At 38.4% G+C, this 144,179-nt stretch overlaps 1 protein-coding gene across 2 annotated transcripts; it reads right to left on the bottom strand.

The window, feature by feature from the left end:
- Positions 1–62,566: 62,566 nt before the first annotated feature.
- Positions 62,567–122,027, bottom strand: ZBTB25 (zinc finger and BTB domain containing 25). Of its 2 annotated transcripts, none has more exons than XM_053697276.1 (3): positions 121,950–122,027; positions 89,200–89,377; positions 62,567–69,396 (listed from the first exon to the last, which is right to left on the bottom strand). In XM_053697276.1, the coding sequence occupies exons 2-3, from the start codon at positions 89,370–89,372 to the stop codon at positions 68,301–68,303; spliced, it is 1,269 nt and encodes a 422-aa protein (XP_053553251.1). In that variant the 5' UTR covers positions 89,373–89,377; positions 121,950–122,027; the 3' UTR covers positions 62,567–68,300. The 2 variants fall into 2 exon arrangements, with proteins under 2 accessions (XP_053553251.1, XP_053553253.1); XM_053697278.1 differs by having other exon boundaries at positions 121,926–121,973.
- Positions 122,028–144,179: the final 22,152 nt, after the last annotated feature.

Here is a 144,179-nt window from a genome sequence, read left to right as displayed (position 1 = left end):
AGTATACATGATAAGGTCCAAAGCCTTTCAGACAGAAGTTGCACATATACATGTAATCAGGGACGCGATCTGGTATACGGCCTAGTTTTCGGCGCAAGCAAGTGAACCCGCACCGCCCGTAGCTTCACCTCGCACATCGGGGTATTACATATACCCCGCCGGCAGTTGCTAAAGTGCCGTAAGTCGGACAAACTAGCGATGTCCAGAAATGAGCATAACTACAAATTTCTGGAGTCGCTAGTGACTTACGGCACTTTAGAAACTGCCTGCGCCTAAAAAAAATAACTAAAATATTAAATCTCCCGTAACTGTCTAACACACCTCCCAAAAATCAGCCCGACACGTATACCCCTCTATCCGCAATCCCCCCTCTGACTCCTAATAATAAATGTATTAACCCCTAGACCGACAACCCCCCACAACGCAATAAGCCTAATTATTAACCCCTAAACCGCCATAGCCCACACCGCAATAAACCTATCCTAGTATTAACCCCTAAACCACCGCTTCCGGAGCCCACCGCCACCTACATCATATCTATTAACCCCTAAACCACCGCTCCCGGACCCCGCCGCACCTAAATAAAGTGTTTAACCCCTAAATAGCCGCTCCCGGACCCCGCCGCCACCTACATTAAATTTATTAACCCCTAATCTGACCCCCCTACAACGCCGCCACCTACATTAAATTTATTAACCCCTAATCTGACCCCCCTACACCGCCGCCACCTACATTAAATTTATTAACCCCTAATCTGACCCCCCTACACCGCCACCACCTACATTAAATATATTAACCCCTAATCTGACCCCCTATACCGCTGCCACCTACATTAAATTTATTAACCTCTAATCTGACCCCCCCTACACCGCCGCCACCTACATTAAATGTATTACCCCCTACACCAAAGTCTAACCCTAACAACCCCCTAACTTAATTATTATTTAAATAAATATAAATAATATTATTAACTAAATTATTCCTATTTAAAACTAAATACTTACCTATAAAATAAACCCTAAGATAGCTACAATATAATTAAAAATTACATTGTAGCTATTTTAGGATTTATATTTATTTTACAGGCAACTTTGTATTTATTTTAACTAGATACAATAGCTATTAAATAGTTAATAACTATTTAATAGCTACCTAGTTAAAATAATTACAAAATTACCTGTAAAATAAATCCTAACCTAAGTTACAAATGCACTTAACACTACACTATCAATAAATTAATTCAATAAATTAACTACAATTATCTAAAATAAAATACAATTAAATAAACTATATTACAAAAAATACACCAAATTACAAAAAATAAAAAAATATTACAAGTTTAAGCTAATTACACCTAATCTAAGCCCCCTAATAAAATAAAAAAGCCCCCCAAAATAATAAAATTCCCTATCCTAAACTAAATTACAAATAGCCCTTTAAAAGGGCCTTTTGCGGGGCATTGCCCCAAAGTAATCAGCTCTTTTACATGTAAAAAAAAAGAAATACAATACCCCCCCAACATTACAACCCACCACCCACACCCCCCTACTCTAAAACCCACCCGATCCCGCCTTAAAAAAAAACTAACACTACCCCATTGAAGATCACCCTACCTTGAGCCGTCTTCACCCAGCCGGACACCAGTGGTCATCTAATGGGGCAGAAGAGGACATCCGGACCGGCAGAAGTCTTCATCCTATCTGGGCAGAAGAGGACATCCGGACCGGTAAACATCTTCATCCAAGCGGCATCTTCTATCTTCATCCATCCGACGAGGAACGGCTCCATCTTGAAGACCTCCGGCGCGGAACATCCTTCTAGGCTGACGACTACCCGATGAATGGCTGGTCCTTTAAATTGTGTCATCCAAGATGGCGTCCCTCGAATTCCGATTGGCTGATAGGATTCTATCAGCTAATCAGAATTAAGGTAGGAAAAATCAGATTGGTGGATTTAATCAGCCACCTACTGTGTAGGTGGTGTGGCGTCAACGTATATGACATCACTAGCTGGGCGTCTAGATCCTGGTGTTATGGTGGGGTAGTCATGGTAACTTATTCAAAACCAATTTTGGTTTGAGAGTACCTAGAAGTATGGTACTATAGGCAATCGTATTATACTGTAATTTTTATTACGCTTCACTTGAATAAAAAGTAATAGATCACATATGTATATTACCATAGTGAGTAATGTCTAATTTCTTGGAGATACGAGTCTATTGGACTAGTGGACCAGAGCAATGTTTTCTCACTAAAGTATATAAACAAAAGTGATAGTGCTTATATAACTATAGCAGGGTAATGTATCAGTAGGAAAGAATGTTGCTCAGTGTCTAAGTGTTAACGCTTGCAGGAGCACAATATACGCTCTATGCTAATGAATACAACACGGAACAAGAACAAAAGATAAACATGCATGAACAAGGGGAGGAAGGAGTCTGTTAGATGTGCACTATAAGTGCTGTGTGAGTGTGTGTAGAGTCATCACTAAAGCAAGTAGGCATTATGTTGATGGTGTGTGACTGCTGAATGCAACAAACAGTGTGAAGAATACACTTTGATTGGGCTACATGATTGCATTTAGTTCAGTATAGGGAATAAATGGGTATAGGGGTGCTATACGTGACTATAAGTGACCCAGGAATAGAGCATAGTTTACAATATGGGAATATTAGTTTGTATTGCTTGAAAAACCTAATTTCAATCCCAGATAGTATTGCAAGAGCCTCAGAAATAGACATATAATGTTACCTCAATGGTATGTTAATACAGTAGCTAGTAAAACAGAGCATAGTCAATGCTGGTATTGAGCCCCTTGGGTAACAGTGTTTTCAGTCGGTTAATCCACCTTGCCTCCCTCTTAAGCAGTTCAAGGTTTCTGTCACCCCCTCTTCTCAATGGTGGTATCCAGTCAATAAGGATTGTTCTTAACATGGCTACTGTGTGGCCATGTTGCATAAAATGGCGTGCCACAGGTTGGTCACTTTTTTGTCTTTTATGGCCTTCCTAATTGCACTGCGATGATTCGCTAGTCGTTCAGGGAAGGACGTGCTCGTCTTGCCCACATATAGTATAGGCCACATGGACAAATAATCAAATAGACTGACTGAATTAATGAACTATTAATAAAATTTGTGTTAATTAAGTCCTGTGAGTGCCTCTTCTTTTCATGAAAGTTTATATATATATATATATATATATATATATATATATATATATATATATATAACACAGAGAAAGTCCAGCACTCACTTACAAGCTCTCAACTAAGATTAAAAGCAAAAATGGAACGGTTAGTTACCGCATTTGGCCAAATGGGACAAGCCCAGGTACCACGTCAAGGTTCCTCCCAAAAACCTGGCTCTCAATCCAACAAACTGGGAACAAGTGAAGGGTGCACAGGCTTATGTAATCACCCCAGACATATACAAAACACGGAAGGGGACTGCACTCTCAGACCGGACCGAGTACACATCCCATAACCCTGCAACATGCTCAGCCCTGGGGGCTCACTGGCATTCACAGGAAGCTGTGCAGTCCCCAGAGTCACAGGCAGTTAACCCCAGACAAGTGTGCTAAAACCATAGGGAAAATGACAAAACAAATTAATACAACACACAGAGAAAGTCCAGCACTCAGTTAAGATTAAAAACAAAAATGGAAGGGTTAGTTACCGCATTTGGCCAAATGGGATAAGCCCAGGTACCACGTCAAGGTCCCTTCCAAAAACCTGGGACCCTAAAATATGTGTACCCAGTCCGGTCTGAGAGTGCAGTCCACTTCCGTGTTTTCTAAGCTGAGAGCTTCTAAGTGAGTGCTGGACTTTGTCTGTGTGTTGTATTAATTTGTTTTGTAATTTTCCCTATGGTTCTTTCACCCAGACCTGTCTGGGGTTAACTGCCTGTGACTCTGGGGACAGCACAGCTTCCTGTGAGCAACCAGGGGTGAGCATGTTGCAGGGTCATGGGATGTGTACCCGGTCCGGTCTGAGAGTGCAGTAACCTTCTGTGTTTTGTGTGTATATATATATATATATATATAAGCAAAAAGAGTCAGTTGCACTCTCACAAACAGTTCTCCAAGGGCCAGGGTGCTAGAGTAGTTGAAATGTAGCAAAACAGGAAACAGCACTCTCTGGACTTAAGTAAAAAACAAGTAGTTTATTCAGTAACGTTTCGGGGAATGCTCCCCTTCATCAGACCCCATGAAGGGGAGCATTCCCCGAAACGTTACTGAATAAACTACTTGTTTTTTACTTAAGTCCAGAGAGTGCTGTTTCCTGTTTTGCTATATATATATATATATATATATATATATATATAATATACACACACATGATTTTATATAGGTATAGATATATAGAAATATCTATTAATAAATACATAGAACATATTAGGCTATGTGCAGAACATTGAAATGTTAGTCACCTTCACACTGGGAGCTGCCATGTGACAGAAGCGGTAAGTATTCTCACACCATGTGACAGAAGCGGTAAGTATTCTCACACCATGTGATAGAAGCGGTAAGTATTCTCACACCATGTGACAGAAGCGGTAAGTATTCTCACACCATGTGACAGAAGCGGTAAGTATTCCTACACCATGTGACAGAAGCGGTAAGTATTCCTACTCTATGTGACAGAAGCGGTAAGTATTCCTACACCATGTGACAGAAGCAGTAAGTATTCTCACACCATGTGACAGAAGCGGTAAGTATTCTCACACCATGTGACAGAAGCGGTAAGTATTCTCACACAATGTGACAGAAGCGGTAAGTATTCCTACACCATGTGACAGAAGCGGTAAGTATTCCTACTCCATGTGACAGAAGCGGTAAATATTCCTACACCATGTGACAGAAGCGGTAAGTATTCTCACACCATGTGACAGAAGCGGTAAGTATTCTCACACCATGTGACAGAAGCGGTAAGTATTCCTACACCACGTGACAGAAGCGGTAAGTATTCCTACTCCATGTGACAGAAGCGGTAAGTATTCCTACACCACGTGACAGAAGCGGTAAACATTCCTACACCATGTGACAGAAGCGGTAAGTATTCGCACACAATGTGACAGAAGCGGTAAGTATTCTCACACCATGTGACAGAAGCGGTAAGTATTCTCACACCATGTGACAGAAGCGGTAAGTATTCTCACACAATGTGACAGAAGCGGTAAGTATTCTCACACCATGTGACAGAAGCGGTAAGTATTCTCACACCATGTGACAGAAGCGGTAAGTATTCTCACACCATGTGTTTCTCATACCATGTGACACAAGCGAAATGTATTCTCACACCATGTGACACAAGCGGAATGTATTCTCACACCATGTGACAAAAGCGGAATGTATTCTCACACCATGTGACACAAGCGGAATGTATTCTCACACCATGTGACAGAAGCGGAATGTATTCTCACACCATGTGTTTCTCATACCATGTGACACAAGCGAAATGTATTCTCACACCATGTGACACAAGCGGAATGTATTCTCACACCATGTGACACAAGCGGAATGTATTCTCACACCATGTGACACAAGCGGAATGTATTCTCACACCATGTGTTTCTCACACCATGTGACAGAAGCGGTAAGTATTTACAGACCTCTGACATTGTTGTCTTACTATGCACAAGAGAACAGGAGCTGTACATTTTTGCAGTAGCCGCACTGCTCTATATTATTCCCTATTATCACTATTATGTGGGCTAAACTAAAGTGCAAGGTACAGCTGGCGATATCACTGATCTGTGAATATGCACCGCTTCTGTCACAGTTCTCAAAAATACGTACATTCTAAGATGGCTGCCTCCAGTATAAAGATCCAGAGCTTCACCAGCCAGCACTTGTTATAAGTTGCAATAGGCGAACGGCTTTGAAAAGAGCTGCAGGTACAGCAGGAAATACAGTAGCATAAAAAATAGTATTCTTGCTACTTGCGCCAAGAACATTAATATCCCTTTAATTATGGCTTTCATGAGGGATAAACAAAAATGCTCTTTTCCTGCTGAAAACTTTGTAAATAACAATGCACAAAGCTAGATCTGCTTAACGCCCTCTAATTTTAAAAATGAGTTCTAACAAACATATCTATGCTTTTAGCTACAGCAACATGCTGGGGTGTTGGTTCTGCATTTAGTAACTGTATACTTAGGGCCACATACTTGCAAGTTGCTGTTCACAATACATAGGCTAAACTCTTTCTTTGTTTCTGGAAAGACACTTCAGAAGAGCACTATGAACATTTTTTTATCAACTATTAATTAATGTCAATTCCTAAAAACATAACAATAAAATGTTAAACAGATTCTAAAATATGGTTTATGTTTTTAAGACTCTATAAAATACATCTAGAAATGATAAACAATTGTGTGCAATATCGGCTGCATTTTAATCTTATAATGATCCGGTTCAACAGGTTTAGAATAACTCAAAATAATCCAGAGCAAAGTTCTGGGGATGGTATTAATAAAGGAACAGAACAGTACATCATTAATACATTTCACTTTTGATTAGCAAGATTTTTGCAATACGCTCACAAACTGCCCCTATTGAACTTATTCCCATCATAGCTTTTACTGGGCACAGAGCATATGTACATATACCTGAGACTCATTGGCCTCTAGTTATCAAGCTCCGTAAGGAGCTTGATGGCCCCTGTTTCTGGCGAGTCTTCAGGCTCGCCAGAAACAGCAGTTATGAAGCAGTGGTCACAAAGATGCTGCTCCATAACCCTGTCCGCCTGCTCTGAGCAGGCGGATAGACATTACCAGAAATCAACCCGATCGAGTACGATTGGGTTGACACCCCCTGCTGGCGGCCCATCGGCCGCGAGTCTGCAGGGGGCGGCGTTGCACCAGCAGCTATTGTGAGCTGCTGGTGCAATGCTGAATATGGCGAGTGTATTGCTCGCCGTATTCAGCGAGGTCTAGCAGACCTGATCCGCAGTGTCGGATCAGGTCTGCCAGACCTTAATAACTAGAGGCCATTGTCATTGTCCATCCAGGTATAGACCAAGACAGTGGCTGAGAAGTGGTATAAATAGGCACTGTCCCAACAAACTAGATTGGACTCACTTTAGTAGAGTAGAAAAGAGAAAGCAATACACATATTCAGCAACAATGGGTCAGGATAAGGACAGAATCATAATCCAGCAAATAGTATAAGTCAAGCAAAACACTTTCAGCAATATATAGAATCAGCAACCAAGGAGAATGGCCGTTGTAAGTCAGAGGTCTGGCAATGCACTGGCAGCAATTTAAAGAATTTGCAAATGAAGAGAATGGTCAAGGTAAGGCAGAGGTCCAGTAACACACAGGAAGCAAGTTACACAGTCAGCAAACAAGGAGCAAGGTCATAGTAAGGCAGAGGTCTACTAACACACAGACAAGCAAGGTACACAATCAGCAAACAAGGAGCAAGGTCATGGTAAGGCATAGGTCCAGTAACACACAGGCACCAAGGTACACAATCAGCAAACAAGGAGTATGGTCATGGTAAAGCAGAGGTCCAGTAACACAAAGGCAGCAAGGTACACAATCAGCAAACAAGGAGCATGGTCATGGTAAGGCAGAGGTCCAGTAACACACAGGCAGCAAGGAGCACGGTCATGGTAAGGCAGAGGTCCAGTAACACACAGGCACCAAGGTACACAATCAACAAACAAGGAGCACGGTCATGGTAAGGCAGAGGTCCAGTAACACACAGGCACCAAGGTACACAATCAACAAACAAGGAGCACGGTCATGGTAAGGCAGAGGTCCAGTAACACACAGGCAGCAAGATACACAATCAGCAAACAAGGAGCATGGTGATAGTAAGGGTCCAGTAACACACTGGTAGCAAGGTATAGAATCAGCAAACAAGGAGCATGGTCAGAGGTCCAGTAACACACAGGCACCAAGGTACACAATCAGCAAACAAGGAGTATGGCTATGGTAAGGCAGAGGTTCAGTAACACACAGACAGAAAAGTACACAATGAGCAAACAAGGGGCATGGTCAGAGGTCCAGTAACACACAGGCACCAAGGTACACAATCAGCAAACAAGGAGCATGGTCATGGTAAGGCAGAGGTCCAGTAACACACAGGCACTAAAGGTACATAATCAACAAACAAGGAGCATGGTCATGGTAAGGCAGAGGTCCAGTAACACACTGGCACCAAGGTACACTATCAACAAACAAGGAGCATGGTCATGGTAACACAGAGGTCCAGTAACACACAGGCAGCAAAGTACACAATCAGCAAACAAGGAGCATGGTCATGGTAACACAGAGGTCCAGTAACACACAGGCAGCAAGGTACACAATCAGCAAACAAGGAGCATGGTCATGGTAAGGCAGAGGTCCAGTAACACACAGGCAGAAAGGTACACAATCAACAAACAAGGATTTTGGGGTATGTCTATGTGAATTTGTACCCATTCAGCCAAAAAAAAAGGTCAGGCAATGATGTTGGGCAAGAAGGTCTGGCTCACAATCGGTATTCCAATTAATCCCAAAGGTGTTTAATGGGGTTTGGTTCAGGACTCTGTGCAGGCCACTCAAATTCCACAACACCAAACTTGTCAAACTTATGTATTCATGTACCTTGCTTTGTACCCAGGGGCACAGTCATGCTAGAACAGGGTTGGGACATTCTTAAACTGTTGCCACACAGTTGAAAATACTGTCTAAAATGTCTGTGTTTGTGTGTGCATGTATGTGTTTGTGTGTGTGTGTATGTATGTGTGTGTGTGTGTGTGTGTGTGTGTGTGTTTGTGTGTGCATGTGTTTGTGTGTGTATGTGTTTGTGTGTGTATGTGTTTGTGTGTGTATGTGTGTGTATGTGTATGTGTGTGTATGTGTTTGTGTGTGCATGTGTTTGTGTGTGCATGTGTTTGTGTGTGCATGTGTTTGTGTGTGTATGTGTTTGTGTGTGTATGTGTTTGTGTGTGCATGTGTTTGTGTGTGCATGTGTTTGTGTGTGCATGTGTTTGTGTTTGTGTGTGCGCATGTATGTGTGTATGTGTGTGTATGTATGTGCGCATGTATGTGTGTATGTGTGTGCGCATGTATGTGGGTACAGGGAGTGCAGAATTATTAGGCAAATTAGTATTTTGACCACATCATCCTCTTTATGCATGTTGTCTTACTCCAAGCTGTATAGGCTCGAAAGCCTACTACCAATTAAGCATATTAGGTGATGTGCATCTCTGTAATGAGAAGGGGTGTGGTCTAATGACATCAACACCCTATATCAGGTGTGCATAATTATTAGGCAACTTCCTTTCCTTTGGCAAAATGGGTCAAAAGAAGGACTTGACAGGCTCAGAAAAGTCAAAAATAGTGAGATATCTTGCAGAGGGATGCAGCACTCTTAAAATTGCAAAGCTTCTGAAGCGTGATCATCGAACAATCAAGCGTTTAATTTCAAAATAGTCAACAGGGTCGCAAGAAGCGTGTGGAAAAACCAAGGCGCAAAATAACTGCCCATAAACTGAGAAAAGTCAAGCGTGCAGCTGCCAAGATGCCACTTGCCACCAGTTTGGCCATATTTCAGAGCTGCAACATCACTGGAGAGCCCAAAAGCACAAGGTGTGCAATACTCAGAGACATGGCCAAGGTAAGAAAGGCTGAAAGACGACCACCACTGAACAAGACACACAAGCTGAAACGTCAAGACTGGGCCAAGAAATATCTCAAGACTGATTTTTCTAAGGTTTTATGGACTGATGAAATGAGAGTGAGTCTTGATGGGCCAGATGGATGGGCCCGTGGCTGGATTGGTAAAGGGCAGAGAGCTCCAGTCCGACTCAGACGCCAGCAAGGTGGAGGTGGAGTACTGGTTTGGGCTGGTATCATCAAAGATGAGCTTGTGGGGCCTTTTCGGGTTGAGGATGGAGTCAAGCTCAACTCCCAGTCCTACTGCCAGTTTCTGGAAGACACCTTCTTCAAGCAGTGGTACAGGAAGAAGTCTGCATCCTTCAAGAAAAACATGATTTTCATGCAGGACAATGCTCCATCACACGCGTCCAAGTACTCCACAGCGTGGCTGGCAAGAAAGGGTATAAAAGAAGAAAATCTAATGACATGGCCTCCTTGTTCACCTGATCTGAACCCCATTGAGAACCTGTGGTCCATCATCAAATGTGAGATTTACAAGGAGGGAAAACAGTACACCTCTCTGAACAGTGTCTGGGAGGCTGTGGTTGCTGCTGCACGCAATGTTGATGGTGAACAGATCAAAACACTGACAGAATCCATGGATGGCAGGCTTTTGAGTGTCCTTGCAAAGAAAGGTGGCTATATTGTCACTGATTTGTTTTTGTTTTGTTTTTGAATGTCACAAATGTATATTTGTGAATGTTGAGATGTTATATTGGTTTCACTGGTAAAAATAAATAATTGAAATGGGTATAGATTTGTTTTTTGTAAAGTTGCCTAATAATTATGCACAGTAATAGTCACCTGCACATACAGATATCCCCCTAAAATAGCTATAACTAAAAACAAACTAAAAACTACTTCCAAAACTATTCAGATTTGATATTAATGAGTTTTTTGGGTTCATTGAGAACATGGTTGTTGTTCAATAATAAAATTAATCCTCAAAAATACAACTTGCCTAATAATTCTGCACTCCCTGTACACACACACTCATACCACACATACATATGCAAACACATACATACATACACAAACACATACCACATATACATACACAAACACATACATACATACACAAACACATACCACATATACATACATACACAAACACATACATACATACACACATACCACACATACATACACACACACAAACACATACATACACACACACATACCACACATACATACACACACACATATCACATATACATATACATACACACAAACACATACATACACACACACACACCACACATACATACACACACAAACACATACATACACACACACATACCACACATACATACACACACACATACCACACATACACACACACATACCACACAAACATACACACACAAACATACATACTACATACACACATACATACACACACACATACCACACATACATACATACACAAACATACATAGTACATACACACACAAACATACATAGTACATACACACAGACACAAACATACAAAACTGCTGTAAAGTAACAATGCTTTCAAAAATAGATATCTTAATAGTTTACTTTTTAGCAACTAACATACGCCTAGATTACGAGTTTTACACTAAACAGGGTGCAAAACTAACACCAAAAAAAGTTGCGTTATTTCCCTCTCCATAGCACTGCCATTATGAGTTACTGAAAAGCCTCCTTGTGCGTGCGATATAGTGGCGTTAAGCTCCATACCACACAAAAGCCAAGGGCTGATTTGAGGTGCTTGCGCACGCTTATCCCCAAGGACATCATGGGGGAGATAGTGTTAGAAAAAAAACTGAAGTGCGGAATGAAAAATCTCCGTAACGCAACCCCATTGATGTCTATGGGGAAAAAAAAGCATAAATTTAATCTTAACACCCTAACAAAAACCCCTAGTCTAAACACCCCTAATCTGCTGCCCCCAACATCGCCGACACCTAAATAAAGGTTATTAACACCTAATCCACACTCCCGACATCGCCTACACCTAAATAAAGTTATTAACCCCTAATCCACACTCCCGACATCGCTGCCACTAATAAAAGCTATTAACCCCTAATCCACACTCCCGACATCGCCGACACCTAAATAAAGTTATTAACCCCTAATCCACACTCCCGACATCGCCGACACCTAAATAAAGTTATTAACACCTAATCCACACTCCCGACATCGCCTACACCTAAATAAAGTTATTAACCCCTAATCCACACTCCCAACATCGCTGCCACTAATAAAAGCTATTAACCCCTAATCCACACTCCCGACACCTAAATAAAGTTATTAACCCCTAATCCACACTCCCGACATCGCTGCCACTAATAAAAGCTATTAACCCCTAATCCACACTCCCGACATCGCCGACACCTAAATAAAGTTATTAACCCCTAATCCACACTCCCGACATCGCTGCCACTAAAAAAAGCTATTAACCCCTAATCCACACTCCCGACATTGCCGACACCTAAATAAAGTTATTAACCCCTAATCCACACTCCCGACATCGCCGACACCTAAATAAAGTTATTAACCCCTAATCCACACTCCCGACATCGCTGCCACTAATAAAAGCTATTAACCCCTAATCCACCGCTCCCCGACATCGCTGCCACTAAATAAAATGATTAACCTCAAACCTCCGACCTCCAATATTGCCGCTACTAAATAAACCCATTAACCCCTAAGCCTCCAGCCCCCCACATTGCGGCCACTAAATAAACCTATTAACCCCTAAACCTAACACCCCCCTAACTTAAATTAAAATTGCAATGTAACTATATTTAAATAAATAAAAACTTACCTGTGAAATAAAAATAAACCTAACATTAAACTATAAATTAACCTAACATAACTATTCTAATAAAATAAATAAATACTACCAATTAAAAAAACATAAATTTATGCTTACCAGATAAATCCCTTTCCTTCCTGGCAGGGAGAGTCCACAACTTCATTCCTTACTGTTGGTCACCAGGAGGAGGCAAAGAAACCCCAGCCAAAGGCTTAAATATCCCTCCCATTTCCCCTATCCCCCAGTCATTCTGCCGAGGGAAAAAGGAAAAGTAGGTGAAACATCAGGGTATAAAAGGTGCCAGAAGAAATAATATAAAAAGGGAGCTGCCTATCAAAAAAATAAATGACGGGCGGGGTCGTGGACTCTCCCTGCCAGGAAGGAAAGGAATTTATCTGGTAAGCATAAATTATGTTTTCCTTCCATAAGGCAGGGAGAGAAAAACGGGAGGGAAGAGAAAAAAGAGGCGGACTGTAATCTGAGGGTACCACAGCCTGCAAAAACGTTTCTCCCGAAAGCTGCTTCAGCCGAAGCAAACACATCACACTTGTAAAATTTAGAAAAAGTGTGTGAGGAGGACCAGGTAGTCGCCTTACAAATCTGATCCATTGAGGCTTACGGCCAGATTACAAGTTTTGCGTTATGAGGGGTGCGGTACTAACTTGCACGTTATTCTCACCGCTCACTTCCCTACAGCGCTGCTATTACAGGTTTTTCTAAACCCGGCATTAAAAAGCAAGAAGTGAGCATAGAGCAAAATTGTGCTCCATACCACACTCTAATACCAGCGCTGCTTAAGTGAGGGGTGAGCTGGTTGTACGTGCTCGTGCACGATTTCCCCATAGACATCAATGGGGAGAGCTGGCTGAGAAAAAGTCTAACACCTGCAAAAAAGCAGTGTAAAGCTCCATAACGCAGCCCCATTGATTCCTATGGGGAAACTAAATGTATGTTTACACCCAACACCTTAACATGAACCCCGAGTCTAAACACCCCTAACCTTACACTTATTAACCCCTAATCTGCCGCTCCGGACATCGCCGCCACCTATATTATACTTATGAACCCCTAATCTGCTGCCCCCAACATCGCCGACACCTACATTATATTTATTAACCCCTAATTTGCTGCCCACATCGTCGACACCTACATAATGTTATTAACCCCTAATCTGCCGCCCCCAACGTCGGCACCACTATAATAAACATATTAACCCCGAAACCACTATACTCCCGCATCGCCAACACTAGTTAAATATTATTAACCCCTAATATGCCGCCCTTAACATCGCCACCATCTACCTACATTTATTAACCCCTAATCTGCCGCCCCCAATGTCGCCGCCACTATATTATATTTATTAACCCCTAAACCTAAGTCTAACCCTAACACCCCCTAACTTAAATATAATTAAAATAAATCTAAATAAAATCTACTATTAATAAATAAATAATTCCTATTTAAAAATAAATACTTACCTATAAAAAAAACCTAAGCTAGCTACAATATAACAAATAGTTACATTGTAGCTAGCTTAGGTTTTATTTTTATTTTATAGGCAAGTTTGTGTTTATTTTAACTAGGTAGAATAGTTACTAAATAGTTATTAAAGGGACAGTATACACTCATTTTCATATAACTGCATGTAATAGACGCTACTATAAAGAATAAGATGCACAGATACTGATATAAAAATCCAGTATAAAACTATTTAAAAACTTACTTAGAAGCTTTCAGTTTAGCTCTGTTGAAAAGGCAGTTGGAAAGCCCACTGCAAATGTGAAATAAGACACTCCCCCCCCTCCCCCTTCTTTTGCATATGAAAAGACCTTTTACACAAACAGGAGCAAGCTGGAGAAGGTAGCTGACGGTATTCAAATAAAACTTTGGGGCTTGGTTAGGAGTCTGAAAATCAGAGCAACGTTCTTTAAAAATAAGCAAAATTATACATTTAAAAAAAAAAAAAAAAAAAAAAAACTTTATGGGCTTTATAAATAGATCATCTACAAAACATTTATGAAAAGAAAAAGTGAGTGTATAATGGCCCTTTAACTAAGTTACACTAACACCTAACCTAACCCTACAATTAAATAAATTCCCTAAATTAAATACAACTAGCTAAATTACAACAAAAAAACACACTAAATTACAGAAAATAAAAAACTAATTACAAGATCTTTAAAATAATTACACCTAATCTAATAGCCCTATCAAAATAAAAAAAATAAACCCTAGCCTAAACTAAACTACCAATAGCCCTTAAAAGGGCCTTTTGCGGGGCATTGCCCCAAAGAAATCAGCTCTTTTACCTGAAAAAAAAAATACAAACAACCCCCCATCAGTAAAACCCACCACCCACACAACCAACCTCCCAAATAAAACCCTAACTAAAAAAACCTAAGCTCCCCATTGCCCTGAAAAGGCCCTTTTTTAAGGGCATTTAGCTCTATTGCTGCCCAAAGCCCTAGCCTAAAAATAAAACCCACCGAATAAACCCTTAAAAAAAACCTAACACTAACCCTCTGAAGATCCACTTACAGTTTTGAAGATCCGACATCCATCCTCAACGAAGCCGGGAGAAGTCCTCATCGAAGAGGCAAGAAGTCCTTAACGAAGCCGGGAGAAGTCTTCATCCAAGCCGGGAGAAGTGGTCCTCCAGACGGGCAGAAGTCTTCATCCAGACGGTGTGACGGATACCCCGGCTACCCTGTCTGGGTAGCTTTGCCAAATGGGTCCTGCTTCCTCCCTGCCGACTGCAGCTATGTAGCTGGCAAGTGACCACAGCCTGTAGCCACCCCTGATGCCCGACAGCACCAGTACTCAGGGTCCCACCCTGTGGCAGACTCCGGCTACCCAGACTAGGTAGCTTTGCCAGAGGGTCCCTGGTTTCCTGGAGCTGTTACAGGTGCTGGGCAGAGGCCGGCGGCTCTCTGCCCTGTTGCCAGAGCTTCTGCTGGGGTGGCCCCCTGGTCCAAGACCATAAGCTCGAAGCCAGACTGCTGATCAGGATCCAGCAGCCCTGGTTCCCTTTTTCTTGGTTGCCCCTCCTCCATGGTCAAGCTCCATGAATCCCAGAGTGCTGCACCCCAGATCTGTATACCCTTGGCACGCTGCTCAACAAGGTCTAGCAGCCTCTTGTATTCTTTGACCAGTGCCTCTTCCTGGTCAATTATAAAATCCAGATCATCTAGCAGCCAGGTTTCCTCCAAGAGATCCAGCAGTTCCTCTTGGAGCCCAGAGATATCCTGCAGACCCTCGTCCATCTCGCTCCCAAACTGTGGGTCCTCTGTCCTTTTTGCAAACAGTAATCCAGGGCCGCCGAAGCCAAAGCCCTCTGTGGGGGAGCCATCCTCCAGCCATGGCTGCACTTGCATAACGAGCCATTGGAGGGCCCGGTAGCCGTCCTCCACCCACATCTCTTGCTGGATCAGTCTATATAGAACAGATAGCCATTCTTTCTTTGGCTGTTCTCCCAGGAAGGGCACTCGCAAGTCCCACCGGACCCAGTACCTCTCCTTATTCGTGGGGAGGACCTTTCAATCATTCCGCTCCTGTTGAAGAGCCTCCCCCCAGAGCTCTCGGAGGGCAAGGTTCCTCCATCCCAGAATGTCCTGTTCCAGACAAGAATCTTTCGTTCCTGTCAGCTTCTTTTGTACTCTCCCTAGGAACTCTTCCTCCATATTTACCGGCTACTGTGGCGCTTCTCCTCTGTCAGCAGGAACCTTGTAAAAGAAGCAGATACCACCGCTGCCAACCAATGTGACGGATACCCCGGCTACCCCGACTGGGTAGCTCCACCAAATGGGTCCTGCTTCCTCCCTGCCGACTGCAGCTATGTAGCTGGCAAGTGACCACAGCCTGTAGCCACCCATGATGCCTGACAGCACCAGTACTCAGGGTCGCACCCTGTGGCAGACTCCGGCTACCCAGACTAAATAGCTCTGCACAACAAAAATGAAAAAATAAAAAATATATAAAAATTGTGAAAAAGTGTGAAAAAAGGTTGTGAAAAATGTGAGACAAGGGTCCTCCAGTAGGGTCCTGTGCTGATCCGTCTCCTTGGTAGAACACAGGCAAAAACAAAATAAAAAATTTTGAACACAAAGGTATAAAAAACCTTCATGACACTAGCCAGATGGAGAATTGCACTATTAGACTGACTGCTATTTGGAGGAATATAGGTCGCACAAACCGGAAGTTAAATTTGATATTCACTTCCGGTTTTGCGACATCTGAATGAAATGAATCAAATAGAACAGTAACCCCACTATGGACATTGTTTACTGAACTATACAGGGCCATATGGGCCAATGTAAATATAAATATATCTTGCCCACAATCCCACAAGAACCAGAGCTGATCCCCTGGTCTAAACCGGATGTGACATCAGATGTCCACTTCTGGTTTTACGATGTAGGTGGATATATATTCCGGATCATTTAGCCCATTAGGCATAAACAGGAAAATATGAAATCCTAAAAGAAACTTGCCTCTTCACCCTCATATCACTAAACTTAGTGGTACTATGATAGCCATATATCGTCGAAACCGGAAGTGAGATCTGTTGTACACTTCCGGTTTTGCAATGTCTGAATAAAGTTGATAAAGTTACACAAAGGATATAACAAGTAGGGACTCATTATAACAATAAATTTGAACAATAAATTTGAACAATACAGGGGTATATAACTCTATTAAACGGAAATACATTCTGCCCACCATTTCATAAAACCGGAATTAGCCCCTTAGCTGAAACCGGAAGTGAAGCCTTTGACCTATAGCTTTTCTATAAGATATTATATCATGGTTAAATAAACTGTTGAATAAAAATATTATTGCCACTATTCTGGTTCTACACATTAATATATTAGTATTGGGATATCTGTATAACTAATAACCTTTTAGAAACATGCGTAAAAGATTTTAAATACAATGTACCCATAATGCATTAGAAACAGGAAGTGGGCGGCACAAAGAACATTTTGGCGCCCAAACACATTAGAGCTTACCCTATATAAGGCCACTTGGTGCTAGTATCTTTATTGTCTTGAAAAAGGCCTCTGTGTAGGCCGAAACGCGTCGACATTGATATTGGTATATTGGCATATTTTTAATAGGATTAGACCCTTTTGTACATCTACACTATGGTTTGTTCATTTGTTTTCATCTAGGATTTTTTAACAGTTGGATTCTTTAAACAGTTGGATTTTTTACACTGTGGTTTTGTATATTATCTGGACATTTTTTTGGACATTTTTTATTTTGCTTTTGTTTTTGTTTTTGCCTGTGTTCTACCAAGGAGACGGACCAGCACAGGACCCTACTGGAGGACCCTTGTCTCATATTTTTCACAACTTTATTTCACACTTTTTCACAATTTTTATATATTTTTTATTTTTAAATTTTTGTTGTGCACAGCAGTTTAACTAACAGTTATTTTGCACCATTTTTTCATTTGGATTATAGTACACCATCTATTACATCATTTCACTGACTTTGGAATTTTGAGACTTTTGTTTTTTCTCTCACTAAATTGGATTCACACACATTTTTTGGATTGACTTCTCAGTTTGAATCCTAACTGATGCCCCGTTTTAGTTATATTGATGGTTTTATTGATGTTTTTATTTAAGTATTGTATAATGTATTGTTGATGTTTTTAACCGGAAATTTGATCGATCAACTAATTTATTGCTGATACTTTGACCTTTAGCCAATCATTCAAGAGATTTGCATTTCCATTATCATTAATTGTTGTAATAAACTGTTCTATCTTATCTACAATTATACCTATTTGCATATTTATCTGCATTTATTCTACACCTGGATTCTCCAATTAATATTTAGCCCCTTGCCTAAATTAGGCGCTGTATACATCACTATCGTTATACATCTGGAAGCTCAGCCAACCTTTTGTGCAGTAACACCGACAGGGCCGATATCTGTCCCTTCAGGGAACTAGCAGATAGGCCCTTCCCCAGTCCATCGAGGAGGAAGGCTAAAATTCTGGCAACCTTAATCTTATGCCAAAATCCATGCTCTTCACACCAGTACAAGTAAGACCTCCACATCTTATGGTAGATACGACGAGTAACTGGCTTACAAGCTTGAACCAGAGTGTCGATAACACTCTCAGAGAACCCTCTTTTGGCTAAGACTAAGCATTCAATCTCCATGCAGTCAGCCTCAGAGAATCTAGATTTTGATGAACGATGGGACCCTGTATCAGCAGATCTCTAAGACAAGGTAACCTCCACTGAGGAGATGAGAACATCCCCACCAGATCCGCAAACCACGTCTTTCGCGGCCACGAAGGAGCAATCAGTATCTTAGATGCTCGCTCCTGCTTGATGCGAGCCACCACACGAACGAGAAGCGGTAATGGAAGAAAAAGATATAGGAGACTAAACCTCCATGGTACTGATAGGGCATATATCAATTCCACCTGAGGATCCCTCGACCTCGACCCGTACCTGGGTAGCTTGGTATTGAGGCGGGATGCCATGAGATCTATCTCCGGCTTCCCCCACTCGCTGCATATCTCTGCAAACACCTCAGGGTGGAGAGACCATTCCCCTGGGTGAAAGGATTGCCTGCTGAGAAAGTCCGCTTCCCAGTTGTCAACACCCAGTATATGGATAGTTGACAGCATACATTTGTGAGTCTCCGCCCACTCTAGTATCGGAGATACTTCTCTCATCGTCAAGGAACTTCTCGGTCCCCCTTGATGGTTGATATAGGCAACCAAGGTTATATTGTCTGATTAAAATCTGATCAACTGGGATGAACCCAGAAGGGGCAAAGCCTTCAAGGCATTGAAGATTGCCGGAGTTCCAAAATATTGATCAGAAAGGCGGACTCCTCAAACCTTGTGCCTTCTTGGCACCTCAAACGGCTCCCCAGCCGAAAAGGCTTGCGTCCGTAGTCACAATCTCCCAGGACGGTCTCAAAAAGCACGTGCCTTGGGACAAAGCCACCAGGAGAGCAGGTCACGTGGTACATAAGACAGGACTTCCCCTGCTATGAAAAAGGGCACCAAGCTATTACGAGTTGCGCAACACTTCAAAAACAAAAGTGAAACCTGTTTGTTCCAAGCCAAAAACACACAGCCTATGAGCCTAAAAAAACTCTCACATGAAGCAGATATAAATCCCCAAACTGTACAAATAATCTCCCTGAAGGAGATATTAACCCTTGATCCTATTGAGGTATTAAGGAGCCACACTGTGACCCTGTATAGAGTTTTAAAATGTATATATAAAAAAACTATCTTACCCTCCAGGATCCATGCTGTGGAACAGGCATAGCCTCTCAAGTATTACAGTCTTGCAGCAGCGCTTCTGACATGGAGTTGAGTGTGTAGGTGCAAGCAGTGAAACTCGTCAACACTGATTGCTCTGGAACTGTAAGCAACAGTCTGGATGGGTTCACAGAAAAACTTTCCCTGCATCTCCAGACTCTAACTTTCATCAATACACCCACTGAGAGGTTGAGAAGATTACTTAAAACTCCAGTCCTTTCTTAAAGGGAACATACCCATACAGCACTATCCAAATCTTCTGACACTTCTCTGCCACCTCCTATAGTGACGAAAGGCAAAGAATGACTGAGGGATAAGGGAAGTGGGAGGGATATTTATGCCTTTGGCTGGGGTGTCTTTGCCTCCTCCTGGTGGCCAGGTGTTGTATTTCCCAACAGTAAGGAATTAAGTTGTGGGGTCTCACTGCCTTATGGAAGTAAATCTAAATTACAAATTTAAAAAAAAATAAACCACTAAGCTTAAAAAAAATAATAAACTAAATGATTAAAAATAAAAACAATTACACCTAATCTAATAGCCCTATACAAAAAAGACCCCCCAAAATAAAACACCCCCTAACCTACAATAAACTACCAATAGCCCTTAAAGGGGCCTTTTGTAGGGCATTGCCCTAAGTTAAACAGCTTTTACCTGTAAAAAAATACAAAGTCCCCCCAAAAGTAAAACTCACCACCCAACTAACCCCTAAAATAAAAAACCTAACTCTAACCTAACTGAAATCCTTTTAGCTGTTCAAATCAGCCAATAAGATTTCAGAAGCTCTCATCCTTTTGGCCGATTTGAATTTGAAGACTCAAATCAGCCAATAGGAATGCAAGGTACGCCATTTTGAAACTTCTACCTTGCATTCAATTTTAGTGTATGGCAGTGACCATATGAAGAGGACGCTCTGCGCAGGATGGGATCGGCTTCCAGACAGTTCCACTCCATGCTGCCGAGATGAAGATAGAAGACGTCCCCGAGATGGATGGTTTCTCCGCCTGGATGAAGACTTCTCGTCGCCTGGAAGATGGATGTCCGGACTTCAGGAGCCGTGAGTAGATTTAATGGGGTTAGTGTAAGTTTTTTTTTCCCCATTTTTTGGGGTGTTTTTTTTTTTTTAGATTAGGGCTTTGGGCAATTTGTAAAATAGCTAAATGCCCTTTTTAGGGCAGTGGAAAAAGAGCGGAATGTCCTTTTAAGGGCAATGCCCATACAAATGCCCCTTTAGGGGCAATGGGTAGCTTAGGTTTTTTTTAGAGTTAGGTTTTTTTATTTTGGGGGGTTGGTTGGCTGGTGGGTTTTACGGTTTGGGGGACTTTGAATTTTTTTACAGGTAAAAGAGCTGTTTAACTTAGGGCAATGCTCTACAAAAAGTAGATGCAAAGTCCCCCAACAGTAAAACTCACCACCCAACTAACCCCCAAAATAAAAAACCTAACTCTAACCTAACTGAAATCCTTTTAGCTGTTCAAATCAGCCAATAAGATTTCAGTAGCTCTCATCCTATTGGCTGATTTGAATTTGAAGACTCAAATCAGCCAATAGGAATGCAAGGTACGCCATTTTGAAACGTCTACCTTGCATTCAATTTCAGTGTATGGCGGTGACCGTATGAAGAGGACGCTCTGCAAGTAAGGTCATACACCATGGTAAAAAAAAAAAAAAAGGAAAAACAGGGTGCACAAAAATGTACTCTATAAGCTCCTATCCAGATTAACACTTCCCTAGGTTTAGCCAACAGGAAATGCAAATAGAAAAAAATATAGAAAAAGGAGCGCACAAAAAAAAGAGCAATAGAGTACTGGAGTATGATAACATAATATATTTATTTATAACACAATAAATTTATTAATAATACAATTAATATATACAAAAAAATGCTTTAAATTGATACCAGATAATGACTAAAGAGGGTATGGAAATTCATGTAATAGTTCATGTATATGAAAGACAAAGACAATATATGTAAAGAAGGGACGTCTCCCTTAATAGAGGTGATAAAATCACAGTATAATCAAATCGTTAAAAAAACAAAAACAAATTTTAAATAGAATGAATATAAAATAAAATCACAAATAAAATCAATGAGCAGAAATCCAATGTGCATAAGATCTAGTAAAACCCTTAAAAATGAAAGGAAATAGATACGCATATATCTCTTATGGCTATTATAGCTGTAACTCTTAGAGCCGTATGGCAGTAGCTTCAAAATGGCATACAAATATACCAGTGATTCAGACAAAGGCATCTATTTATCAAGCTGTCAACTTACCTGCATTCAACGGCACCAATATGCTCGCCTAAGGTCGCCTAACAACGCTGCCACGGACCTGAATACGTTCTTCAAAATTACCAAAAAATTGGTCAAAAAGTCGCGCACCAAGTACGGGGCGATGAGCAGCGGACTGTTGTTAACTAACAGTCATCGATCTCGCTGCTCTTCGGCTTTTTCACAGCTTTATTGGTACCCTGTCACTAAGCACCCACACTATACTATACTGTTTTACCCCCTAAACCGCCGCTCCCGGAGCATACCGCAACTCTAATAAATGTATTAACCCATAAACCTCCACTCCCGGACCCCACCGCAACTCTAATAAATGTATTAACCCCTAAACCGCCGCTCCCGGAGCCCACTGCAACTAAAGTTATTAACCCCTAAACCGCCGCTCCCGGAGCCCACCGCAACTCTAATAAATGTATTAACCCCTAAACCGCCGCTCACGGACCACGCCGCCACCTACATTATATTTATTAACCCCTAATCTGCCCCCCTACACCACCTACATTATATTTATTAACCCCTAATCTGCCCCCCTATACCTACAGTATATTTATTAACCCCTAATCTGCCCCCCACAGCGCCGCCACCTACATTATATTTATTAACCCCTAATCTGCCCCCCTACACCACCGCCACCTACATTATATTTATTAACCCCTAATCTGCCCCCCCCTACACCGCCGCAACTATATTAAATTTATTAACCCCTAAACCTAAGTCTAACCCTAACACTCCCTAACTTAAATATAATTTAAATAAATCTAAATAAATATTCCTAGCATTAACTAAATTATTCCTATTTAAAACTAAATACTTACCTATAAAATAAACCCTAACATAGCTACAATATAACTAATAGTTACATTGTAGCTAGCTTAGGGTTTATTTTTATTTTGCAGGCAACTTTGTATTTATTTTAACTAGGTACAATAGTTATTAAATAGTTATTAACTATTTAATAACTACCTAGTTAAAATAAATACAAAAGTACCTGTAAAATAAAACCTAACCTAAGCTACACTATACAATTACACAATAATTAAATGAATTACCTACATTAACTACAATTAAATAAAATTATCTAAAGTTCAAAAAAAACAAACACTAAATTACAGAAAATAATAAAATAATTACAATATTTTTAAACTAATTACACCTAATCTAATACCCCTAACAAAATAAAAAAGCCCCCCCCCCCCCAAAAAAAAAAGCCCTACCCTACACTAAATTACAAATGGCCCTTAAAAGGGCTTTTTGCAGGGCATTGCCCCAAAGTAATCAACTCTTTTACCTGAAAAAAAAAGTACAATACCCCCCCAACATTAAAACCCACCACCCACACACCCAACCCTACTCTAAAACCCACCCAATCCCCCTTAAAAAAACCTAACACTAACCCCTTGAAGATCACCTTACCTTGAGAAGTCTTCACCCAACCGGGCTGAAGTCCTCAAGGAAGCCGGGGCGAAGTGGTCCTCCAGACGGGCAGAAGTCTTCATCCAAGCCAGGCAGAAGAGGTCCTCCAGACGGGCAGAAGTCTTCATCCAGACGGCATCTTCTATCTTCATCCATCCGGCGCGGAGTGGCTCCATCTTCAAGACATCTGACACGGAGTATCCTTCCTGGCCGACGACTACCCGATGAATGAAGGTTCCTTTAAGTGACGTCATCCAAGATGGCGTCCCTTCAATTCCTATTGGCTGATAGAATTCTATCAGCCAATCCGAATTAAGGTAGGAAAAATCCTATTGGTTGATGCAATCAGCCACCAGGATTGAGCTTGCATTCTATTGGCTGATTGGAACAGCCAATGGAATGCTGTTAGGGGGATTAGATTAGGTGTAATTAGTTTAAAAATATTGTAATTATTTTATTATTTTCTGTAATTTAGGTGGGTTTTTTTGTACTTAAGATAATTTTATTTAATTTTATTTAATTGTAGTTAATGTAGGTAATTAATTTAATTATAGTGTAGTGTTAGGTGTAATTGTAACTTAGGTTAGGTTTTATTTTACAGGCACTTGTATTTATTTTATCTAGGTAGTTATTAAATAGTTAATTACTATTTAATAACTATTGTACCTAGTTAAAATAAATACAAGGTTGCCTATAAAATAAAAATAAACCCTAAGCTAGCTACAATGTAACTATTAGTTATATTGTAGCTATGTTAGGGTTTATTTTATAGGTAAGTATTTAGTTTTAAATAGGAATAATTTATTTAGATTTATTTAAATTATATTTAAGTTAGGGGGTGTTAGGTTTAGGGGTTAATAAATTTAATATAGTGGTGGCGGTGTAGGGGGCAGATTAGGGGTTAATAAATATAATAAAAAAAAAGGGTAGGGAAAGGGAGGCTAGTAGAGCCAGATTAATAATTCTTTACCTAGGACTGTATGGCAACGCCCAGGTGCAAACAAAACCTTATATGAAGGAAAAAATAATAGCCAATGTGCAGACCCTTTAAATATTTAGATAATTATTATCAAAAAGGGAGATACTACAGCAACCGCAATTAGATTGTTATAATGCATAGACAGGGATTGCAGCACATATTTTTTATATAATTTTTAATTAGCTTTGTAAAATTCTAAAGCTCCGCTAAAATAGCGGTGTGTGTAGATATATACTCATTCCCCACATTCACATATGCTACCCAGCGTTAAAGTTGAATAGAAGGTAACCACTAAATTAAAGAACACATGAATCGATGGGTCAAGAAGCGTGTTTGGACAAATGCACAAGCACAGATTGGCTGTGCAAATTTATTGTAGTTCACACAGAATGAAACCAGAAGAGCAAACAGGTATCGACTGTTTAAATTGACAACACCTCCACTAGAGGGTGGTTACGTGTAGGCGTAAAATCCGCCACCATAGTGATCATTGAGGATCTTTGTCAAAACAACACATGTATATAGATAAACAAACAGTGAATTTATACAACCAATATTACTTTAAAGATGAAAAAATGTAATGCTTAAGTCATGTGCACTATACCTAAATTTGGCCAAATTGTGCAGGAAATATCCTCAAAATTATTACTGATAGAGGACAATATAGTCTGTAGGGGGCTAGAGAAAGCAACACCTGTAACAGCGGGCACCACCAACTGAATGAGAGGTATCAGGTGTCATGTTATCACATATCAGGATCTATGTTTCTTAACCCCAGTGTATACAGACTAATTGTTGAAAACTTAATAGCATTAAGCAGTATATAATATACATGTACTAGTTGAACAGTATTTCCAAAGACCAATAGAGGTTATGGGGATAGTATATAGCAACTCCAGTATTCAGCGGGCACCACCAAATATAAAGGTATCCGGTGTCATGAATAATATTGATTCTGGATCTATGTTAAAACTACCCCAAAATAACTCTTTTTCGGTCTGTTACAGTTGTATAGAGAATGGAAATGAATTACAGCGCATTACAACTCATTTAATACATGACAGTGTCTGAATAGCATAAACAAACGTGTACACAGGTAGTGGTCACCCTTTTCAGGGCTTAGGCATGTCCCATTACTAGGATCTGTGTGTACAGATGGTGCATTTAAAACACCTTCGGATGTCCAGGTAAATGAGCTGAAAATTCAGATGGTAAACGTTCAGTTAATTATACAACCGTGTCTTTGCTTTCTGTAAAAGAACTTCCAAATGGTTTCCGTGTGTAGATAGATTTCAAATCAAACATGCTACATGCCACTAACAATATTTTAGAGGCATCTAGCCACCATCCAAAATCCCTTATAAGGGGTATCCCCGTGGGACAGTTTCTACGCCTGAGGCGCAACTGTTCGAGCCTTAATAAATTCGATGCACATGCTGTTGAAATGTCCAATAGATTTGAAAATAGAGGGTACTCCAAACGAAACCTAAGATATGCTCGCAATAGAGCTAGGAGAACAGACAGAGATACACTCCTCTATAATCCAACTCAGAAAACTGAAGAGCAAAAATTGCGCTTTGTAACCCAATTCAACTGCCATTGGGACAAAATCCGTACTATCCTGGATGAAAAATGGCAGTTCCTTAGAGCTGACGAGTCAATTAGAAAAATTGTTGGGGAAAAACCCTCTCTGGTACCCAGGAGGGCTCCAAATCTCAAGGATAAATTAGTTAGGAGTCATTTTATTAAAAGTCCTAGTGAGAAAAATTGGCTAGAAGAACAAAGAAAAATAAAAGGATGTTTCAAATGTGGACATTGTGTGTTCTGTAAATTTATTGTGCGCACAAAAACATTCGCCACTGATTCCACTATCTATCCTATAAAACAATTTATAAATTGCAAGACAGAAAATGTAATTTATTTACTTTCCTGTTGCTGCCCGACTTTCTATGTGGGAAAAACAAGACGAATGCTGAAAGATAGGGTCTCTGAGCACAGAGACGACATTAAAGCAGCAGAAGATGGTGAAATCAGAAGTGGAGTGGCTCTCCACTTCATGAAACACCATAAATGCAATCCCGAGGACCTAAGAGTAACAGGCATTGAACACTGTTCCCTTCTTGGTAGAGGAGGAGACATTGATACTATACTACTTAGAAGGGAAACAGAATGGATCTATAAGCTACAGACCCTTGTGCCCAAAGGGTTAAATGAAAAATTTGAATTTGCTGCATTCCTCAAATAAAATGACCACATTGACTCTAAAATCCCTATAAATTTAGTATGCAATATATAATAAATTAGGGTTTCTCTTCAATCTGACTCTTCACCTTAGAATGACTTACAATGTCTGCTATTTAAAGGAATGCAGGCATGTTCAATATGATTACTCTTAGTTATATTGAACATAATTCATTATATTTTCACCTTGTATTTAGGAATCAACAAACATATTTATTTTCACTTTTATATTATGTAGAAATTTCTTAAACACATGAATCGAGGGATCAAAAGTATGCATGTAAAGCCTTTAATTTGATGTAGCTTGAAAACATGGACGAAAAAGGTTTTATTTTAGCATACACTGCAATAATCCTCTTAAGAACCAAAGAAAAGTAGGTCTTTTTCTTCTATTCTTATATTTATTCTTATTTTTCCTTTCCGCATACATCTATATATAATCCTTTTTTCTTAAATGTTGGTTCTTTGGAGTTGCTTTACATAACTTATTATTTTTCACTGTGTATATATATTCACCGTATCCGCCTTTATCTATATAAATGGGCTGCGGCTCAGAATACGCTTATTATTGGTTACTACTGCTACAGGTATCCTCCTATAAGCTTAAAGAAGGAGGTATATATTGCGGCTGCAATGGAAACCAGCATCCGCTTTTGCCCTGAGGAAACCCCTGTGCTCTCTGGTTGTCACGTGGGGGGTGAAACGTACGTCGGCAGTGACGTAAGAAGTGGAGACGGACATGCACGAAGGACAGATCGCTGTGGCGTCTACGCTGTGCTAGAATGTAGCATGTTTGATTTGAAATCTATCTACACACGGAAACCATTTGGAAGTTCTTTTACAGAAAGCAAAGACACGGTTGTATAATTAACTGAACGTTTACCATCTGAATTTTCAGCTCATTTACCTGGACATCCGAAGGTGTTTTAAATGCACCATCTGTACACACAGATCCTAGTAATGGGACATGCCTAAGCCCTGAAAAGGGTGACCACTACCTGTGTACACGTTTGTTTATGCTATTCAGACACTGTCATGTATTAAATGAGTTGTAATGCGCTGTAATTCATTTCCATTCTCTATACAACTGTAACAGACCGAAAAAGAGTTATTTTGGGGTAGTTTTAACATAGATCCAGAATCAATATTATTCATGACACCGGATACCTTTATATTTGGTGGTGCCCGCTGAATACTGGAGTTGCTATATACTATCCCCATAACCTCTATTGGTCTTTGGAAATACTGTTCAACTAGTACATGTATATTATATACTGCTTAATGCTATTAAGTTTTCAACAATTAGTCTGTATACACTGGGGTTAAGAAACATAGATCCTGATATGTGATAACATGACACCTGATACCTCTCATTCAGTTGGTGGTGCCCGCTGTTACAGGTGTTGCTTTCTCTAGCCCCCTACAGACTATATTGTCCTCTATCAGTAATAATTTTGAGGATATTTCCTGCACAATTTGGCCAAATTTAGGTATAGTGCACATGACTTAAGCATTACATTTTTTCATCTTTAAAGTAATATTGGTTGTATAAATTCACTGTTTGTTTATCTATATACATGTGTTGTTTTGACAAAGATCCTCAATGATCACTATGGTGGCGGATTTTACGCCTACACGTAACCACCCTCTAGTGGAGGTGTTGTCAATTTAAACAGTCGATACCTGTTTGCTCTTCTGGTTTCATTCTGTGTGAACTACAATAAATTTGCACAGCCAATCTGTGCTTGTGCATTTGTCCAAACACGCTTCTTGACCCATCGATTCATGTGTTCTTTAATTTAGTGGTTACCTTCTATTCAACTTTAACGCTGGGTAGCATATGTGAATGTGGGGAATGAGTATATATCTACACACACCGCTATTTTAGCGGAGCTTTAGAATTTTACAAAGCTAATTAAAAATTATATAAAAAATATGTGCTGCAATCCCTGTCTATGCATTATAACAATCTAATTGCGGTTGTTGTAGTATCTCCCTATTTGATAATAATTATCTTAATAAATATAATGTAGGTGGCAACGGTGTAGGGGGGGCAGATTAGGGGTTAATAAATATAATGTAGGTGGCGGTGGGCTCCGTGAGCGGCGGTTTAGGGGTTAATAAGTATAATGTAGGTAGCGGCGGTGTAGGGCAGCAGATTAGGGGTGTTTAGACTTGGGGTACATGTTAGGGTGTTAGGTGTAGACATTACTATAGGAATCAATGGGATATCGGGCAGCAGCGAACATAAGCTTTCGCTGCTTTCAGACTCCCATTGATTCCCAGGGCGGCGGATTGAAAACCAGGTACGCTGGGCCGGAAAAGTGCCGAGCGTACCTGCTAGTTATTTGATAACTAGCAAAAGTAGTCAGATTGTGCCGAACTTGCATTCGGAACATCTGGAGTGACGTAAGCATCGATCTGTGTCGGACTGAGTCCGGCGGAATGTATGTTACGTCACTAAATTCTACTTTTGCCGGTCTGTAGGGTTTGATAACTAAGGCGAATCAGGCTCGCCACAAATACGCTGCAGAATTCCAGCGTATTTGCGGTTGACAGCTTGATAAATAGATGCCAAAGTCCTGTATAGCGTTATGTATTGCGCTTCCAAAAGGTTCAGTGGCACAATATATTTCAACGTGTGTCAAGTAATACGGCAACAGTCAAGTGGGGTAAGACAGACTGACCTCAGAGCAGATAATGAGGTGAAGATATCTGTCCCACTAGTAAGTGCAGACCCTCTCTTACTTTAGATGAATACGATATTTCCAAATGACCCTCTGCCAAAATCACGGCTTACCTCGGTGTCCTCCTTTAACAAGTACCTGCTCTTATGTTAAGTAGTGAGGTCTGTAGTAGTACGGCCTTCCAGTAGTCAGGTATTAGGTCACGGACTCTTGGCCAAAAACGCAGCTTACCTCAGAATCCTTTTTCCGACCGTTACTTCCACTCTTCCGCTTGATGGGGTGGTACTGTGACGTATAGCTTCACTATGGGTCCAGTGAAGATTCTGTTACACGCTAGGAGCGTAATTGGAGCACTATACAGTGTTACTAGTTCAGTGTCTTTTGATCCCTCAGACCTCCATCTGTATATTCCGACTCCATAGGTCAGGGAGAAGATGCAAGTGCTTAGTGTAATCCTGTGTCCAGTTGATGCGTTTCGCCCTTGGTACAGGGCTTTATCAAAACATAATCACTGTCATCTTTTTTCTGTCTTTTAAATACCCCTCCCACATCTTTCATTGGTTCTTAGAAGCTGAAAGTTAAAGGTGGAATGTCCATTTAAGGTGGATTTCCTATTTTCATATAACCTCCAATGTCTGTATCATGATTTATATGCACAAAGATAATTTTATACTTTAATTATATTGGTTATATATAGAGAACCTATTAGAAACATATATTTGATCTTATGCAAGGCTAGAATATATTAAATTATATACAAATTTGAGGCCAACTTAGGTAATCAAGAAAAACTTTTAAAATATTACAAACGATATAGATCTAAATATCTAAATAGATATACATTTCTTTCTTTCCGGATATGGTGAGTCCATGGGATCATCAATTACTGTTGGGAATATCACTCCTGGCCAGCAGGAGGAGACAAAGAGTATCACTTCCCTTCCCATAATCTCCAGTTATTCGACTGAAGGAAAAGGAGAGAAAGGAAATAACACAAGGTGTAGAGGTGCCTGAGGTTTAGATAAAAAAAACTGCCTTAATAACGGACGGAGCCGTAGACTCACCATATCCGGAAATAAATAAATTTATCAGGTAAGCATAAATTTAGTTTTCTTTCCTAAGATATGGTGAGTCCACGGGATCATCAATTACTGTTGGGAATCAATACCCAAGCCAGAGGATACATATGATTAGGGAGGTACAAGACAGGGAACCTAAACAGAGGGCACCACTGCTTGAAGCACCTTTCTCCTAAAAGAAGCCTCAGCCTAGGCAAAAGTATCAAATTTAGAAAAAGTGTGCAAAGAAGACCAAGTCGCACCCTTGCACATCTGTTCTACAGAGGCCTCATTCTTGAAGGCCCAAGAAGAAGAAACAGCCCTAGTGGAATGAGCTGTAATTCTCTCAGGGGGCTGCTGTCCAGCAGTCTCATATGCCAAACGAATAATACTTCTTAACCAAAGAGAAAGAGAAGTGGCAGTAGCTTTCTGACCCTTGCATTTCCAGAAAAACAGACAAATAATGCAGAAGACTGATGAAAGTCTTTAGTCGCCTGCAAATTGAATTTAAGAGCCCGCATGACATCTAAGTTATGCAACAAATGTTCCTTATGAGAAGAAGGATTAGGACAGAAAGAAGGAACAACAATTTCCAGATTAATATTTCTATCCGAAACAACCTTAGGAAGAAAACCAAACTTGGTAGGAAGAACTGCCTTATCTGCAGGAAATATACAATAAGGCGAATCGCACTGCAAAGCTGAGAGTTCCGAAACTCTCAGAGCAGAAGAGACAGCAGTAAGAAACAAAACCTTCCAAGATAACAACTTAATATCTATGGAATGCATTGGCTCAAACGGAGCCTGTTGCAAATCTTTAAGAACAAGGTTTAGACTCCAAGGTGGAGCAACTGATTTAAACACAGGCCTGATTCTGACAAAGGCCTGACAAAAGGAATGCATATCTGGCACATCCGCCAGTCGCTTGTACATAATGCAGAGATCTGACCCTTCAGGGCACTGACAGACAAACCCTTCTCCAGGCCTTCCTGGAGAAAAATAATCTAAAACTATACAAATATGTCAGATGTTAAACAACACAATGTACAGGGTGACTAGAATAGAGTACAATACTCCCCTCTCAAATGACCGCTGCTCTCTAACAGTCTCTCCCAACCGGACTGTGAGTAGAAAGTGAATCGAATATATAGAGGCGCTGATCTTGAATCTCGTGTATATGAACGTACACACTGAAGAAAGAAAAACTTGGCTTGTGATTTGCAGAAGTTAACAACAAATTAATGTGCAGTATACTCACTCCGAAAAATTCAGAGTTCAGCTTCTTCGAAAGGTTTTTCTGTCTCAACTTTCCCAATTTCCACACTGTGTTTGTGTCTGTGGATAATGAAAATTGCACTGCAGGTAATTGAATCTTTTGCTTGATAAAAAGTGCAATATACTCACTCCGATAAATTTCGGAATCCGGCTCCTCAGAACGTATTGTGTAGTTTGAAATTACTTCCAAAAAGGCAGCAAAAATACTTGTTGTGGTAAAAAACAAATATTTATTAAAACATAATAAAATGCTCTTATTTATCTTGGCTCTACGCGTTTCAACGACAGTGTCGTCTTTTTCAAGAGCAGTAAAAACAATTGGAAGTGCTGCCTTTGGAGTGTTAACAGGTGTATTTATACAGGTAATCATTGTTCCTGTTCCGGTGGTAAACACCGGAATAGGACTCACAAATAAAACATTTTAATTTTGTATTTATTCCAATCCAATTGTGTTTTGAGAATGATATTTATTTATTTTGTATTTAAGCTTTTGGCGCTTAAACTCTCAATAATTTTTCAAATTGGATTGGTATAAATGAAAAAAAGCCTTTTGGCCAATCAGAGGGGAGAAAAATAAAGTTCCCTTTCAAGTCCTGGTTTTAAGCAGTTTCTTTTCAGGTCCGCCAGATGATGCGTGGTCATATGTTCTCATCAATCAGGTAGAGAGCGTTGTTTTCAATGCTTCGTATGTAAAGGCCTAAGCTCCGGTTTGTCCAATGAGTTCCGTGTCACATGTCTCGGATTGACCAATCTCTCTGTGAGCGACATTTTACTATGTTCCATTGATAGCCAGTATTTTGGATTCTCTAGGGAGTATGTAATGAAAAGTGCAAGTCACTTTGAATCATATATATTACAGACATAGACAACTTCGTGACAATATTTCACAAAAATCTTGGGTTACAACCTTTTCAATTTCTTTTGAATATTAATTAGTGCAACATGCACTCGAATATCGATGTTGCCATCAAATGTATAAACTTTGCCATCAAATATGAATTTTAAATATAAATTTCGCCATCAAGTATAAATTTTGCCATCAAATATAAATTTTGCCATCAAATATAAATTTATCTTCACATATAATTTCTGAACAGAATCACAGTAATATTGTGTATGTAATTGGGATAAATATTAGACTATTTGAAATATAATGAAACCTAAACAGAATAAAATAATTTATTAAATATAAAATAAAATAAAATAAAATGAAAATAAATTAAATTATATGAACGCTGCCACTCTAATATCTTTATTTAAACCATAATGTCCATATGTTTTTAATGTGTGTATCCACCATAATTCTCTTCTATTGAGTTCTTTTTCTATCTCTCCCCCTCTCCAGTGTAATGAAACCTTCTCTATACCTATCCATGATAGATGTTTTTTATCGTATAGAGGACAATTATTATAGTGTAAAGGGACACCATGATCTTCTTTTTCTTTTTCAATTTTATTAAGGTGTTCTAATATACGAGTTTTAGCAAATCTTGAAGTTTGTCCTAAATATTGAATCTGACAATTACACTGAAGTAAATATATTATATTTTTGGTTTTGCAAGTGATGAAATCTTTTATTGTGTATGATTTATTTGTTACTGAAGAAGTGAATGTCTTATGTGTCTTTTTAGTATAATTGCATGCTTTACAATGTCCACATGTATAAAATCCTGTTAAATTGGCAATTTGGATAGGTTTAGGTGGCTTCATCCCCTTGATAAGGGAAGGTGCCAATTTTTGTTTGAAGTTTGTTCCCTTCCTGAAAGTTATCAAAGGTTTGTTTGGAATGATATTATTTAAGTATTCATCATTTTTTAGAACATTCCAATGTTGATTTATAATATGTTTGATCTGTTTGTGTCCACTATTGTATGTGGTAATGAATCTTGGAAAATTTGGATTATTGGTACTTTTTTTGTCAGTGTTCAGTATTAAAGAGTCTCGATTCCTGTTTCCCACTTCAACTCTATCTTGTTCTAATGTGTTGCTGTCATAGCCTTTTTGCTCAAATCTTTCTTTAATTATCTTAGATTGGGTATTGAAATCATCTGTGGTATCACAATTTCTTCGTATACGGAGAAATTGTCCTTTAGGGATTGCTTTTAGCCAGGTTGGATGGTGTTCACTGTCTCTCCTTATATAAGTGTTCATGTCACAGCTTTTGAAAAAGGTCCTAGTGTGTATATTTCCTGCTTCAACAAAAATTGTTAAGTCTAGAAAATTAATGTGAGTTTTATTGAATTCAGGTGTTAGTATTATACCCATATTATTTTCATTCAGATAAGAGACAAAGTTATTTGATGCAGTCTCGTCCTTGTTCCAAATACATAGAACATCATCTATGTAGCGCCGCCAGGACACCAGGCCCACCCCAGCCACGCCACATGACCATACATAAGTGTGTTCAAAGTGGTCCATGTAAATATTGGCGTAGCTTGGGGCGAATCTGGTGCCCATGGCGGTGCCACATATCTGAAGATACTGTTTATTATCGAACCAAAAGAAATTATGTTTCAAAATGAACTCTATTGATATTAAAATAAATTCTAGTAATTCTATAGATAAATTTTCATCTTGTTCAAGTTTCCATTTTATGGCTGCTATACCTTTTTTGTGATCAATGATGGAGTATAAAGATGTTACATCCATTGTTAGCCATGAATATTCTGATTCCCATTTCGTGTCTTTGAGTATATTTAATACCTGTTTAGTGTCTTTAAGGTATGATCTTGCTGTTTGAGCATAGGGCTGTAACAGATGATCTATAAAGGCAGATAAATTACATGTAAGGGAATCTATCCCACTGATTATGGGCCTCCCTGGAGGTCTAAGTGGATCCTTGTGTAATTTGGGGATGAAGTAAAAAATAGGGGTCTTGGATTCTACTTTATTTAAAAACATAAATTCATCTTGAGAAATAATATTTCTAGCTAAAGCTTGTGATAGGATCTTATTTAATTCTGAAGTGAATGTTCTTTTTGGGTTATTTTTCAAAATTTGATAAGTTTTTGTGTCTGATAAGATTCTATTTGCTTCCTCCATATAGTAGCTACGGTCCATTATTACTATACTTCCCCCCTTATCCGCTTCCTTGATGATAATGTCTTCCCTTTTATTTAAATTTTTGTAAATCTCATTTTCTTGTTTGTTTAAATTGAAATACTTAGGTTTTGCCTCAATTTTTTCTATGTCTTTTAGGATTAATTTGCCAAATACTTCTATGTTTGGGCCCTTACAGTGGCTGGGATAGAAAGTGGAGGGGTTTTTAAAGTAAGTTCTTGGTTCCCTATTTGCTTGAGAATTTTCTTGGATTTTACTTAATGTATCTTTCCTGGCAAAAAATCTTTTAACTGTCAAATTCCTGATAAATTTCTGTGCATCAATGAATAATTGAAATGTATTAACACTCTGAGTGGGTATAAATTTTAAGCCTTTAGATAGAATGTTTTTTTCTTGTTCAGTTATCGTTTGTGATGAAATATTGTGAATGCCTAGTCTCTCTGGCTCCTTCTTCTGTGTTTTACCCCTTCTACCTCTTGTTCCTCTGAAAGATCTGGTGTCCTGTCTCTTTTCCTTTGATTTGTTCTGTCTGTGCGAAGTGGAGAATATCTGTTGGGGTGTATCCAGCCTTGATTGGTCGGTGTGTGGTTTGTTCCTATTTTGTGTCTCTCTTTGAATGTGTTCTGTTGAAAAGGGTGATGTGAGTCTTGTTCATGTCTTGCTTTATTTGTAACTTGTTGATCTTCTCTTTTGTCTCTTTTATCTTTTGGTGAATGTGAATTTTTATAGTGATTAGAGTGATTGGAGTAATGATTATATTCTATTCTATGTTGGTTCGATCCCCTATATTCATTGTGATTATATTGATTTTCATTTCTTTGGTGAAAAATTTCCCTATTTTGTTGGTGTCTATTGTGCTCATAAGTGTTATTATATCTTATATCGTGATCTCTATAGTTGTTAAATTGATTCCTATTATTAGAGTAGTTATTATTCGAATGATCCCTATTAGATCTCGAATGATTATCTTTTAAATTGTATTGATTTCTATGTGAACTGTGTGTTGTATTATAATTATAATTATAATTATTTCGTGATGCAATTCTGCCTCTAAAATGGTCTTTTTGTGAATTATCCCTTTTATTCTGTGAATTTACTTGAGGTTGTGTATATGGAGTGCCATTTTTAAAATCTTCACTATCTCTGAGGTATTTATTATATTTAGAGTCTCCAATTTGTTCATCTAGCTCTTTGGCTTGTGTTTTAATTTGCTCAAATTTGTCATTACATGTTTTGCTTGAAAGAAATGGTATAAGTTCAGTTTCTAAGGAGAAAATTTCTTTTTCAATATTTTTTAGAACTATGTCTTGATGTTCATATAATAAACTTACTAGATTAGTTGAACATTTGTGGAGAGCTGCATTCCACTTTACCATAAATTCTTTGTCATCTGTGCCAAAAGCCGGCACCTTAGTTACCCTTAGACCCCTAGGAACTATTTCTTCATTTAGATATCTACTTAAAAAAGTTATTTCCCACCATTTTTTGGTCTCTTTAGTATATAATTTCTTAAGTTTGTTTATTATAAATTCCCAATTACTTTTATCTTCATCTAAATGTTTAAATGTATTGTCGTATTTGTTTTGTCTTGCAGCTCTCCAATCGGAGAGGGTATTCTTAGTCATATTAGGAGAAGAATGCAAAAATAATCTAAAACTATACAAATATGTCAGATGTTAAACAACACAATGTACAGGGTGACTAGAATAGAGTACAATACTCCCCTCTCAAATGACCGCTGCTCTCTAACAGTCTCTCCCAACCGGACTGTGAGTAGAAAGTGAATCGAATATATAGAGGCGCTGATCTTGAATCTCGTGTATATGAACGTACACACTGAAGAAAGAAAAACTTGGCTTGTGATTTGCAGAAGTTAACAACAAATTAATGTGCAGTATACTCACTCCGAAAAATTCAGAGTTCAGCTTCTTCGAAGATACACCCCAACAGATATTCTCCACTTCGCACAGACAGAACAAATCAAAGGAAAAGAGACAGGACACCAGATCTTTCAGAGGAACAAGAGGTAGAAGGGGTAAAACACAGAAGAAGGAGCCAGAGAGACTAGGCATTCACAATATTTCATCACAAACGATAACTGAACAAGAAAAAAACATTCTATCTAAAGGCTTAAAATTTATACCCACTCAGAGTGTTAATACATTTCAATTATTCATTGATGCACAGAAATTTATCAGGAATTTGACAGTTAAAAGATTTTTTGCCAGGAAAGATACATTAAGTAAAATCCAAGAAAATTCTCAAGCAAATAGGGAACCAAGAACTTACTTTAAAAACCCCTCCACTTTCTATCCCAGCCACTGTAAGGGCCCAAACATAGAAGTATTTGGCAAATTAATCCTAAAAGACATAGAAAAAATTGAGGCAAAACCTAAGTATTTCAATTTAAACAAACAAGAAAATGAGATTTACAAAAATTTAAATAAAAGGGAAGACATTATCATCAAGGAAGCGGATAAGGGGGGAAGTATAGTAATAATGGACCGTAGCTACTATATGGAGGAAGCAAATAGAATCTTATCAGACACAAAAACTTATCAAATTTTGAAAAATAACCCAAAAAGAACATTCACTTCAGAATTAAATAAGATCCTATCACAAGCTTTAGCTAGAAATATTATTTCTCAAGATGAATTTATGTTTTTAAATAAAGTAGAATCCAAGACCCCTATTTTTTACTTCATCCCCAAATTACACAAGGATCCACTTAGACCTCCAGGGAGGCCCATAATCAGTGGGATAGATTCCCTTACATGTAATTTATCTGCCTTTATAGATCATCTGTTACAGCCCTATGCTCAAACAGCAAGATCATACCTTAAAGACACTAAACAGGTATTAAATATACTCAAAGACACGAAATGGGAATCAGAATATTCATGGCTAACAATGGATGTAACATCTTTATACTCCATCATTGATCACAAAAAAGGTATAGCAGCCATAAAATGGAAACTTGAACAAGATGAAAATTTATCTATAGAATTACTAGAATTTATTTTAATATCAATAGAGTTCATTTTGAAACATAATTTCTTTTGGTTCGATAATAAACAGTATCTTCAGATATGTGGCACCGCCATGGGCACCAGATTCGCCCCAAGCTACGCCAATATTTACATGGACCACTTTGAACACACTTATGTATGGTCATGTGGCGTGGCTGGGGTGGGCCTGGTGTCCTGGCGGCGCTACATAGATGATGTTCTATGTATTTGGAACAAGGACGAGACTGCATCAAATAACTTTGTCTCTTATCTGAATGAAAATAATATGGGTATAATACTAACACCTGAATTCAATAAAACTCACATTAATTTCCTAGACTTAACAATTTTTGTTGAAGCAGGAAATATACACACTAGGACCTTTTTCAAAAGCTGTGACATGAACACTTATATAAGGAGAGACAGTGAACACCATCCAACCTGGCTAAAAGCAATCCCTAAAGGACAATTTCTCCGTATACGAAGAAATTGTGATACCACAGATGATTTCAATACCCAATCTAAGATAATTAAAGAAAGATTTGAGCAAAAAGGCTATGACAGCAACACATTAGAACAAGATAGAGTTGAAGTGGGAAACAGGAATCGAGACTCTTTAATACTGAACACTGACAAAAAAAGTACCAATAATCCAAATTTTCCAAGATTCATTACCACATACAATAGTGGACACAAACAGATCAAACATATTATAAATCAACATTGGAATGTTCTAAAAAATGATGAATACTTAAATAATATCATTCCAAACAAACCTTTGATAACTTTCAGGAAGGGAACAAACTTCAAACAAAAATTGGCACCTTCCCTTATCAAGGGGATGAAGCCACCTAAACCTATCCAAATTGCCAATTTAACAGGATTTTATACATGTGGACATTGTAAAGCATGCAATTATACTAAAAAGACACATAAGACATTCACTTCTTCAGTAACAAATAAATCATACACAATAAAAGATTTCATCACTTGCAAAACCAAAAATATAATATATTTACTTCAGTGTAATTGTCAGATTCAATATTTAGGACAAACTTCAAGATTTGCTAAAACTCGTATATTAGAACACCTTAATAAAATTGAAAAAGAAAAAGAAGATCATGGTGTCCCTTTACACTATAATAATTGTCCTCTATACGATAAAAAACATCTATCATGGATAGGTATAGAGAAGGTTTCATTACACTGGAGAGGGGGAGAGATAGAAAAAGAACTCAATAGAAGAGAATTATGGTGGATACACACATTAAAAACATATGGACATTATGGTTTAAATAAAGATATTAGAGTGGCAGCGTTCATATAATTTAATTTATTTTCATTTTATTTTATTTTATTTTATATTTAATAAATTATTTTATTCTGTTTAGGTTTCATTATATTTCAAATAGTCTAATATTTATCCCAATTACATACACAATATTACTGTGATTCTGTTCAGAAATTATATGTGAAGATAAATTTATATTTGATGGCAAAATTTATATTTGATGGCAAAATTTATACTTGATGGCGAAATTTATATTTAAAATTCATATTTGATGGCAAAGTTTATACATTTGATGGCAACATCGATATTCGAGTGCATGTTGCACTAATTAATATTCAAAAGAAATTGAAAAGGTTGTAACCCAAGATTTTTGTGAAATATTGTCACGAAGTTGTCTATGTCTGTAATATATATGATTCAAAGTGACTTGCACTTTTCATTACATACTCCCTAGAGAATCCAAAATACTGGCTATCAATGGAACATAGTAAAATGTCGCTCACAGAGAGATTGGTCAATCCGAGACATGTGACACGGAACTCATTGGACAAACCGGAGCTTAGGCCTTTACATACGAAGCATTGAAAACAACGCTCTCTACCTGATTGATGAGAACATATGACCACGCATCATCTGGCGGACCTGAAAAGAAACTGCTTAAAACCAGGACTTGAAAGGGAACTTTATTTTTCTCCCCTCTGATTGGCCAAAAGGCTTTTTTTCATTTATACCAATCCAATTTGAAAAATTATTGAGAGTTTAAGCGCCAAAAGCTTAAATACAAAATAAATAAATATCATTCTCAAAACACAATTGGATTGGAATAAATACAAAATTAAAATGTTTTATTTGTGAGTCCTATTCCGGTGTTTACCACCGGAACAGGAACAATGATTACCTGTATAAATACACCTGTTAACACTCCAAAGGCAGCACTTCCAATTGTTTTTACTGCTCTTGAAAAAGACGACACTGTCGTTGAAACGCGTAGAGCCAAGATAAATAAGAGCATTTTATTATGTTTTAATAAATATTTGTTTTTTACCACAACAAGTATTTTTGCTGCCTTTTTGGAAGTAATTTCAAACTACACAATACGTTCTGAGGAGCCGGATTCCGAAATTTATCGGAGTGAGTATATTGCACTTTTTATCAAGCAAAAGATTCAATTACCTGCAGTGCAATTTTCATTATCCACAGACACAAACACAGTGTGGAAATTGGGAAAGTTGAGACAGAAAAACCTTTCGAAGAAGCTGAACTCTGAATTTTTCGGAGTGAGTATACTGCACATTAATTTGTTGTTAACTTCTGCAAATCACAAGCCAAGTTTTTCTTTCTTCAGTGTGTACGTTCATATACACGAGATTCAAGATCAGCGCCTCTATATATTCGATTCACTTCCTGGAGAAAAGACAACATTCTTGGAATCCTGACCCTATTCCAAGAATATCCCTTAGACTCACAGCAATAAAGATATTTACGCCATATCTTATGGTAAATTTTTCCATTGACAGGCTTACGAGCCTGGATCATGGTCTCAATGACTCGGAAAAACCAAGCTTAGCTAAAATCAAGCGTTCAATCTCCAAGCAGTCAGCTTCAGATAAATGAGAATTGGATGAAGAAAGGGCCCCTGAAGTAGAAGGTCCTTTTTCAGAGGAAGTCTCCACGGAGGTAGAGATGACATTTCCACTAGATCTGCTTACCAGGAGCCATGCAGGAGCTATTAGAATCATCAATGCTCTCTCCTGCTTGATCCGAGCAATGACTCGTGGAAGGAGAGTAAACAGATATAACAACCTGAAGTTCCAAGGAACTGCCAGAGCATCTATCAGAAAGGCCTGAGGGTCTCTCGACATTGAACCATACTTTGGGAGCTTGGCATTCTGACGAGTTGCCATCAGATCCAATTCCGGTAACCCCCATTTGGCTGTTGACCTGGAGAACACTTCCGGATGGAGTTCCCACTCCCCGGGATGGAAAGTCTGTCTGCTCAGGAAATCCGCTTCCCAATTGTCTACTCCTGGAATGTGGATGGCAGATAGACAGCAATTGTGAGTCTCCGCCCACTGAATGATTTGCGCCACCTCCTTCATGGCTAAGGAACTCAGAATTCCCCTCTGGTGGTTGATGTAAGCTACTGAGGTTATGTTGTCTGACTGGAACCTGATAAACCTGGCTAAAAGCCAGTTGAGGCCAAGCCATCAAGGCATTGAAGATCGCTCTCAACTCCAATATTTTTATGGGGAGAGCAGATTCCTCCTAAAACCAAAGTCACTGCGCCTTCAACGAGTCCCAGACTGCTCCCCAGCCCATCAGGCTGGTGTCCATGGTCACAATCATCCATGAGGGTCTCTAAAAACATGCCCCCTGGAACAGATGTTCTTGAGTCAGCCCCCACGGCAGAGAGTCTCTTGTTGATTGATCCAGAACTATCCTCTGAGACAGGTCTGCATAATCGAGCAAAGGGAACTATGTCCATGGAAGCCACCATCAAACCAATTACCTCCATACATTGGGCCACTGTTGGTCGTACAGCCGACTGCAGAGATAGGTAAGAGGAAAGAATCTTGGCTCTTCTGACCTCCGTCAGATTGAAAGGGAATCTATAATGGTTCCTTAGAAGACCACCCTTGTAGCAGGAACAAGGAAACTTTTTTCCAAATTCACCTTCCATCCGTGTGAATAAAGAAAAGACAACAAGGTCTCTGTGTGATATTTTGCTAGTTGAAAAGATGGCACCTGAACCAGAATGTCGTTCAGATAAGGTGCCACTGCAATTCCCCGGGACCGAATCACTGCCAATAGAGCTCCCAGGACCTTTGAGAAAATTCTGGGAGCTGTGGCGAGGCCAAATGGAAGCGCTACAAATTGAAAGTATTTGTCCAGATAGGCAAATCTCAGAAATTTGTGATGATCCTTGTGAAAGGGAACATGCAGGTATGCATCCTTCAGGTCTATAGTCGTCATGAAATGACCCTCTTGAACCAGAGGAGGAGTGGAACAGATAGTCTCCATTCTGAAGGACATTTGTTGAGGAACTTTATATCTAGAATAGGCCTGAAAGTTCCCTCTTTTTTGGGCACCATGAACAGGTTGGAGTAGAACCCTAGACCCTGTTCCTGTATTGGGACTGGAATTATCACTCCCAAGATGTAAAGATCCTGTACACATTTCAAGAACGCCTCTCTTTTTTTCTAGTCTACAGATAATCTTGAGAGGTGGAACCTGCCCCTGGGAGGAAAGGTCTTGCATTCTAACTTGTAACCCTGGGATACTATATCCACGGCTCACAGGTCTGGGACATCTTGTTCCCAAGCTTAAGAGAACTGAGAGAGTCTGCCCCCCACTTTATCCGATCCTGGTTCTGGGGAAGACGCTTCATGCTGACTTAGATTCAGCCGCGGGCTTCTTAAATTGCTTCCCCTTGTTCCAAGACTGACTGGGCTTCCAAGAAGGCTTGGACTGATCCTGCTTGGTAAAGGAGGGGGAAGACTTACCTCTGAAGTTATGAAAGTAACGAAAATTACTCTGATTTCCTTTTCGATTTGCTCTTCTTATCTTGAGGCAGGAAAGATCCTTTACCACCCATAATAGCTGAAATAATTTCTGCCAAACCCAACCCAAACAAGGTCTTCCCGTTGTAAGGAATCGCCAAAAGCTTAGATTTAAAAGAAACATTGGCTGACCAAGATTTCAGCCATAGCGCTCTACACACCAAAATAGCAAAACCAGATATTTTGGCCCCCTGTTTAATGACCTGCAAAGAAGCGTCATTAATAAAGGAATTGGCTAACTTAAGAGCCTTTATCCTATATCTCCTCCAAAGGAGTCTTTGCTTGGAGAGACTCAGACAAAGCGTCAAACCAATAAGCTGCCACACTTGTTACTGTAGCAATGCACACCGTCAGTTGCCATTGTAAACCCTGATAAATACACATCTTCTTTAAGACAGCCTCCAGCTTCTTATCCATAGGGTCCTTAAAAGAACAACTATCCTCAATAGGAATAGTAGTCCTCTTGGCCAGAGTAGAAATCACCCCTTCCACCTTGGGGACCGTCTGCTACAACTCCTTAATGGAGTCAGCCACCGGAAACATCTTCCTGAAGACTGGAGAGGGAGAAAAAGGAATTCCCGGTCTCTCCCATTTCCGGGCAATTATTTCTGTAACACGGTCTGGCACTGGAAACACCTCCCAGGAGAGGGTACATCAAAGTATCTATTTAACTTTCTAGATTTCTTAGGGTTGACAACGACAGGAGTATCGGAGTTATGCAAAGTAGCCAAAACCTACTTTAACAAAACATGAAGGTGTTTAAGCTTGAATCTGAAGGACGCCACTTCAGCATCAGAAGAAGGAATTATAATATCTGAATATGAGATTTTACCCTCAGAGGCTACAGAAGTATCCTCCTCTTCCGACTTATGTGAAAGAGCAACTTGGTTAGCCTGAACTGGATCAGAAACCTTACTATCTGATTCTCTATTTTCCTCTTACGTTTCCCCTGAAGCATAGGGATGGCAGCTAGCATCTCAGATACCGCCGAGGATACCTGGACAGCAATTTCAGCCTTCAAATACACTCCTTCAGGAGATTGTGAGGAACCACAGGGCACTGCATGTGACGACAATAAAGTTTGGGACGCTTGAGGGAGAGGCTGTGGCATTGCCTGAACAGCATCAACCTGAGAGAATGGTGGCTCAGAAACAAAAAGTCTATATTTGTACTTTAAATTTTTTTCAATACAAGAACTACAAAAAGGCAAAGGAGGTTCAACTTGGATACTCAAGCAAAGTTTGCACTCTATAGAAGACAATCGGCCAGATAACGAGTTTTGCGGTATGATGGGTACGGTGTTAACTTGCACGTTATTGTCACCGCTCACTTACCTACAGCGCTGGTATTACAGGTTTTTCTAAACCCGGCGTTGTCAGGCAAGAAGTGAGCGTAGAGCAAAATTGTGCTCCATACCGCACTCCAATACCAGCACCGCTTAAGTCAGCGGTGAGCTGGTCGTACGTGCTTGTGTACGATTTCCCCATAGACATCAATGGGGAGAGCCGGATGAGAAAAAGCAGTGTAAAGCTCAGTAACACAGCCCTATTGATTCCTATGAGGAAACAAATTTTCGGCTAGATTTAGAGTTTTGCGGCCAAAGGGGTGCATTAGCTACGCGTGTTTTTTTACCCCCGCACCTTTTAAATAATGCTGGTATTGAGAGTTCTCTGAAGGGCTGCATTAGGCTCCAAAAAGGGAGCGTACAGGCATATTTACCGCCACTTCAACTCTCAATACCAGCGTTGCTTACGGTAGCGGCTAGCTGGAAAAACGTGCTCGTGCACAATATCCCCATAGGAAACAATGGGGCAGTTTGGGCTGAAAAAAAACCTAACACCTGCAAAAAAGCAGCGTTATGCTCCTAACACAGCCCCATTGTTTCCTATGGGGAAACAGTTTCTAAGTCTGCACCTAACACCCTAACATGTACCCCGAGTCTAAACATCCCTAACCTTACACTTATTAACCCCTAATCTGCCGCCCCGATATAGCTGACCCCTGCATTTTATTATTAACCCCTAATCTGCCGCAACCTACATTATACCTATGTACCCCTAATCTGCTGCTCCTAACATCGCCGACCCCTATATTATATTTATTAACCCCTAATATGCCCCCCCCAACATCGCCGCTACTTTACCTACACTTATTAAGCCCTAATCTTCCGACCGGACCTCGCCGCCACTATAATAAATGTATTAACCCCTAAACCGCCGCACTCCCGCCTCGCAAACCCTATAATAAATAGCATTAACCTCTAATCTGCCCTCCCTAACATCGGCGACACCTAACTTCAAGTATTAACCCCTAATCTGCCGACCGGACCTCGCCGCTACTTTAATAAATGTATTAACCCCTAAAGCTAAGTCTAACCCTAACACCCCCCCTAAGTTAAATATAATTTTTATCTAACAAAATAAATTAAATATTATTAACTAAAGTCTTCCTATTTAAAACTAAATACTTACCTGTAAAATAAACCCTAATATAGCTACAATATAACGAATAATTATATTGTAGCTATTTTAGGATTTATATTTATTTTACAGGCAACTTAGCTACCTAGTTAAAATAATTACAAAATTACCTGTAAAATAAGTCCTAACCTAAGTTACAATTAAACCTAACACTACACTATCAATAAATAAATTAAATCAATTAACTACAATTACGTACAATTAAATAAACTAAACTAAATTACAAAAAAAACAAACACTAAATTACAAAAAAATTAAAAAAGATTACAAGAATTTTAAGCTAATTATACCTACTCTAAGCCCCCTAATAAATTAACAAAGCCCCCCAAAATAAAAAAATGCCCTACCCTATTCTAAAATAAAAAGTTAACAGCTCTATTACCTTACCAGCCCTTAAAAGGGCCTTTTGCGGGGCATGCCCCAAAGAAAACAGCTCTTTTGCCTGTAAAAAAAACACCATACCACCCCCCAACATTATAACCCACTACCCACATACCCCTACTCTAACCCAAACCCCCCTTAAATAAACACTACCCCCCTGAAGATCTCCCTACCTTGAGTTGTGCTCACCCAGCCAAGCGGGGCAAGAAGAGGTCTTCCATCCATCAGAAGTCTTCATCCAGGGGGCATCTTCTATCTTCATCCATCCGGAGCGGAGCGGCAGCATCCTGAAGACATCCGACGCGGAGCATCCTCTTCTTTCTTGATCCAACGACTAAATGACGGAACCTTTAAGTGACGTCATCCAAGATGGCGTCCCTTGAATTCCGATTGCGGAATCTGTTGGTAGCGCTGCGCAATCTGTTGGCGCTCTACAAATAACATAATAATAATAATAATACTCTAAGCTGTTAGGAAAAAAGACAACAAGAAAGAGGCGCCAATGGTGCAGATCAATGGTGGTTTTTATAGTGTGCCGATATGGTATGAACACAAGGTACTCACAAATGATAAAGGCAATCAATTATGCCAATAGGGGCGGGCTGGATTTCATCAGCAGTCCAGCTAGCTGGTCCTAGAGGCAGCTCTCTACCAACATCCAATAGGAGAGAATCTAGAAATAAAAGCAATAGATGGAGGCGCCAATGGTGCAGATCAATGGTGGTTTGATAGAGATATTAACCAGTGATATACAGGGTAGAGTACCCTGTATATCACTGGTTAATATCTCTATCATAATACTCTAAGCCCCTAATTAAATAACAAAGCCCCCCAAAATAAAAAATCCCCTACCCTAATCTAAATTAAAATAGTTAACAGCTCTATTACCTTACCAGCCCTTAAAAGGGCTTTTTGCGGGGCATGCCCCAAAGAAATCAGCTCTTTTGCCTGTAAAAAAACCACAATACAACCCCCCAAAGTTACAACCCACCACCCACATACCCTTACTCTAACCCAAACCCCCGTTAAATAAAAGTTCAAGTTCAATCGGATTGGCTGATCCAATCAGATTGAGCTCGCATTCTATTGGCTGTTCCAATCAGCCAATAGAATGCAAGCTCAATCTGAATGGCTGATTGGATCAGCCAATCCGATTGAACTTGAATCTGATTGACTCAGCCAATCAGCAAATCAGATTTTACCTACCTTAATTCCGATTGGCTGATAGAATCCTATCAGCCAATCGGAATTTGAGGGACGCCATCTTGGATGACGTCACTTAAAGGAACTTTCATTCATCGTCTAGTCGTTGGGAGAAGAGGATGTTCCGCGCCAGAGGTCTTGAAGATGGAGCCGCTCCTCGTTGGACGGATGAAGATAGAAGATGCCGCTTGGATGAAGATGTTTGCCGGTCCGGATGTCCTCTTCTGCCCGCATAGGATGAAGACTTCTGCCGCTCCGCATGTCTTCTTTTGTTCCATCGCTGCTCGGCTGAGTGAAGACGACTCAAGCTAGGGAGATCTTCAGGGGGGTAGTGTTAGGTTTATTTAAGGGGGATTTGGGTTAGAGTAGGGGTATGTGGGTGGTGGGTTGTAATGTTGGGGGGTGGTATTGTGTTTTTTTTTACAGGCAAAAGAGCAGATTTCTTTGGGGCATGCCCCGCATAAAGCCCTTTTAAGGGCTGGTAAGGTAATAGAGCTGTTAACTATTTTAATTTAGATTAGGGTAGGGATTTTTTTTTATTTTGGGGGGCTTTGTTATTTTATTAGGGGTCTTAGAGTAGGTGTAATTAGCTTAAAATTCTTGTAATCTTTTTTTATTTTTTGTAATTCAGTTTAGTTTATTTAATTGTAGGTAATTGTAGGTAATTTATTTAATTAATTTATTGATAGTGTAGTGTTAGCTTTAGGGGTTAATACATTTATTAGAGTAGCGGCGAGGTCCGGTCGGCAGATTAGGGGTTAATACTTGAAGCTAGGTGTCGCCGATGTTAGGGAGTGCAGTTTAGGGGTTAATACTATTTATTATAGGGTTTGTGAGGCGGGAGTGCTGCGGTTTAGGGGTTAATACATTTATTATAGTGGCGGCGAGGTCCGGTCGGAAGATTAGGGGTTAATAAGTGTAGGTAAGGTAGCAGGCAACGTTGGGGGGGGGCAGATTAGGGGTTAATAAATATTATGTAGGTGTCGGCGATGTTAGGGGCAGCAGATTAGGGGTACATAGGGATAATGTAGGTGGCGGCGGTGTGCGGTCGGCAGATTAGGGGTTAAAGAAATGTATTAGAGTGGCGGAGATGTGGGGGGACCTCGGTTTAGGGGTACATAGGTAGTTTATGGGTGTTAGTGTACTTTAGAGCACAGTAGTTAAGAGCTTTATGAACCGGCGTTAGCCCAGAAAGCTCTTAACTCCTGACTTTTTTCTGCGACTGGAGTCTTGTCGATAGAGAGTCTACCGCTCACTTCAGCCAAGACTCTAAATACCGGTGTTAGGAAGATCCCATTGAAAAGATAGGATACGCAATTGGCGTAAGGGGATCTGCGGTATGGAAAAGTCACGGCTGGGAAGTGAGCGTTAGACCCTTTCCTGGCTGACTCTAAATACCAGCGGGCGGTAAAAAGCAGCGTTAGGACCCCTTAACGCTTCTTTTGACGGCTAACGCAGAACTCTAAATCTAGGCGTCAATGTTTACACCTAAAACCCTAACATGAACCCCAAATCTAAACACCCCTAATCTTACACTTATTAACCCCTAATCTGCCGCTCCGGACATCGCCGACACCTGCATTATACTTGTGAACCCCTAATCTGCTGCCCCCAACATCGCCAACACCTACATTATATTTATTAACCCCTAATCTGCTGCCCACATCGCCGACACCTACCTACATTTATTAACCCCTAATATGCCGCCTCCAACGTCGCCGCCGCTATATTATATTTATTAACCCCTAAATCTAACCCTAACACCCCCTAACTTAAATATAATTTAAATAAATCTAAATACAAATTACTATCATTACCTAAATAATTCCTATTTAAAACTAAATACTTACTTATAAAATAAACCCTAAGCTAGCTACAATATAACTAATAGTTACATTGTAGCTAGCTTAGGGTTTATTTTTATTTTACAGGCAAGTTTGTATTTATTTTAACTAGGTAGAATAGTTATTAAATAATTATTAACTATTTAATAGCTACCTAGCTAAAATAAATACAAATTGACCTGTAAAATATAACCTAACCTAAGTTACACTATCACCTAACACTACACTACAATTAAATAAATTACCTAAATTAAATACAATTAACTAAATTAAATAAAATTAGCTAAATTACAAAAACAAACACTAAATTACAGAAAATAAAAAACAAATTACAAGATCTTTAAAATAATTACACCTAATCTAATAGCCCTATCAAAATAAAAAAAGCCCACCCAAAATAAAAAAAACCTAGCCTAAACTAAACTGCCAAAAGCCCTTAAAAGGGCTTTTTGCGGGCCATTGCCCCAAAGAAATCAGCTCTTTTACCTGTAAAAAAAAATACAAACACCCACCCAACAGTAAAACCCACCACCCATACAACCAACCCCCAAAATAAAACCCTAACTAAAAAAACCTAAGCTCCCCATTGCCCTGAAAAGGGCATTTGGACGGGCCTTGACCTTAAAAGGGCATTTAGCTCTATTGCGGGCCAAAGCCCTAATCTAAAAAAAAAAAACACCCAATACATCCTTAACCCTTTTGAGTGTTAATGATGTCTAATGAGCCATCACTAGCACTCTCCGACCTTGAGGGAGATCTGGGGGCTCCCATCCGCTCCTACCCCGGCGATTATGCCTGTAGAGTGACCTACGGGGCCTCCCGTTTTGCATGGTGACGTCATCACGCAACTTTGTTTATACTTAACAATGTTAAGTATAGGAGCAGGGGGCATGCTGCTTAGAAGCCTGTATCTCAGGCATCTAAGCAGCTACAGACACCCAAGATCCACCATTGGAAAGGTAATTGTCTAACCTTTCCAACTGTGTAAGTCTTGGGGGGGGTCTAAAAGAAATAAAAAAAGTTACAAAAATTGTTAAAAAAAAAAAAAAACAACATTAAAAAAATCTTAGCACCCAGGTGGGAAAGTGCTTAGCATTCAAAGGGTTAAAAAATCCTAACACTAACCCCCGAAGATCCACTTACCGGGAGAAGTCTTCATCCAAGCGGCAAGATGTCCTCAACGAAGCCGGCAGAAGTGGTCCTCCAGACGGGCAGAAGTCTTCACCCAGACGGCATCGTCTATCTTCATCCTTCCGACGCGGAGCGGCTCCATCTTCAAGACATCCGGCGCGGAGCATCCTCTTCTTCTGACGTCTTCTTGCTGAATAAAGGTTCCTTTAAATGATGTCATCCAAGATGGCGTCCCTTAGATTCCGATTGGCTGACAGAATTAAGGTTGAAAAAATCCTATCTAGACTTAGATTTAGGGGTTAATAAATTTAATATAGTGGCGGTGACGATGGGGGCGGCAGATTAGGGGTTAATAAAAGTAGATAGGTGGCGGCGATGTTAGGGACAGCAGATTAGGGGTTAATAATATTAAACTAGTGTTTGAGATGTGGGAGTGTGGCGGTTTAGGGGTTAATGTTTATTCTAGTGGCGGCGATGTCCGGAGCGGCAGATTAGGGGTTAATAATTAAATTTAAGTGTTTGCGATGTGGTAGGGCCTTGGTTTAGGGGTTAATAGGTAGTTTATGGGTGTTAATGTACTTTTTAACACTTTAGTTTATGAGTTTTATGCTACAGCGTTGTAGTGTAAAACTCATAACTATTGACTTTAAAATGCGTTATGAATCTTGATGGGATAGGCTGTACCGCCCACTTTTTGGCTATGGAAGTCCCATAGAAAAAAGACTTTACGCAATTTGTGTAAGTTGATTTGCGGTAAGGCAAAAAAAGTGTGCGGTGCCCCTAAATCTGCAAGACTCATAATACCAGCGGTAGTGAAAAAGCAGCGTTATGAGGCTTAATGCTGCTTTTTTACTCATAACGCAAGACTCATAATCTAGCTGATAGACTCTAGATCCATTTTGCAATGAAATGTCACACACAAAAAAACAACTTGGTACTGTCGCCTTAAGATTGATTCCTTTAACGGAATATACGACAGCCTTAGTATCAAGTAAAATTTGAGATCCTTAAAGGGACAGTATACACTCATTTTCATATGAAGGAGCACCAGACAGTAGTTGTGAAAAATAAAACTTAACTTTTATTCCGCTTCAAGCAGTTTGCAACAAATTTGCAATAAAACAAATAGATCCAAAGTTAGCATAGCATGGTGTATCAAACCTACAACCTACAGAGCTAAGAGTAGGCAATTTGGAGGAATTGGATTTTGTGTTTACTACAGACTTTTCAAAATATTCACTGTCAAGATTATTTGAAGAGCTGGAATTTTCCCTAAATAAGAAGAACAAATTAAAATGGGATGTGTGGACACTTGACAAGTATTATAAGCTGGGTATGGTTCCCAGGGGCCTAAGGTTAAATAAATTTCCAACTTTCAGCACTGATGATGCTGAATTCATCAAAATATGGAATAGAACTCTAACTGACTGTTCTTTGAAATTAATGTTGTTGTTAATTGATTATAAGACAAAAATGTTAAAAGAGGTTTCAAAACAAATAGATGCCATACAAGATGTGTTGAGTATTCGTAGCCAGGAAGCCCAGTTTGAAAAATTTGATAAAATACTTAAAAGCACTATAGCTGATGCAAAAAAACTATTGAAAGATATCAGACATGGCAAATACCTAAGAGATAAGTCTGACTATGATACAAATAAAGTTTACATTTGGCAGAGAAAAAGGATTTGTAAAGCAAAATCGATATCAGACCAGGAGGGGTCGAGGTTACAACAAGTACAATTAAGTCCTGTAATTAATCTGTCTTCCTATCATCTGACGGATGAAGAAAAAAGGGTATTGGAATTAGGTTTAAACTTTGTTCCTGCAGAGAATTTTGACTTATTTCAGACATTGATAGATGTCAATAGATTAATTAGAAACATTACCCTAAAGAAACATTTTTCAGATGATCAGGAAATTATAACTAATACAAATGTTGAATCAGATAATGACAGGAACAATACTACTGAACTTACCTTTAGTGAAACCTGTGATATAATTGCCCTAGAAGAACTACAAGCAGAAGGTTCTCTGTATCATGCCCAGGAAGGTCATATTTTTGCCCTTCCAAAATTTCGTAATCCATCTAAATTTTACCCTATTCAGAGTAGGGGCAATACATTAGAAATCTTTCAAAAAAGGATAGAACATGATTTAGACACATTGGCCTATACGTGCAGAAATGATCAAAAAAACTTGAATTTGAGCAAAAACTCAAAAGCAGCAATAAAAAAACTTAGTGAGAACACCCAGATAGTGATAAGAAATGCTGATAAGGGGGGATCAATTGTAGTTTTGGATAAAGTACAATTTATTCAAGAGGCTAACAGATGACAAACAATATACCAAATTAGAAGCTGATCCTACTCCCAAATTTAAGAGAGAATTATTACACCTTATTGATGAGGGTTTTGATGAAGGGTTTTTTGATCTAAATACTAAAGAATATCTTATTGTTGGACAACCTGTCATGCCTGTATTTAACTTATTACCTAAAATTCATAAAGGCATTGAAAACAAGACGGGAAGACCAATAATAAGTGGAATTGGATCCCTGAACGAACATCTTTCACAGTGGTTAGATGAAGTTTTGCAACCAATTGTGAAAGCATTGAACAGTTATTTACGTGACACGAAACAGTTGCTCAAAGAGATTGAGAACGTGAAATGGGAACACAACTATGGGTGGTTAACTATAGACGTACAATCATTGTATTCGTCCATTCCTCATGAAATGGGGTTAAAAGCAATTGAATATTTTATAACTAAGATGGATGGATACAGTAAGGAATTTAGCATATATATTGTTCGTGTGACTAAATACTTATTGACACATAATTTCTTTTCCTTTGAGGGGGCTTATTACCTCCAGAGATGTGGGACAGCTATGGGGGCAAAGTTTGCCCCCTCCTACGCTAACCTCTTCATGGGGTGGTGGGAGCTGTCCCACATCTATGGATGTGAAAGCCCCCTCAGAGAGAACATCGTTTATTACAGAAGTTTTATAGACGACCTGATATGTATTTGGAAAGGAGACAGAAACAGCGCAATGGAGTTTGTTGCACTACTAAATACAAACAAAATGGGCATAAAATTAACTAGTGATTTTGCACAGGAGAAAATACATTATATTGATGTTGAACTGACTGGAAATAGGAGGGGACACATTATGACAGAAGTCTATACTAAACCTATTTCAGGCAATACACTTCTACATGCCCACAGTAATCACCCCAAACGTGTATTTAGCTCTGTAGCAAAAGGACAGTACGTAAGATTAAAAAGAAATTGTAATACGGAAGAAACATACAAAAAGCACACAGAAATATTATCAAACAAATTAAAAGCTAGAGGATATACTTTAAAAACAATTGAAAATGCTAAGAACTTAGTGGCTCATGTGAATAGAGAAGACTTGTTAAAAGACAAGCAATATAAAAAGAGAGAAACCTTTGTCACCAAATTTAGTAACCAATACCATCAAATTTGTTCCATCATACGAAAACATCTGCCATTACTACAGGCTGATGAGAAACTTGTAAAAATCTCAAAGAAAGGTTGCAGATTTTCCTTTAAAAAGGGATTATCTATAGGAAATCAGATAGCACCTACAAAACTAAGAAAAAGCAATACTTCACAGAGCTCTTGGTTAACATTCAAGGGAACATATCATTGCAGTAACTTTACATGTAAAGCATGTGAATTTCTCCAAGAAGGAAACTTTTTTAGAAGTTCAGTAACGGGAAATTTTTTCTCACAAAACATGTTTAAATTGCAGGGAGACCTATGCTGTTTATGTATTAACATGTACCTTGTGTGACCTACAATACGTAGGGCTCACAACAAGGGAAGTACGGGAAAGGATCAGGGAACATATTAACAACATAAAACAAGGATCCCTGTCCACTCCCTTAGTGCAACATTTCAAATGTCATCATGATAGCCAAATAGGTTCTTTAAAATGGACTATAATTGAAAAGGTATACAAGGATAACAGAGGACAGAGCAGGGACGAAAAACTTGCACAAAGAGAAGCTTTTTGGATTCACAAAATGAAAACGAGGTGGCCTCTGGGCATGAACTCAGAATATGACATAATAAATTTCTGGCAATAAAGGGTTAATCCTAGCTAGTCTATTCAACAGAAGTAACTAGTAACAAAAAGAACATAATCAGGAAAACTAAAATATACATAGTCTTGACATTGATTATTTAACAAATGAAACACAAAGGAGTTTTAAAGTCACCCACTAAGGTGAATAAACATTTGACTGGATATTTAAAGTGTAATTGACACAGCAATCATAAACTCTAATAATAAAGTCAAAAGTGTTTAAATAAACTATAGATTGAAACTATACCTTAAGTAGTATGATTATAATATCTAAGTTAAACTCATATTTTAAGAAACAGAAAAAAGAAAAAGGGCATAGAAGAAAAGAAATGCAAAAGAAACTAACCAAATTATGGGAATAAGAGAATTATGCTAAATAAACATAATAGCATATTATAGAATTTCAATTTAATAAGGAAAAGATAGGGATAAGAGATTCATTAATAGGAGAAACTAAAAGTGCTATCAACCATTTATTTAAAAACAGAGGACATTATCGCTATTTAATGATCAGGATTAAATATCCTAATATATTTAAGTATCAGTAAAAACACGCATTGCTCAGAGTAGGTTGGTAAAGGGTGTGAGCAAAATAAGCATCTAGCAATGTATTGATAGGGTAGTTTAAGAGGTGTGTGATTTTGTAATTAACCAATTGGAAATGTGTACACATTTTAAATATTGATCACAGGTAGAGTTCCTACAAGCTATGATTACGGCTATCGCCGAAACGCGTAAGCTGGGACGCTACCTTTGATACACCATGCTATGCTAACTTTGGATCTATTTGTTTTATTACAAATTTGTTGCAAACTGCTTGAAGCGGAATAAAAGTTAAGTTTTATTTTTCACAACTACTGTCTGGTGCTCCTTCATTCGTTTTCTTGATGTACATTTGATTGGGGACAGTGAGCACAGACTTTGTAAGTGGAGCCAGACTAAAGGAAAACAATTTCGTCATTGCCTTTACATGAAAGACAGAGAAAAGCACTGCGAGAGAAAGAGGGAGACTGAACGCACGAACCGCGTGTGACGTCATCAGCTGCAGCCCGTGGTCGAGGGAGCAGATAGAGGTCGGAAGAGGCTGGTATCCGTAAAACACAGAAGTGTAAAAGTGGATCGCCTTCCAGACGGCTCCTGAGGACCGACCAAGAGGGGCAGAGGTATCGTACCATACTTACAGTCAGCTGACCGGTAAGTCTCCATGTAATGACTTTGCTTACTGTCTAAAAAGGTACTAAGGTGAAGGTGATTAATAATTAGCAACTCCTTTGAAACGAAGGTGCTTTATTATTGTTTTTCAAAAAAAAAAAAAAAAAGAAGAAGTCATACTAACATTTGAATATAAAGCTGGTTCACTTGGTGCTGGGACTTTCTGTGTGCTATTGATTTGACTCATTTTCATATAACTGCATGTAATAGACACTACTATAAAGAATAATATGCACAGATACTGATATAAAAATTCAGTATAAAACGGTTTAAAAACTTACTTAGAAGCTCTCAGTTTAGCTCTGTTGAAAATGTAGTTCTAAAGCCCACTGCAATATGAAAAGACCCTTTACACAAACAGGAACAAGCTGGAGTAGGTATCTGACAGTATTCTCCTAAAACTTTGGGGCTTGGTTAGGAGTCTGAAAATCAGAGCAATGTTATATAAAAATAAGCAAAACTATACATTTTAAAAAAAAAATATATATATATAGATCACCTACAAAACTTTTTCCTCTTATGCAGCTTCTACATCTTAGCGCTAAGCTGAGGCGCCTACCTGCTCCTCTCTGCAACGCTAGGCTGAAAGCAAAGTAGAAGGGGTGATCGAAGCAGCTCCGCACTAAATATCTGTGGAAACCGTTACACAGGGATGTATTAAAAGTTGCGCCAGAAGTAAAAGCGCACACTGAGATTCCCTAGCCGAAAAAGAAAGGATCCGCCTTTCCTAGTGACGTCATAGGTGGCACCGTCGGCCGTATCAATGCCGCACTTAGCAGTTTCATATAAACGGCTATATAATACCTGCTCCTCTCTGTTATCCCCCAAAGAAAAATAACGACTGAATCAAGAAAAAGTCTAAAATACTGAGCCAACCAATGATTCATAACTACCTCACTGAATCAATATCTAATTTACCGCCACACAATGTCCTGCATCCTACCTTAAATATCCTGACCCTCAGGAATATAATAAGTCCCATATATGGTGCATTGTTTACTGCTGTAGAGCCAGAGCTTTCCATAAGAAAGAAAAAAAATGGCACTTACCTGCACCATTGACTGTCCAGCAGGACAGCTCATCTGGCATGAGAGGAAGCCACTCCTCACAGAGACCTGTGGACAAAAGAAGGAACAGAGTAAACCTACTCTGGCATTCTATTTGAGGGCAGCAATCTGTTGGGAAAATGCAGTGAGGCCCACCCCACAAGTTCCTAACGTGGAGTACAGCTTGTCAGGAAAGATCAGAGCAAACCTGCTCAGGCTTTCAAAAAAATAAAATCTTGATAGAAGGAATTCTATACCAGACACCTAAACTTCACCTTCTCTATGTACAGAAGGCAAAGAGAATGACTGGGGATTATGGGAAGGGAAGTGATACTTAAAAGCTTTGCTGTGGTGCTCTTTGCCTCCTCCTGCTGGCCAGGACTGATGTTCCCAACAGTAAATGATGATCCTGTGGACTCACCATATCTTAGGAAAGAAAATAGCATCTAGATCCTAAACAAATGTAAACGTACTAATTTCTAGTGAGAATAGACATTTTTTAATATTTAAATCAATGTAGTTTATTTTATATATCCAAAAGAGAGCCCATTTAACTGTATTTTCATTCTCCAGTGCCTCTTATGTAACAAGAAAATGAGTATATATATGTGTAGTTCAGAGATTAAGCCAGAGGGGTGTCTGCATGTTGTAGATAAACTCTGCTTCTTTTCTTAAGAGTAAGGTCATACACCATGGTAAGACAAGCAACAAGACACAAGGTAGTTATACAGTATCAGCAAGGTCATACACCATGGTAAGACAAGTAACAAGATACACGGTAGTTATACTGTATCAGTAAGGTCATACACCATGGTAAGACAAGCAACAAGACACAAGGTAGTTATACTGTATCAGTAAGGTCATACACCATGGTAAGACAAGCAACAAGACACAAGGTAGTTATACTGTATCAGTAAGGCCATACACCATGGTAAGACAAGTAACTAGACACACGGTAGTTATACTGTATCAGTAAGGTCATACACCATGGTAAGACAAGTAACTAGACACACGGTAGTTATACTGTATCAGTAAGGTCATACACCATGGTAAGACAAGCAACAAGACACACAGTAGTTATACTGTATCAGTAAGGTCATACACCATGGTAAGACAAGTAACAAGATACACGGTAGTTATACTGTATCAGTAAGGTCATACACCATGGTAAGACAAGCAACAAGACACAAGGTAGTTATACTGTATCAGTAAGGCCATACACCATGGTAAGACAAGTAACTAGACACACGGTAGTTATACTGTATCAGTAAGGTCATACACCATGGTAAGACAAGTAACTAGACACACGGTAGTTATACTGTATCAGTAAGGTCATACACCATGGTAAGACAAGTAACAAGACACAATGTAGTTATACTGTATCAGTAAGGTCATACACCATGGTAAGTCAAGCAACAAGACACACGGTAGTTATACTGTATCAGTAAGGTCATACACCATGGTAAGACAAGTAACAAGATACACGGTAGTTATACTGTATCAGTAAGGTCATACACCATGGTAAGACAAGTAACAAGACACAATGTAGTTATACTGTATCAGTAAGGTCATACACCATGGTAAGACAAGTAACAAGATACACGGTAGTTATACTGTATCAGTAAGGTCATACACCATGGTAAGACAAGTAACAAGACACAATGTAGTTATACTGTATCAGTAAGGTCATACACCATGGTAAGACAAGCAACAAGACACACGGTAGTTATACTGTATCAGTAAGGCCATACACCATGGTAAGACAAGTAACTAGACACACGGTAGTTATACTGTATCAGTAAGGTCATACACCATGGTAAGACAAGTAACTAGACACACGGTAGTTATACTGTATCAGTAAGGCCATACACCATGGTAAGACAAGTAACAAGACACAATGTAGTTATACTGTATCAGTAAGGTCATACACCATGGTAAGACAAGTAACAAGATACACGGTAGTTATACTGTATCAGTAAGGTCATACACCATGGTAAGACAAGTAACAAGATACACGGTAGTTATACTGTATCAGTAAGGTCATTTCTGTATCAGTAAGGTCATACACCATGGTAAGACAAGTAACAAGACACAATGTAGTTATACAGTATCAGTAAGGTCATACACCATGGTAAGACAAGCAACAAGACACAATGTAGTTATACTGTATCAGTAAGGTCATACACCATGGTAAGACAAGTAACAAGACACAATGTAGTTATACAGTATCAGTAAGGTCATACACCATGGTAAGACAAGTAACTAGACACACGGTAGTTATACTGTATCAGTAAGGTCATACACCATGATAAGACAAGCAACAAGACACAAGGTAGTTATACTGTATCAGTAAGGTCATACACCATGGTAAGACAAGTAACAAGACACAATGTAGTTATACTGTATCAGTAAGGTCATACACCATGGTAAGACAAGTAACTAGACACACGGTAGTTATACTGTATCAGTAAGGCCATACACCATGGTAAGACAAGTAACTATACACACGGTAGTTATACTGTATCAGTAAGGTCATACACCATGGTAAGACAAGCAACAAGGCACAATGTAGCTATACTGTATCAGTAAGGTCATACACCATGGTAAGACAAGTAACTAGACACAATGTAGTTATACTGTATCAGTAAGGTCATACACCATGGTAAGACAAGCAACAAGACACACAGTAGTTATACTGTATCAGTAAGGTCATACACCATGGTAAGACAAGTAACAAGATACACGGTAGTTATACTGTATCAGTAAGGTCATACACCATGGTAAGACAAGTAACAAGATACACGGTAGTTATACTGTATCAGTAAGGTCATACACCATGGTAAGACAAGTAACAAGACACAATGTAGTTATACTGTATCAGTAAGGTCATACACCATGGTAAGTCAAGCAACAAGACACACGGTAGTTATACTGTATCAGTAAGGTCATACACCATGGTAAGACAAGTAACAAGATACACGGTAGTTATACTGTATCAGTAAGGTCATACACCATGGTAAGACAAGTAACAAGACACAATGTAGTTATACTGTATCAGTAAGGTCATACACCATGGTAAGACAAGTAACAAGATACACGGTAGTTATACTGTATCAGTAAGGTCATACACCATGGTAAGACAAGTAACAAGACACAATGTAGTTATACTGTATCAGTAAGGTCATACACCATGGTAAGACAAGCAACAAGACACACGGTAGTTATACTGTATCAGTAAGGCCATACACCATGGTAAGACAAGTAACTAGACACACGGTAGTTATACTGTATCAGTAAGGTCATACACCATGGTAAGACAAGTAACTAGACACACGGTAGTTATACTGTATCAGTAAGGCCATACACCATGGTAAGACAAGTAACAAGACACAATGTAGTTATACTGTATCAGTAAGGTCATACACCATGGTAAGACAAGTAACAAGATACACGGTAGTTATACTGTATCAGTAAGGTCATACACCATGGTAAGACAAGTAACAAGATACACGGTAGTTATACTGTATCAGTAAGGTCATTTCTGTATCAGTAAGGTCATACACCATGGTAAGACAAGTAACAAGACACAATGTAGTTATACAGTATCAGTAAGGTCATACACCATGGTAAGACAAGCAACAAGACACAATGTAGTTATACTGTATCAGTAAGGTCATACACCATGGTAAGACAAGTAACAAGACACAATGTAGTTATACAGTATCAGTAAGGTCATACACCATGGTAAGACAAGTAACTAGACACACGGTAGTTATACTGTATCAGTAAGGTCATACACCATGATAAGACAAGCAACAAGACACAAGGTAGTTATACTGTATCAGTAAGGTCATACACCATGGTAAGACAAGTAACAAGACACAATGTAGTTATACTGTATCAGTAAGGTCATACACCATGGTAAGACAAGTAACTAGACACACGGTAGTTATACTGTATCAGTAAGGCCATACACCATGGTAAGACAAGTAACTATACACACGGTAGTTATACTGTATCAGTAAGGTCATACACCATGGTAAGACAAGCAACAAGGCACAATGTAGCTATACTGTATCAGTAAGGTCATACACCATGGTAAGACAAGTAACTAGACACACTGTAGTTATACTGTATCAGTAAGGTCATACACCATGGTAAGACAAGCAACAAGACACAAGGTAGTTATACTGTATCAGTAAGGTCATACACCATGGTAAGAAAAGTAACTAGACACACTGTAGTTATACTGTATCAGTAAGGTCATACACCATGGTAAGACAAGCAACAAGACACAAGGTAGTTATACTGTATCAGTAAGGTCATACACCATGGTAAGACAAGTAACAAGACACACTGTAGTTATACTGTATCAGTAAGGTCATACACCATGGTAAGACAAGCAACAAGACACACGGTAGTTATACTGTATCAGTAAGGTCATACACCATGATAAGACAAGCAACAAGATACAAGGTAGTTATACTGTATCAGTAAGGTCATACACCATGGTAAGACAAGTAACAAGACACACAGCAGTTATACTGTATCAGTAAGGTCATACACCATGGTAAGACAAGCAACAAGGCACAATGTAGTTATACTGTATCAGTAAGGTCATACACCATGGTAAGACAAGTAACAAGACACAATGTAGTTATACTGTATCAGTAAGGTCATACACCATGGTAAGACAAGTAACAAGACACAATGTAGTTATACTGTATCAGTAAGGTCATACACCATGGTAAGACAAGTAACAAGACACAATGTAGTTATACTGTATCAGTAAGGTCATACACCATGGTAAGACAAGTAACAAGACACAATGTAGTTATACTGTATCAGTAAGGTCATACACCATGGTAAGACAAGCAACAAGACACAAGGTAGTTATACTGTATCAGTAAGGTCATACACCATGGTAAGACAAGTAACTAGACACACGGTAGTTATACTGTATCAGTAAGGTCATACACCATGGTAAGACAAGTAACTAGACACACGGTAGTTATACTGTATCAGTAAGGTCATACACCATGGTAAGACAAGTAACAAGACACAATGTAGTTATACTGTATCAGTAAGGTCATACACCATGGTAAGACAAGTAACTAGACACACGGTAGTTATACTGTATCAGTAAGGTCATACACCATGGTAAGACAAGCAACAAGACACACGGTAGTTATACTGTATCAGTAAGGTCATACACCATGGTAAGACAAGTAACTAGACACACGGTAGTTATACTGTATCAGTAAGGTCATACACCATGGTATGGTAAGACAAGTAACAAGACACAATGTAGTTATACTGTATCAGTAAGGTCATACACCATGGTAAGACAAGTAACTAGACACACGGTAGTTATACTGTATCAGTAAGGTCATACACCATGGTAAGACAAGTAACTAGACACACGGTAGTTATACTGTATCAGTAAGGTCATACACCATGGTATGGTAAGACAAGTAACAAGACACAATGTAGTTATACTGTATCAGTAAGGTCATACACCATGGTAAGACAAGTAACTAGACACACGGTAGTTATACTGTATCAGTAAGGCCATACACCATGGTAAGACAAGCAACAAGACACACGGTAGTTATACTGTATCAGTAAGGCCATACACCATGGTAAGACAAGCAACAAGACACACGGTAGTTATACTGTATCAGTAAGGTCATACACCATGGTAAGACAAGTAACAAGACACACGGTAGTTATACTGTATCAGTAAGGTCATACACCATGGTAAGACAAGTAACTAGACACACGGTAGTTATACTGTATCAGTAAGGTCATACACCATGGTATGGTAAGACAAGTAACAAGACACAATGTAGTTATACTGTATCAGTAAGGTCATACACCATGGTAAGACAAGCAACAAGACACACGGTAGTTATACTGTAAAAGACATCCTATTAGCAAAGCGGAATATGTTGGCGCTCTACAAATAACCGATAATAATAATAATAAATCTAAATAAAAACTCTGGGAAGTGCCAGAAGATTACTTCAGAAAACTTCAGTACAGGCTCCCCAAAAGAGTTCAAGATGTGCTTAGTGCCATTACTGACTTTTGCCTGAAGAAGCCATTTTGTGCTCAAAATCATGTTTTTTACATTTTGTGTACATATTAACTGTATGTATCTTAATAAAGAGACTGGAAAATAAATATGGATGGTCATTAAAACTTTGCTAAAACAACAGATCTAATGGTGGCCTTTGCACAGTACTGTATGTCAGATGCGAGAGCGAGGAAAACCATCACAAGTAAGAAAAGAGTGATAACATTGTGTCTGAACACTTTAAAGACTTCCTTAAATACCCTGGATATACAGCAGCTTTTAGAGATAAGTCTGGAGGTTTAGTTGGGACGCTACTTGACTACCTCTTTATGTGACAAAAATCCGTCCCAAATTATGTATATTATAGCAATATTGCACTATGTTCTTTTTTCTTTCTATGATTCCTGGAGAAAATTTCAACTGTCTGGTTATAAAGGAGAATGCTAAAGACTGCCTGGATTAACAACTCTTTGGACATATATCCTTTAAAAAATGTTTTATTTATATGCACATTGTACACTAATTTTAGTTTTTCTTTATAGTCACATTGTTTTTATAATTGGATACACTGTAATTTTACACTTTGATATTCGCGGTAATTCGATTTTTCTTCTATTTACTCACTTTGCATATTGTTTATTAACATACACAAATACATACACACAATCACACATACATACACACACACAATCACACATACATACACACACACACACACAATCACACATTCATATACACACACACACAATCACACATACATACACACACACACACACACACACAATCACACATTCATATACACACAATCACACATACACAAATGTAAACCTATAAATACACACATTCATATACACACACAAACAATCACACATTCATACACACACATAGGGGCCCATTTATCAAGCTCCGGAGCCCGTGTTTCTGGCGAGCCTGCAGGCTCTCTGGAAACACCAGTTACCTGTCCGCCTGCTCTGAGCAGGCAGACAGACATCGCCGCAATTCAACCCGATCGAGTATGATCAGGTTGATTGACACCCCCTGCTGGCGGCCAATTGGCCGCAAATCTGCTTGTGCAATGCTGAATACGGAGAGCGTATTGCTCTCCGCATTCAGCGATGTCTGTCGGACCTGATCCGCACTGTTGGGTAAGGTCCGACAGACCTTTGTTAAATAGACCCCATAAACACAATCACACATTCATATACACAATCACACATTCATACACACATATACACAATCACACATTCATACACACACACACATATACACAATCACACATTCATACACACACACACATAAACACAATCACACATTCATATACACATATACACAATCACACATTCATACACACATATACACAATCACACATTCATACACACACACACATATACACAATCACACATTCATATACACACACACACATATACACATTCATATATACCCACATAAACACAATCACACATTCATATACACACACATATACACAATCACACATTCATATACACACACATATACACAATCACACATTCATATACACACATATACACAATCACACATTCATACAAACATATACACAATCACACATTCATATACACACACATATACACAATCACACATTCATATATACCCACATAAACACAATCACACATTCATATACACACACATATACACAATCACACATTCATATACACACACATATACACAATCACACATTCATATACACACACATATACACAATCACACATTCATACAAACATATACACAATCACACATTCATACAAACATATACACAATCACACATTCATATACACACACATATACACAATCACACATTCATACACACACACATATACACATTCATATACACACACATATACACATTCATATATACCCACATAAACACAATCACACATTCATATATACCCACATAAACACAATCACACATTCATATACACACACATATACACAATCACACATTCATACAAACATATACACAATCACACATTCATATACACACATATATACACAATCACACATTCATATACACACACATATACACAATCACACATTCATACAAACATATACACAATCACACATTCATATACACACACATATACACAATCACACATTCATACAAACATATACACAATCACACATTCATACAAACATATACACAATCACACATTCATACAAACATATACACAATCACACATTCATATACACACACATATACACAATCACACATTCATATACACACACACATATACACACACACATACACAATCACACATTCATATACACACACATATACACAATCACACATTCATACAAACATATACACAATCACACATTCATATACACAATCACACATTCATATACACACACATATACACAATCACACATTCATATACACACACATATACACAATCACACATTCATACACACATATACACAATCACACATTCATACACACATATACACAATCACACATTCATATACACACACATATACACAATCACACATTCATACACACACATATACACAATCACACATTCATATACACACACATATACACAATCACACATTCATATACACACACATATACACAATCACACATTCATATACACACACATATACACAATAACACATTCATACACACATATACACAATCACACATTCATATACACACACATATACACATTCATATATACCCACATATACACAATCACACATTCATACACACACATATACACAATCACACATTCATACACACACACACATATACACAATCACACATTCATATACACACACACAATCATATACACACCCATATACACAATCACACATTCATATACACACACACACACACACAATCATACATTCATATACACACACACAATCATATACACACCCATATACACAATCACACATTCATATACACACACACACACACAATCACACATTCATATACACACACATATAGACAATCACACATTCATACAAACATATACACAATCACACATTCATATACACACACATATAGACAATCACACATTCATACAAACATATACACAATCACACATTCATATACACACACATATAGACAATCACACATTCATACAAACATATACACAATCACACATTCATATACACACACATATAGACAATCACACATTCATACAAACATATACACAATCACACATTCATATACACACACATATACACATTCATATATACCCACATATACACAATCACACATTCATACACACACACACATATACACAATCACACATTCATATACACACACATATAGACAATCACACATTCATACAAACATATACACAATCACACATTCATATACACACACATATACACAATCACACATTCATACACACATATACACAATCACACATTCATATACACACACACATATACACAATCACACATTCATATACACACACACACAATCATATACACACACATATACACAATCACACATTCATATACACACACACATATACACAATCACACATTCATATACACACACACAATCATACATTCATATACACACACACAATCATATACACACCCATATACACAATCACACATTCATACACACACATATATATATATATATATATATACACACACACACACAATCACACATACACATATGTAAACCTATACATACACACATACAGTACATTTACCAAATCACACATACATATGTACACATATAAAAAACCACACAAACACAATCACGCATACATACACACAATCACACATACACATATGTAAAACTACAAATACACACATACATTTACACAATCACACACATACATACGTGCAGATATACACACATACATATATACACACACAATCACACATACAAATATATAAAAATATACACACACACAATCATATACACACCCATATACACAATCACACATTCATACACACACATATATATATATATACACACACACAATCACACATACACATATGTAAACCTATACATACACACATACAGTACATTTACCAAATCACACATACATATGTACACATATAAAAAACATACAAATATGTAAAAATATACACACACACACACATACAGTACATTTACACCATCACACATATAAATATACACAATCACACATACGTACAAATATACACACACAATCACACACATACAGTACATTTACACAATCACACACACATATAAATACACACAATCACACATATGTGCAGATATACACACGTACAAATGCACACCCACACACAGTACATTTACACAATCACACACACGTACACATATAAATACACACATACACACAATCACACATACGTGCAGATATACACACACACACACAATCACACACACATACAGTACATTTACACAATCACACATACGTACACATATAAATACACACAATCACACATACGTGCAGATATACACACGTACAAATATATATATACACACATACAGTACATTTACACAATCACACACACGTACACATATAAATACACACATACACACAATCACACATACGTGCAGATATACACACACACACACAATCACACACACATACAGTACATTTACACAATCACACATACGTACACATATAAATACACACAATCACACATACGTGCAGATATACACACGTACAAATATATATATACACACATACAGTACATTTACACAATCACACACACGTACACATATAAATACACACAATCACACATACGTGCAGATATACACACGTACAAATATATATATACACACATACAGTACATTTACACAATCACACACACGTACACATATAAATACACACAATCACACATACGTGCAGATATACACACGTACAAATATATACACACACACACAAACAGTACATTTACACAATCACACATACGTACACATATAAATACACACAATCACACATACGTGCAGATATACACACACACACAAACAGTACATTTACACAATCACACATACGTACACATATAAATACACACAATCACACATACGTGCAGATATACACACACACACAATCACACATACGTGCAGATATACACACGTACAAATGCACACACACAATCACACTCACACATACAGTACATTTACACAATCACACATACGTACACATATAAATACACACATATACACAATCACACATACGTGCAGATATACACACGTACAAATGCACACAAACATACAGTACATTTACACAATCACACATATGTACACATATAAATACACACATACATATACACAATCACACACACATACATACACACAGTAAATTTACACAATCACACATACGTACACATATAAATACACACATACACACAATCACACATACGTGCAGATATACACACACACACAATCACACATACGTGCAGATATACACACACACACAAACAGTACATTTACACAATCACACATACGTACACATATAAATACACACAATCACACATACGTGCAGATATACACACACACACAATCACACATACGTGCAGATATACACACGTACAAATGCACACACACAATCACACTCACACATACAGTACATTTACACAATCACACATACGTACACATATAAATACACACATATACACAATCACACATACGTGCAGATATACACACACACACAATCACACACACATACCGTACATTTACACAATCACACATATGTACACATATAAATACACACATACATATACACAATCACACACACATACATACACACAGTAAATTTACACAATCACACATACGTACACATATAAATACACACATACACACAATCACACATACGTGCAGATATACACACACACACAATCACACATACGTGCAGATATACACACGTACAAATGCACACACACAATCACCCACACACATACAGTACATTTACACAATCACACACACGTACACATATAAATACACACATATACACAATCACACATACGTGCAGATATACACACACACAATCACACACACATACAGTACATTTACACAATCACACATATGTACACATATAAATACACACATACATATACACAATCACACACACATACATACACACAGTAAATTCACACAATCACACATACGTACACATATAAATACACACATACACACAATCACACACACATACATTTACACAATCACACACAAATAAACAAAATATATCATACAAACAATACACATTCACAAACTACTATTCTACTAAAACTGCTTCTACAGCTTCTTGCGGAGGGTCCCATTCCCCAGAGTACAACTGTGATGTGTCTGAGCATTTCTGAGAGTTCTCGACCAAACTGCTGCAATATGCTGATACTGTCTGCTCAGCCTGATCGCCCGGTTTATGGGATCGGCTCAGTTTGTGTGAGTACATATGATCCAACAGCTGGTTTCTCCTGACAAACGAATGTCCACACAATGTGCAGCTCAGTTTCCTTTTTCTTAAAAATGAGAAGTTGCAGTTTAACTCTATAGGATCAGAGTCCTTTGATAAAAAAGACACCTGACTGAGCTGCAGTTGCTCCTGGCGACTGGCGTGCTGTGGTGGTTCCTCACTACGGTTCAGCAGGCAGTTACTAAGCCGGTAGCCCTCCATGTTTTCTATGTTTTCAAGTATGGGGCGCACCTCTCCAAGGTCATCGCTTTCTAGAATGGAAGCCGGTACACCAAACGGGAGAGCCTGAGATACGTGGATGTGTAGGTGTTCCTTTAAATGAATCCGAGATTCAAAACATTCACCACAGTAATGGCATGAATGCATCCTACTGCCAGTCTTCGGAAACGCAACCTCAGTATCTTCTGAAGATGGCAAAGACCCATGGGGTGATCTCACTGCTTCTGATTCACACATTTCCTGCTTTATATTATGATGAATCTCTTCCATGGCCTTCCCAGGTGCACCTCCCTGTTCATGAAAGTGCGCCCTTTGCTGTTGTTGGTCCACGTCTTCCAGACCAATAGCAAGAGACAGCTGTAGGTGGGGGTGTTCTCCTTGTGCGCTTGACCTCACTGTGTTTGATGCTTTGTCCGTTACATTAACAGTTTCCTTTGGTGTGCTGTGCGCCGTAGAGATCTGAATTCCATATAAGTTAGAGTGGATGATTTCAGATGCCAAAACTTGGGAAGTCTCATGGGAAGAATTGGAAAGGATGTTTGCATGAAGAAATCGAATTCCATCCTCTAGTCTGATATGATCTACAGATTGCTTTGGGCTTTTCCCGGTGTACATGACATGCAAGAGATAGCTGAATACGTCAGGCTGAATATCGGCTGGCTGGATTTTTATACATTCACTGTTAAAAAAAACAAAAAACATGATATTAGACTACAAGCACAAATGCGCCTCTCAACTATCATTAAACAGATAAAGACCACAATGATAACATTTTTACACGTAAGAAAATAATGTTAGAGGGACATAATGCAAAATAATCTTGTAGTTACATTGTGATTTAATACCTTGTTTGGTGCAATTGTTATTTAAAATGTGCATCTTGTCTTATTTGCAGGAGCCAATCCTGACTGGAGAAGACATGGCTAGCCACCGTCATTTTGTCAACAAAACTTGCATTGTTCTGCATTATCTTATTAAATGCCCCCCGTTAAAGCTAATTAAGGGCAGGTATGGAGCAGTGTTAGTCTTATGAAGTCTGCACTTACAATGCTCAGCATTGGTAAACTAATCGGGCCTAATGATAAAAAAAAACTTGCCAGCATAGAGAGGAATCACACTAATTTCGGGGGGAGAGAAGATGTGCACAAGGGAAGCTGTGCGCTAGAGGAGGTGTGCCCTAGAGGAGGTGTGCGCTAGAGGAGGTGTGCACTAGAGGAGCAAACAGGCAAACTACAAACAAGCTTGCGGTAGCAATTAGCGCTTCTAAAATTAACCAGAGATCAGATCTCTGGTTAATTTTATAAATCTCCACCAAATGCTCCCAAAATACAGTGTAATATTTGGCGGTGGTTGGGTGCCTTTACATTGCTGTCTATGGGAACTGTGTATTCCCTGTAAATATATACGTATATGCTTATATACATATATATTTATGTGTTACTATGTGTATATACATATATATTTATGTGTTACTATGTGTATATACATATATATTTATGTGTTACTATGTGTATATACATATATATTTATGTGTTACTATGTGTATATACATATATATTTATGTGTTATTATGTGTATATACATATATATTTATGTGTTATTATGTGTATATACATGTATATTTATGTGTTACTATGTGTATATACATATATATTTATGTGTTACTATGTGTATATACATATATATTTATGTGTTACTATGTGTATATACATATATATTTATGTGTTACTATCTGTATATACATATATATTTATGTGTTACTATGTGTATATACATATATATTTATGTGTTACTATGTGTATATACATATATATTTATGTGTTACTATGTGTATATACATATATATTTATGTGTTAGTATGTGTATATACATATATATTTATGTGTTACTATGTGTATATACATATATATATTTATGTGTTACTATGTGTATATACATATATATTTATGTGTTACTATGTGTATATACATATATATTTATGTGTTATTATGTGTATATACATATATATTTATGTGTTACTATGTGTATATACATATATATTTATGTGTTACTATGTGTATATACATATATATTTATGTGTTATTATGTGTATATACATATATATTTATGTGTTAATATGTGTATATACATATATTTATGTGTTACTATGTGTATATACATATATATTTATGTGTTAGTATGTGTATATACATATATATTTATGTGTTACTATGTGTATATACATATATATTTATGTGTTATTATGTGTATATACATATATATTTATGTGTTACTATGTGTATATACATATATATTTATGTGTTACTATGTGTATATACATATATATTTATGTGTTAGTATGTGTATATACATATATATTTATGTGTTACTATGTGTATATACATATATATTTATGTGTTATTATGTGTATATACATATATATTTATGTGTTACTATGTGTATATACATATATATTTATGTGTTATTATGTGTATATACATATATATTTATGTGTTAGTATGTGTATATACATATATATTTATGTGTTATTATGTGTATATACATATATATTTATGTGTTATTATGTGTATATACATATATATTTATGTGTTAATATGTGTATATACATATATTTATGTGTTACTATGTGTATATACATATATATTTATGTGTTAGTATGTGTATATACATATATATTTATGTGTTACTATGTGTATATACATATATATTTATGTGTTATTATGTGTATATACATATATATTTATGTGTTACTATGTGTATATACATATATATTTATGTGTTACTATGTGTATATACATATATATTTATGTGTTAGTATGTGTATATACATATATATTTATGTGTTACTATGTGTATATACATATATATTTATGTGTTATTATGTGTATATACATATATATTTATGTGTTACTATGTGTATATACATATATATTTATGTGTTATTATGTGTATATACATATATATTTATGTGTTAGTATGTGTATATACATATATATTTATGTGTTACTATGTGTATATACATATATATTTATGTGTTACTATGTGTATATACATATATATTTATGTGTTATTATGTGTATATACATATATATTTATGTGTTAGTATGTGTATATACATATATATTTATGTGTTACTATGTGTATATACATATATATTTATGTGTTAGTATGTGTATATACATATATATTTATGTGTTATTATGTGTATATACATATATATTTATGTGTTACTATGTGTATATACATATATATTTATGTGTTAGTATGTGTATATACATATATATTTATGTGTTACTATGTGTATATACATATATATTTATATGTTACTATGTGTATATACATATATATTTATGTGTTACTATGTGTATATACAGATATATTTATGTGTTACTATGTGTATATACAGATATATTTATGTGTTAGTATGTGTATATACATATATATTTATGTGTTACTGTGTGTATATACATATATATTTATGTGTTACTGTGTGTATATACATATATATTTATGTGTTACTATGTGTATATACATATATATTTATGTGTTATTATGTGTATATACATATATATTTATGTGTTACTATGTGTATATACATATATATTTATGTGTTAGTATGTGTATATACATATATATTTATGTGCTATTATGTGTATATACATATATATTTATGTGTTACTATGTGTATATACATATATATTTATGTGTTACTATGTGTATATACATATATATTTATGTGTTAATATGTGTATATACATATATATTTATGTGTTACTATGTGTATATACATATATATTTATGTGTTATTATGTGTATATACATATATATTTATGTGTTAGTATGTGTATATACATATATATTTATGTGTTACTATGTGTATATAGATATATATTTATGTGTTATTATGTGTATATACATATATATTTATGTGTTAGTATGTGTATATACATATATATTTATGTGTTAGTATGTGTATATACATATATATTTATGTGTTAGTATGTGTATATACATATATATTTATGTGTTACTGTGTGTATATACATATATATTTATGTGTTAGTATGTGTATATACATATATATTTATGTGTTACTATGTGTATATACATATATATTTATGTGTTACTATGTGTATATACATATATATTTATGTGTTACTATGTGTATATACATATATATTTATGTGTTAGTATGTGTATACATATATATTTATGTGTTACTATGTGTATATAGATATATATTTATGTGTTACTATGTGTATATACATATATATTTATGTGTTACTATGTGTATATACATATATATTTATGTGTTACTATGTGTATATACATATATATATTTATGTGTTATTATGTGTATATACAGATATATTTATGTGTTACTATGTGTATATACATATATATTTATGTGTTAGTATGTGTATATACATATATATTTATGTGTTAGTATGTGTATATACATATATATTTATGTGTTAGTATGTGTATATACATATATATTTATGTGTTACTGTGTGTATATACATATATATTTATGTGTTAGTATGTGTATATACATATATATTTATGTGTTACTATGTGTATATACATATATATTTATGTGTTACTATGTGTATATACATATATATTTATGTGTTACTATGTGTATATACATATATATTTATGTGTTAGTATGTGTATACATATATATTTATGTGTTACTATGTGTATATAGATATATATTTATGTGTTACTATGTGTATATACATATATATTTATGTGTTACTATGTGTATATACATATATATTTATGTGTTACTATGTGTATATACATATATATATTTATGTGTTAGTATGTGTATACATATATATTTATGTGTTACTATGTGTATATACATATATATTTATGTGTTACTATCTGTATATACATATATATTTATGTGTTAATATGTGTATATACATATATATTTATGTGTTACTATGTGTATATACATATATATTTATGTGTTACTATGTGTATATACATATATATTTATGTGTTACTATGTGTATATACATATATATTTATGTGTTAGTATGTGTATACATATATATTTATGTGTTACTATGTGTATATAGATATATATTTATGTGTTACTATGTGTATATACATATATATTTATGTGTTAATATGTGTATATACATATATATTTATGTGTTACTATGTGTATATACATATATATTTATGTGTTAGTATGTGTATACATATATATTTATGTGTTACTATGTGTATATAGATATATATTTATGTGTTATGTGTATATACATATATATTTATGTGTTAATATGTGTATATACATATATATTTATGTGTTACTATGTGTATATACATATATATTTATGTGTTATGTGTATATACATATATATTTATGTGTTACTATGTGTATATACATATATATTTATGTGTTACTATCTGTATATACATATATATTTATGTGTTAATATGTGTATATACATATATATTTATGTGTTACTATGTGTATATACAGATATATTTATGTGTTACTATGTGTATATACATATATATTTATGTGTTACTATCTGTATATACATATATATTTATGTGTTAATATGTGTATATACATATATATTTATTTGTTACTATGTGTATATACTGATATATTTATGTGTTACTATGTGTATATACATATATATTTATGTGTTACTATGTGTATATACATATATATTTATGTGTTACTATGTGTATATACATATATATTTATGTGTTACTATGTGTATATAGATATATATTTATGTGTTATGTGTATATACATATATATTTATATGTTACTATGTGTATATAGATATATATTTATGTGTTAGTATGTGTATATACATATATATTTATGTGTTATTATGTGTATATACATATATATTTATGTGTTAGTATGTGTATATACATATATATTTATGTGTTACTATGTGTATATACATATATATTTATGTGTTATTATGTGTATATACATATATATTTATGTGTTATTATGTGTATATACATATATATTTATGTGTTATTATGTGTATATACATATATATTTATGTGTTACTATGTGTATATAAATATATATTTATGTGTTACTATGTGTATATACATATATATTTATGTGTTACTATGTGTATATACATATATATTTATGTGTTACTATGTGTATATACATATATATTTATGTGTTACTATGTGTATATAAATATATATTTATGTGTTACTATCTGTATATACATATATATGTATGTGTTATGTGTATATACATATATATTTATGTGTTAATATGTGTATATACATATATATTTATGTGTTACTATGTGTATATACATATATATTTATGTGTTACTATGTGTATATACATATATATTTATGTGTTACTATGTGTATATACATATATATTTATGTGTTACTATCTGTATATACATATATATTTATGTGTTACTATGTGTATATACATATATATTTATGTGTTACTATGTGTATATACATATATATTTATGTGTTACTATCTGTATATACATATATATTTATGTGTTACTATGTGTATATACATATATATTTATGTGTTACTATGTGTATATACATATATGTGTATGTACATATATATTTATGTGTTATTATGTGTATATACATATATATTTATGTGTTATTATGTGTATATACATATATATTTATGTGTTACTATGTGTATATACATATATATTTATGTGTTACTATGTGTATATACATATATATTTATGTGTTACTATCTGTATATACATATATATTTATGTGTTACTATGTGTATATACATATATATTTATGTGTTACTATGTGTATATACATATATGTGTATGTACATATATATTTATGTGTTATTATGTGTATATACATATATATTTATGTGTTATTATGTGTATATACATATATATTTATGTGTTACTATGTGTATATACATATATATTTATGTGTTACTATGTGTATATACATATATGTGTATGTACATATATATTTATGTGTTATTATGTGTATATACATATATATTTATGTGTTACTATGTGTATATACATATATATTTATGTGTTACTATGTGTATATACATATATATTTATGTGTTACTATGTGTATATACACATATTATACACATATTAACACATATATATTCACATACTGTACATATATATTTACAATTTGCTGCCATCGCTACACGACTTGCCCCCTTCGCTGCGCTAGTTCTCATGACGTGTCTCACGGCATGAGAACGAAGCTTCTATTGGAGCCTACGGAAGCACGCTCTCGTGAGCGCAATGCTTCCAAGCAATGCAAACTCGAGTTAACACTGCAACTAACTTGTAATACCAGCGCACATTTGCATGCACTGGTATTACTCTGTGGAGCGCAAATATCGCTTTTGCAAAAATTATATTTTGCTTTCCACTTGTAATCTAGCCCTAAATCAGTATTATCAAGTAAATCATTATCTATTAAGGGCCAGATTACAAGTGGAGCGCTAAATACCACTTTCGTGAAAGCGATATTTGCGCTCCACTGAGTAACACCAGCGCACGCTAAGTGCGCTAGTATTACAAATTGACAGCAATGTGAACGCAAACTCACATTTGCATTGCTGGGAAGCATTGCGTTCACAAGAGCGTGCTTCCATAGGCTCCAATGGGAGTCTTGTTCTCATGCCGTGTACAAGCATAAGGCTATCCTACACACTAATTCATACCTGGGATAAGCATAAGGCTATCCTACATACTAATTAATGCCTGGTATAAGCATAAGACTATCCTACATACTAATTCATGTCTGGAATAAGCATAAGGATGTCCTACGTACTAATTAATACCTGGGATAAGCATAAGACTATCCTACATACTAATTAATGCCTGGTATAAGCATAAGACTATCCTACATACTAATTCATGTCTGGAATAAGCATAAGGATGTCCTACGTACTAATTAATACCTGGGATAAGCATAAGACTATCCTACATACTAATGAATGCCTGGAATAAGCATAAGGCTGTCCTACGTACTAATTAATGTCTGGAATAAGCATAAGGCTATCCTGCAAACTAAATCATGCCTTGGATAAGCATAAGGCTCTCCTACACACTAATTCATGCCTGGGATAAGCATAAGGCTATCCTACGTACTAATTAATACCTGGGATAAGCATAAGACTATCCTACATACTAATTAATGCCTGGTATAAGCATAAGACTATCCTACATACTAATTCATGTCTGGAATAAGCATAAGGATGTCCTACGTACTAATTAATACCTGGGATAAGCATAAGGCTCTCCTACACACTAATTCATGCCTGGGGTAAGCATAAGGCTATCCTACGTACTAATAAATGCCTGGAATAAGCATAAGGCTATCCTGCAAACTAAATCATGCCTTGGATAAGCATAAGGCTCTCCTATGTACTAATAAATGCCTGGGATAAGCACAAGGCTCTCCTACTAATTAATGCCTGGTATAAGCATAAGACTATCCTACATACTAATTATTGCCTGGGATAAGCATATGGCTATCCTACATACTAATTATTGCCTGAGATAAGCATATGGCTATCCTACATACTAATTATTGCCTGGGATAAGCATATGGCTATCCTACATACTAATTAATGCCTGGGATAAGCATACGGCTATCCTACTGTCAGGGTTTTTTCCTGACTTGTTTGCCATGTGCTGCTGGAAGCCATTTTACTCACCTCTCTTGCTGACTTTGGTGCATTCTGGTAGATGATGCTCACTTCCTGTACTTCCTTTTATGGCCAGACTGGTTTACATCATTCATGTGAGAAAGGATGCAGTCTCAGAATTGTGATGTCATCACTTATTATTTAAAGGGCCTTTGTTCAGTATGCTTTGCCCTTGCATTGTCTCAGACCTGTTTGTGAGAGTTCCTGTGTATTACCTGGCTGTCTGATGTCCTTCCTGGTTCCTGATCCCTCGCTTGTTCCTGACTCTGCTGTTTTCCTTGTTCCTGATTCCGGCTCGTCTGACTACTCGCTTTGGCTCCTGACTCGGCTCGTCTGACTACCACCTCTGGTTTTGACTCCTGGCTGTTATTTGACTTGTGGACTTTTTATTATTTTTTGCTATGAATAAAGGTGTGATTATTTTTGCACTTCTCGTCTCAGTCTGATTCCTGGCACCCTGAAATTACGCAAGGGCCATGAATCCTGATGGTGCTAATAATCCACCTTTACCTGCCATAATTTCCAGGATGGATGAACAGGATCACCGCTTGGATCAATTTACACTATCCCTGCAAACCCTGCTGACTCGCACTGCACATTTGGACCAAAGTGTCCCGCAAGTTATGGCTGCTCCTGTTTCCACTGCTGCACCTATGCCTACCTGGAGCATGTCCGGTTCTGCACCTCTACCTCAGCAATATGGAGGCGATCCTAATTAGTGCAGAGGGTTTTTGAACCAGGTGGGCATTTACTTTGAGATGTTACCTCAGGCGTTTCCCTCTGACAGAGCTATGGTGGGATTTCTCATCTTGTTACTCTCTGACACAGCTCTAGCCTGGGCTAATCCCTAGTGGGAGACTAATAAACCTGTGATTTCAAATTACCCTGAATTTGTGGCCTCCTTTCGAAGGATATTTGATGTTCCGGCTCGCTCCTCCTCTGCTGCTAAACGACTCATGTCCATTCAGCAAGGTACAAGATCTGTTGCTCAGTATGCCATTGAGTTCCGTACGCTTGCAGCAGAGGTAGGCTGGAACAATGAAGCCCTTGTTGCCGCCTTCTTTCATGGGCTCTCTGATGCGATTAAAGACGAAGTTGCTGCCAGAGATTTACCAGAAGATCTCGAGGCATTGGTGTCTTTTTTTATCCTAATTGACATCAGACTAAGTGAGAGGCCTTCTTTCAAGGAGCGCTTGCGGAAGCCTCCTGTACCGTTGTCTCCTACGTGTTCGTTCCCACCCATGCCTCCCTCTCCTCCCATGCCTCCTGGTCCTGAGTCACCAGGTGCTACTGAGCCGATGCAGTTGGGATTCACACATCTCTCCACGGCGGAGAGGGCCTTTAGGAGGAGGAAGGGGCTCTGCCTCTATTGTGGATTACAGGGCCACCTTTTGAAGTCTTGTCCTACACGGCCGGGAAACGCTCACACCTAAGGTCCTGTCGGGGTCAGACCTTAGGTGGTTTATCCTTGTCCCCGGAACCGCTAAAGGAGAAACCTTTGGTCACGGTTGTCCTTTCCTGGGTGGACTCCTCCATAGTCACCCAGGCTCTTGTTGACTCTGGTGCTGCGGGCTATTTCATTGACAGTGCTTTTGTATCGAAGCACTCCATTCCTGTTTTTCCTCAGTCCTTTCAGCTTGCTATTGAGGCTATTGATGGCAGGCCCCTTCAGCACGCACTCATTACTCACGAAACCGCTCCGTTGTCCATGGCTGTTGGGGCTCTCCATTTTGAAACCCTCCAGTTCCAGGTGATAAACTCTCCACATTTTCCGGTTGTTCTGGGTTATCCCTGGCTCCAAAACACAATCCCAGTCTCGACTGGCGCAGGACCGAAATTTTGTCGTGGTCTCCGCAATGTATTTCCACTTGTCTTCAGAAACCAGTTAAAGTCTTGTGCACTTCTTCAGTATCTCAATTGCCAGAGGAGTACCGAGAGTTCCTAGACGCTTTTGACAAGGTGCGTGCCGGTACGTTGCCTCCTCACCGGTCTTACGATTGTGCCATAGACCTGCAACCCGGAGCCATTCCTCCTCGGGGCCGGGTTTACCCTCTGTTTGTTGCAGAGAATTGTGCTATGGAGGAGTATGTTTCCGATGCTCTGTCGCGGGGGATCATCCACAAATCCTGCTCTCCTGCAGGGGCTGGCTTCTTCTTTGTGAAGAAAAAGGGTGGCAAGTTAAGACCATGCATCGATTATAGGGGTCTTAATCGTCTTACCATTAAGAATACTTACCCTATTCTGCACATTACGGAACTATTTGACCGCCTCAAGGGAGCTACGGTCTTTACTAAGCTTGATTTGAGAGGAGCGTACAATCTCGTTAGGATCAAGGAGGGCCACGAATGGAAAACAGCATTTAACACCAGGAGCGGGCATTATGAGTATCTTGTAATGCCCTTTGGCCTATGTAATGCTCCTGCTGTTTTCCAGGAATTTATTAATGATGTCCTACGAGATATGTTGCAACAGTGTGTTGTGGTGTACATAGACAACATCCTCATACACTCACCCACACTTGAGGCTCATCGTTCTGATGTTACACGGGTTCTTCAGAGACTACGTGAGAACGGCCTGTTTTGTAAACTTGAGAAATGTGAGTTCCATCAGACTCAAGTAACCTTCCTAGGTTATGTTATCTCCGTTGCAGAGTTCTCCATGGATCCTGACAAGTTATCTGCAGTTCTGCAGTGGCCTCGCCCAGTTGGTCTTCGGTCTATTCAACGTGTTTTGGGGTTCGCCAATTACTATAGAAAGTTTATTGAAAACTTTTCTTCCTTGGTCAAACCTATCAGACATGACCCATAAAGAGAATGATCCACTCCATTGGTCACCTACTGCCATTAAGGCCTTTGATAGTCTTAAGACTGCCTTTGCTGCTGCTCCAGTTCTGGCTCATCCTAACCCTGTCCTGCCTTTCGTTCTTGAGGTCGATGCGTCTAAGACTGAAGTAGGTGCCCTCTTGTCTCAACATCTTACACCTGACGGTTCCTTGCATCCGTGTGGTTTCTTCTCTAAGAAATTGTCTCCAGCGGAGTGTAATTATGAAATTAGTGACAGGGAATTACAGGCCATAATTTTGGCACTCAAAGAATGGAGGCATCTTCTCGAGGGTACTAGCGTACCAGTGCTCATTCTTACTGACCACAAGAATTTAACTTATCTAGCTGAAGCAAAACGTTTGTCGCCCGACAGGCCAGATGGGCGCTATTTTTGTCTTGGTTTAATTATGTGGTCTCCTACCTGCCTGGTAGTAAGAATGTTAGGGCTGATGCCCTTTCTCGACAATTTTCACCTCTGTCCAAGGAGGATTCTGTACCTACTCCAGTTATACCTCCTGACCATATTTTGGCTACCATACGTACTAATTTAACTTCACCCTTGGAGGAGGAGATCCTGGCTGCACAAACCAATGCACCTCCTGAGAAACCTAGTGGTAAGTGTTTTGTTCCTGAGAATCTTCAAACTAAACTTTTGCACACTTACCACTATCCTAAAGCCGCAGGTCACCCAGGCAAGAACCAAATGATTTGGTCTGTTACTCGACAATTCTGGTGGCCAGGTCTTCATTCTGATGTTGCTGCGTATGTTGCCTCCTGCTCAGTTTGTGCACAGAATAAGACTCCTTGACGTCTTCCTCTGGGTCTTCTTCAACCTATTGCTAATGGTGAGCGTCCTTGGACACATCTTTCCATGGACTTCATTGTAGAGCTCCCTGTTTCCAATGGCAATACTGTTATCCTTATGGTGGTTGACCGTTTTTCTAAAATGTCACATTGCATTCCCTTGAAGAAGTTGCCTACCGCTCAGGTGCTTGCTTCAATTTTTGCCCGTGAGGTTTTCCGTTTACATGGGTTACCCAAGGAGATAGTGTCGAACCGGGGTAGCCAGTTTGTCTCCAGATTTTGGCGTTCCTTTTGTGTTCAAATGGGGATCCAGCTCTCCTTCTCCTCTGTCCAATGGGGCAGCGGAACGGTCTAATCAAGCTCTGGAACAGTTCCTCCGTTGCTATGTCTCAGATCACCACAATAATTAGTTTGAACTGTTACCTTGGGCAGAGTTTGCTCGTAATACTGCTATTAATGCTTCCTCCAAGTTATCCCTGTTCATGGCGAATTATGGGTTTCAACCATCCTTGTTGCCCGATTCTTTCATGTCTCAGGGAATTCCGGCTTTGGAGGAGCATCTCCGGCAACTCCATTCCACGTGGGTGCAGATTCAGGATTGCCTTCATCGTTCTATGCAGCGCCAAAAGTTCCAGGCTGATCATAGGCGTCTGTCTCCACCTTCCTACCAGGTTGGTGAGAGAGTTTGGCTTTCCTCCCGCAACTTGAACCTTTGTGTGCCTTCCAATAAACTGGCTCCCCGTTATGTTGGTCCTTTTCGAATACTCGGATGGGTCAATCCTGTGGCCTACGCTCTTGACCTTCCTCCTGCAATGCACATCTCCAATGTTTTTCATGTCTCCCTCTTGAAACCATTGGTTTGTAATCGGTTTACCACTGTGTTGCCTCGTCCTCGTCCTATCATTGTTGACAACCATGAGAAGTATGAGGTCAGCAGCATTATTGACTCTCGTATGTCCAGGGGCCGCGTACAGTATTTGGTTCCTTGGAGGAGCTACGGTCCAGAGGAGCGTTCATGGGTTGCCTCCTCTGATGTTCATGCTCCCGCCTTCCTCCGTGCCTTCCATGTCCGTTTCCCCATAAGCCTTTTTTCCTCCCGCGGGGGAGGGGTCGTTGAGGGGAGGGTACTTTCAGGGTTTTTTCCTGACTTGTTTGCCATGTGCTGCTGGCAGCCATTTTACTCACCTCTCTTGCTGACTTTGGTGTATTCTGGGAGATGCTGCTCACTTCCTGTACTTCCTTTTATGGCCAGACTGGTTTACATCATCCATGTGAGACAGGATGCAGTCTCAGAATTGTGATGTCATCACTTATTATTTATAGGGCCTTTGTTCAGTATGCTTTGCCCTTGCGTTGTCTCAGACCCGTTTGTGAGAGCTCCTGTGTATTACCTGGCTGTCTGATGTCCCTCCTGGTTCCTGATCCCTGGCTTGTTCCTTACTCTGCTGTTCTCCTTGTTCCTGATTCCGGCTCATCTGACTACTTGCTTTGGCTCCTGACTCGGCTTGTCTGACTACCAGCTCTAGTTTTGAATCCTGGCTTGTTATTTGACTTGTGGACTTTTTATTATTTTTTACTATTAATAAAGGTGTGATTATTTTTGCACTTCTCGTCTCAGTCTGATTCCTGGCACCCTGACACCTACATACTAATTAATGCCTGGGATAAGCATAAGGCTATCATACGCACTAATTAATGCCTAGCAAAAGGCTATCCTACGTACTAATTAATGCCTGGTATAAGCATAAGACTATTATACACAATAATTAATGCCTAGGATAAGCATAAGACTATACTACTTACTAATTAATGCCTGGGATAAGCATACCACTATCCTATGTACTAACTAATGCCTGGGATAAGCATAAGGCTATCCTACGTACTAACTAATGCCTGAGATAAGCATAAAGCTATCCAACATACTAAATAATGCCTGGGATAAGCATAAGGCTATCCTACGTACTAACTAATGCCTGGGATACGCATACGGCTATTCTACATACTAATTAATGCCTAGGATAAGCATAAGGCTATCCTATGTACTAACTAATGCCTGGGAAAAGCATAAGGCTATCTTACATACTAACTAATGCCTGAGATAAGCATAAAGCTATCCTACATACTAATTAATGCCTGGGATAAGCATAAGGCTATCCTACATACTAATTAATGCCTGGGATAAGCATAAGGCTAGCCTACATACTAACTAATGCCTGAGATAAGCATAAAGCTATTCTACATACTAATTAATGCCTGGGATAAGCATAAGGCTATCCTATGTACTAACTAATGCCTGGGATAAGCATAAGGTAATTTATGTACTAATTAATGCCTGGAATAAGCATACGGCTATCCTACATACTAATTAATGCCTGGGATAAGCATAAGGCTATCCTATGTACTAATTAATGCCTAGTATAAGCATAAGATTATTCTACACACTAATTCATGCCTAGAATAAGCATAAGGCTATCCTGCACACTAATTCATGCCTTGGATAAGCATAAGGCTGTCCTACGTACTATTAAATGCTTGGGATAAGCATAAGGCTATAATACGCACTAATTAATGACTGGAATAAGCATAGGGTTATCCTACGTACTAATTACTGCATGAGATTAGCATAAGACTATCCTACATACTAATTAATGCTTGGGATAAGCATAATACTATCCTACATGTCTGGGATAAACATAAGGCTCACAAGCCCCTATTCTTAGAGAATTCAGTTAGTTCTGCCCTGTGAAGTCTGCACAATAACTTTTGGAGAGTTTATTAACAATTGGCCGTCAGACATCTGTCCATAAATACCTATTGTCTATGCTGTAGCTACTTTAACTCTTGGCACTAATTACCACCTTGTCCCTTTACACCGGCCCCCTTATCCAAATACTAAAATTGCCAGGGATGCCATTATTTTAGTTGGAAGTCACCAATAACGGTCACTTTGCCCAATATATCTAAAGAAAAATAGTATTAATTTCCCTTAGCTAGCTTTGCTGTTCCTAAGAATTGTACTCTCCTGTTCACCCCTATTGGGTCACAGTTTCCAAGCTAGTAAAAGGCTGACGCTATATATAACAGATGACAATATGCCAGCGTGTAAAGACCCCTTCCCTGTGCATTTGCTGTTGCTCCCCTAATGATCCATATTTGCCGTGATTCAGCTGGATACTGAGCAATTCAGGTTATGTACTGAACAGTGGATAAGGCATTGCTAATCCTAAAACATTTACAAATAAATCTGAACTTTAATCCACCTCATTAGAAACTTAGCTACACAGCTGGGTATATATCCCTTTCTTTGTGAATTGGACAATAAGCTTCCTGCTCTTCTGGATCTAATTGTCACAGTACACTATAGCAGTCCTCCGTTCTCTGAGTTGCATAGGCTACCTCAGGGGACACAGATGGTGCTGAGTTTAGAGAATAGGAAACGTCACAGTATGCCAAATATAGTTTATTATCTTCGGAACAAAAGGCAAAGACAGACCCACATAGAAACATAAATCCTATCGCCTAGATTACGAGTCTTGCTTTAGGGTTAAAAAGCAGTATTGAGATGTCCCAGTGCTGCTTTTTAACGCCCGCTGGTATTACCAGTCTTCCAGGTACAGGTGTACCGCTCACATTTTTTTTGCGACTCGAAAATACCGCAAATCCACTTACGTCAATTGCGTATCCTATTTTTTCAATGGGATTTTCCTAACGCCGGTATTACGAGTCGTCCTAAAAGTGAGCGGTAGACCCTCTCCTGTCAAGCCTGGTACCGCATTTAAAAGTCAGTAGTGAAGAGTTTTATGGGCTAACGCCGTAGTATAAAACTCTTAACTAAAGTGCTAAAAAGTACACTAACATCCATAAACTACCTATTAACCCCTAAACCGAGGCCCCCCCACATTGCAAACACTTAAATAAAAAATGTAACACCTAATCTGCTGAACCAGATATCGCCGCCACTTTAATAAATATATTAAACCCTAAACCGCCACACTCGTGCCTCGCAAACACTAGTTAAATTTTATTAACCCCTAATCAGCCATCCCTAACATCGCCGCCACTTACCTACATTTATTAAGCCCTAATCTGCCGCACCCAACGTCCCCGCCAGTATATTAAATGTATTAACCCCTAAACCTTAGTCTAACCCTAACCCTAACACCCCCCTAACTTAAATATAATTTGAATAAATCGAAATAAAATTACTACAATTAACTAAATTATTCCAATTTAAAACTAAATACTTACCTATAAAATAAACCCTAAGATAGCTACAATATAACTAATAGTTACATTGTAGCTATCTCAGGGTTTATTTTTATTTTACAGGCAACTTTGTATTTATTTTAACTAGGTACAATAGTTATTAAATAGTTATTAAATATTTAATAGCTACCTAGTAAAAATAAATACAAATTTACCTGTAAAATAAAAAATAACCTAAGTTACATTTACAACCAAACACTACACTATAATTAAATTAATTAAATAAACCAACTACAATTATATAAAATTATCTAAAGTACGAAACCCCCCCTACTAAATTACAGAAAATAATAAAATAATTACAAGTTTGTTAAACTAATTACACCTAATCTAATCCCCCTAATAAAATGAAAAAGCCACCCAAAATAATAAAAATCCATACCCTATACTAAATTGCAAATAGCCCTTAAAAGGGCTTTTTGTGGGGCATTGCCCCAAAGTAATCAGCTCTTTAACCTGTAAAATAAAGTACAATACCCCCCCAACATTAAAACCCACCACTCACACACCCAACCCTACTCTAAAACCCACCCAATCCCCCCTTAATAAAACCTAACACTAACCCCTTGAAGATCACCCTACCTTGAGAAGTCTTCACCCAACCGGGCTGAAGTCCTCAACGAAGCCGGGCAGAAGTGGTCCTCCAGATGGGCAGAAGTCTTCATCCAAGCCGGGAAGAAGAGGTCCTCCAGACGGACAGAAGTCTTCATCCAGACGGCATTTTATATCTTCATCCATCCAGAGCACAGCGGGTCCATCTTCAAGCCATCCGACGCGGAGCATCCTCTTCATCCGGAGTCTTCTTACTAAATGACGGTACCTTTAAGTGACATCATCCAAGATGGCGTCCCTTCAATTCCGATTGGCTGATAGAATTCTATCAGCCAATCGTAATTAAGGTAGAAAAAATCCTATTGGCTGATCCAATCAATGCAAGCTCAATCCTATTGGCTGATTGGATCAGCCAATAGGATTGAACTTCAATCTTATTGGCTGATTGCATCAGCCAATAGGATTTTTTCAACCTTAATTCCGATTGGCTGATAGAATTCTATCAGCCAATCTGAATTGAAGGGACGTCATCTTGGATGATGTCACTTAAAGGTACCGTCATTTAGTAAGAAGACTCCGGATGAAGAGGATGCTCCGCGTTGGATGGCTTGAAGATGGACCCGCTCCGCATGGATGAAGATAGAAGATGCAGTCTGGATAAAGACTTCTGCCGTCTGGAGGACCTCTTCTTCTCGGCTTGGATGAAGACTTCTGCCCGTCTGGAGGACCACTTCTGCCCGGCTTCGTTGAGGACTTCGGCCCGGTTGGGTGAAGACTTCTCAAGGTAGGGTGATCTTCAAGGGGTTAGTGTTAGTATTAAGGGGGGATTGGGTGAGTTTTAGAGTAGGGTTGGGTGTGTGGGTGGTGGGTTTTAATGTTGGGGGGAATTGTACTTATTTTTACAGGTTAAAGAGCTGATTACTTTGGGTCAATGCCCCGCAAAAAGCCCTTTTAAGGGCTATTTGTAATTTAGTATAGGGTAGGGATTTTATTATTTTCTGTAATTTAGTGTTTTTTTTCGTACTTTAGATAATTTTATTTAATTGTAATTAATTGTATTTAGTTTTTTTAATTTATTTAATTATAGTGTAGTGTTAGGTGTAATTGTAACTTAGGTTAGGTTTTATTTTACAGGTAAATTTGTATTTATTTTAAAGGGATACTAACCCCTCATTTTTTCTTTCATGATTCAGATAGAGCATGCAATTTTAAGCAACTTTCTAATTTACTCCTATTATCAATTTTTCTTTGTTCTCATGTTATCTTGATTTGAAAAAGCAGTAATAAAAGGTTATGAGCCGGCCCATTTTTTAGTTCAGCACCTTGGTTGAGCTGCTGATTGGTTTTCTACATTTAGCCACAAATCAGCAAGTGCTACCCATGTGCCGAACAAAAAATGGTCTGGCTCTAAAGCTTACAGTACTGCTTTTTCAAATCAAGATAGCATGAGAACAAAGAAAAATTGATAATAGGAGTAAATTAGAAAGGTGCTTAAAATCTCATGCTCTATCTGAATCATGAAATAAAATAATTGGGTTTAGTATCCCTTTAACTAGGTAGCTATTAAATAGTTAATAATTATTTAATAACTATTGTACCTAGTTAAAATAAATACAAAGTTGCCTGTAAAATAAAAATAAAACCTAAGATAGCTACAATATAACTATTAGTTAAATTGTAGCTATCTTAGGGTTTATTTTATAGGTAAGTATTTAGTTTTAAATAGGCATAATTTAGTTAATTGTAGTTATTTTATTTAGATTTATATAAATTATATTTAAGTTAGGGGGTGTTAGGGTTAGACTTAGTTTTAGGGGTTAATAACTTTAATATAGTGGCGGCGAAGTTGGGGGCGGCAGATTGGGGGGTTAATAATTGTAGTTAGGTTGCGGCGACATTGGGTGCGGCAGATTAGGGGTTAATAAATATAATGTAGGTGTCGGTGATGTTGGGGGCAGCAGATATAATGTAGGTGGTGGCGGTGTCCGTTGCGGCAGATTAGGGGTTAATAATATAATGCAGGTGTCGGCGATGTCGGGGCGTCAGATTAGGAGTAAATAAGTGTAAGATTAGGGGTGTTTAGACTCGGGGTTCATGTTAGGTGTAGACATAAAATGTATTTCCCCATAGGAATCAATGGAGCTGCGTTAGGAGCTGAACGCTGCTTTTTTGCAGGTGTGCCCTATTGATTCCTATGGGGAAATCGTGCACGAGCACGTTCAGCCAGCTCACCACTACCGTAAGCAGCGCTGGTATTACAGTGAGATGTGGAGCTAAATTTTGCTCTCCGCTCACTTTTCTGCGGTTAACGCCGGGTTTGTAAAAGCCTGTAATACCAGCGTTGTCTGTAGGTGAGCGGTGAGCAGAAACTGCTCGTTAGCCCTACACACCATTACCGACAAAAACTCGTAATCTAGCCGTATGTGTTTCTAGGCATGAAAAACTGTTTCATCAGGCGGCTGACAAAAACATTTATATTTTTATAATATATTATGTATATATAAATCAATTTTACTATAACATATAAAGTTCATTGTCTGATAGGTACTTCCTGCTAATGCTCATTGTCTGATAGGTACTTCCTGCTAATGCTCATTGTCTGATAGGTACTTCCTGCTAATGCTCATTGTCTGATAGGTACTTACTGCTAATGTACATTGTCTGATAGATACTTCCTGCTAATGCTCATTGTCTGATAGGTACTTCCTGCTAATGCTCATTGTCTGATAGGTACTTCCTATTAATGCTCATTGTCTGATAGGTACTTCCTGCTAATGCTCATTGTCTGATAGGTACTTCCTGCTAATGCTCATTGTCTGATAGGTACTTCCTATTAATGCTCATTGGCTGATAAGTACTTCCTACAAATAATCATTTGTGATACTACTGTATTAGTGTTTACTTTATTTAAAACAGCTTTTACTTCATTTTTTTGAAAACATGTTTAAATGCTGCTATTTCATATGAATGACTTTTTTTTTAGTACAGTGCCCTCTATTTATGCACAGTGAAAAAGCTTTGAAATATTTAATTTGCCCTCTTTTCTAAAATTTCCCAATGAAAATTTAGTTTTTACCCCACTATTCCTGGAGTGCAAGTGATGGCTCAGTAAGTGCAGAGTTCTATTTATAGATGTCCCTAATTAGCCATGCTAATTGAAACGAAATAGTGTCTACTCTAATGCGTATATTAAAAAAGTAATTGTACTAAATATGCCGCATGATCTTTATTAACAACTGAACAGTCTACGTTACTGATTTCTAACGTCCCTGAAAACAGATCTGTTTATAACTTTATTTAAACACAATAAATGGAAAGGACCATAGTGTCAAACCTGGACTGATGGATGAATATCATCTTGAAATAGTTTGAAAAAGCAGCAAGCACTGGTCTATGAGCTTTAAAATACACGTCCCCAATAGCAACTGTGCAGTCACAGAGGAAGCCAAACTCCCGCTGCATATTCAGCTGCTGTAGCAGTAGCAGACTGTGGCTTGAGGAATCCATGGCTTCTGAAAAATACAAAACAAATACGGTTACCTAAACCAAATTAATGGCTGTGAAAGGTAAATGTGATTATGTGGAACAGTTTAGTAAAGAACAGAAACTATTCAATGTCAAGTAATTTCATTAAAATACAGGAACACGATGTCAGACTTATTAGTCAAGACTTTTATTTTTCATATGGGAAAAAACTAAATGTATGCTATCCTGATAAATGTATTTATTTCTTGACACAGTGAGTCCACGGATCATCATCTATTACTGTTGGGAATATCACTCCTGGCCAGCAGGAGGAGGCAAAGAGCACCACAGCAAAGCTGTTAAGTATCACTTCCCTTCCCACAACCCCCAGTCATTTGACCGAAGGAAAGGAGATAAAGGAAATAACACAAGGTGCAGAGGTGCCTGATGTCATGCCGCGCCGCTCTAGCAGTTGCTAGGGGTGCAGCGTCTCCTTCCCTACTCACTGCCAGGGGCAGTGTCGGCTCAGATGCGTGCAGTGCTGACGTCATCGCCGAACACTCCTGATGCCGGTCAGACCTCAGTGGCGCAAATCCTGCGCCTATTTAAACGTCCCACAAACGATCTGTCACTGCCCAAGTATAGGTGTTACTTTGTGTACTCCTGGGTGTGACAGATCGTTCTTTCTAAGTGCCTAAATACTGTCACTGAACCTGCCTGCCTACTCTCCTGCCTTAACCCTTAAACTGCTGGAATGATTACTGTTGCTGAACCTGCCTGCCAGACTACTCTACCTGCCTTAACCCTCAATCTGCTGGACTGCTTTACTGTTGCCAAACCCTGCCTGCCTGACGATTCTAGTGGTTTATCCTTGGACTGCTTTGCTATTGCCAAACCCTGCCTAGCCATACTACTGGTTCATCCTTGGACTGCTCTGCTGTTGGACTGTCCTGCCTGTGGTAAATGCCACCTTCCTCATCTCACTAAATTTTTCTGCTCTGGGATATTCCATATCATTCCGTCTCGACGCCGGGATAACAAGACTACTGGTCAAGTTTGGTCTTATAGAGGAGTATCCCACGAGCGTTACACCTGAAGTTTATATAAAAAACTGACTGAAAACAGCGAGGGCCGTGGACTCACTGTGTGAAGAAATAAATAAATTTATCAGGTAAGCATAAATTGTGTTTTCTTTCTAATGACACGGTGAGTCCACGGATCATCATCAATTACTGTTGGGAATCAATACCCAAGCTAGAGGACACAGATGATAAGGGAGGGACAAGACAGGTAACCTAAAACAGAAGGCACCACTGCTTGCAAAAACCTTTCTCCCAAAAGAAGCCTCAGCCGAGGCAAAAGAATAAAAATTATAGATTTTTGAAAAGTGGGCAAAAAAGACCAAATCTCAGCCTTACAAATCTGTTCTACAGAGGCCTCATTTTTGAAGGCCCAAGAAGAAGACGACACCACCCTAGTGGAGTGAGCTGTAATTCTCTCAGGAGGCTTCTGTCCAGCAGTCTCATATGCCATACGAATAACACTTCTCAACCTGAGAGAAAGAGAAGAGACAGTAGCTTCCTGGCCTTTACGTTTACCAGAAAAGCAAACAAACAATGCAGAAGACTGACGAAAGTTGTTTGTAGTCTGCAGATAGAAATTAAGAGTCTGCACAACGTCCAAGTTGTGCAACAAACAATGTTTATGAGAAGAAGGAATAGGACAGAGAAAAGGAAAACAATATCCTGCTTAATATTTCTGTCCAAAACAACCATAGGAAGAAAACCAAACTTGGTACGGAGAACTGCCTTATTTGCGTGAAATACGAGATAAGGAGAATCACACTGCAATGCTGAGAGTCCTTAGATCAGAAGAAACAGCAGTAAGAAACAAAAACATTCCAAGATTATAAATTAATATCTATGGAATGCATAGGCTCAAACGAAGCCTGTTGACAAACTTTAAGAACAAGATCAATGCTCCAAGAAGGAGCAACTGATTAAAACACAGGCCTGATTCTGACCAGGGCCTGAAAAAAGGATTGTACATCCGGTAAGTCCGCGAGACGTTTTTGCAGCAGAATGGATAAAGTAGAAATCTGACCTTTAAGGGTACTGACAGATAACTCCTTCTCAAGGCCTTCCTGGAGAACGGATAACATCCTTGGGATCCTGACCTTACTTCAAGAAAATCCTTTAAACTCACACCAATAAGATATTTACGCCATATCTTATGGTAAATCTTTCTAGTGAAAGGCTTACGAGCCTGATTCATGGTCTTAATGACCAATTCGGAAAACTCACGCTTAACTAAAATCAAGCATTCAATCTCCAAGCAGACAGATTCAGAAAATTGAGATTTAGGTGAAGATAAGGCCCCTGAAGCAGAAGATCCTTACTTAGCAAAAGTTTCCACAGAGGTAGAGACGACATCTCTACTAGATCTGCATACCATATCCTACAAGGCCACGCAGGAGCTATTAGAATCACCAATGCTCTCTCCTGCTTGATCCGAGCGATGCCCCGGGAAAGGAGAGCAAACAGAGGACAAGATATGCCAATTTGAAGTCCAAAGGAACTGCCAGAGCATCTATCGGAAAGGCTTGAGGATCTCTCGACCTCGGACCGTACTTAGGGAGCTTGGTGATCTGACAAGACATCATCAGATGCAAATTCTGGTAACCATCATTTGGTTGTTATCCTGGAGAACACTTCTGGATGGAGTTCCCACTACCAGGCATGAAAAGTCTGTCTGCTCAGAAAATCCGCTTTGGAACCTGATAGCCCGGGCTAGGGCCAGCTGAGGCCAAATCATAAAGGCATTGAAGATCGCTCTCAACTCCAGAATGTTTATGAGGAGAGCAGATTCCTCCTGAGACCAAAGTCCCTGCACCTTCAACGAGTCCCAGACTGTTCCCCAACCCAACAGGCAGGCATCCGTGGTAAAAATTACCCAAGAGGGTCTTTGAAAGCATGTCCCCTAGTACAGATGTTCTTGAGACAGCCACCACGGTAGGTAATCCCTTGTAACTTGATCCAGAGCTATTCTCTGAGCTAGATCTGTATAATCTCCATTCCACTGAGCGAGCATGCATAGCTGCAGAGGTCTCAAATGGAACCGAACAAACGGAACTATGTCCATGGAAGCCATCATCAACCCAATTGCCTCCATGCACTGGGCCACTGATGGCTGTGCCGCCGACTGTAGGGCCAGGCAAGCGGACAGAAAACTTGGCTTTTCTGACCTCCGTCAGAAATATCTTCATTAGATAGAGAGTCTATAATGGTTCCTAAGAAAGACACTCTTGTAGACGGAACAAGAGAACTCTTTTCCAAATTGATCTTCCAACCGCGTTGGAACTAAAAAACGCCAAGAAGATCCTTGTTGCAAGGAAGGTGCCTGAACCAGAATGTCCTCCAGATAAGGCGCCACTGCAACTACCCGAGCCCGAATTACATCCAATAGAGCTCCCAGGACCTTGGAGAAAATTCTGGGGGTGGTGGCAAGGCCAAATGGAAGCACTTACAATTGAAAATGTTTGCCTAGATAAGCAAACCTCAGATATTTGTGATGATCCCTGTGAATGGGAACTTGCAGGTACGCATCCTTCAGGTCTATGGTCGTCATGAACTGACCTTCTTGAATCAGGGGAAGAATGGAGCGGATAGTCTCCATCTTGAAGGACGGTACTCTGAGGAATGTGTTTAGTTGAAAGCTCCCTCCCTTTTTTGGAAAACACAAACAGGTTTGAGTAAAAACCCCAGATCCTGTTCCTGACTTGGAACTGGAACAATCACTCCCAAGAGGGAAAGATCCTGTACACATTTCAAGAACGCCTCTCTTCTTATCCAGTCTACAGATAATCTTGAGAGGTGGAACCTGCCCCTGGGAAGAAAAGTCCTAACTTGAACCCCTGGGATATCCCCAGCCCATCCCCTCACCTGGATCAATCCTGGTTTGAGGCAAAACTTCATCTTGTCTAAAACAAGAATATCAGAAACATTCCTGTCAGATCCGGACCAAACAAGGTCCTACCCTTGGAAGGAATTGTCAGAAGCCTGAAAGCAGAGGAAAAAACAAACCACTGATCATGATAAAATTAACTGGCCTGCTCACAAGTCCTGAGGGCTAGCACAACCAGATAGATATCTTAGCTCCCTGCTTGAAGACTAGCATGGAAGCATCAGGGATAAAGGAATTGGCTAGCTTAAAAGCCTTAATTATGTACTGGATCTCCTCTCAAGGAATCCCTAACAAATTAGGACAAACAAGGCATCACACCAATAAAATGCCTAACTGGACACAGTGGAAAACCCACATATCCGTTAAAAAAAAAACATAGTCCATTAATCCTGAATAACAGCCATTCTCTCTAGAAATCGTAGTTCTCTTAGCCAGAGTAGAAATGTCCTACTACTATTGGCACCGTGGAGACAAGAATATGAACCATCCTTAAAAGATAGGACTCCAACTCCAAGAGTAGCCCTCCCATTCCTGTCCAGCACGGATTGGAATAGGAAAAACTGAGAAATCATATTATCTATAAAGATCACTAACTTCCTTAAGGATTAACAACGACAGACGAATCAGAGTCATTCAAATGCAGCCAAAACCTCCTTGAAACACACACGAAGGTGTCCAAATTTGAAATCTGAAGAATACTACTTCAGCATCATATAAAGGAATTATACTGTCCAAATCTAAAATTTTACCCTCAGAGACTACTGACGTATCCTCCCCATCAGCCTACAAGGAAGGTGGTCAGATTAGCATCCGGCGGAACAGAAACCTTACTATCTGAAGTAATAATGTTCCTCCTGCGATCTTCCACTAAAATTAGGAAAAGCAGATAAAGCCACAGATACCCAAAGGATACCTGAGCAGCATTCTACAGGCAAATAACTCCTCTAGGAGATTATAAGGAACCGCAGGGCACCTCTGGTGACGCCATAGAGGCTTGGGACGTGTAAGGAGAAACTGTTGTAATGCTTACACAGTATAATCCTGTGAGACATTGGGTTCAGAGGAAACGCAATATCTCTATTTTAAGAGATCCAGCGAACAAGAACATAAAAAATTGTATTTAAAAAAAAACAATATAATGTCTGAAAAATTGTTTAATGCAAGAACATTGTAGGGTCTGAAGTTGATCCAGGGACCTCTCCTGAGCCACTGGAGAACTCTTAGCAAAAATGCAATTTAATATATCAAACACAAAACTGTAACTTTGAACAGTTAATTTAAATAACGGTGTTTAAGGCACAGTATAATTAATGATGATTGACACATACAATAAAAACTATCCAAATAAACGTTCTCCATATCATTATAAGGAACGTTTAGCATTTACAAAACACCCCTTATCTGCCGCCCCAATATTGCAGACACCTACATTACATTTATAACCCCTAATCTGCGGCCCCCAATGTCGCTGCCACCTACATAAATGTATTAACCCCTAATCTGCCACCCCCAATGTCACCGCCACCTACCTACACTTATTAACCCCTAATATGACGCCCTCAATGTCACCGCCACCTACATAAATGTATTAACCCCTAATCTGCTGCCCCCAACGTCGCCGCCACCTACATAAATGTATTAACCCCTAATCTGCCGCCCCCAACGTGGCTGCCGCCACTATACTAAAGTTGTAGAGAGGGGTGCAATAGGTGGGAGTGCTATAGATCTGCACAGACCTAACTGCTGGACAACCTATGGTATTGACTAAAGTTATTAACCGCTAAACCCCTGGCCTCCCACATCACTAACATTAAATAAATATTTTTTTAATTTTAAATAGGAATAATTTAGGTATTAATTGTAATTTTTATTTGGAATTATTTTAATTAGGTTAAAATTAGTGGGTATTAGTGTTACGTTAGGGTTAGACTTGGGGTTAGGTTTAGGGGTTAATAACTTTAGCATAATGGCGGCGACATTGGGGGCAGCAGATTAGGGGTTAATAACAGTAATGTAGGTTGCGGCAATGTTAGGGACAGCAATAATATTTAACTATTGTTTGCAATGCGGGAGTACGGCGGTTTAGGGGTTAATATGTTTATTATAGTGGCAGCGATGTCCAGAACAGAAGATTAGGGGTTAATAATTTTATTTTAGTGTTTGCAATGTGGGAGGACCTCGGTTTAGGGGTTAATAGGTAGTTTATGGGTGTTAGTGTACTTTGTAACACTTTAGTTGTAAGTTTTATGCTACAGCTTTGTAACATAAAACTCATAACTACTGACTTTCAGGTGACGGTACAGATCTTGTTATAGGCTGTACCGTTCACTTTTTGGCCGGACAGGCAAACTCGTAATACCGGCGCTATGGAAGTCCCATTGAAAAAATACTTTTTGAAAGGTGCGGTAGTTACGTTGTGTGACGGCCAAAAAAGTGTGCGGTACAGCTATACCTATAAGAATAAATAATACCTATAAAACTAAATACATACTTACCTGTGAAATAAAACCAATAGTTATATTGTAGCTAGTTTAGGTTTTATTTTTATTTCACAGGTAAGTTTGTATTTATTTTAACTAGGTAGACTAGTTAGAAAATAGTTATTAACTATTTACCAACTACCTAGTTAAAATAAATACAAACTTACCTGTGGAAACCTGCCTTACACTAAAACCTAACATTACAAAAAATAAAAAAACTACCATTACAGAATTTTTTTTATCCAAAATAATAAAAATTATTCCTATTCTAATACCCTTTTAAAAAAAAAAAAAAAAAAAAAAAAAAAAAACATCCCTAAATTAAAAAGCTCTTTTGCTACAAAAAAAAACAAAACACCCCCTAATAGTATACAAACCCCCACTCCGAAACTACCGGGGGGCCCTTAAAAGGGCCTTTTGTAGGCGTTGCCCTAAAGATAATAGCTCTTTTCCTACAAAAGAAAAAACAAACACCCCCTAAAAAATACATTACACAAAACAACAAATAAATTATGAAAAATAATAAAAATTATTTCTATTCTAATACCCATTAAAAAAAAACACCCCAAAATAAAATAAAAAAAAACTAATCTAGAATAAACCAATGGCCCGTAAAAGGACATTTTGTAGGGCATTGCCCTAAAGATATCAGCTCTTTCTGGAAAAAAAAAAATACAAACCCCGCTAACATTACAAACCCCCACCCCCCAAAATAAAAAATAAATAAAAAAAACACACACTATCTAAAATTCCTAAGCTACCTATTGCCCTGAAAAGGGCATTTATATGGGCAATGCCCTTAAAAGGGCATTTAGCTCTTTTACTGCCCAAACCCTAATCTAAAAATAAAAGACACCTAAAAAACCTAACACTAACCCCTGATGATCCACTTACAGTTTTTGAAATCCTGCTTGAACGATCTTCATCCCGGCGGAGAAGTCCTCATCCAGGCAGCCTCTTCAATCTTCATCCCGGCGAAGAAGTCCTCATCCAATCAGCGAAAAGTCTTCAACCAGACGGCATCTTCTATCTTGATCCCGGCGGCGCGGAGCGGGCCCATTCTGAAGACATCCAGCGCGGAGCATCCTATTCATACGGTCGCCGATGTATACTGAATCTTCAATGCAAGGTACGCGATTCAAAATGGCGTCCCTTGCATTCCTATTGGCCGAAAGATTTGAATCAGTCAATAGAATGAGAGCTGCTTAAATCCTATTGTCTGTTCAAATGCCGCCTGGATGAAGATTGAAGAGGCCGTCTGGATGAAGACTTCTCTCCGCCTGGATGAGGACTTCTCCGCCGGGATGAAGATCGTTCAAGAGGGACTTCAAAAACTGTAAGTGGATCGTCAGGGGTTAGTGTTAGGTTTTTTTCAGAGTTTTTTGGGTGGGTTTTATTTTTAGATTAGGGTTTGGGCAGTAAAAGGGCTAAATGCCCATACAAATGCCCTTTTCAGGGCAATGGGTAGCTTAGGTTTTTGTTAGAGTTAGGTTTTTAGGTGGTGGGTTTTACTGTTGGGGGGGGGGGTCTTTGTAATTTTTTTACAGGTAAAAGAGCTATTAACTTTTGGGCAATGCCCCACAAAAGGCCCTTTTAAGGGCCATTGGTGGTTTATTGTAGGCTAGGCTTTTTTATTTTGATAGAGCTATTAGATTAGGTGTAATTCTTTTTTATTTTTGATACTTGCGTTAGTTATTTTCCGTAATTTAGTGTTTGTAATTAGATACTTTGTAATTTTGTAGTGTTCAGATTTTTTTAATGTGTAGTTTAGTTTTATTTAATTGGTAATTAGTTTAATTTTAGTTTAATAATTATATTAGTTTAATTGTTAGTTTAAACTTAGTTCTTTTAATTTGACAGATAAGTTTTAATTTACTTTAAGCTAGGGAAATTGTAATTTTAAAATAACGTTGGGGGGGGCGTTAGGTTTAGGGGTTACTAGTTTAAATTAGTTTATTGCGATGTGGAGGGGCTTCCGGTTTAGGGGTTAATAGTTTAATTTATTATATTTCGTTGTGAGGGGCTTTCGGTTTAGGGGTTAGTAGGTTTATTATAGTGGTGGCAGTGTAGGGTTTAATAACTTTAATACAGTGTGGGGGCAATGTGGGCGGACGGCAGATTAGGGGTTAATAATATCTAAGATGCGGGAGGGCAGTGGTTTAGGGGTTAATAAGTTTATTATAGTGGTGACGATGTCGGGGAGCGGTGAGATAGGGGTTAATAAAAAACTTTTAGTGGCGGCGATGTTGGGAGCGGCAGATTAGGGGTTAATACATTTATTTTAGTGTTTGCAATGCGAGAGGGCCTCGGTTTAGGGGTTAATAGGTAGTTTATGGGTGTTAGAGTACTTTTTAACACATTAATTATGAGTTTTATGTTACAGCTTTGCAGCGTAAAACTCATAACTACGGACTTTAGATGGTGTTACGGATCTTGTCGTTTAAGGCTGTAACGCTCGCTTTTTAGCCACCCAGAAAAACTCGTAATACCGGCACTATGGAAATCCCATTAAAAAACGTCATTTTTACGAGTGCGGTACTGACGTTGCGTTACAGGCTAAAGGCTTGCGGTACAACTATACCGACAAGGCTCGTAATGGCTGCGGTGCTGTTTTAACGCTGAAAATACCATAGAACACACAAACTTGTCATCTAGCTGACTGTTAGTTAATTAATACCACTAAAGATTTAAATTCACTTAAAAAGTTAGACAACGTTAAATATTTATAACCGACAAAATGACTGCAAAATAATGTGCAAGTAATTCATCAGTTTTTATTGCAATGTAATTCATTTTTCTAACCAGTAGATGGCAGCAAAACAACACTTTTTTTGAGGTTGGCGCGAATCTAATTGTTTTTAAAAGGTCTGAAACACAATATATTATTACAAGCATGAATAAGGGTTAATTTACCCAAAATGTTGCTTATTTTGAAAGAAAATAATTAAATGTGCTGTGGACATTAACTCTGTAACAATGTAAGTGGGTACTGCGTGAGTGTGTAGTGTTTGTATGCTGTGCAGCATGTGAGTGGGTAGTGTGTGTGTGTGTGTGTGCAGTGTTTGTAAGGTGTGTAGTGTTTTTATGCTGTGCAGCGTGAGTGTGTGTGTGCAGTGTTTGTGAGGTGTGTAGTGTTTGTATGCTGTGCAGCATGTGAGTGGGTAGTGTGTGTGTGTGTGTGCAGTGTTTGTAAGGTGTGTAGTGTTTGTATGCTGTGCAGCGTGTGAGTGTGCGCAGTGTTTGTGAGGTGTGTAGTGTTTGTATGCTGTGCAGCGTGTGAGTGTGTGCAGTGTTTGTGAGGCATGTAGTGTTTGTATGCTGTGCAGCGTGAGTGTGTGTGTATGTGCAGTGTTTGTATGCTGTGCAGCGTGAGTGTGTGTGTGCAGTGTTTGTGAGGTGTGTAGTGTTTGAATGCTGTGCAGCATGTGAGTGGGTAGTGTGTGTGTGTGTGTGCAGTGTTTGTAAGGTGTGTAGTGTTTGTATGCTGTGCAGCGTGAGTGTGTGTGTGTGTGTGTGCAGTGTTTGTAAGGTGTGTAGTGTTTGTATGCTGTGCAGCGTGTTAGTGTGCGCAGTGTTTGTTAGGTGTGTAGTGTTTGTATGCTGTGCAGCGTGAGTGTGTGTGTGCAGTGTTTGTGAGGTGTGTAGTGTTTGTATGCTGTGCAGCATGTGAGTGGGTAGTGTGTGTGTGTGTGTGCAGTGTTTGTAAGGTGTGTAGTGTTTGTATGCTGTGCAGCGTGTGAGTGTGCGCAGTGTTTGTGAGGTGTGTAGTGTTTGTATGCTGTGCAGCGTGTGAGTGTGTGCAGTGTTTGTGAGGCATGTAGTGTTTGTATGCTGTGCAGCGTGAGTGTGTGTGTATGTGCAGTGTTTGTATGCTGTGCAGCGTGAGTGTGTGTGTGCAGTGTTTGTGAGGTGTGTAGTGTTTGAATGCTGTGCAGCATGTGAGTGGGTAGTGTGTGTGTGTGTGTGCAGTGTTTGTAAGGTGTGTAGTGTTTGTATGCTGTGCAGCGTGAGTGTGTGTGTGTGTGTGTGCAGTGTTTGTAAGGTGTGTAGTGTTTGTATGCTGTGCAGCGTGTGAGTGTGCGCAGTGTTTGTTAGGTGTGTAGTGTTTGTATGCTGTGCAGCGTGAGTGTGTGTGTGCAGTGTTTGTGAGGTGTGTAGTGTTTGGGTAGTGTGTGTATGCTGTGCAGCGTGTGAGTGGGTAGTGTGTGTGTGTGTGTAGTGTTTGTGAGGTGTGTAGTGTTTGGGTAGTGTGTGTGTGCAGTGTTTGTGAGGTATGTAGTGTGTGTGTGCAGTGTTTGTGAGGTGTGTAGTGTGTGTGTGCAGTGTTTGTGAGGTGTGTAGTGTTTGGGTAGTGTGTGTGTGTATGTGCAGTGTTTGTGAGGTGTGTAGTGTTTGTATGCTGTGCAGCGTGAGTGGTTAGTGTGTGTGTGCAGTGTTTGTGAGGTGTGTAGTGTTTGGGTAGTGTGTGTATGCTGTGCAGCGTGTGTGTGTGCAGTGTTTGTGTGTGTGTGTGTAGTGTTTGTGAGGTGTGTAGTGTTTGGGTAGTGTGTGTGTGCAGTGTTTGTGAGGTGTGTAGTGTTAGGGTAGTGTGTGTGCAGTGTTTGTGAGGTGTGTAGTGTGTGTGTGTGTAGTGTTTGTATGCTGTGCAGCGTGTGAGTGGGAAGTGTGTGTGTGTGAAGTGTTTGTGAGGTGTGTAGAGTTTGGGTAGTGTGTGTGCAGTGTTTGTGAGGTGTGTAGAGTTTGGGTAGTTTGTGTGTGCGCAGTGTTTGTGAGGTGTAAAGTGTTTGGGTAGTGTGTGTGTGTAGTGTTTGTATGCGGTGCAGCGTGTGAGTGGGTAGTGTGTGTGTGTGTGCAGTGTTTGTGAGGTGTGTAGTGTTTGGGTAGTGTGTGTGTGCAGTGTTTGTGAGGTGTGTAGTGTTTGGGTAGTGTGTGTGCAGTGTTTGTGAGGTGTGTAGTGTTTGGGTAGTGTGTGTGCAGCGTTTGTGAGGTGTGTAGTGTTTGGGTAGTGTGTGTGCAGCGTTTGTGAGGTTTGTAGTGTTTCGGTAGTGTGTGTGTGTGTGTGGGCAGTGTTTGTGAGGGGTGTAGTGTTTCGGTAGTATGTGTGTGTGGGCATTGTTTGTGAGGGGTGTAGTGTTTCGATAGTGTGTGTGTGTGTGTGTGTGCAGTGTTTGTGAGGTTTGTAGTGTTTCGGTAGTATATGTGTGTGCAGTGTTTGTGAGGTGTGTAGTGTTTCGGTAGTATGTGTGTGTGTGTGTGGGCAGTGTTTGTGAGGTGTGTAGTGTTTCGGTAGTATGTGTGTGTGTGTGTGGGCAGTGTTTGTGAGGGGTGTAGTGTTTCGGTAGTGTGTGTGTGTGCAGTGTTTGTAAGGTGTGTAGTGTTTCGGTAGTATGTGTGTGGGCAGTGTTTGTGAGGGGTGTAGTGTTTCGGTAGTGTGTGTGTGTGTGCAGTGTTTGTAAGGTGTGTAGTGTTTCGGTAGTGTGTGTGTGTGCAGTGTTTGTAAGGTGTGTAGTGTTTCGGTAGTGTGTGTGTGTGCAGTGTTTGTAAGGTGTGTAGTGTTTCGGTAGTATGTGTGTGTGTGTGTGGGCAGTGTTTGTGAGGGGTGTAGTGTTTCGGTAGTGTGTGTGTGTGCAGTGTTTGTAAGGTGTGTAGTGTTTCGGTAGTATGTGTGTGGGCAGTGTTTGTGAGGGGTGTAGTGTTTCGGTAGTGTGTGTGTGTGCAGTGTTTGTAAGGTGTGTAGTGTTTGGGTAGTGTGTGTTTGTAAAGCATGTGTGTAGTCTGTTTGTCTTGTGCAGAGTGTAGGGTGTATTTATGTGGCATGTGTGTTGCATTTGTGTGTTATATGTGCACACAGTTTGTTTAATGTGTGAAGTATTTGTGTGTTGTGCACGTGGTGAGAAGAATGTGTGTTCTGTGTTTTGAGTGAGAAGTAATTATGTAGAGGGAAAACAAGAGTATGCTCCTCTACACCTGTCCCCACGGGGCTCCATCTTTTCACAAACGTTATTTGCAGTGAGTATGCTGCCATTAGGAGATATATGGTCTAATCTATCATTGTTATGCAAGTAACACGCAAATATACATCTATAAGCCAAACTCAAATGTCTCATCCTCTTCATTGTTCTGGATTTATAGGTTGCATGTGGTATAGTACAAGTGTAATAGTAAGATACATGCAGAATGGTATGGTACAAGCGGAATGGTATAGTACAAGCAGTATGGTATGGTACAAGCGGAATGGTATGGTACAAGCGGAATGGTATAGTACAAGCAGTATGGTATGGTACAAGCAGTATGGTATGGTACAAGCGGAATGGTATAGTACAAGCAGAATGGTATGGTACAAGCAGAATGGTAATAGTACATGCAGAATGGTAAAAGTACATGCAGAATGGTATGGTACAAGCGGAATGGTAATAGTACATGCAGAATGGTATGGTACAAGCGGAATGGTAATAGTACATGCAGAATGGTATGGTACAAGCGGAATGGTAATAGTACATGCAGAATGTTATGGTACAAGCAGAATGGTATGGTGCAAGCGGAATGGTAACAGTACAAGCGGAATGGTAATAGTACATGCAGAATGGTATGTGCAAGCGGAATGGTAATAGTTCATGCTGAATGGTATGGTACAAGCGGAATGGTAATAGTACATGCTGAATGGTATGGTACAAGCGGAATGGTAATAGTACATGCTGAATGGTATGGTACAAGCGGAATGGTAATAGTACATGCAGAATGTTATGGTACAAGCAGAATGGTAATAGTACATGCTGAATGGTATGGTACAAGCGGAATGGTATGGTACAAGCGGAATGGTATGGTGCAACCGGAATAGTAATAGTACATGCAGAATGTTATGGTATAAGCGGAATGGTAATAGTACATGCAGAATGTTATGGTGCAAGCGGAATGGTAATAGTACAAGCGGAATGGTAATAGTACAAGCGGAATGGTAATAGTACAAGCGGTATGGTGCAAGCGGAATGGTAATAGTACAGGCGGAATGGTATGGTGCAAGCTTATCTTGAACTCCTACTACTCTGCCCTTAATCTTTATAAGCAACACTACTTCTCTACTCTTATCTCCACTCTCTCTTCAAACCCAAAACGTCTGTTCTCCACTTTCAACACTCTTCTCCGCCCACCCCCACCTCCTAATATAATTTCTCTGTCAGCTCAAGATTTTGCCAGCCATTTCAATAACAAAATTGGTTCTATCAGAAACGAAATCAGCTCTCAACATGCTTCCAGCCTCTCATCCCCTCAAAAGCTTGCAATTAACCAAAACCTACATAGTCATATATTTAGCTCTTACGCCCCTATTACTGAGGAAGAAGTTTCTGCACTTATACTGAGCTCTCACCTCACTACCTGTCCCCTCGACCCCATTTCCCTACTCCCTCTTGCCTCAAAGCTTTTTGAAAAGCTAGTACATGCACGCCTATCCCATTTCCTTACATTACACTCCCTCCTTGGCCCACTGCAATCTCGATTTCGCCCCCATCATTCCACAGAGAAAGCAAAATCTAAAGGCCACTTCTCTCTGCTTATCCTCCATGGTCTGCAGCCTTTGACACTGTTAACCACCCTCTTATGCTCCAAACCCTCCAATCCTTCGGCATTTGTGAAACAGCTCTCTCGTGGTTCTCTTCCTACCTGTCTAACCGTACCTTTAGTGTAGCCTTCTCTGGGGCTTCCTCTGCCCCGTTATCACTTTCTGTTGGGGTACCGCAAGGTTCTGTTCTCGGTCCCCGTCTCTTCTCAATTTACACGTCATCATTAGGTTCCCTAATAAAGTCCCACGGGTTTCAATATCATTTGTATGCCGACGACACTCAAATCTACATTTCTGCTCCAGACGTATCTCCTTCCTTGCTAACCTGTGTCACTAACTGTCTTTCTCACATCTCTTCCTGGATGCCCTCTCACTACCTTAAGCTAAATCTCTCCAAAACTGAGCTCCTTATTTCCCACCCTTTTTCCAAAATCTCCACATAGTACAAGCAGAATGGTATAGTACAAGTGGAATAGTAAGATACAATTTAGAATGGTATGGTACAAGCTGAATGGCATGGTACAATTGGAATGATTATAATACCAGCGGAATATTAAGATACATGCAGAATAGTATTGTACAAGCGGAATGGTACAGAACAAGCAGAATTGTATGGTACAAGTAGAATGGTATAGAACAAGCAGAATGGTATGGTACAAGCAGAATGGTATAGAACAAGCAGAATGGTATGGTACAAGCTGAATGGTATAGAACAAGCAGAATAGTATGGTATAGAACAAGCAGAATGGTATAGAACAAGCAGAATAGTATGGTATAGAACAAGCAGAATGGTATAGAACAAGCAGAATAGTATGGTATAGAACAAGCAGAATGGTATAGAACAAGCAGAATAGTATGGTATAGAACAAGCAGAATAGTATGGTATAGAACAAGCAGAATGGTATAGTACAAGTGAAATGGTATAGAACAAGCAGAATAGTATGGTATAGAACAAGCAGAATAGTATGGTATAGAACAAGCAGAATGATATAGAACAAGCAGAATAGTATGGTATAGAACAAGCAGAATAGTATGGTATAGAACAAGCAGAATGATATAGAACAAGCAGAATAGTATGGTATAGAACAAGCAGAATAGTATGGTATAGAACAAGCAGTATGATATAGAACAAGCAGAATAGTATGGTATAGAACAAGCAGAATAGTATGGTATAGAACAAGCAGTATGATATAGAACAAGCAGAATAGTATGGTATAGAACAAGCAGAATGGTATGGTACAAGCAGAATGGTATAGAACAAGCAGAATGGAATGGTACAAGCAGAATGGTATAGAACAAGCAGAAAGGTATAGAACAAGTGGAATGGTATGATGTAAATCAAGGGAAAAAAAACAGCCTGTGCATCATAATCTTAAAGGGACAGTCTACTTGTTTTTTTAGAAAGATAGATAACGCATTCACTACAGTCCCTAGCTTTGCACAACCAACATTGTTATATCAATATACTTTATAATCTTTAAACCTCTAAATGTCTGCCTGTTTCTAAGCCCCTGCAGGCAGCCTCTTATCACATGCTTTTTTATTTGCTTTTCACAGCCAGACAGTGCTAGTTAACCCCATTCACTACCTGGACTTTCAGAGAACTTGTCCAAAATACTGGGTAACTTTAAGCATTTTTGCCATCACTCTATTTAAAAAGAAATAGAGCCTTGTTTTTTTTTTTTATTATTTACCTGTCAAAACTATATATATTTTTTAAAGGGATAGGAAATTCAAAATTAAACTTGCACGATTCAAATAGAGCATGTTATTTTAATACACTTTTAAATGTGCTTTGTTTTGTTTTTATCCTTGTTGAAAAAGCATACGCACATATCCTACACTAGTGGGAGCTAGCAGCTGATTACTGCCAGCACACATTTGTCTCTTGTGATTGGCTAACTAGATGTGTTCACCTATCTGCCAACAGTGCAATGCTGTTCCTTCAGCAAAGGATAACAAGAGAATGAAGCAAATTTGATAATAGAAGTAAATTGGAAAATTGTTTGTAATGGTATGTTCTATTCTAATCATGAAATAAAGTTTAGGGGTTTCCTGTCCCTTAAAGTAGACAACCCAGGGCATTGATCTAGGCCCATTTTGGTATATTTCATGCCACTATTTCCCAGCCAAATGCGATAAAATAAAAAAAAATGTTTACTTTTTCACAAAATTTGGGTTTCTCACTGAAATTACTTACATACTGCTTGTGAAATCATACCACAAATTATTTGAAAATCTTCTCAGGGTGGGATCCCCTTTGTTCAGAAATTGCAGACATGCAGCACTTTGCCATTGCTTTTTGGTAATTAGAAGGCCGCTAACTGAAGCTGCTCATCACATTTAGTTTATTCCCGGCAGTGAAGGGGTTAATCAGGTAGCTTGTAAGGTTAATTTTAGCTTTAGTGTAGAGATTACCCTCCCACCCTAACAGCTCTCTTCCCTCCCTCACCCCCACTGGTCACCAACATCTAAGGTACTGGCAGACCATCTTGCCAGTATGAAGATTAAAGGTATTTTTTTTTTTTTATTAAACATTTTTTATATGTTTTAATATTTTCTGTAGTGTAGGATCCACCCTTACCCTCCAACCTCCCTGATCCCTCTCAAACAGCTCTCTAAACCTTCCCCCTCTAACTAGTGTCTGCCATCTTAGATACTGGCAGCTTTTTGCCAGTACCTATAAAACTTTTTTTTATTGTTTTATTTTATTCCCCTCCCCCATTTTCTTTAGTGTAGCTCACCATCCTTCCCTCTCCTTTTATTTTTTTCCACACAGTGTCACCGTCTGTAACAATCTGGCATCTGCTCTCATATGGAACCCGGAAGCACCGATCACGCTCCGGTTCCTCATGGGGGCAGATGCCTGGAGCTCAGGACAGTCAAGACTATCGGACTCTCCTGCAGCTCAAACGTATATATTGTGCGGTACAATAGCCAAAGTACCGCACAATGTATATATATGTGGCTTTAGGCAAAGGGGTTAAAAAAACTGTGTAAAAAAAGATACCTTATATATAAATACACATATATATATATATATATATATATATATATATATATATACACAAGTGTATATAAAATATATATATATATATATATATATATATATATATATATATATATATATATATATATATATATATATATATACACATATACATATACACACACATACACAGTATATATATAAATCCTCTCTGCAGGTCGACCCACCGTTGTCAGCTGCCTGGGTGCAACAATATAGAACAACAGCCAAACAAGAAATTGCACTGACAGGACTTTTATAATGAATAACGAAGTTATTTTTAATGGAACGTTTTTGGGTATGTACTACCCTTCATCAGCATAACAATAATGAAGAACATCACACAATATATAGTGAAACACAAATCAATCAAATTCCAAACCTGTCTCGTAAAGATGTGGCGCCAAACTAAAGTGCTGGAACGCATACTAGCGTTCCACTGTCTTGTGTACACGGCAGTGCGCTTACATCACTTCCGGTTCTATATCACACTACGGCTTAAATTAATAATTAAACTGGGGCGTGTCCGGGCAGCGGCCATGATCGGTCACAATACTAGCTGCTGAGCATTTGAATAATACAATCCGCCATGTATTAAGAGGATTATCTGTCAATCTGTATTTATTCTACATTGCTTAGATTCTATGAAGATCACTGCATTGTTTGATGCCTCTACTTCTATATTGCCTGCAGCCTAGTCCAGACCGTTGAGACTTGGGCGGCCCGTATAGGGAAGGCCTCAACACCCACCCCGTTTAAGCGGGTATAGAGTGAGCTATTCTCACTCACGCAACCATCAGGAGCTGAGTTATGCCCTTCTGCAATGCAGTTGCAGATATCTGAGAAAACCCTGCTATGCCTGTTTGATGAACATTTCCATAACCTCCATCTATTAATTCAAAGGGGCTTTGGTGGCACCACTAATCTGAAAACGCTGACACACGCAGGTCTGCCACGAGAAGAGGTGCAGTTCACTAAGGTAACGGAGTTCCCCTTGTTCCAACACAGGAAGCTGAGAACTTTACTGGAGACCGCACCAGGACTTTAGGGGTTACAGTAGTGGAGGCTATAGTCTTGCCGGATGCCACAAATCACACATTGTTGCTGAATATCGGGGAGAATGTCCCCGCTATTAGTTACATGAAGAGTGGTGATCGGATTGCTCCTGAGGCGGCGAGCAACGTAGCTACACCAGCCTTGACACAACAGGGAGGCACCTATCTACAAACAACGCCGGCTGACAAACCTTTGCAGCAGAGGGTTCTGAGCGGTGACTCAGCGAATACGGCAAGCGACTGTGAGAAAGCCTGTCCCGTGCAGCTGGGTGATAAGATGCCACAGACTGTTGCTGAGAGGCCCCTCTCATCCTCCCGGTACTACGCTCCAACTTCGATTGGGCCTGGGTCTAATGGTGGTGCTCCAGCCATGGGCAAATTGACAGACATATCCCATCAGCCACCTATGGATTTAGCAGGCATCGGCTGATGGCTCACTACAGCACTGCTGAGCCGGTGAGACCGATCTTGCCTAAGGGGCCATCTCATAGGCTAGGAGAAAGTTAAAGGCTTGTTATGTGTGTGACTTTTGAGACAGGCTGGATCAAGACATTGCCTAAGTAAAAGGCTGATTACAGTATTATGTGTATGAATCCCTTTGTTGTCTCTGTATACATGGCTATCTCTGCGTGTATTTGATATTTTTTGGGTAAGGCTTGTACAATGGTTAGCTTGTTTCTCTTTATTGGGGTTGAGATCATGCCAATTAGAATGGGGAAACAAATACGTTTGATTAAACTGTTGTAGAAGTGCTGGAAGAACAGTACACTACCCACTTAGAGACACCAGATAGCATTAACTGTGGGACCTATGTCTAGATGAACCCTAAGTTAATATGATAGGGCACTTTGCTCCTCACGGCTTACTATTTAACTGTTCATATGTAATACCCCCTATAAAGTAAATAGTTTGCCTGGCTACTTTTGTCTCACCCCCTCATTTTGTCCTGCTCAGAGGGGTACCTTTGTTGCTTCATCATGCCCAGAGCAGGTTAACTCCGAAATGTCTAATTCTATACTTAATTAATATATATACCTAATTAATACTGACAAGTGCACCCCCTTCTCATTACCTAGTCTAGAGCTCCAGGTCAGTTTCCATACATTCAATGCATATAATTATTCTCCAGCAGACGCTAGATTTATAGCCCACACATTTTCAGTTACAGGATAAAAACATAACCAACTTTATGCTTCAGGGTTTCTCAGCCCGACATCCTAGAATTTTGTGCCTAATAGTTCTATAGCTCCATGTGGTTGTTCTGTTTGATGCTTATGTTTAGCTTTATCAAAGTTCATCATAACTTATAAGCATTGTAGGACATTCATGCTATGGTGTTTTGTGTTTAATCAACACCAAACCAACATTAAGTGTGCCTTTATATTATAGTAATAAAAAATCTTAAAACCTGAGGTAAACATAAGACCAATGAGAGGTCTTTTCTACTGTAGATAGCCTTCTGTTACAGCAAATGTTTTACTTGATCAGGGGTCCAAGAGCGGCCCTTTAAGCGGGAGGGAAGGCTTAGACTTTCATTGTTCACATTAATGTCTTTCTATAGCATAATATTCATTTGTTACCTTGTTGTTTTGCTAATTGACTTTGCTAATGTCTATATTCATATTATATTATCTTCTGTATGACGAGCTTTGTAACCTGTTTTCTTTAACAGCAATTGTGGAATGCTTTAATACTTTGTTTGTATGTCAAACTTTACCTCAATAAAAATAATAAAAAAATAAAAAAATGAATAATTAACCTAATAACTATATATTATATATATAACTATATATTGTGTGATGTTCTTCATTATTGTTATGCTGATGAAGGGTAGTAGATACCCAAAAACGTTCCATTAAAAATAACTTTTTTAGTTATTCTTTATAAAAGTCCTGTGAGTGCAATTTCTTGTTTGGATATAGATATATATATATATATATATATATATATAAATAAATTAGAAAAATGGATGGAAAATTTGCTAAGCTATATAGAGAGAGTTGCTAGAACTGATCAGAAATTCTAACCGTTCTAAGAATTACCAACTCGTGCATATTGGTTTTAATATCAAGATATGTGGCACAGACCCGTTAATTAATTTTCGAACAAAGAAAAATAAATATTTAGTGAAATATAATAAAATCACTGTAAAGACTGGGAATTTAGCATTTTTTTTAAATAGTTATAAAATTGCAAAACTCTTAAGATTGGTTTATTTTCACACTGTGTCGAGTGCAGGCCCGTCAGAAAACAGTTACACTGGGTAAATTAAATGTTGTGTTTAAAATAACAAGAAAACTAAACAAAAATATATATTCACATATATTTAAAAATACTTGGACCGGTCCATGTGAAGTGACATAGCATATAGTTTGTATGAACTTAGTATAGGCAATTTCTTCTAGGGAACAAAAATACAAGAGCTATTTTAGTGGCACTGCTGCAACTGAATAAGCACAGCTCAAAAAAACGCTAATTAAATTCTCAGACCTATTTAGGTTTTAGTGACAACTGAGATAGCTGAATTTAAAAGATCTGTGCATAGTCACATAGTCGTATTATAGACAATGACACAGTATATGTATAGTATTATTGTATTACTTTAGCAGTACAAAGCCACAAGGTAACGATCAACTATGCATAAATAAGTGTGTGTGTATATATATATATATATATATATATATATATATATATATATATATATATATATATATATATATATATATATATATATACATACACACACACACATACACACACACACACATATATTTTATTAAAATGTATTTATATGAGTGTAATAGTTTAATATGTTTGATGTGCTTTGTGGAAATAAATTTTACTCTTACTTTACTTCAGGTGTCAAGTCACACTAAATATTCTAGCACAATTTCGCTTTCAACCTATAACTTTCAACTTGTAATATGAGTGCAATTTAAAGGAACAGTCTATACCAGAATTTTTATTGTTTTAAAAGATAGATAATCTCTTTATTACCCATTCCCCGGTTTTGCATAACGAACACAGTTATATTAATATACTTTTAACCTCTGTGATTATCTTGTATCTAAGCCTCTGCAAACTGCCCCTTTATTTCAGTTCTTTTGACAGACTTGCAGTTTAGCCAATCAGTGCCTGCTCCCAGATAACTTCACGTGCACGAGCAGTGTTATCTATATGAAACACATGAACTAACACCCTCTAGTGGTGAAAAACTGTTAAAATGCATTCTGAAAAGAGGTGGCCTTCAAGGGCTAAGAAATTAGCATATGATCCTCCTAGGTTAAGCTTTCAACTAAGAATACCAAGAGAACAAAGCAAAATTGGTGATAAAAGTAAATTGGAAAATTGTTTAACATTGCATGCTCTATCTGAATCATGAAAGTTTATTTTGGCCTAGACTGTCCCTTTAACGCGATTGTGATCTCCATTGAAACTATAGGTTGCACTGGAGCGATGATGGTTGTACTAACACTTCTCTGGTAAATGAGATTTACCATGGACTTGTAATATTAATTAAGTCTTGCGCTAATGTTAAATGTGTAAGAGCGCCACTTGTAATCCACCCTCAGTGGGTAAACATTTTCCTGCCGTGGTATGAACACAAGAGTTCTACTTTTACAAGAAAATGTATTATAAATACAGCTACTTTTTTAAAGAAGTATTTTATATATATATATATATATATATATATATATATATATATATATATATATATATACACATATATATAAATAATTATATGAATACCATTATATTTACAAGTAGCTTTCACTCAATCACTTTAGGGATCAGTACTGCCCACATTTGTGTGTCTTGTGGTTTTTGTTTCTTTGTCCTATTGGCTGTTGTTCCCCATATAATTCCCCCACAGGTAACACTAGTTGATCTCTGATGAAGCGCATGTGAGCATGCGCGAAACGCGTCAGATCTAGCACCCCTTGCACACCTGTGATAGTGCTACTCACCTTTGTGTATTCAATAAACCACTTTGGCATCAAGTTCCTGGCTCCTCGTTTCCTTTTCTGTGTATCCTATATATATATATATTAATAATTATATGAATACCAGCTAGTATGGGTTATATAGTTGATTGTGAACTGGAGCCCACCTATTAACAATGTCAGATGAGGCTACAGGTGCAAGGAGGTTTAATAATTAATATGTCAATTCTAATGCTTTTGCATTGAGAGCCGACAAGGACTTTTATATCAACACTGTGTTATACACCGGGCTCCCTCTGGCTTTAGTTCAGCTTGCTCCAATTTAGAGTAAGTGGTGGGGGGACCCGGTAGAAGAACTTTACATACAAGTCTGCCCCGACAGTGTAACAGTTTAACATGCTCTATACCACGTAGGACTGCCTTTCAAGCTGCATTCTAATAGAGGGACACATTATTTTTCAAACCTCGATGGTACCATTCTATGTTGAGGATTTCCATTTTTCTTTAACAGTGTATGTCAACCTTAAAGAGCTCTATTAGTATGTCTGTGGGGTAATGAATTAATTACTTATTTTGACATAAGGATAGATTATTTGAATCTATTTTTGTTACTAATAGTTGCACAATAACTTTGCACTTATATAGTAATAAATTGTGTTGCTTTACCTTTTGACTACTGTGATAATATGTTTAGCTTTTAGAACCTCACAGTTTCTTCCGAATCTAGACAGTATTAATATATGTGTAGTGCTGGCTAAGGTTTACATTTTATATATATATATATATATATACAGGGAGTGCAGAATTATTAGGCAAATGAGTATTTTGACCACATCATCCTCTTTATGCATGTTGTCTTACTCCAAGCTGTATAGGCTTGAAAGCCTACTACCAATTAAGCATATTAGGTGATGTGCATCTCTCTAATGAGAAGGGGTGTGGTCTAATGACATCAACACCCTATATCAGGTGTGCATAATTATTAGGCAACTTCCTTTCCTTTGGTAAAATGGGTCAAATGAAGGACTTGACAGGCTCAGAAAAGTCAAAAATAGTGAGATATCTTGCAGAGGGATGCAGCACTCTTAAAATTGCAAAGCTTCTGAAGCTTGATCATAGAACAATCAAGCGTTTCATTCAAAATAGTCAACAGGGTCGCAAGAAGCGTGTGGAAAAACCAAGGCGCAAAATAACTGCCCATGAACTGAGAAAAGTCAAGCGTGCAGCTGCCAAGATGCCACCAGTTTGGCCATATTTCAGAGCTGCAACATCACTGGAGTGCCCAAAAGCACAAGGTGTGCAATACTCAGAGACATGGCCAAGGTAAGAAAGGCTGAAAGACGACCACCACTGAACAAGACACACAAGCTGAAACATCAAGACTGGGCCAAGAAATATCTCAAGACTGATTTTTCTAAGGTTTTATGGACTGATGAAATGAGAGTGAGTCTTGATGGGCCAGATGGATGGGCCCGTGGCTGGATTGGTAAAGGGCAGAGAGCTCCAGTCCGACTCAGACGCCAGCAAGGTGGAGGTGGAGTACTGGTTTGGCCTGGTATCATCAAAGATGAGCTTGTGGGGCCTTTTCGGGTTGAGGATGGAGTCAAGCTCAACTCCCAGTCCTACTGCCAGTTTCTGGAAGACACCTTCTTCAAGCAGTGGTACAGGAAGAAGTCTGCATCCTTCAAGAAAAACATGATTTTCATGCAGGACAATGCTCCATCACACGCGTCCAAGTACTCCACAGCGTGGCTGGCAAGAAAGGGTATAAAAGAAGAAAATCTAATGACATGGCCTCCTTGTTCACCTGATCTGAACCCCATTGAGAACCTGTGGTCCATCATCAAATGTGAGATTTACAAGGAGGGAAAACAGTACACCTCTCTGAACAGTGTCTGGGAGGCTGTGGTTGCTGCTGCACGCAATGTTGATGGTGAACAGATCAAAACACTGACAGAATCCATGGATGGCAGGCTTTTGAGTGTCCTTGCAAAGAAAGGTGGCTATATTGGTAACTGATTTGTTTTTGTTTTGTTTTTGAATGTCAGAAATGTATATTTGTGAATGTTGAGATGTTATATTGGTTTCACTGGTAAAAATAAATAATTGAAATGGGTATATATTTGTTTTTTGTTAAGTTGCCTAATAATTATGCACAGTAATAGTCACCTGCACACACAGATATCCCCCTAAAATAGCTATAACTAAAAACAAACTAAAAACTACTTCCAAAACTATTCAGCTTTGATATTAATGAGTTTTTTGGGTTCATTGAGAACATGGTTGTTGTTCAATAATAAAATTAATCCTCAAAAATACAACTTGCCTAATAATTCTGCACTCCCTGTATATACAGACATCCCAACCTGAAAAACTAATTTCAGGGAGGTGGCTTCACCCGCTACTGCGCCGCCCCCCCCCCCCTCCCTCCCTCTCAGTTATATATTGGACACCTTGAAACCCTAAATAAGATAGAGACTTATCATTAAAAAGGGACATTCTAGCCAAAAACTTTCTTTCATGCTTTAGAAAGAGCATGCTATTTTAAACAGTTTTTCAATTTACTTATGTTATCTAATTTGCTTCATTCTCGTGATATTGTTGGTTCAAAAGCATATCTAGATATGCTCAGTATCTGCTGATTGGTTGCTGCACATAGATGCCTCTTGTTATTGGCTCACCCATGTGCATTGCTATTTCTTCAACAAGGGATATCTAAAGAATGAAGCTAATTATTTAATAGAAGTAAATTGGAATGTTGTTTAAAATTGTATTCTCTATTTGAATCATGAAAGAAATATTTTTGGTTTCATGTCCCTTTAAAGTAGCTTCCCACTAAAGGCACATTAAAAAAAAAAAAAGTAGCTTTATTGCACAACCACATACAACAAACCTATTTTCCAGTGATCGTACGCTTGTTGAATGCTTAAATATTTTAGAATATGAAGTTTAATTACGTGCAGTAAATAAGGTAGCATTTGTGTTTTTATTTTATTAGAATCAGTGGGGGCTTTTTGGTTACTGATGCTCAGGCAGGGGTGTCCAACATTTGCTCTCCAGAGGTTTTGGAACTACATTTCCCATGATGCTCAGCTAGATAAAATGCTGGCTGAGCATCATCGGAAATGTAGTTCCAAAACCTCTGGAGAGCAAAGTTTGGACACCCCTTCTATAACGTCCCAGCAACTAAAGGCATTCCTTAAAGAAATACTTTTCCGGATTTGGGCCACATTGGATCATGGTACTTGGAGTTTCAGGGAGATTGCACTCCATTTGCTGGCATCAGGGAGCCACTATTACATCAGGGAGCCGCTATTACATCAGGGAGCCGCTATTACAATCAGGGAGACTCCCTGAACTTCAGGGAGAGTTGGGATGTCTGTATATGTATATATATATATATATATATATATATATATATATATATATATATATATAGTGCTGCTGAGTGCTTTATTTTCCTGCTATACAATATACAAGTACACTAGTTTTTAGAATGGTTCCTGTTTATGACTTTCCCACCAGTATTTCCTGTCACAATCTGTACCATCCTTTATTGCTCTAATTAATTGTAGTGATCTAATTTACTGGAGTCAAGCTATCAGACAGTTTAAAAATCCAAGTCAAGCTATCAGACACTGTTTTGGAGCTATCAGACAGTTATAAAACATTAGTCAAGCTATAAGACACTTATTTGTTAGTACTTTGTTAAGACTATTAAAGGCTGTACCATACATATATGCTAATAAGAAATGTTTTAATGAATACCACAAGCATTTTTGTTATGTCACTCAAATGTAAAAAAAAGTCATATTCCAGCATTTCTCTAAGCGTTGAAAACAAAATTCCCCATTGTGCCACTACATTTTCACCACAGCTAGTTCAAACAATGACCCCACTAAAATATCACAAAGTATGGAAACTTTTTAGTGTGGAATTTTAAAAATATAGGGCCCCAAACGTCCCTAAAATTGCAAAAATCATCACTTTCAAGCAATTTCACTTAGGGAAAAAAGCAAAATCTCCCATTGTGCCACTACATTTTCATCACAGCTATCTCACACAATGACCCCTCTACGATATCACAAATTTTGGAGAGTTTTTACTGTGGAATTTTAAAAACATTGGGCCCCAAATGTCCATCAAATTGCATAAATTGGCCCTTTTCAGCAAATTCACTTAGGAATAAAAAAGAAATCTCCCATTGTTCAACTAAAATTTCACCACAGCTAGCTCACACAATGACCCCTCTACGGTATCACTAAGATTGGACCATTTTTACTGTGGAATTTTAAAAATATTGGGCCCCAAATGTGCCTTGAATTTCATAAATCGGCCCTTTTCAGCAAATTCACTTAGGAATAAAAAAGAAATCTCCCATTGTTCCACTAAAATTTCACCACAGCTAGCTCACACAATGACCCATCTACGGTATCACTAAGTTTGGGGTATTTTTACTGTGGAATTTTAAAAATATTGGGCCCCAAATGTCCCTTGAATTTCATAAATCGGCCCCTTTCAGCAAATTCACTTAGGAATAAAAAAGAAATCTCCCATTGTGCCACTAAAATTTCATCACAGCTAGCTCACACAATGACCCCTCTACGGTATCACTAAGTTTGGGGTATTTTTACTGTGGAATTTTAAAAATATTGGGCCCCAAATGTCCGTCAAATTGCAAAAATAGTCACTTTCCAAAAATTTCACTTTGGGATAAAAAAGAAATCTCCCATTGTTCCACTAAAATTTCACCACAGCTAGCTCACACAATGATCCCTCTAAGGTATCACTAAGTTTGGACCATTTTTACTGTGGAATTTTAAAAATATTGGGCCCGAAATGTCCCTTGAATTTCATAAATCGGCCCTTTTCAGCAAATTCACTTAGGAATAAAAAAGAAATCTCCCATTGTTCCACTAAAATTTCACCACATCTAGCTCACACAATGACCCCTCTATGATATCACAAAGTTTGGAGACTTTTTACTGTGGAATTTTAAAAATATTGGGCCCCAAATGTCCCTCAAATTGCAAAAATAGTCACTTTCCCAAAATTTCACTTTGGGATAAAAAAGAAATCTCCCATTGTTCCACTAAAATTTCACCACAGCTAGCTCACACAATGACCCCTCTACGGTATCACTAAGTGTGGACCATTTTTACTGTGGAATTTTAAAAATATTGGGCCCCAAATGTCCCTTGAATTTCATAAATCGGCCCTTTTCAGCAAATTCACTTAGGAATAAAAATGAAATTTCCGATTGTTCCACTAAAATTTCACCACAGCTAGCTCACACAATGACCCCTCTATGGTATCACTAAGTTTGGGGTATTTTTACTGTGGAATTTTAAAAATATTGGGCCCCAAATGTCCGTCAAATTGCAAAAATAGTCACTTTCCCAAAATTTCACTTTGGGATAAAAAAGAAATCTCCCATTGTTCCACTAAAATTTCACCACAGCTAGCTCACACAATGACCCCTCTACGGTATCACTAAGTTTGGACCATTTTTACTGTGGAATTTTAAAAATATTGGGCCCCAAATGTCCCTTGAATTTCATAAATCGGCCCTTTTCAGCAAATTCACTTAGGAATAAAAATGAAATCTCCCATTGTTCCACTAAAATTTCACCACAGCTAGCTCACACAATGACCCCTCTATGATATCACAAAGCTTGGAGACTTTTTACTGTGGAATTTTAAAAATATTGGGACCCATATGTCCCTCGAATTGCATAAATAGGCCCTTTTCAGCAAATTAATTTAGGAGTAAAAAAGAAATCTCCCATTGTTCCACTAAAATTTCACCACAGCTAGCTCACACAATGACCCCTCTATGGTATCACTAAGTTTGGACCATTTTTACTGTGGAATTTTAAAAATATAGGGCCCCAAATGTCCCTTGAATTTCATAAATCGGCCCTTTTCAGCAAATTCACTTAGGAATAAAAAAGAAATCACCCATTGTTCCACTAAAATTTCACCACAGCTAGCTCACACAATGACCCCTCTACGATATCACACATTTGGGAGAGTTTTTACTGTGGAATTTTAAAAATATAGGGCCCCAAATGTGCCTTGAATTTCATAAATCGGCCCTTTTCAGCAAATTCACTTAGGAAAAAAAAAGAAATCTCCCATTGTTCCACTAAAGTTTCACCACAGCTAGCTCACACAATGACCCCTCTACGATATCACACATTTTGGAGAGTTTTTACTGTGGAATTTTAAAAATATAGGGCCCCAAATGTGCATTGAATTTCATAAATCGGCCCTTTTCAGCAAATTCACTTAGGAATAAAATAGAAATCTCCCATTGTTCCACTAAAATTTCACCACAGCTAGCTCACACAATGACCCCTCTACGGTATCACTAAGTTTGGACTATTTTTACTGTGGAATTTTAAAAATATTGGGCCCCAAATGTCCCTCAAATTGCAAAAATAGTCACTTTCCAAAAATTTCACTTTGGGATAAAAAAGAAATCTCCCATTGTTCCATTAAAATTTCACCACAGCTAGCTCACACAATGACCCCTCTAAGGTATCACTAAGTTTGGACCATTTTTACTGTGGAATTTTAAAAATATTGGGCCCCAAATGTCCCTTGAATTTCAGAAATCGCCCCTTTTCAGCAAATTCACTTAGAAATAAAAATGAAATCTCCCATTGTTCCACTAAAATTTCACCACAGCTAGCTCACACAATGACCCCTCTACAGTATCACTAAGTTTGGACTATTTTTACTGTGGAATTTAAAAAAATATTGGGCCCCAAATGTCCCTCAAATTGCAAAAATATTCACTTTCCCAAAATTTCACTTTGGGATAAAAAATAAATCTCCCATTGTTCCACTAAAATTTCACCACAGCTAGCTCACACAATGACCCCTCTAAAGTATCACTAAGTTTGGACTATTTTTACTGTGCAATTTTAAAAATATTGGGCCTCAAATGTCCCTCAAATTGCAAAAATATTCACTTTCCCAAAATTTCACTTTGGGATAAAAAAGAAATCTCCCATTGTTCCATTAAAATTTCACCACAGCTAGCTCACACAATGACCCCTCTAAGGTATCACTAAGTTTGGACCATTTTTACTGTGGAATTTTAAAAATATTGGGCCCCAAATGTCCCTTGAATTTCATAAATCGCCCCTTTTCAGCAAATTCACTTAGAAATAAAAATGAAATCTCCCATTGTTCCACTAAAATTTCACCACAGCTAGCTCACACAATGACCCCTCTACAGTATCACTAAGTTTGGACTATTTTTACTGTGCAATTTTAAAAATATTGGGCCTCAAATGTCCCTCAAATTGCAAAAATATTCACTTTCCCAAAATTTCATTTTGGGATAAAAAATAAATCTCCCATTGTTCCACTAAAATTTCACCACAGCTAGCTCACACAATGACCCCTCTAAGGTATCACTAAGTTTGGACCATTTTTACTGTGGAATTTTAAAAATATTGGGCCCCAAATGTCCCTTGAATTTCAGAAATCGCCCCTTTTCAGCAAATTCACTTAGAAATAAAAATGAAATCTCCCATTGTTCCACTAAAATTTCACCACAGCTAGCTCACACAATGACCCCTCTAAGGTATCACTAAGTTTGGACCATTTTTACTGTGGAATTTTAAAAATATTGGGCCCCAAATGTCCCTTGAATTTCATAAATCGGCCCTTTTCAGCAAATTCACTTAGGAATAAAAATGAAATCTCCCATTGTTCCACTAAAATTTCACCACAGCTAGCTCACACAATGACCCCTCTATGATATCACAAAGTTTGGAGACTTTTTACTGTGGAATTTTAAAAAATATTGGGACCCATATGTCCCTCGAATTGCATAAATAGGCCCTTTTCAACAAATTAATTTAGGAGTAAAAAAGAAATCTCCCATTGTTCCACTAAAATTTCACCACAGCTAGCTCACACAATGACCCCTCTATGGTATCACTAAGTTTGGACCATTTTTACTGTGGAATTTTAAAAATATTGGGCCCCAAATGTCCCTTGAATTTCATAAATCGGCCCTTTTCAGCAAATTCACTTAGGAATAAAAAAGAAATCTCCCATTGTTCCACTAAAATTTCACCACAGCTAGCTCACACAACGACCCCTCTACGATATCACACATTTGGGAGAGTTTTTACTGTGGAATTTTAAAAATATAGGGCCCCAAATGTGCCTTGAATTTCATAAATCGGCCCTTTTCAGCAAATTCACTTAGGAATAAAAAAGAAATCTCCCATTGTTCCACTAAAATTTCACCACAGCTAGCTCACACAATGACCCCTCTACTTTATCACTAAGTTTGCGGTATATTTACTGTGGAATTTTAAAAATATTGGGCCCCAAATGTCCCTCAAATTGCAAAAATAGACACTTTCCAAAAATTTCACTTTGGGATAAAAAAGAAATCTCCCATTGTTCCATTAAAATTTCACCACAGCTAGCTCACACAATGACCCCTCTATGATATCACAAAGTTTGGAGACTTTTTACTGTGGAATTTTAAAAATATTGGGCCCCAAATATCCGTCAAATTGCAAAAATAGTCACTTTCCAAAAATTTCACTTTGGGATAAAAAAGAAATCACCCATTGTTCCACTAAAATTTCACCACAACTAGCTCACACAATGACCCGTCTACGGTATCACTAAGTTTGGACCATTTTTACTGTGGAATTTTAAAAATATTGGGCCCAAATGTCCCTTGAATTTCATAAATCGGCCCTTTTCAGCAAATTCACTTAGGAATAAAAAAGAAATCTCCCATTGTTCCACTAAAATGTCACCACAGCTAGCTCACACAATGATCCCTCTACGGTATCACTAAGTTTGGACTATTTTTACTGTGGAATTTTAAAAATATTGGGCCCCAAATGTCCCTCAAATTGCAAAAATAGTCACTTTCCAAAAATTTCACTTTGGGATAAAAAAGAAATCTCCCATTGTTCCACTAAACTTTTACCACAGCTAGCTCACACAATCACCCCTCTAAGGTATCACTAAGTTTGGAGACTTTTTACTGTGGAATTTTAAAAATATAGGGCCCCAAATGTGCCTTGAATTTGATAAATCAGCCCTTTTCAGCAAATTCACTTAGGAGCTAGCAGCTAGCTCACACTTAGGAGCAGCTAGCTCACACATTTTAGTGGAACAATGGGAGATTTCTTTTTTATTCCTAAGTGAATTTGCTGAAAAGGGCCTATTTATGCAATTCGAGGGACATATGGGTCCCAATATTTTTAAAATTCCACAGTAAAAAGTCTCCAAACTTTGTGATATCGTATAGGGGTCATTGTGTGAGCTAGCTGTGGTGAAATTTTAGTGGAACAATGGGAGATTTCTTTTTTATTCCTAAGTGAATTTGCTGAAAAGGGCCGATTTATGAAATTCGAGGGACATATGGGTCCCAATATTTTTAAAATTCCACTGTAAAAAGTCTCCAAACTTTGTGATATCGTAGAGGGGTCATTGCGTGAGCTAGCTGTGGTGAAATTTTAGTGGAACAATGGGAGATTTCTTTTTTATTCCTAAGTGAATTTGCTGAAAAGGGCCGATTTATGAAATTCAAGGGACATTTGGGGCCCAATATTTTTAAAATTCCACAGTAAAAATGGTCCAAACTTAATGATACCGTAGAGTGGTCATTGTGTGAGCTAGCTGTGGTGAAATTTTAGTGGAACAATGGGAGATTTCTTTTTTATTCCTAAGTGAATTTGCTGAAAAGGGCCAATTTATGCAATTCGAGGGACATTTGGGGCCCTATATTTTTAAAATTCCACACTAAAAAGTTTCCATACTTTGTGATATCTTAGTGGGGTCATTGTTTGAACTAGCTGTGGTGAAAATGTAGTGGCACAATGGGGAATTTTGTTTTTAACGCTTAGAGAAATGCTGGAATATGCCTATTTTTTTTACATTTGAGTGACATTTATAACAAAAATGCTTGTGGTATTCATTAAAACATTTCTTATTAGCATATATGTATGGTACAGCCTTTAATAGTCTTAACAAAGTACTAACAAATAAGTGTCTGATAGCTTGACTACTGTTTTATAACTGTCTGATAGCTCCAAAACAGTGTCTGATAGCTTGACTTGGATTTTTAAACTGTCTGATAGCTTGACTTCAGTTCTAATTTCTACCGCAGATAAAATAAATATTGCTCAGTATTATAACTTATCAGTAGTAGCAAAATAATAATACAATAGGTGTCCTGCGGCAGCGCAGACTCATTGTACACAGTGTGTAAATATGTTGTATATATTATAAAGAATACTAATGGTTAATATTATTAATACAAATGTAGGTGTCTAGCTTCTGCTAAGCAGTATATTATTTAGCCTATAAATAAGACGGCTGTCTAGCCTGGTGCATTATTAGTAGCACACACACTGTAACAGGCTGTGTTTATCTCCCCCATCCCGGATGCCATTGTAAATGTAAACAAAACAGCAGCTTCAAATAATGGCTGAGCCGCCCCGTGCGCGCACCCCGCAATAAGGAAACGCACCATTCATATAAACCGAAGGAACCCCCCCCCGCCCGCGCTTACCCACAGTGCCCCGCTCTCACCCACCGTGCACAGCCAGCTCTCTTTCACCCTCGCACACGCACTCCGGTCGCTAAGGTCGCTGCGTCTACTGCGCAGTCTCTGTTGTCAGGCGAGAGACGGCAACGCGCACTCTGCAGTTTTAAGTGCGCGTTCCTTGGTTACCTCACATATAATTGTGTTGTGTGAGGCAGCTTTTGTATAGTTTGTCACAGTGTCACTCAGTAAAAATATGCAAGCACACGTGTCTCACTTCTCTTATGTATAGGCTAGCTATATAATTGTGTCATTATTGCTAGAATGTAATAGCTTATATTGAAGCCCCTGATAACTCATATACCGTGTATCCAATGCATTGCATTTGTGCCTTATGAATACCCCAGGGTTGCCACCTCAGCCATGTTTTCCTGTACACTTTTACACATGCTGCAGGGTGTGCAGGGAGGAATATGAATAATGCTGTCCAGAATAACACAATACAAGTTCCTCCCTGCACACCCTGCAGCATGTGTAACTCATAAGTGTCTAGGAAAACATGGCTGAGGTGGCAACCCTACCCCTATTATTTGCATGGATGATTTTGCAGTTAATCCGAAAATTTGTGACCATTTATCAAAACTTTCCCCCCATTTATTTATTTATTTTACCTGTATAGCTTTATAGACATTTATGCCTGAGTGGCTTTTTTTGTAATTTTTTTAGGTAACTTTCTATCAGTGTTAAGTTCATAGTTTTAGTTTGATAAAAGAAAAACTATAGTACAAATTATACTTTTAAAATATAAAATTTGTCCACAAATGTATTTGAAAGTTAAAAATGTTAATTGTAATTATCAATATGATTTAAAATAACTAAACAAAAAAAAACATAATTACAACATATTAGGCAATTTTCATGAACACAGAGTTAGCTTTTGCTACTGTATTTAAAAAGAGCATACCTAGGCAAGCACATATTTGGAGTACTACTTGGCAGCAATAACTGTTGCCATCTAGTGACCTTGCAAATGTAAAACCTTGTTAAAAGTATTCTTGAAAAACTACTGCCCCAGACTAATAAATGCTCCTGAGCCTACTTGCTTTTCATCAAAGGATACCAAAAGAACAAAGTAAATGTGATAATAGAAGTAAAATAGAATTTTTTTTTAAAGTTTTATGACCTAGCGCTGCAGAATCTGTTGGCGCTCTACAAATAACCGATAATAATAATACCTATCTGAATCATGAAATACAAATGTTCTTTTAAACCAGCAGTCGCCAACCAGTGGTCCGTGGGCCACGAGAAGATGTTGGTGGTCCTTGACACCATCAAGCAGGAATTAATCTCCTCTGATGGTGCCGCAACTCCCTACAGTGCCTGGCTGGACATCAGTGACAACCAATGGAGGAGTTAAATTACAATGTCCATACGCACGTTGCGTATGTATGTGGTAATTGTAAAGCGTGGCTAATCACCCATAAGGGTCTCAAGGCGCTGCTCATTATATCGACCTCAGAAGGATGAGTGGACCTCTTATGTCTCCGGGGATCAAACCTGCAACCCTTGGGTTGCTACAGAGCTCAGCCACAGTGCATTAGCATGCTGAGCTATCTTTCCAGCGTAGTACTGTGCAACTTGCGTAGCTAGATTGTATTTTTAACCTCTCCCACCCAGCGTGGTGTTCAGAGGAAGATGATTCCATTCTAAAACCAGCAATGGTTGGTATAGTTTTGGCTTGAAATAGTGGAATTAAAGTATATATATAAAAAAAAAATCTTTAAAAAAAATAAAAATTCTCTCTTATATTTAATTTCTTACCTTTTTGGGGGGAACTTCCGGGCGGCGGCCATGATAGGTCACAAGACTGTCTGTTACTCCAAGTCTCATCATAATTTTGAATATAATCTCTACTGAAACGCTTCATCAGGTATCACTTTCTGATAGAAATTCTATTACAAAGAAAGCTCTTTCGAATGATACACCTATTTTTGGAGTTGGAGCCAGATTCAGCCTACCGGAGCAACTTAAGGGTTGCGGCCCTCTACATAACCCCCGGCAGATAAGCCACATGTCTGTCGTTACGGTGCAGTGAATAACCCGCAAGACACTGCAGGACCTTTGTAACCCCCGCTCTTCTGGGTGAAACAGCTCGTTGTGCTGTACAAACACTTTGTCCCTGACAAGAGCTTCCTACACAAAAGAGCCACTTTTACACCCAAATTCTTTACAAAGTTCTGCCATCAGTTTCGCAAGATAAACTAACATGGCGTCATACGTGCAAGATCTAGAAGCCCCAACTCTTCAGCTCCTAGAAGATCATTTCCAGAATCTTTGCAGGCGTATCGCAACCTGTTTCCATTTAGAGTCGGTCTCCCAGAGAGAGGATAATGGAGACTTACCCTCAACACCCTGTGCGGCCTTGCAGTCGACGATGAGAGGGGCAACCAGCTTGGAGGATAGAGACGACACTGGCTTGCATGTGGAAGTTAAAGTGCAGGCATTTCCTATGGAGAGAGAGACACTAGAAGAGCCAGGGTGTCTGGCCACTCTCTGCAGTGTTATCCACGGAACGATCGGCAACCAGATTGATGTGGCAGATGTATACAAGATGGTCCCGACCGTGACCCCCCTCTTGTTATTTGGAGACTGACGTCAACACCCGACGGAGCAGGACTCCTTTAACCACATTCTGGTAGAAGCCGGGAACCGACATAGTGCTACTATCCGCGATCCCCAGACCACAGTACTTCTTAGTATGTCTCATGAGACTCTCTCAAAAACGTGTACCCCGGTCATAAAGTTGATGCAACTGTTCATTAACTTAATTAATAGCTCGAACCAGGAAAATTACCGCTTCCTAACATGGCGTGACCCTAAAACAGGTATCGGATAATGTGGACAGTCCACTCTGCAAGGGACAGTGTTTCTTAGAGGATGAGGGTGAGCTGTGAGCCCTGCAAACATCTCCATAAGGAACTGTTGTCAGTAAGGAGTTAACCCACAATAATTACTCTATTAGTTTTTAGAGTGGTTCCCTAGTTTAACATAGATGTGTTTATGTTCTCAATAGTGTTACTCAAAACAAAAACTTTCAGCACTTTTATTTTTTTTCTTTTTTCTTCATCATACCTCTATGTTACTGTACATGTGGTGACTTTATTTTAAGTTGTTTGATCTGGCGCAACTTCATATACTCTGTCTATGGGATCCCTTTTATATTTTAGATAGTAATACAGTAAGTATAGTAAGGTTTGCTAGTATGACCCTTCCACAATATTTGCTTGCTTCAAAATCTACTTTTATTGTTAGAACCCTCATATAGTATACGTGACTCATTTGTGACTATCCTCAGAGGCTCAACCATTCATGAAGACTTATTTGCCTGTTATCCTAGGCTGTATTTGGATTGGGGTGACTCTGTGATATGACTATTATTGCTACTATTTGATTCCTGATAAGCTGTTAAGTATATGTGACAAGTAGCAGATAATGTTATCATAATCTGTAAGACAAGCCCCATATTATACTATTTCAGTAATATAGCGGGTTTCTTATGTTACCTCTGTACCACCAAAGCTTTTTAGCCCACTAATGCTTACTTCAATGTATATTTTCACCTGCAGAAACCTAAAGGTGCTTAATATTTCCTAATATTGTCTGCGGTTCTTTTATCAAGTTATGCCATAACTTCACATAAAATGCTATAGACTGCATTTTACTGACAACCTATATATGATAAGTCCCCCATACCTTACTAAAGTGTTATTTACTTAATCAGTTATAATATTATTTGTGTTATATTTATATCAAAAGAGAAAATAGAGGTTTTTCTTTGAGACTCAAGAGTAGTCTCCTAGTGTGCATGATAACTCTCTCTAGCTCCATATTTAAATAAGAGGTCCACAAGCGGCCTCATGTGCCACTTAGAGAGTTCCCAGTACAATTGGCAAGCTGTATGTCACAATATATTCCATTGTCAGGTGAACTTAATCTGTGTGTCAGGTTTAACGTGTATACATATCATGTTTGGAAACTATTTCACTGTACAATTTTTTACTGACACGCTTGGATTGTATGCCTTGTTTTATACCTCAATGAAAAAAAAAAAAAAAATTCATGATAGTGGTCCACAGGATTCAAAATTGTGAGTTTAGTGAATCCTGAGTTGCAAAAGGTTGGCGACCCCTGGTGTAGTTCATTAACAAACCTAGACAAGCCAGAAGGCTTGCTTTTCCCACAGAAAAACTCTGAATTACATTGTTTCCAATGCAGCAAAGGATTCTGGGTAATATATGCAAATGAGGTTCACAATGACTCACTTTTTAAACTTTTTAAACTCACTTTTTGCCTCCCCATAATTTTAAATGTTGTATTTCGCCCACAAATCAACTTCACTCAGCAGTGATTCAAACCTACTCCCAGCTGATGAGTCGCAAACACCACGAAACAGGCTGTCCTGGGATGGTTCTTAATCACTGTACTAACGCTAGCTAAGCATATAAGCTGTGTGAACAGTGATGCTTTGGCGTAACTGGAGTCTGCGTAAAAGCAGACTTGAAGTAAAAAAGTAAGTCTTTGTGAACCTCATTTGCATATCTTACCCAGGATCCTTTGCTGCATTGGAAACAATGTAATTCAGAGGTTTTCTGTGGGAAAAGCAAGCCTTCTGGCTTGTCTAGGTTTGTTAATTAACTGCACAATGAGTTATTTTCTCTTTATTTTGTGCTTAGGGGATAATTTTAAATTCACTTTTCACCTCCCCATAATTTTAAATGTTGTTTTATATATATATATATATATATATATATATATATATATATATATATATATACACACACACACGCATTATAGAGGTTTGTACCTTTTTAAAAAAAAATCATGTGAATTTAGTGGATTCTGAGGTCCGAAAGTTTGGTGACCCCTGTTTTAAACAAATTGGATTGGTGTAACCTAATTACTAACATCTTGCTGGGTAGATACCCTCATATATACAACTTTACAGCCAGAACACAGGCACCTGATTGATTAGTAGGTTTCTTCCTCTGGAGAGCAAAGTTTGGACACCCCTGTTGTAACTGGTCAGAGCAGAGGGAATAATTCCTGTACAGGACAATTAAACTATAAAACAATCTGCTTGCACAAGTCAGACGGGAAGTAACTTGCTGAGTAGTTCAGTTAATAAAGATTATGTTTCTGAAGAAAAGGGAGACCAAAGAAAACAAAACGCATGCTGGCTGACAAGATTCTATATGGTCAGGTGACATTGCTACTCTGTTAGTTACAGCTTCATGACAGACACGTTTTATTATGAACAGTGGGAATTTTATGAGCAGTAAACAAACGCAATATCCATAAAACAGCCTACTGCCCCAGAATCAAGAACAGCTTCCACTGAATGACAGGTGGTGACTATTGCACAGCAACAAAACTGGAATCTCAAAATTGATAGGAGTGAGATATAGTGCTTTAGTCTGTTTTGTCAGATTTTCATTCTTCCATAGCGGACATGTCAGGGGTCAAGTCCAGTGGGAACTCAGGGGAACGGAGATCCTGCACTATTTTTGAAGGTGGAACTAAGTTTCACCTGGTCAGAGAACAGAGACGCTTCAGTAAACACTGCTGCTGGTGGGAGGAGCTGGAGAACAGTCTGGTTAAAGGGATAGTGAGATCCTCTAGTAATGGGCAGTAACACTTCCTACAATACACTAAATGCAAGTCTGTCAGCAGTCCTGCTATGTGATCACCCTGCACTGTGTGCTTACATTTGCTTACATTTCTGTGTGGCTTGCTCTGTGGTTATTTAGCCCCCCTCAGCAGAAATAGGACTATTGCACCTTAAGTGGGTGAGACTTTGTGACAAAGGAGGAGTCTCAGGCCCAAAGGTAACCTTTCAACCCTTCATTGGTTTTAATTTTGTTTCATTAACCAAAGTGTATACATTATATACATTTATTTTTCCTATTGGTGGATGGCCAATAAAATTATTAAAGATGACCATTTACCCTGCGAGTCTCCTTCTTCTCTGTCTGCGTATTTGGTTTGTTTTTTGTGTTCCAAAATGCAAATGATAGTCTGTATTTAATAAGAACTATTACCTTTGTGATTACATTATCTTTCTGATGCTACAATGCATAAAAACTCAAAGGTAATAACAATGGTATAGAACTACCTTTAGGTTGTATGTATAAGCTGTATTTATAACATGTAAATATTACCTAAATGACATAACATGTTGTTTACACTTGGTCCTATCCCCAATCTCATTTTACAGATGCAAAGATACAAATATTCAAAATCCGAACTAATCTGAAATCCAAATCTTTTCGTGTCCCAAGTAGTTTGGATATAGGGTTTTGTACTTCCATTCCAGGGCCTATTTTTGATCCCTGTCTGGCCCTGCTTGTAAGAAATAAATCTAAAATAGCCACCACTTAAAGAGACAGAATATTAAAACTTCTAATGTGCTAAACACATTTCAGTTATGATAAAAAGGATATTCTTTTGTTATTACTGTTTCAGGAGTATATGACCATTCAAACACTGATCTTGCTCAAAGAATCGTTAGTGAGTCAGCTACAGCTCAGTTTGCATCATCTATACCACTAATGAGCCTCTAAGCAGGCAAAATGATTGAATGCAGGAGCACAGCATATGTTAGTATGTCCTGAAACAATAAAAACTTTTACTAAGAATGTTTTACTCAAGAAAAAATTATTCAAGTGTTTTCCTTGCTGTAAAATATACCTATTTCCAGCTGATATAAGTCCCTTTCAATCTATATGTAGTACATTGGAGTCATCTGGAAGTAAAACCTTACATTTAATAGTCATTTCAGTCATTTCCTCCATTAAACCATCATGCTGTACGGCACACCACTAGATAACCTTAGTGTAATCGCATGCTTTGCTCCAGATCTGTAATCCTGAGGGTTTTTTTTAAGAAAGAGATTGCACCAAAGATACTGGTTTTACAATATCTGCTTTGGTTATACTTCCATTGTTTCTGATTACAACTATATTGTGGTTTATGTCCCAGAATGTTATCCTAAATAACAAGAACTGTTTACAACCCAATTAAACTGGTTTTATGTTGGGTGTGGTCAGAATAATATCTGGAGGCAGATATTATGGAGAGCAGAGCAATTTTTCTTCTTTATAAACTTGAAATCTCTGTTTGTCACAGTCTCATGGAAGCCATTCACTTCCTAAAATAGATATTTCTAGCATGTATTAAGCATTAAAGAGGTTGTCATGTTAGTGTTCACAAAATGAGAGAAACAATTGTCACGTTGTGTACTGTTGCATATCAATCGCGGGTATTTATAATATTTTTTTCAGCATTGTGCCACCTTTTCCTTGCATCATTTCTGATGCCACTTTTTGCGTCATTGCTGGCGGCCTTTTCTGATGACACGGTTATTGATGCAAGTTCCTTCCTTTTTTACATGTTTGTTGGACTGTGTTCCAGGGTGCACTTTATTGTGTTTCTTCAAGTAGTTTTCTGGATTTTTTACCTTTGCTATGTTTTGAAATCACACGTGCCTTATAACTTTCCTGCCTGGTTGCTGAACCCTCCACTAGGTTTAGTCTCTGACCATGTATTGCCAACCCCCTGTTTTTCACTCTGTCTTTGCCTAACAATTCCTTATAGTCTGTCTGATAGAGAATATAGCCAATATGGCTGATATATACACAGTGTGGCTGATGTACAGTAAACACAATATGGCTGATATATATACAATAAAGTTGATGTACACACAATATAGCTGATGTATGCACAATATGGCTGATGTATATACAATATGGCTGATGTATACACAATATGGCTAATATATACACAATATAGCTGATGTAAGTACAATATAGCTGATGTATATACAATATGGCTGATGTATATACAATATGGCTGATGTGTATACAATATAGCTAATGAATGCACAATATGGCTGATGTATAAACAATATGGCTGATATATATATATATACACAATATGGCTGATATATATACAATATAACTAATGTATACACAATATGGCTGATGTATAGACATAATAAAATTGATGTATACACAAAATGGCTGATGTATGCACAATATGGCTGATGTATATACACAATAAAATTGATGTATACACAATATGGCTGATGTATACAAAATATTGCTGATGTATACACAATATGGCTGATGTATATACAATATGGCTGATGTATACACAATATGGCTGATGTATGCACAATATGGCTGATGTATACACAATATAGCTGATGTATGCACAATATGGCTGATGTATACACAATATGGCTGATGTATACACAATATGGCTGATGTATGCACAATATGACTGATGTATACTCAATATGGCTGATGTATATACAAGATGGCTGATGTATACACAATATGGCTGATGTATATACACAATATGCTGATGTATACATTATATGGCTGATGTATGCACAATATGGTTGATGTATACACAATATGGCTGATGTATATACAATATGGCTGATGTATACACAATATGGCTGATGTATATACAATATGGCTGATGTATATACACAATATGGCTGATGTATACACTCAGAGGCCTATTTATCAAGCCGTCAACGGCAAATACACTGGAATTCCGCAGCGTTATTGTGGCGAGCCTGATTCCCCTTAGTTATCAAACCATACAGACCGGCAAAAGTTGAAATTTGTGACGTAACATACGATCTGCTGGTCTCAGTCCGACACAGAGTGATTCTTACGTCACTACAGATGTTCCGAATGCAAATTCGGCACTATCTGACTACTTTTGCTAGTTAACAAATACCTAACAGGTACGCTCGCCACTATTCCGGCCCCGCGTACCTGGTTTTCAATCCGCCGCCCTGGAGGCGGCAGATGCCATAGGAATCAATGGGAGTCTGAAAGAAGCGAAAGTTCATGTTCGCTGCTGCCCGATATCCCATTGATTCCTATGGGAGAATAAAAGTAATGTTTACACCTAACACCCTAACATAAGCCCAAGTCTAAACACCCCTAATCTGCCGCCCCCGACACCGCCACCACCTACATAAAGTTATTAACCCCTATCCCGCCGCTCCTGGAGCGCACCGCAACTAAATAAATGTATTAACCCCTAAACCCTTGGCCTCCCACATCATTAGCACTTACTAGACCTATTAACCCCAAAACCGCCAGTCCCCCACATCGCCATAAACTAAATGAAACGATTAACCCCTAAGCCTAACAACCTGCTAACTTTATATTAAATATTAACTCATCCCTATCTTATAATAAATTTAAGCTTACCTTTAGATTTAAATGAAACTATATTAAACTATTAATTAACCTACCCTAACTATTATACTAAAATTACATTAAACTATATTACACTGTTACCCTAACACTGCGCTAACTGACCACCGCTGCAGAGACTAATACCCACTTTTCTATATCTGGTTGTACTCTGCACACTTGACTTATTAAAAATATAAAAACAATATTTACAACAATAAATAGTCTGGATGAGCTGAACAATAAGCACTCCTTGTCACATAGATATATTCTCTTTACCGTTCTTTGTACCAATATCAATTGTATCTGTTGACAACTTTACATATAATTCAGGCAAAGAATATTATTTATTTTATGTCAATAGTACCTATATATAAATAACAATAATAAAAAACAATAATAAAGATAAAATTCGAACAAGCGTTCTTAGTGTTAAACGGTACTGGAAAATTACTGACACAAGTAAGCTGAATATAATAGCATTGAGTATGCTAATAATCTCACCTCGATGTCCCAAGGAGTATGGTAAAACTTGTTATGTATTCAGATTCTTGAATGAAAATCCTCCTGTCTCTGTAACTGAGAGCGGTGCTGCTTCACTGATCGTCGGACGCTGAAGAGCGCCCAAACAACTGGTAGCTGTGAACACAAGAAAAGAACAGAGCGCAACCGCAACTCAAGGTAAAAGTTTTATTGATTCTTCGAGCGCTAAAAACAAATTGCACTTACAAGATATTGGCAATTTTCAAGCCTTATGGTTTAAAAGTCCACTGGACCGCAATCTCGCTGACAGCCCTCCACGCTGAAATCTAATATAGCGTCTCCGTGAAGTCCGTAGGCATAGGTGTTAATGACCAAATTGTAAAAGTACTTGCAAGAGCAATTGATATAAAAGTCTGCAACAGTGTCCCTTTGTGTAACTTAGGTCTACGCGTTTCGTCCTTTTCAATAGGACTTTCTCAAGACTCAGGGTTTAAAGTTCTAGTTCGTGGGGATCCTCTTTTTAAAAACACCAGCTTCATTTCTATAGGCTGGAACACTGACCAATCCAGAGGACCAATCTGACACACCTACTCCCAGTCCAATTCTCTCTGTTGCGGTGTGCTAGACTGGAACTACCGGTCTCTATACTGACAATTTCATTCAGAACAACTGTCTAATTCATATGAATTTTGCTTGAACAATCTTGTTAATAAATATAAATATAAAAAATATATAAACAAAATAAATGAATAAATACATACATATAAACACAAACTATTAAGAATTTCATGCTTAAAAATAGCAGCTAAGAGAATTCTACCAAAAAACACTGCTAAAAGTTCTTAAAGGGATATTAACATTACCTTCTCACTTCTACTACCCCCTATTACTCTGTTACGATAAATTATAGACTGTTACTAACTGATAAATATAATTGAAATGTACCAACACCAATCTTAATACATTATATGATTTATAGTTGCCTAAAAACTTAAAAAATTGATTGATATTTTCTTAAAAATTATTAGTTATTATTTTAATTAAATTAGTTACTACTTAAAGTAAAGTGATCTATTCTACATGATAACTATACTTATAGGAATACAGGATTTATTTTATTTTATTCCATATTTTATTCTATTCTACCTGTATATATGTATATATATGTGTATACCATCCTTTATACTTCACAAAATTAGATCATGAATGCTTGAAGGTCCAAATCTATATTTAACCCTTTTGGGGCCAAGCAATCTAGAGATTGGATCCACTTTGTTTCTCTTTTCCTCAATTCAGTTAATCTTTGATGTGGGTTAGTAGTCACAGATACTGTTTCTAGGATACTGATTCTTAGGCTAACCGGGGTCATTGTTATGAAACACTCGAAAGTGATCAGACACACTATGTGTCTTGAGGCCTTGTTCTATGTTGTAGATGTGCTCATAACATCTACGCTTCACTTTTCTTTTTGTCCTCCCCACATAAACACACCCACATTTGCACGTTAAACTATACACCACATATGTGGATTGACAGGTGCCTTGTGAATTAATGGGAAATGATTTTAATTGACTAGTATCCATAATGAAATCCCTATTCCAAATTAAGGGGCACATGTAACAGTTTTTACGGCCACACTTAAAGGTCCCTGGTTTCCCCTTTGCCCAATGATCTAATGTTCCCAAATTGCCTATGTTAGAAAGTAACAAACCACGAGTATTAGTTAACTGCAAATTTGATTTTAATTGAGACAGGCCTCTTTAAATAGAGGCAAATTGTACAGCTGACAGACAGCAGTGAACAAGCGTGTGGACACACGTGAAACATGTCTGCAGTCAGTCACGCTGTTGCCTTTTTTCCTGTTTAATGGAGCCTTGTCTCCAACTTTGTTTTTATACACTCCAATAAAGATCCTGTTTTTAAGTTTACTGACCGGTGTGTGTTCTCCCTTTTTGGATGTCCCTGGACCGAGAGGTTGGTGAAGATTTGTGAAGTCTGCTTTCTGTTAGCCAGGTTCCATTGTTTTGCATAATGTTAATATCCCTTTAAGAACTTTTAGCAGTGTTTTTTGGTAGAATTCTCTTAGCTGCTATTTTTAAGCATGAAATTCTTAATAGTTTGTGTTTATATGTATGTATTTATTAATTTATTTTGTTTATATATTTTTTTATATTTATATTTATTAACAAGATTGTTCAAGCAAAATTCATATGAATTAGACAGTTGTTCTGAATGAAATTGTCAGTATAGAGACCGGTAGTTCCAGTCTAGCACACCGCAGCAGAGAGAATTGGACTGGGAGTAGGTGTGTCAGATTGGTCCTCTGGATTGGTCAGTGTTCCAGCCTATAGAAATGAAGCTGGTGTTTTTAAAAAGAGGATCCCCGCGAACTAGAACTTTAAACCCTGAGTCTTGAGAAAGTCCTATTGAAAAGGACGAAACGCGTAGACCTAAGTTACACAAAGGGACACTGTTGCAGACTTTTATATCAATTGCTCTTGCAAGTACTTTTACAATTTGGTCATTAACACCTATGCCTACGGACTTCACGGAGACGCCATATTAGATTTCAGCGTGGAGGGCTGACAGCGAGATTGCGGTCCAGTGGACTTTTAAACCATAAGGCTTGAATATTGCCAATATCTTGTAAGTGCAATTTGTTTTTAGCGCTCGAAGAATAAATAAAACTTTTACCTTGAGTTGCGGTTGCGCTCTGTTCTTTTCTTGTGTAAACTATATTAAACTAATAATTAATCTACCCTAATTGTTATACTAAAATTACATTAAACTACAAATTAAATTAACTATTTTATATATTTAAACACCTAACCCTACTCAAATAATTTAAATCTACAATAAAAAATTACAAAGTTACAAAAAACTAACAACTAAGTTACAAAAAAAATAAACACTAAGTTACACAAAATAAAAAAAGAAATTATCAAAGATTTAAACTAATTACACCTAATCTAAAAGACCTATGAAAATAAAAAAAAACCTAACTTACAATAAACTACAAATAGCCCTTAAAAGGGCCTTTTGCAGGGCATTGCCCCAAAGAAATCAGCTCTTTTACCTGTAAATAAAAAATACAAATACCCCCCCAACGGTAAAACCCACCACCCACACAACCAACACCCCCAAATAAAAACCTAATCTAAAAAATCCTATTGGCTGATTGCAACAGCCAATAGGATTTTTTCAACCTTAATTCCGATTGGCTGATAGAATTCTATCAGCCAATCGGAATCTAAGGGATGCCATCTTGGATGACGTCATTTAAAGGAACATTCATTGTTCAAGAAGACATCAAACAAAGAGGATGCTCCACGTCGGATGTCTTGAAGATGGAGCCGCTCCGCGCCGGATGGATGAAGATAGAAGATGCCGTCTGGATGAAGACTTCTGCGGGCTTGGATGAAGACTTCCGCTGCTTGGATGAAGACTTCTGCCGGATTCGATGAGGACTTCTCTCGGCCTCGTTGAGGATGGATGTCGGATCTTCAAAACTGTAAGTGGATCTTCAGGGGTTAGTGTTAGGTTTTTTTAAGGGTTTATTGGGTGGGTTTTAGTTTTAGATTAGGGTTTGGGTAGCAATAGAGCTAAATGCCCTTTTAAGGGCAATGCCCATACAAATGCCCTTTTCAGGGTAATGGGGAGTTTAGGTTTTTTTAGATTAGGTTTTTATTTGGGGGGTTGGTTGTGTGGGTGGTGGGTTTTACTGTTGGGGGGGTATTTGTATTTTTTATTTACAGGTAAAAGAGCTGATTTCTTTAGGGCAATGCCCCGCAAAAGGCCCTTTTAAGGGCTATGTGTAGTTTATTGTAGGTTAGGGTTTTTTTTTTATTTTGGGGGGCTTTTTTATTTTCATAGGGCTCTTAGATTAGGTGTAATTAGTTTAAATCTTTGATAATTTCTTTTTTATTTTGTGTAATTTAGTATTTATTTTTTTTTGTAACTTAGTGTTTGTTATTTTTTTAAACTTAGTAATTTTTTATTGTAGATTTAAATAATTTGAGTAGGGTTAGGTTTTTAAATATGTATAGTTAATTTAATTTGTAGTTTAATGTAATTTTAGTATAACAGTTAGGGTAGATTAATTATTAGTTTAATATAGTTTAATGTAATTTTAGTATAATAGTTAGGGTAGGTTAATTAATAGTTTAATATAGTTTAATGCAATTTTAGAATAATAGTTAGGGTAGATTAACTAATAGTTTAATATAGTTTAATGTAATTTTAGTATAATAGTTAGGGTAGGTTAATTAGTAGTTATATAGTTTAATTTAAATCTAAAGGTAAGTTTAAATTTATTATAAGATAGGGATGAGGTAATATTTAATATAAAGTTAGTGGGTTGTTAGGTTTAGGGGTTAATAGTTTAATTTAGTTTATGGCGATGTGGGGGGCTGACGGTTTATGGGTTAATAGGTTTAGTAATAGTGATGTCCCGAACTGTTCGCCCGCGAACGATTCACAGCAAACATAGCTTGTTCGCGTTTGTGGGCGAACACATGGCGATGTTCGATCCGCCCCTATGTGTCATCATTGAGGAAACTTTGACCCTGTATGTCACAGCCGTCTGACACATTAGAGCCAATCAACATCAGACACTCCCTCACAGACCCTCCCAGCTACTCGGAATCCGCCATTTTAGACTCATAACGACCTTGATTTCTTAATGAGAGGATGTGTTGTGTTTTTGCTCCTGACATTAATAGGAAAAACATAGCTAGGCTAGTGTATTTAGTGTCCACTACAGTCCAGAAGGACTCCACTCATCTCTACTGCAAACACAGCACCCCAAAAAGCCCTTTTTAGGGCTATATTTTGTGCCGTTTTTTTTTTTTTTTCATTTTTTTTTTTTATTAGCATTTGCCTGGCTTTCAGGCTGTGTGTTTAAGGCTCACAGCATATGCTGTGATTACTGCCACCACTGATATCTCCCTAACAACATTAGTTTAAATTTAACTAACCAAAAATTTTAATTATTTTGCTAGTGTAATTTTTTTTAATTTTCTATCAGGCCTGTGTCACACAGCATATACTCTGGTTCATTGCTCTGTGCCAGCCACCAGTGTTAATATCCGTTTATAACATTATTTTAAATTTAAAAAAAAAATAAAAAAAATATTTTGCTAGTGTAATCTAATTACATTTACTATCAGGCCTGTGTCTGTCAGGCTCACTCAGCATTAATATACCTCATTTTTTTTCAGTCTTTTGGTTAATTGGTCTGTGCCAGGCAGCCACCCAGCACTCATATCTTCTTCACCTTAATTTAAATATAAAAAAAAATAAATTTAAATTTGTTTGATAGTGTAATCTAATATAATTTTCTATCAGGCCTGTGTGTTTTGCTGACATACAGAGCCTACTTTGTTTACTTGCTGTCCTCCCTAGTCTATGAGCCACGACTCATATGTGTTTAACCTTTTTTTAATTCCCCCCCCCAAAAAAATAATTTAAATCATTTTTCTAGTGTAATCTAATAGTATTTTTTATCAGGCGTGTGTGTATCTGACTTACAGAGCCTACTGTTTTTAATAGCGGCCCTTCCAAGGCTATCAGCCACGACTCATATGTATGTGCTTAACCTTTTTCTTTAAATTCCCCCAAAAAAGTCTTTAAATCATTATGCTAGTGTAATCTAATTTTATTTTCTATCAGGCCTGTGTCTAACTGTCTATCTGACTTACACAGCATACTGTTGTTAATTGCTGCCCTACGTAGCAGCCAGCCAGTGCGACCACTCATATGTGCATTGCACTTCTTAACATAATTTTAATATTAAAATCTAAAATTTTAAAATATTTTGCTAGTGTAATCTAACTTAATTTCTATCAGGCCTGTGTTTTTGTCACTTACACAGCATACTGTGTTAAATTGCTGCCCTACCTACCATCCACGACTCATATCTGCCAGCCTGTGTGCCAGGCCCAACTAGCCAATTAGTGGCACCAATCATAATTCTTGTAACAGTATATAAAAAAATAAAAATCATAATTTTTTGGATTGCAAATATTCAGTCTCCTAGTGCCATTGAATTGCATTTACCTCCTGCCTGCCAGCCTTTTGTGCCAGGCCATCTAGCCAACTATTTACACCAATCATAATTGTTGTCACAGACAGTATAGTTACTAATTAAAATTAAAAAAATTTTGATTGTTGATCTTAATCCTCAGTTTGCTCGTGCCATTGAATTGCACTTTTCTACTGCCTTCCAAGCCTGTGTGCCAGGCCTACTTTCAAAATATTTACACCAATCATATTTGTTGTCACAGTATTCTTAATAATTAAAAATTAAAATTTTTGGTAATAGTTGTTCTGAATTCTCAGTTTGCTCGTGCCATTGAATTGCACTTTCCTCCTGCCTTGCAGCCTGCTGTGTGCCAGGCCCACCTAGCCAATTATTGCCAGCAATCATATTTCTTTTAACAGTATTGCAAAAATTGTCAATCATCACTGTTTTGACTGTCAGTATTCAGTCTCCTAGTGTCCTTGAATTGCATTTACCTCCTGCTTGCCAGCCTTTTGTGCCAGGCCATCTTGCCAACTATTTACACCAATCATAATTGTTGTCACAGTATAGTTACTAATTAAAATAAAAAAATTCTTGATTGTTGATCTTAATCCTCAGTTTGCTCGTGCCCTAGAATTGCACTTTTCTACTGCCTTCCAAGCCTGTGTGCCAGGCCTACTTTCAAAATATTTACACCAATCATATTTGTTGTCACAGTATTCTTAATAATTAAAAATTTAAATTTTTGGTAATAATTGTTCTGAATCCTCAGTTTGCTCGTGCCATTGAATTGCACTTTCCTCCTGCCTTGCAGCCTGCTGTGTGCCAGGCCCACCTAGCCAATTATTGCCAGCAATCATATTTCTTTTAACAGTATTAAAAAATTGTCAATCATCACTGTTTTGACTGTCAGTATTCAGTCTCCTAGTGTCCTTGAATTGCATTTACCTCCTGCCTGCCAGCCTTTTGTGCCAAGCCGTCTTGCCAACTATTTACACCAATCATAATTGTTGTCACAGTATAGTTACTAATTAAAATTAAAAAATTCTTGATTGTTGATCTTAATCCTCAGTTTGCTCGTGCCCTAGAATTGCACTTTTCTACTGCCTTCCAAGCCTGTGGTGTTTCATTCTGTTGTGGTTGTTGAGGGTCGTGGCCGTGGGACAGCGTATAAAACGGCTGAAGGAGAACAACCTGTACAGCCTTGCTCCTCATTTTAGGCAGGCCAGCTCTTTGCATACATGCCCACAGACTCTGTAACGCATGCCACTTTTAGGGAGAGGTGCAGCCATAATGCAGGGTCAGAACCTCTGCCTGCAACTGTTATACTCGATTTTGCGAAAGGAAGTAACCTTACCATGGTTCCCTGCACGCACGTATTGTTGTTATATTTTGGTGAGGGTAAACATGATGGCCATGTAGACCACCACGAGAGTCCTGGAAGTAACAGGGATGAGATGAAAGTGCTAAGAATAGTACAACTTGAAACAACAGAGTTAGCCATGGGTGTTAGTGCAAGACCGCTTGGCTTTTTTTTGGCTTTGGGTGCGGCTAATCATGCAGGCCATATAGAGCTGCCACCATTCAGTGTTGTATCAGGTATTAAACTAATAAGAACAGTACTACCAAAATACAGCCAATGAAGGGCCTTATGAAGACTGAGCCAAGGTTGGATTGTAGTATTTGGTTAGGCTAATCATGATGGCCATGTAGACCACCACCGAGAGTCCTGGGAATAACAGGGATGAGATGAAAGTGCTAAGAATAGTACTACTTGAAACAACCGAGTTAGCCATGGGTGTTAATCCAAGACCGCTTGGCTTTATTTTTGTTTTGGGTGCGGCTAATCATGCAGGCCATATAGAGCTGCCACCATTCGGTGTTGTATCAGCTATTTAACTAATAAGAACAGAACTACAAAAATACAACCAATGAAGGGCCTTATGAAGACTGAGCCAAGGTTGGATTGTAGTATTTGGTTAGGCTAATCATGATGGCCATGTAGACCACCACCGAGAGTCCTGGAAGAACAGGGATGATGAGATGAAAGTGCTAAGAATAGTACTACTTGAAACAACCGAGTTAGCCATGGGTGTTAATCCAAGACCGCTTGGATTTATTTTTGTTTTGGGTGCGGCTAATCATGCAGGCCATATAGAGCTGCCACCATTCAGTGTTGTATCAGCTATAAAAATAATAAGAACTGTGCAAAGGTTGGATTGTAGTATTTTGGGTTCGCGAACAATACCGGAAGTTCGAGTCCGCCGTTCACAAACAGAAAATTTTAGGTACGCAACATCACTATTTAGTACTTGGTAGTGATGTGGGAGGCCAGAGGTTTAGGGGTTAATACCTTTAGTTACTTGCGGCGGGGTCCGGGAGCAACGGGAAAGGGGTTAATAACTTTATTAGAGTTGCGGCGGGCTCCGGTAGCGGTGGGATAGGGGTTAATAACTTTATTAGAGTTGCGGTGGGCTCCGGGAGCGGCGGGATAGGGGTTAATACGTTTATTAGAGTTGCGGTGGGCTCTGGGAGCGGCGGGATAGGGGTTAATAACTTTATTTAGTTGCGGCGGGGTCGGGGAGCGGCGGTATAGGGGTTAAAAAGTTTAGTATAGTTGCGGTGCTTAATGACAGTATACAAATAAAGCTGTGAAAAAGCCGAAGAACAGCGAGATTGATAACTGTCAGTTAACAACAGTCCACTGCTCATCGCCCAGTACTTGGTGCGTGGCTTTTTGACAGTTTTTTATATAAATATGGAGAGCGTATTCAGGTCCGCGGCCGCAATGTTAGGCGATGTCAGGCGAGCATATTGGTGCCGTCGAATGCAAGTTAGTTGACGGCTTGATAAGTAGGCCTCAATATGTCTGATGTATACATAATATGGCTGATGTATACACAATATGGCTGATGGACGCCCAGTATGGCTGATGTATGCACAATATGGCTGATGTATATACAATATGGCTGATGTTTATACACAATATGGCTGATGTATTCACAATATGACTGATGTATAAACACAATATGGCAGATGTTTATACATAATATGGCTGATGCATGCACAGTATGTCTGATGTATATACACAATATGGCTGATGTATGCACAGTATGGCTGATGTATAAACACAATATTGCTGATGTATACACAATATGGCTGATGTATACATAGTATGGCTGATGTATACACAATATGGCTGATGGACGCCCAGTATGGCTGATGTATGCACAATATGGCTGATGTATAAACACAATATTGCTGATGTATACACAATATGGCTGATGTATGTACAATATGGCTGATGTATATACATAATATGGCGATGTATATACACAATATAGTTGATGTATACACAATATGGCTGATATATATACACAATATGGCTGATGTATATACACAATATGGCTGATATTTATACACAAAATGGCTGATGTATGCACAGTATGTTTGATGTATATACAATATGGCTGATGTATACACAATATGGCTGATGTTTATACACAATATGGCTGATGTATGCACAGGATGGCTGATATATATACACAATATGGCTGATGTTTATACACAATATGGCTGATGGATAAACACTATATCTCTGATGTATGCACAATATGGCTGATGTTTATACACAATATGGCTAATGTATTCACAGTATGTCTGATGTATACACAATATGGCTGATGTATGAACAATATGGCTGATGTATGCACAGTATGTCTGATGTATACAAAATATGGCTGATGTATATACTGTCAGGGTGTCAGGAATCAGACTGAGACGAGAAGTGCAAAAATAATCACTCCTTTATTAATAGCAAAAAATAATAAAAAGTCCACAAAACAAATAACAAGCCAGGAATCAAAACCAGAGCTGGTAGTCAGACGAGCCGAGTCAGGAGCCAAAGCGAGAACAGCAGAGTCAGGAACAAGCCAGGGATCAGGAACCAGGAGGAACGTCAGAAAACCAGGTAATACATACAGGAGCTCTCACAAACAGGTCTTAGACAACGCAAGGGAAAAGCATACTGAGCAGAGGCCCTTTAAATAATAAGTGATGACATCACAATTCTGAGACTGCATCCTGTCTCACACTGATGATGTACACCAGTTTGATCATAAAAGGAAGTGCAGGAAATGAGCAGCATCACACAGTATGCACCAGAGTCAGCAAGAGAGGTGAGTAAAATGGCTGCCAGCAGCACATGGCAAACAAAGCAGGGAAAAAACCCTAACAGTAACCTCCCCTCACAGGGAGGCAGACATGGTTCCAGAGGAGGTAAGCAGAGGGCAAGATAGCGGTAGCGACCCTGCACTGTTCAGTGATTCAGATGCTAGCTCAGATGTGCCAACAGTCTTTAGGAGGCAAGGGAGCTTATCACCCCCCACCCATTCCCCTGGCCCAGGTATCTAGCGGCAGCGGCCAAGGGGTTAAAGTTAAAAATGGCGCAAGTAAGTTCCCCTAGGTATCTAGTGGCAGCGGCCAGGGGGTTAAAGTTAAAAATGACGCGAGTTCGTTCCCCCCTCACATCCTCCCGGCCCAGGCATCTAGGGGTAGCGGTCAGTTGGCAAAGGCAAAAAAATGCGATAGCCGCAGTAAGGGGCCAGTAATGCAGGGGCCGAGAGCTAATCAGGCAGTGGTAAGGCGTGGTCGCGTGGGAATTCCTGCGAGAGTTGGGCGGCCATCTTGGATCGCCGGTGAGGCTAATGGGGCGGGGCCCAGCGAGAGCAGGAAACATGTCGCCGTAAGCCCTGGTAATCCGGGTGGGCGAGCGCGCGCAGCAGGCAGGGGGAAGAGTGGGGCCCGAGTGAGGAATGATTACGGGCAGAGCAGCGGGGGGGCACCTATAGTTATCAGATGGGAGGCAGGGGTGTAAGCGGAGACACGCTTAGGAGGGAGGGAGTTAGGAATCAGGCATGGGGGGAGCCATGGCAGCAAGGGATAAGCTGCAGTGATAGCGGGGATTATGAAAAAGGAGAAAGAGTAAGCCGCAGCAGGGGATTAGAGATGGAAAGGGGGGAGGAGGGGTGGAATGAGGAGAGCAGGTGTCGGAGCCCCGGTGTGCCAGGCATAAGGGAAAGCAGGAGAACAGAAGAGGAGAGTGTTAGGTCAGATTGGAAGGAGCCAAGGGAAGTGAGAAGTGGTGATTGGGAGGGAGATATGAGGTACAGTGATCAGATCAGGTCAGAGAGCGAGGATGAAGGGGAAGGGAGGCGGGTGGATGTGTATAACAGGGGGCAAGGTGACAGGAGGCCGCAGAAGAGATACAGAGTAGAGGAGTCAGGAAGGAACAGGCCTAGGACAATAAGGGACGTGGAGGGCAATACGTATGTTATGGTGGAGGAGGAGCAAGGGGTAGAGGCGAGGGGAGGGGTAGAAAGGGGAAGGGGGAATGAGAGGTACAAAAATGGGGGTAGGGGGGCGGGCGCAGGATCAAAAAGAGATGGGTCAAATACAAATGCATATACTAATGATTTGAATGATTTTCAGAGGGATTTGGAGCGGAGCACAAAAACTGTGCAAAGGGTGAAGGCGGAAGGAATGGTGAATATATGAGAGCAAGCAATGGAGGAGAAGGGAACGGAAAAGGTGGAAGGGAAAAGGAATGCGAGCAGAAGGCTCATCAGAAGCAAGGTAAGAAAATCATGTATTGTATAGATAAGGGGTCAGACAGTTCATCTGAATGGGACTCAGAAGATGATAAGGTGCAAGGTGAAGGTAACAGGAGGATTTTAAAATTTGTAAAGAAAATTTATGCAAAGCAAGGGAAAAAGGTTGAAAGTGAATGCACATTAGGTGGGGGCGGTAGTGAGGGAGAATTTGACGCAGACGACGAAGTTACAGGGACAAAGCTAATGCCATTAACAACTCATTTAAAAGCGAAAGTCATAGTGAAAGCGCAGAAAGGAAGGTACGTAGACGTGTTTGAAATTACGAGGGAAGCAGTGGCTTTAAAATCTAGAAGGGAAGAAGGGAAGGGTAGGAAGCTGAAACAATCATTCCCAGAATAGGTAAAAGGGATGGTAATCTATGCAGAGTGTTTTTTATCTGAAAATCCGGGAAAGGTAAAAGGGATGTTGAGGTATATACATTTGATAGCGGAGTGCTATACAACTTACGGGGGGTTTGGGTGCAAGGATTACGATGGAGAATTTAGAAGAGGGAACCTGCAGTTAGGGGAGAAAGGAAGGAAAGCGTTTGGTATAAAAATATTGGATATGTGGACGCGCCTAATAAAACCAGCGGATACCATGGGACAGAGACCATTAGCATTAACAGCAGCGAAGCCAGGGAAAACAGAAGGGAAGGAATGTTGGGCTTACAATGAAAAACGGTGCGATAGGGGTAATGGGTGTAAATTCAAGCACATATGCAGGTATTGTGGGGGTTTCCATGCGGGGGCAGACTGTAGGAGAAGTGGCGGTGGGAATAACAAGCAGTTTTTTCGTGGCTCAGGGGGCAGCGGCAGCGGAGGAGCAATAGGGAATGGCCAGAACC

The sequence above is a fragment of the Bombina bombina genome, chromosome 1, assembly GCF_027579735.1.
Source record: "Bombina bombina isolate aBomBom1 chromosome 1, aBomBom1.pri, whole genome shotgun sequence".
NCBI classification, from domain to species: domain Eukaryota; kingdom Metazoa; phylum Chordata; class Amphibia; order Anura; family Bombinatoridae; genus Bombina; species Bombina bombina.
This window is presented reverse-complemented; position numbering and strand designations above follow the sequence as displayed.

What these genes read in the sequence shown, in the direction of transcription:
- ZBTB25 (XM_053697276.1), bottom strand. Translation starts at nt 89,372, where the DNA reads ATGGATTCCTCAAGCCACAGTCTGCTACTGCTACAGCAGCTGAATATG. An exon ending in ATATTCATCCATCAGTCCAG is followed by an intron (nt 69,397 to 89,199) that starts GTTTGACACTAT and finishes TTTTTTTAACAG; the next exon opens with TGAATGTATAAAAATCCAGC.